Here is a 119,048-nt window from a genome sequence, read left to right on the forward strand (position 1 = left end):
CACCTTCAAAATGTCACAAATGTACACCGTAAAAGTTTTAAGAGCTTAACTGAAATCTTAGGGATAGTGATTTAAAAGTTGTACACTTTAAATAATTCCCACGGGGTGCCTTGGGCTGCTATGCCAAGGGTTTCCAGTGCCGAGTTCACGGGTTCCGCGGGGAGTGGACTGCTCAGCTGCTCTCCTCCCACTCTGGCCATGGTCCATGCCCAAGGCTGTTTTCATGAAGCCTGGTCTCATCTCCAGTCCACCAGGGCCTTCAGCCACCCCATGATGTGTGAGCAGGGCAAAGGTGAGAATCGTGGGGATAACAGGATTGGAGGAGAGTTAGAGATTAGGGCAAAGAGGAAGGTAAGGAGGCCGTGAAGGGAAGAGACAACTGAAACAAAAATAAAAGTCATGTTCATGTACACACTGCTGTATTTAAAATAGGTAGCCAACAAGGACCTACTGTACAGCACAGGGAACTCTGCTGCATGTTATGTAGCAGCCTGAATGGGAGGGGAGTATGGATACGTGTATATGTATGGCTGAGTCCCTTTGCTGCCCACCTTAAACTATCACACCATTGTTAACCGGCTACACTCTAATATGAAATAAAAAGTTAAAAAAATAACAAAAACTAAAAAACCAAATAAAAGTCATGCTGGGTTTTTTATTTTTACCTTGTGGAACCTTAAAATTCAGGATGCTCTAGTCAACTGTACAGTTTAACAGTAATAATAACAGCACCCTGCATCCCTTAAGCATTGTAACCCTCCTCCACTGCTGGTGGGAACATACAATGGTGCAGCTGCTTTAGAAAATACTTCGATGATTCCTCAAAATGTTAAACATAGTTACCATATGACTCAGCAACTACACTCCTGGGTATTTACCCAAGAGAACTGAAACATAGGTCTATGCAAAAACTTGTACAAGGATATTCTTAGCAGCATTATGCATAGTAATGGGGACCTGGAAACAACTCAGAGTCTACCAATTGGTGAATGGATAAACAAACATGGTCCATCCATATGATGGATATTATTAGGCCATCAGAAGAAGAAGTACCAATGTGTGCTGCAACATGGTGAGCCTTGAAAACATCCTGCTGAGTACAAGAATACAGGTCATGTCACAAAATACCACCTATTGTATGATTCCATTTATATGAAATGGCTAGGATAGGAAAAAATCTACAGAGGCAGAAAATAGAGCAGGGATTGCCCAGGATCAGGAGGAGGAGGAAACGGGAGTGATTGCTAATGTATAACCTCAACTCCTTTCAATCCCTGGGCCGGGAAGATCCCCTGGAGGAGAAAATGCCAACCCACTTCAGTATTCTTGCCTGGAAAATCCAGTGGACAGAGGAGCCTGGCCAGGCTACAATCTATGGGATTGCAAAGAGCTGGACATGACTGAGGAACTGAGTGTGCACACAACCTCAACTGCACCTTCTTCGTGTTCAGGGACTTTGAATAAGTCTCTTGACCTTCATGAGACTCAGAGTTCTCATCTGTAAAATGGGCACACAGATCTGTATGTTACACACAGAGCACAGTGCCTGGAGTGTGTAGGCATCATTACCATTAGAGATGCTTCCTTCACACTGTCTTCCCCTCATTTTCTCTTTCTCAAGTCTCCTGAAGTGCCATCACCCTTAGAGGAGAAGAAGAAGCAGTGATGAGTCAGTCTTCCACCTTCTTCTCTCTGTCAGCTCACTTCTGCATGATCAGTGTTGCAGGGTGGGAAAAACTACACTTGTAGCTAATCTCTCTCCAGCAGTTTGGAAGGAGATTTACGTTTATTCATTTTCATTGTCGTTTCTGGTTTGGTTTGTTTTGGTTCATTTCATCTCAGAGAAGTGATCCCAGCAGGACATATCATGAATTCATTCATTGTTGACCACTATCCGCAGGTCAAGCTCTGTAATCCAGGGACCAAGAGAGTCAAGGGTCTGGCCCTCGTGAGGCTTTTATTCTAGTGGGGAGAGGCAGATAAGAAAGAAAAAAGCCCAGAAAGAGCATATTTTCTGATGAGCTATAATGCAATGAAAGTAAGACCGAAAAAGGTAGAAAGACTTCCTTATTATCTAGGTGCTCAAGGAAGGTTTCTCTGAAAAGCTGGCTTCTGAGCTATGGTAGGAAGAGGGCATTTGAGGTAGAGGGAAAAACCTGGAGCATTTCAAGAAGAGCATGAAGGCCACAGTGGCTGGAGTTAAGACAGCGAAGGGGAGTGGGGGGGGGGCGGGTCTTGAGGTAGGCATGGCCCCTGTCACACAGTGAGTAGGTTTGCATCAAGAGCTTGATTTTGTATCTAGTGTGCTTGACTGCCAGGGAAGGTTCTCTTCGATTTCTTATAACAGGGAACCGGAAGGCAACAGTAGCAGTACATCTAGGATGGTGTCTCTTTATGCTTATGGCAATGAGGTAAAAGGGTTGAGTCATCGGCAACAAATCTTTGGGTTTTCTTTGTAATGTCCTGCTGCCACGCACCGTCTCTGGGCTAGACGGAGCAGGGCTTTTACCACTGAGATTCCTTCCGGTGCCTGCTATGGACCCACCTGGCTAAGCAGCCTCCCCGCTGAACAGGTCACGTGGAACACATGAGGTTAGATGTCATTTTTCCTTTGCTTCAGATCAAGACCTGTCTTTGGCTGTGAATTGTTTATGAAGAAATGGGGCTCAGAGATGCCTACTTGTGCAAACCTTGTCAGAAATGGATAGTGCTGTCTACACTGGGCAGGGGGCAATGCACTAGAATAGGCATGTTCCTCATATAGATGTAGAATTTGGAGTAATCCAACGGACACTTAGATAGTGTGTGTGTGTGTGTGTGTGTGTGTGTGTGTGTGTGTGTGCGTGTATGTGTTGTAAGACTGAGCTAGAGAGAACGCTGTGACAGGAAGTTTACACATGGCCAAGTTTTAACAACAAACAACGAACAGTTTGTGGCCAAGCAGTCAGTCTAGAGGAAAAAACAAACAGACCAGGGGGCGGAGAAAGGCAGAGATGGGTTTCCCAAGCTGCTGCTGGGGTAGAGGAAGAATCACAAAGTGTTAGGATTTTTTGTCTGGTTGCCCACAGGTACTATGGGTATCCAGCTCCCCCTTCTTCTTGATAAAGAGAACCTGAGTTCTGGTGAGATAGCCATCCTCCCTAAGGAAGGGGGTCTCTACCTCGGGAGGAAGTCTTGATTCACCTAAGCCAGGTGTGGTCATCTCTTTTTTGAGATTAACTTGTGCTTGGGCAGGTGATGAAATGGCAGCAATGAGAGTTGAAGGCAATTTCTGCTGGGGCTTGTGGGCAATGTCTCCTCTCTTGTAAAAAGGGACTCGAGAAACTGTTCCTCTTATGCTTCAGTATTGGCCTGCAGTACTTGGGTGTGTGGCAGCCACTTTGACACCACAAGGTGAACTGACAGGCTCTTGGAGGGTAGTCAGGTGGAAAAATTTTTTAAATCCAAGTTGTCAATGACACCATTGGGTCCCTAAATTGACCAATCCCAGAGCCTCCTCCCTCTGGCCTTCTTCCCATGTGAGATAAGTTTTCCTTGTTATTTGAGCCATTTCAGGCAGGGCTCCTAGGTACTTCTACCCTAATCAATGTTGTCTTCCTCACTGGAAAACAATTTGAAAGTAAGGATCATGGCTTCTTCACTTCTGGATCTCCAGCACCCAGTGCCAAGCCTGGCTTATTGTAGGTGCTCAGCAGATGGAAGGGTGGATGGACAGATGGATGGATAGAACTCACCATCTCTTACCACATCTTGATTCTAGCATCTGCTCTTCTAGTTCACCTTTTATCCTCAATCAAGTTCAGAGGGCATTGAAGAAGCGTGAAGTCTCAAACTCAGGAGACTGGCACAAAGCCTCCACATAAACATAGCCCTGAGCCGTGCCTGGGGCAGCCAGGAAAATGGTGATCTTCATAGCAAAGATCTCAGACAGAGCCCTTCGCCTAGAACTATGCTTCTCCCCTGGAGGTGAGGTACTCGTGTTTCCTTGGAGCCCCTCTCAACACGCAGAGCAGGAGCCACCCACCCCATTCACGAAGGAACCAGCTCTGGGATCCGGGAGCTGGTCTCCAGGTGTCCCAAAGCCTCCGTGGCTACTTGGATAAAGGGCGAAGCCACAGAGGTCCTAGTGAGATGATCCTCCTTGATAGCCTGCATCCCAGCATTTCCTGGGAAGAGGATTCTTGGAATAACCACTCCCCACAACCACCCACCCAGCCAGAGTAGAGAGTAGCAAGGAGAGAGTTTTCTCCTTCTGAGTCTTGAGAGGGTCCCTCTTGGACCTGTTGCACACGTGTGAGAGAGCAGGCTCTGGTGCAGGGTGACATCTGTGGCTAAGAGAAGGAAACCCATGGTCTTATCTAAGGATTGACCCATGACCTTGACCTCTTAGGCAGTGAGCACTGACAGCTGAGCCATCATTCCCAACAGCCCATTTTGCATCCAGGTTGTGGGGCCTTGCAGCCTGGGAACGTCAAGCAGACGGCCAAGTCAACAACTGGTTGCTTCATCCCACACCCCCAGGACTGTGTGTGTGCGTGTGTGTGTGTGTGTGCGCCTGTGTGCGCCCAGCCCTACAGACCAGGGTCCTCCAAGGGGCCTGCCCCCATGTGAAGGGAACACCCCGCCCAACAATGACCAGGTGGCTAGGACATCTTTCCACAGCAGCTGGGAGGAATGGGCAGAGCCGGATGCAGGCCGCTGACCTCCCTTCCTCCTGGAGAGGAAGGCCCTCCTGCAGCCACCTTTGTGCTGACCACTGGGCGGGTACGAACGCCTTCCCTGCCTGTCGGTCTCTTCCTGAACTGCAAGAAGCAGCTTTTCCAGCCCCGCCCAGCCCCTACTCAGGAGAACGCCAGCCCAGGGAAGGAGCTGCTGGTCCTGGCTTCTGCCCAGCGCTGATGGGTGGGGTGGGAGGCCAGGACCCGAGGCCAAACCAAGGCCTTCACCCGGCCCCTTCTGGAGCTCGACTCCTTCTCCATCCTGTAAGAAAATAGACACAGGGACAGAAGGGACTTCCCTGAACAGGACACGTTCTGCAAAAAGGCCTGCACTGGGGTCAGCAGATACCTGGTGAGCATCTCTGGGCAGGGAAGGTGGTCAATAAATTTCATTTGACAGAACACCCCTGTAGCATGTATCACATGCCTTTTATAATTATTACGTATTTAAACCCCACAACAGGGACTTCCCTGGTGGTCCAGTGGTTAAGACTTTGCCTTCTCATGCAGGAGGGGCGGTCCCTGGTTGGGGACCTTAAGATCCCACGTGCCTCACAGCCAAAAAGCAAAACATAAAACAGAAGCAATATTGTAACAAATTCAATAAAGACTTAAAAAATGGTCCACATAAGAAAAAAAAAATCTTAAAAAATAAAAACCTCCACAACAACACTATGAGGAAGGTGGTATCATTATGACCACTATACAAATGAGGAGGCTGAGGCACAGGGAAGTTAAGCAACTGGCCTGAGATTGCCCAGCTAGTAAGTGGCAGAGTCCGGATTTGAACTTGGTCTGCAGAATTATGCTCTAAGCTAACATGCAATGCTATCTCTCAAAGGTATAAAAAGAAGAGCATTGCCTGAACATTGCCTGTGTACTAGGCACTGTCACACGGTCCTGCCTGGAGCCCACCACTTGGGAGCCCAGCGTAGAACTATGCCACAGCTGCACTGTGGTTGGGGTGATAAGTGTGATCAGAGCTATATTGTGAAGGTACCAAGGGAAATTGGAGGGCAGGAGGCAGAAAGATGAATTCCGCCTGATGGCAAAACTCACTATGTATCATGCCAGGCAATTTCTTTATATATATATATAAAATATGTTATTCTTTTTTATTGGAGTATAATTCTTTTACAGTGTTGTGTCAGTTTCTGCCATACAACAAAGTGAATCAGCTATATGTATATATATATCCTTTTCATACTGAAAAACATACTGACCTAACAGAAGCAGAAGATGTTAAGAAGAGGTGGCAAGAATACACTGAAGAACTGTACAAAAAAGATCTTCATGACCCAGATAATCACGATGGTCTGATCATTCAATCAGAGCCAGAAATCCTGGAATGTGAAGTCAAGTGGGCCTTAGGAAGCATCACTAAGAACAAAGCTAGTGGAGGTGATGGAATTCCAGTTGAGCTATTTCAAATCCTGAAAGATGATTCTGTGAAAGTGCTGCACTCAATATGTCAGCAAATTTGGAAAATTCAGCAGTGGCCACAGGACTGGAAAAGGTCAGTTTTCATTCCAATCCCAAAGAAAGGCAATGCCAAAGAATGCTCAAACTACCGCACAATTGCACTCATCTCACATGCTAGTGAGGTAATGCTCAAAATTCTCCAAGCCAGGCTTCAGCAATATGTGAACCGTGAACTTCCAGACATTCAAGCTGGTTTTAGAAAAGGCAGAGGAACAAGAGATCAAATTGCCAACATTCGCTGGATCATCGAAAAAGCAAGAGAGTTCCCGAAAAACATCTATTTCTGCTTTATTGACTATGCCAAAGCCTTTGACTGTGTGGATCACAATAAACCAGAAAATTCTGAAAGAGATGGGGATACCAGGCCACCTGACCTGCCTCTTTGGAAATCTGTATGCAGGTCAGGAAGCAACAGTTAGAACTGAACATGGAACAACAGACTGGTTCCAAATAGGAAAAGCAGTACGTCAAGGCTGTATATTGTCACCCTGCTTATTTAACTTATATGCAGAATACATCATGAGAAATGCTGGTCTGGAAGAAGCACAAGCTGGAATTGAGATTGCTGGGAGAAATATCAATAACCTCAGATATGCAGATGACACCACCCTTATGGCAGAAAGTGAAGAAGTACTAAAGAGCTTCTTGATGAAAGTGAACGAGGAGAGTGAAAAAGTTGGCTTAAAGCTCAACATTCAGAAAACAAAGATCATGGCATCTGGTCCCATCACTTCATGGCAAATAGATGGAGAAACAGTGGAAACAGTGGCAGACTTTATTTTTGGGGGGCTCCAAAATCACTGCAGATGGGGACTGCAGCCATGAAATTAAAAGACGCTTACTCCTTGAAAGGAAAGTTGACCAAGCTAAACAGCATATTGAGAAGCAGAGACATTACTTTGCCAAAAAAGGTCTGTATAGTCAAGGGTGTGCCTTTTCCAGTAGTCATGTATGGATGTGAGAGTTGGACTGTAAAGAAAGCTGAGCGTTGAAGAATTCATGCTTTTTGAACTGTGGTGTTGGAGAAGACTCTTGAGACTCCCTTGGACTGTGAGGAGATCCAACCAGTTCATCCTAAAGGAAATAAGTCCTGAATGTTCATTGGAAGGACTGATGCTGAAGCTGAAACTCCAATACTTTGGCCACCTGATGTGAAGAGCTGACTCATTTGAAAAGCCCCTGATGCTGGAAAAGATTGAGGGCAGGAGGAGAAGGGGACGACAGAGGATGAGATGGGGGGATGGCATCACCGACTCAATGGACATGAGTTTGAGTAAACTCCGGGAGTTGGTGATAGACAGGGAGGCCTGGTGTGCTGCAGTCCATGGAGTCACAAAGAGTTGGACACGACTGAGCAACTGAACTGAACTGAACTGATATGTATATCCCCTCCCTCTTGAGCCTCCCTTCCACCCTCACCCTGTGCCCCAGTTACTTTCAAATGTGTGATTTCACTGAATTCTTGCAAAACTCTATTAAGGAAAATGAAGGTCAGAGTAGTCAAGTGACTTATCCAAGGATGCACAGCTAGCCACTGGCCCAATGCACATCTCTCTGGTAGCAAGGCCAGAGGACTTTCCACTATACCAGTAGGGCACTGCGGCTAAGTCACTTCAGTCGTGTCCGACTCTGTGCGACCCCATAGATGGCAGCCCAGCAGGCTCCCCTGTCCCTGGGATTCTCCAGGCAAGAATACTGGAGTGGGTTGCCATTTCCTTCTCCAGTGCATGAAAGGGAAAAGGGAAAGTGAAGTTGCTCAGTCGTGTCCGACTCTTAGCGACCCCATGGACTGTAGCCCACCAGGCTCCTCCATCTATGGGATTTTCCAGGCAAGAGTACTGGAGTGGGGTGCCATTGCCTTCTCCGAGTAGGGCACTAGGAGCGCAGTAATTAAGGAAATTGAGCTCAGAGAATTCAAGGAGCAGGAGGGGGCTGGGTCAGGATTAGAACCTAGGCCTTTCTGTTGCTTCAATGAGCAACTGCCAAGGCTAGGAGGTGGTGTTTCTTGGCCCTGCTGTAGTCAGGACTACAGTCCCCCAGTCGGGGGCCCCCTTGGGAAGAAAGGAGAGACGGGAAGTCCACGCTCTTGTCTCACCTGGCAGGCAGGCTCTGGCCGTGAGCACTCAGTTCACCTGAGGCCAGCTGACCCCTGGAGCGTCAGGAGGGCGACCCAGGTGCAGCTGTTAGGCTGGTGGTCCTTCATTCTCATCTGAGGGACTGTGCTCAACTCTCTCGGCCTAAACAAGGCTTTGGAGACCCCTCCCAGTGCCAGTGAACTCTCCTGATTTAAAAAAAGAAAAGAGAGTCAAGATCGCCTCTCAATTTGTGTGCTGTTTTCTTAAAAACAGGGGCAGACAAGGCCCCACCAATTGCGATCTTGCCCTGGGCCCCTGAACCGCAGCTCTGGCTGGGGAGGAGGGGGGGACAGGAGATGGGCCCCTGCTCTGTGGGTGAGCAGGCAGGAGCGGGGTGGGGGCAGCCCAGCCTGGGTTGCCGACCCCTTAATCCCCCACCAGTGGAATGTGCTTGATTCCAGGAGGCTAAGGTTTGGAGGGTGTGGGGGGGAGCTGCAGAAGGCCCCTTTAAAAAAGCCAAATGTTCAGGCAGGCCTGTGGCCCCGCTGTTTGACGGTTCTTGATGGATGAGCCCCCAACCCTCCTGTCGAGCCCCCTCTTCCCCCTCCTCACTCTGTGAGGTCTGGCTTGTGCGAGGAGGCCTGTCGGGACACGTTGGCCCCATGGCCTGCAGCAGGACGGAGGCCTCTGAGGGACGCCTGCCGGCTGGCCCTCTCCTCAAGCCCAGGCCTCCGGGTTTTGGGTGCTTCCCTTTCAAAGCTGCAAAATTATCGCCATTAATTCAGCTTGTCTCCTGAAGGCACTGGAGGCAGGGCAAGGAGGCCCTGGCTACTGAGGAGCCCAGGCTTGATCCAGCTTCTTTGAGGCCAGAGAGGTGGCTGTTGAGTGAGGTTTTGCCCTTGGGAGACGGGGGCTATTAGGACCACCGTGGGACTGCAGGGAGTTCAGCTGCGGACTTCTGTGGCAATCCCACTCGGGTCCTCCTGAAGGGACTATGTTGGAGCCTGACAGAGCTGGGAGCAGGGCGAGTGGCAAGCTGGGTTCCTGGGTCACTCCTGCCCCACCCTGAGAGTGAGTGCCCCCTTACATTGTGTGCCTGGGGTACCTGGCTTGCCTCATCCTGCCCTGAAGCCCCCTTCACCTCCACCAGGAAGCCTGCCTTGACTGCCCTCATACCCCATCTCTGAGATTCTCTGGATCTAAGGGAACTCAGAGGAGCCCATATGGAGGGGTGTTTGGTGTGGAGAACTGGGGACCCAATCTGTGCATCAGCATATGCCAGGCCTGGGATGCCAGGCTGGGAGGGGGTATGTTGGGTGGAGGAAGAACTACACAACCAGCTCTCTGCCTTCAGGAGCCTGCGGTCTCCTAGGGAAGTCAAAGGGCACCCTCTAGATCAGCACCGTCCAATAGAAACGCAGCACAAGCTGCAAATATGGGCTACATAGTTAGGTTTTTAAATATTATGTATTCAATTCATTTATTTGGCTGTGCCAGGTCTTAGCTGGGGCACACAGGATCTTCCATCTTTGTTGCGGCATTTGAGAACTTTAGCTGATCGTGTTGTTGTTTAGTCGCTAAGTCGTGAACGACTCTTTCGTGATTTCATGGACTGTAGCCTGCCAGTCTCCTCTGTCCATGGAATTCTCTAGGCAAGAATACCGGAGCCGGTTGCCATTTCCTTCTTCAAGGGATCATCCCAATCCAGGGATTGAACCCACATCTCCTGCATTGGCCACCACAGAGCCACCAGAGAAGCCCTTAGTTGATTACACGGGGTCATTTTTTTTTTAATTGCGGCATATGGGATGTAGTTCCCTAACCAGAGATCAAACCCAGGTCCCCTGCACTGGGAGCATGGAGTCTTAGCCACTGGACCACCAGGTCCCTACATACTTAAATAGTCTAGAAGTGATCATAAAGAAGGAAAAAGAAACAGGTCAAGTTCATTTTAATAGTGTATTTTATTGAAACCAAGACACCCAAAACTTTATCATTTCAACATGAATCAATGTAAAAAATATTGCAGTACTTGGCATTATTTTGTACTAAGTTTCTGAAAGCTAGTCAATATTTTACACTTACAGCACAAGCTGGTTTGCACTGACCACACTTCAAAAGCCCAATAGCCACGTGTGGCTAACAGCTAGTGTATTGGACAGGGCAGCCCTGGACCAAGTGGCTTGGGCTACAGTGACTGCAATTTCATTTCAAGGGGAGAAAAAAAAACAGGATGGACCAAGGTGTGGAAGGTTTGGGGGCACTGGAGAGGGGCTTAGAGATTCCTTCTTGGAAACTTTTCCATCTGGGTGAGCCGACTCCACTTCCTGGCAGGTTGAGGGCAATTTTGATGGGGGGGCTGGTTCCCAGGACTTTACTTCCGGAATCCTTGTCTGCAGGGCCTTGACCTCTGTGTATTGCCCGGCAGCTAGTGTGAGATAGGGAGCCGGAGTCAGGACGTGCAGGTTCCAACCCCAGCTGGGCTTTGACCTCTGTGTAATGTGGGCAGGTCACACCTGTCTTGGGGCCTCGGTTTCTCTCTAGGAAGATAAGGAGGCTGAGTGGTCACCAGTTCATCGGTTATCAAGGGCATGGAAGGAAAATTCCTCCATATTCCTGCTTCCCACTCCACCCCTGAAACCCTGAGGATTCACTGAATGATGGATATGAAAGGGGATGACACAGAGGCTCCTGTATGCTCAGGGCAAGCCCTGTGGGGCTGTAGAATAGAGAGCTTCCAGGCTGGTACTCTCGGCCAGGTCCCACAAAATGGCCACCTGCCAGGAACAACCCCCACCTCCACCTGGCCTGCCATGTCTCGAGTCAACTCACAGATGCACCGTGAGCCCTCCAGGAAGCCAGATTCTCAAAGCACCACTGCTCAAGGTGCTCACAGGGCAGGTAGGCCACTCACTCTTGACTTGTAGAATTCCTGAGGACAGCCTCTTTAGCCCACTATCTCTCTAGCCTAGATCAGTGGAGCACCTTAATTGAAAGACCCAGGCAGGTCTTTGTCCTCACGAAGCTTATGATCTAATGTCAAGACATGAAAAGCCAACATTCTCAGGAGGTGAATACTAAGGCACAGAGAATGATAAAGACAAGAGGGTGGAGAGGGTGAGACAGGATGGGTGGTCAGGAAGCCAGCCAGAGGAGTGGTTGGGAGGTGAGCCAACTTGGAAGAGGGGACAAATCTCTTCAAGGAGCCAGCCCAGGCCCACAGGTATGAGAACACACTGAATGTTTAGACACCCCAAGTAGGATCCATGACTTGAGCCCAAGGTGGGGCAGGGGAGCAGAAGCTCCAGGTTTGGGAGTGGAAGGTAAGCCGGTTCTGGAAAGGTGAGCACCGAATCCAGGAAGAAGTAGCAGGGAGTCACTGATGGTTCCTGAGCAGGAGACATGCATAAGGTTGTATTTTAAGCCGGTGAATCTGAAGGCAACATTCCTGGAGAGGCAGGTGGGCAAGGGGGTGAAAACTGGAAGCAAGAAATTCACTCAGGAAGTTCCACAACAATCACTGTGAAATTAACACTCAAACCGAGTGCACAGCCCTTCTCATCTCACCTTCCTTCAACCTGGTGAAATACCAAGGGTGGATATTAGTGTTCCCAGCTAAGAGATAAAGAAACTGAAGCTCAGAGGAACTGATTATTTGGCCAAAAGGTCGTCTGAGTTGGAAAATCAAACTCAGGCTTTCTGTATCAAACTCTCAACTCTTTCTATCCCCTGCTCAGGGGTCCAGGAAAATGGGGGCCTGAAAGGAAGAGGCAGAGACCAAGGAAGGCTCCCTGGAGGGGTGGAGTATGTTCAGAGGAAAGTTGAGCTCACTTCATCTAAGCATCCCTTGGAAGTCTTCACACGTCAACACTGAGGTGGTACATCAGGTCCAACTAACACTGAAGTGCCCGCTCTAAGAGTCAGCGACCCAGGGCCTGAGTTCAAGTCTCAGCTTGTCACTTACCTACTGTTTACTTTGGACACTTAACCTCTCTGAACCTCAGTTTTCTCCTCTATGAATTAAGATACCTGCACACAAAGGGGGTTGTAAGGAATGAATGAAATCCTTAGAGCCCAGAGAGACCAAGCCTTTGGTAAACCTCTCAAGTCTAAATTAAGCCAGCCCATTGCTCCTTGTGCTAATCCCCAAGTCTCCTTCTCCCCCACGGTGAAGAAGAGACCACCACTCTCCCCTGCAACTGCTCCCAGCCTCCAGCCATCTCTGCCTTCCGCTGACCTCCTCACCTTCCAAAGATGCCCCCACATGCACCCTGCCCCAGGTGGCCCCAGAGAGCACGGGGCTCAGAAGTCATTTCTCCAGCCTCGGAGGGGGCTTCCTAGAAACCATACTGAGCTCCACGAATGCCACCATGGAAATCACTTAGAAAGAGGAAAGGCAGACCTTTGCCCCTCTCCACGCTCCACTCACAGGTGATGGGGTTAATCGGGAATTCTCTTTCACTCCCTCAGGGCTGCTGGTGGGGGTCCAGCTCCCCATGACCTGGGGACACATTAGTCAGTGATAAGTGGGGCTTTCCAGCCCCTTTTATCCTGTTTACAATACAGCGGCTCTCCTAGGACCAAACCCCACTCCCCCCAACCTTGCTCCTGGCTGTTATGGCTACATGAGACAATTTGCTGATGGACTCTCCGTGGAGGGCAGCTTCCTGGAGACCTCTCCCCACTTCCCACAGGACCCGGGGCAACATCTCCTCCACCTGGGGGGTCCTGGAAGAGGCCACAGATGCTTGTTTTTCTCAACTCACTACAGCCTCTGAATTCAGAAATGTCATCCTTTCTGTCTGCTTAGCTTTAATTGAAGGGGCTGGGGAGAAAACCCAGAGGCGATGAGATTATGTTTCTCTGGCTTTGAGGGGGTGCTGACTAGGGTTTTGTTGCTGTCCAAAGCAGAATCCTTCAGAGGTGTTTTACTTACCTGTGCAAGGCCCTCTTTGAGTCAAAAAGGCAGGATGACAGGGCAGCTCCTTGGAGGGCAGTGTGAGACCATAGCCTGGACCTAGTTCCCCTCTCCCATAGTCTGTTTAGGCAAGCAAGTTTACCTCTGAAGCTCAGGATGCTTGTCTATAAAACCAGGATGTTGATGCCTGTCCTGCCTCCAACTGGGTGGTGACAAGCGCAGAATGAGAAATTGTTGTGAAAGTGCCTTAAGAGGAGGTATTTTGTTTAGTACTCTGCACCAATTTCAAGTGATGAGTCTTTCAGCAGGAATGGCTCCTCTGAGGCAGACTGTTTATAATCGCCTAAAAGTCAACTTTCAGACAATTCTGAGCTTCTGAAATGGCAGGCAGATGGAATAATTAGGAGAAGTGACGTCTCTAGTCGTGTCCGGCTCTTTGCAACCGCATGGACTGTAGCCTACCAGGCACCTCCATCCATGGGATTTTCCAGGCAAGAGTACTGGAGTGGGTTGCCATTTCCTTCTCCAGGGGATCTTCCCGACCCAGGGATCAAACCCAGGTCTTCTGCATTGCAGGAAGACACTTTACCATCTGAGCCACCAGGGAAGCCCATAATTAGAAGAGTGAGTTGATTAAATGGAGTTTATTTCAAGGCATTAAGATTAACAAGCACCTAACTTATAGCAGTCAGGGCTTCTCACGTGGCTCAGTGGTAAAGAATCTGCCTGCTAATGCAAGAGGCGTGGGTTCGATCCCTGGGTAGGGAAGATCCCCTGGAGAAGGATATAGCAACCCACTCCAGAATTCTTGCCTGAGAAATCCCATGGACAGAGGAGCCTGGTGGGCTACAATCCACGCGGTCACAAAGAGTTGGACATGACCGAGAGACTGAGCATGCATGCACCTTATACCAGTTATTGAACTGGATTCTAGGAAGATACAAGGATGTAAGACACAACTCCTGCCGTTGGGCTGGTGGGCAGAGAATTGAGATACACGTGCAAAGGGCTGAGAAAGAGCACCAGATGCCACAGGAGTACAGGGGAGGAGTCCTGATCCAGCATGGGTGTCAGGGGCACTCCCCAAGAGAGGTGAAACCAGAATGAAACTTGAATGATTTCATCAGGCTTGAGGCAGAAGGAAGGGTGTTTGATGCATAGGGAACAGTGCATGCAAAGGCCAGAGGACACAAAGGCACTTCAGAGGAGAACTACAATTACTGTAGTTAAGATGGGGAAAGTGGCCATAGATGCGACCGGTAAGGAGGGCTCTGTCTGCCAAGATAAAAATTTATTACTGTGTTCCTGGGGCACCAGAGAGCTCTCGAAAGGCTCAACATTGAAGAGAATGATTGGAAACGAGAGGGAGATGAGGGCCTCTCAACAGGCTCTTAGGTTTGGTAGGTGAGACATTCAAAGATGGTGCTAATTGTGCGAGGTGCTGCATGAACATTGGTACAGGCGAGATAGACAGTAGGGGGAAGGGGGCGTAGGAGACAACAAGATCAGAAGGTACACTAGAAGCGGGGTAGAGACCAGAGTAGGGGGAGTATAGGGAGCAGGGATGGTTTGATAAAAAGGGTAACAGGACTGTTCTAGTCCATCTAATTGACCAGAGAGACACAACAGATTCACAGTTTCCGAGAAAATAATTACGTTTCGTCAAATTGGACAGATCAAAAATACTCTTCATGGACTCCCCTCGTGGTCCAGGGGTTACGAATCAGCCTGCCAATGCACAGGACACAGATTCGATCCCTGGTCCGGAAAGATCCCACATGCCACAGAGCAACTAAGCCTGTGCACCACAACTGCTGACCCGGCATGCTGCAACTACCAAAGCCTGTGTGCCAAGAGCCTGTGCTCTGCAATGAGAGAAGCCATCACAATGAGAAGCCCACACACCACAGCTAGAAAAATGGACATATGCAGCACAGCCTAAATAAGCAAATACATACATAAACTTTTTTAAAAAGTCTCTCTAGAGTATTGAAGTTTATCACATCATGAAGGGAACAAACAGGATGACTGTAGACTAGTTTACCAAATTCTGGAACTGTAGAACTGTAGGACACCTCTTAAAGTTCAGATAAAAGGAGAGAGCATGAAGTCATCATACTGATTTTTCTGAAATATTATTTTATTCCATTACCCAAGGCTCCCCTGGTGGCTCAGATGGTAAAGAATCTGACTGTAATGCAGGAGACCTGGGTTCGACCCCTGGCTCAGGAAGATCCCCTGGAGAAGGGAATGGCAACCCACTGTAGTATTCTTGTCTGGAGAATTCCATGGACAGAGGAGCCTGATGGGCTACAGTCCATGCAGCTGCAAGGAGTCGGACACGACTGAGCAACTAACACTTTCACTTTCGTCTTCACCCAAGGCTCAAAGCCCTCCAGATGTTCCACAAGATGGAGGCAAAACGTCTTTCCTGTCTGCAGCATATTCCTCTGCTCTAGCCAAGAGGAATCACACAGACTGCCTGGGACTACCTACAGCTTTTGAACTTTACCTCTCTGCTGGCCAAGAACCCCCTGTGCCTGCTTCTCCATACATCTTAATCCTTCTTGTACTTCAAGGTTCAGCTGAAATCTCATCTTTTCTGGAAAGTCTTCCTTCATCATCAAAGTGAAAGGGATCTCTTCCTTCTCTACATTATGACATACCTGATTGCCTTTACTACTCATTACACATTCATACACTGTCTTGCATTGTTACCTTTTCATAATCCCTCTACCCTCTCTTACTAGCTGACAAACTTTTCAAGGTCGAGCCTCTGTTCCTGAAAAATGAACAACCCCATAATTCAGTGGCTTAAAATATCATCAAATTTACTTTATCTCTTGGTTTCCTGTTCAGGAATTCAGGCATAGCCTCAGTTGGGCAGTTCTTCTGTTCCATGTGAAGTCTACAGAGGTCTATAGAGGTCGTTAGGTAGGAGTCAGCTGATGGATAGACTAGTATTGAGAGGACAAGATAGTTTCACTTACAGGTCTGGTGCCTTTGCTGAAAGATTGGGCTCCACTGGGCATGTTGACTAGACTACATATAGACATGGCCTTTTCAACATGATGGCCTCAGGGGAGTCATACTTTCACCAAGGTGGCTCAGGATCACCAAAGTGAGTGCTACTTTAAAGGGCTGAGTAGAAGCTGCAAGGCTTCCTATGACTTGACCTTGGAAATCCTAGAATTTCTCTTTTACTACATTCTGTTGGTCAAGCAAGTCACCAAGGCCAGCTCAGATTAGAAGAATTAGACTCCACTTTTTAATCAATTCTTTCCTTTAACAGTAGCAAAAGAATACAAAACCATCTTTATTCCACCACACAACATTATCCTAGGGACCTAGGCAAGAAAAGTCCCTGAGCCTCAGGGGGCCCTACACTTTGGAGTGCTAGTTTTAATTTTTTCTAAGTCTTCCTTAAGTGGCTGGGATCATTCTAATCTGCTTCTCTAGGATTGTATTCCATCCCCCCCACCCCACCCCTCAATATCTGTGCCTGGTAACAGTAGGTAATCATTAAGAAATAAATATTAGAATAAACAGGCAAGTGTTAAGGAAAGAATGCACATGGGTGGAGAGCATCAACTTGTCAAAGGAAAAGGAACATCTCCTCCCTTGGGAGGAACTGTAGATAAGTCTGGGAGGATGGAAACGGATTAGGTCTATGTGGTGTCCGAATGTGGTGCAAGGAGATCCAACCAGTCCATCCTAAAGGAGATCAGTCCTGGGTGTTCATTGGAAGGACTGATGTTGAAGCTGAAACTCCAATATTTTGGCCACCTGATGTGAAGAGCTGACTCATTTGTAAAGACCCTGATGCTGGGAAAGATTGAGGGCAGGAGAAGGGGACGACAGAGGATGAGATGGTTGGATGGCATCACCGACTCAATGGACATGAGTTTGGGTAAACTCCGGGAGTTGGTGATGGACAGGGAGGCCTGGCGTGCTGCGGTTCATGGGGTCGCAAAGAGTCGGACACGACTGAGCGACTGAACTGAAACTGAAACTGGTGTTCAAATCCTTCAAGTGTCCAAATCCTTCAAGTCCTAACTCAAATGTCACCTCCTACATTGTCTTTCCTGAATCTCCCATTGGAGCCGACTCTAGCTCGCTTGATGTCTTTAGATCTTCTATCCTTAGACGTTTATTTGTGCACAAATCTTATTTCCTTTCCTATACCGAGACTCTTTGAGGACAAGAACAAGTTTGCCCCACAGCATATGTGATACATGGTAACCGCTCACTTACTCTGGGTTTTATTAGATGAATGTGGGGGGCCGGGGCAGGGGAGGCGAGACAGGCGATTGTTGGGGGGCGAGACAGAAAATGCTTGCACCAGAGACTCCAGCGAAAAAAGAAATCTCCAGACCCACAATTAAACAGTTGAACGCGAAGACAAGCAGGAACCCTCCCAGCCTTTCTCCAGCGAAGAGCTGCGGTCCACTGACCTCCAACCTTGCTCTGAGGACCCCAAGCCGATACACTGCGACTGCCCTTACCAATGCCTGACTCAATGCTGCAGACAGCCTCTTGCCAAAACCTATACCTCCTCGTCCCTCATCTGAGGCAGAACCTCTGATTACACTTAGCCTTCTTCAGGCCTCTTTACTCGTTCCCCTTCTCCTTTCTCGCAGCCGCCACCAGGATGGCGCCCGTTGGGACAGCCCTAGCGGGCCGGGAGGAGGGTCCTGCGACCGGAAGCCGGAAGGCGGGCTGTGAGGACGTGTTCCGTGGAAGCCGGAGCGGGACCCGGCGGGGCCGGCAACATGGAGCCGCTGTACCAGCAAACGCACAAGTGAGGGACGCGTCGGGCACGGGCTGGGACGAAGCCAGGCTGGGCGAGCCCTAGTCCCCTGGGCTAGGGCCTCGGGCGTCCGCCAGAATGGAGGCCTAGTCTTTCCGTCCGGGGGCTGCCGTGGGGACCAGTTCGGAAGGGCTCAGTCTTTGGCCGTGATGCCCAGGTCTGCGGCGGCCGGAGGGTCCGACCTGGTGCCCGGCGACATTGGGCCGAATGCCTTCCGGGATCTCCGAGGCCGTCACTAGCTACTGGGTAGACTAGTTGAAGGGAAAGTCTCACATTGTCCAGCTCCAGCCAATTCTGGTCCGCATTGCTAGAACCGGTGGGGACTGAGGGCCCCTGCACATAGGAGTTTACCGTTTAGTTGGAGAGCCAGGGTGTGCGAAAAAAAGTCTAACATGGGGCACCATAAGATGGAAGGTAAATGAGCATTACCAACAGGATCTCCTTAAGCAGTTTAAAAGGATCCATCACTGGGCTAAGGTCGTCAGAAAACGTTGAATTAATGACTCACAGTTCCTAAATGATATCAGTCCTTAGTCTTGATTGGCCCGAACCTTGTTGCTGCTACGCTGTGGTTTTTATTTTCTCTTTTAGTCTGATTTCGGTTTACACTAAAAGAGCATATTTTTCTGATAAAAGAAGTTGCTCAGAATGTCTGGTTCCAGGTTACCTTGAAGGAAGTTGAATTTTGGTTTAGCTTCTCATAAAATTCCTTGGTATCCTTATTCATACTGCCCTGCATTTTTGGAGCTTGCCGAACTATGTAATTGAATAGGGAAATAAGATCATACCTATCCTGTTTGGGGGGAAAATTGTTTATGAGTTACCTTTTATTATGGTCAAACATAAATAACATCAAGTTTACCTTTTTAAAGCTAACCATTTAATTTTTAATTATGTTTCCAGTATCATGTAATTTACTATTTAAAGTGATCATTTCTAAGCGTACAGCTCAGTGGCATTATAGCACAGTCACAGAGTTGTGTAACCATCATTATCTATTTCCTGAACTTTTTCATTATCCCAAACAGAATCTCATGTACCCATTAAGCGGTACTTCCCCAATTCTCCCCGGGTCCCTGGTAACCTGCTCTACTTTCTGTTTCTGAATTTTCCTGTTCTAGATATCTCATGTAAGTAGAATAATCTGTTTGTCCTTTTGTGCCTGCCTTATTTCACTCAGCGTAAGGTTTCCGAGGTTCATCTGTGTCATAGCATGTACCTGTTGTTCCTTTTATGGCTGTATAATATTCTTTTGCAGAGTTACACACACACACACACACACTATGTTTTGTTATCCATTCCTCTACTGATGGGCACTTGGGTTGTTTCTACCTTTTGACTATTGTGAATAATACTGCTGAGAACACTGGTGTACAAATGTCTGTATGAGTCTCTGTTTTCAGATTTTTTTGGAATATATACCTACTTATACCTGTCCTATTCTGATACCTTTCAACTTACAGTGTAGTTTTGTGCTGATGAAAATTCTTAAAATCACACCCCCAAGGCCTGGGAAAGAAAGAAAATGGGAACCCACCTCTCTTAATGAATTCACAATAAAAGAAATACTTTAGAGCACTAGAACAAGAGGAAGATGATCCTTTTGTTTCATTTTCTAATTTTGTGTTTCATTTTCTTTTATGTTTCATTAAGTTACTGTTTCATTTTCTACTTTTTACTTTATTGATTCAGTGTTTGGTTTGGGCAGGTGAAAATGTAGAGCCTACTTTGTAATAGTATTGAAATAACAAAATTGGTCTTACACTATTACATGAGCCCTATTCTCATATAAAAATTATAGGAAGGACAGACAAGGGACAAAAACAGACAAGGGACTTTAGAAACTGGATCTGTGAGTCAATTGGAAAAGAAATGAAGCAGGAAATTATGCCCATGTTACTAAGAAAGGACAGATCTTTTATAATAACCAGGCTCAGTGGACTAAGTAGTGCTTTGAAATTGATCTCGTGTACAGTCTCATCTGGTTAGCTAATTTGGTTAAAGGATATTTCTAAGGAGGTTGCACCCCAGTTTACTTATTTATTTATTTTTTGGGCTTAGTTTATTTATTATTATTATTTTTTTATTTGTTTTGCCATACATTGACATGAATCCACCATGGATGTACATGTTTTCCCCTTCCAGAACGCCCCTCCCACCTCCCTCCCCATCCCCTCCCTCCGGGTCATCCCAGTGCCCCAGCCCCGAGCGCCCTGTATCATGCCTTGAACCCGGACTGGCGATTCCGTTTCACATATGATAATTTACATGCTTGAATGCCATTCTCCCATATCATGCTGCCCTCGCCCTCTCCCATAGAGTCCATAATACTGTTCTATTTATCTGTGTCTCTTTTGATGTCTCACATACAGGGTTATCTTTACCAATTGACTAAATACCGTATATATGTTAGTATACTGTATTGGTGTTTTTCTTTCTGGCTTACTTCACTCTGTATAATAGGCTCCAGTTTCATCCACCTCATTAGAACTGATTTGAATGTATTCGTTTTAATGGCTGAGTAATATTGTGTATGTACCACAGCTTCCTTATCCATTCGTCTACTGCCAGTTTATTTTTAAGAATAATTTTATTTGCAGAGCCTCGTGCTACTTGTTACTGGTGCAGCAGGTAGCTGATCACAGAGTAAACTCGGAAACTCAATTATATGTAAACTTAGAGGAGGAATTCTAAACGGTGTCCCAAAGAAGATTTGTGGAGCATAGATGAACTCCTTACCTATACAGGTCTCCAACGACCTACCCTCAAGCTCTATAGACCCTTAGACTCGATAGCAGAGCTCAGCAGCTTTTCCTGTTGAGAGCCAGATAGTAAATATTTTAGATCTTACAGGCCATATGGTCTCTGTGGTAGCTCTTCAGCTCTGCTATTATTAGTGCACTAGCAGCCTTTAGGCAGTGTGTAAACAAATGGATGTGATTGTATTCCAGTAAAACTTTATTTACAGAAACAGACAAGGGACAAGATTTGACCAGCCACTGCTAGGCCTTCTACTATGTAGTCATTCATTTATTCAGTGAATATTGATTGAGCACCTGCTATGTGTTAGGCACTGTTCCCAGTGCAGACAGTACAGCCCTGCCCTCAGGAAATTGACTTTGTTTTGTGCTGCAGTATATTCATCATCATCATTATGATTATTATTATTGGTGCAGTATGTTCTGATCTGCCTCCTTTCCCCTCAGGGACTGAAACAGGACTGAGGATTCTGGTTCTAGACCTCATCACCTTGTTTTCCTCACCTTTAAAACAAAAGTTTGGGGCTGATTAAACTGTAAGTCTCCTTTCAATTCCATAACACTGGTGATTGAGTGTCTTAAAAAGGAAACAGAATCCTGTGCATATCTGCAGTTAACTTTTGGAGTTGCAGAAATTGATGATTGCAGCTGAACTGATACAACAATAACTGAACATATTAATTTTACTGAAGCTTTGAACCCAGTTTGTGGTTATCTCTTGCTGTGTCCCTGAAAGTACATTGGAATTACATCAGCATTTTAAAGTTGCATATCTTGAAAATGCCTGGACATTGGGGGAAAAAACAGATGAAAAGCAGGTTAAACATTTTACACTTAAATAATACTGTGTTAGGGTGAACTTTATAGTGGCACTAATAGCCAGCTTCTATTTTTGAGATCCCAGTGCTTGTAAAGGTGCCCATATTTGTCCAAGATCATTCAGTGCACTGGACCTTATTATCACTAGAGATTCTGATTCAGTAGGTTTGGAGCACAAGAAGCTCTATTTTTAACAAGCTCTCCAGGTGATTTTGATGAACAGCTGGGTTTAAAGACTGTTACCTTATCTCAAGACCAGTTTTTCCTTTTTTTTTTTTTTTGATTTTGCTTTCTGATGAGAGGCTAAATATAGTGAAGGCAAAGTGGGTGAGGTGAAAGTGCCCAGATGGTTCCGCTACTTCTAAATAAAGCAAGCAAAGCAAAAACAACAGACTTCCCTAACCCTGTGTGGGTTACTGCAGCAGTGTCATATTGCCTTTGGATCTATGACCCCTTAAATAATTATGTTTATCAGTGCCCCATTTTAGAGTTGAGGACACTAAGGCACCAAGGAGTTAAATGAACTTGTTCATTGCCCCTCAGCTACTGCATAGTGGAACTCAAACTTCAGCTCAGATCTTTTAACTCTAAAACCCTGTTTCCTGCTCAAGTCAGGCAGAAGCAGCATGTGTGCAAAGTGGGTGTATATGATGGGGGTTGGGTAGTTCCATGGACTTAAAAAAATTTTTTTTTTTTATTTGGTTGTGCTGGCTCTTAGTCGTGGCACGTGGGCTCTTCGATCTTCGTTGCTGCATGTAAACTCTGAGTTGCGGCCTGTGGGATCTAGTTACCTGGCCAGGAATCAAACTCCGGCCTCCTGCATTGGGGAGCACAGCATCTTAGCCACTGGACTACCAGGCAAGTCCCTGTATGGACTTTTAAAAAGCAATTCTGTTTTAAAATTCTTCCTAGGGAAAAAAAAAATAAAAATAAAAAAATAAAATAAATAAATAAAATAAAATAAAATTCTTCCTAGGGACCTCCCTGGTGGTCCGATGGTTTAGAGTCTGCCTTGCGATGCAGGGGTTGTGGGTTTGATCCCTGGTCAGGGAACTAAGATGCCACGTGCTGTGGAGCAACTAAGCCCACGCTGCATAACTGGAAGGTCCGTGAGCCCATGCAACCAAGACTCGACGCAGCCAAATAAATAAGGAAGTTTTATTTAAAAGAAAATTCTTCTAGATCTTCTACAGACATTTTCTGAAAAAACTCTGCAACATGGACACCTGTTTATTTGCTACTAGGTCTCTGCTTGGTTATGTTTTCACCCACGCCCACCATGAACCCCCCACTAGTCAGGGCTAGGACTTCTGATTTCTAGTGTGCACACTCCCATGTCAGAGTTGCATATCAACTGTTCCTTATTGGCTTCAAATGTGTTTGAATTCCCAGTTCCCTGTAAAAACAGATTTGCCACTTGGCATATAGTAGTTCTCACAATGCCATTCATCCTTGCTCTGTTGTTTTCATTTATTTCCTCGCACCTGGCATGTGGAGATTGGTATCACTTTATTGGCTCTTTTCTAGTTCATGTAAAGCAAAAAGAGATTGGTTGGAAAAAGTCATGTTTCGCTGCAATTTAATATCCATTTTCGCTTAGAAAATAGTAAAAACCAGCTGATGAATGTTACAGGGTTCTGTGGGTATTGACACCATCTCTCCTGCTGCTGTCGTGGAATTTAAGAATTGAAAGTGACTGGCAAGATCTTCCATTTCAATTCACTTTGGTCAGGAAGACCCTTTATAAAGCTCAAGACAGTTCATGTACTCTGTGTGTAAACATGCCAGAGCCCTTTTTTTTGCCTCTTTTTCGAAAGTTTGTTCTCAGTTTTTTCCCTCTGTGTTCAGCTGACATTTGTCATCTTGAAATTTGTACCCTTTGGTTCTGGGGCTCCCTTAAGGGGGCTTCCCCGGTGGCTCCATGGTAAAGAATCTGCCTGCAGTGCAGGAGATGTGGGTTCAATCCCTGGATCAGGAAGATCCCCTGGAGGAGGGCATGGTAACCCACTCCAGTATTCTTGCCTGGGAAATCTCACGGACAGGGAAGCATGGCGGGTTATAGTCCATTGGATCGCAGAGAATTAGACACGACTAAAGCAACTGAGCACGCATGCACGCACTCCCTTAAGGAGCAGCAACAGAGAACAAGCCCACTCCTCTTGCTGTCATCTCGAGATACTTGAAGAGCCCCAGCTGCCCCATTTTAGTGTAGTTGTTTTTTCCTTTCTTTTCTCAAAGGATTATTATCACTAGCTTTTTTGACTTCCTCTTTGCAACTTGACTTCTAAACTTTCCCAGTCATCTTGTTCATCTCCCATTGGGGGAAATCTTGACTTGGTAGGGTTTCTTTAGCAAATGACTCAAACCTGAATGCCATTCTGTGTTGTGCATTTGACTTTTTAAAAAAAATCTTAAAACGCTTTTTATCCCCGACAGATTTTATTGTATTCAGTTCAGTTCAGTCCCTCAGTTGTGTCCGACTCTTTGCGACCCCACGAACCGCAGCACGCCAGGCCTCCCTGTCCATCACCAACTCCCGGAGTTGACTCAGACTCATGCCCATTGGGTCGGTGATGCCATCCACCCATCTCATCCTCTGTCCACCCATCTCATCCTCTGTCGTCCCCTTCTCCTCCTGCCCTCAATCTTTCCCAGCATCAGGGTCTTTTCAAATGAGGCAGCTCTTGGCATCAGGTGGCCCAAGTATTGGAGTTTCAGCTTCAACATCAGTCCTTCCAATGAACACCCAGGACTGATCTCCTTTAGGGTGGACTGGTTGGATCTCCTTGCAGTCCAAGGGACTCTCAAAAGTCTTCTCCAACACCACAGTCTAAGTGAAAAACGTTTCCTTTGCTTTGTGATTCAATATCCTAACCAGTCACTGGAGTGCAGAGTTTTGTGCAAATTTCATAATCATAAGTTGATTTTTTAAAAAATACCAGAACAGAACACAGAGCCAAAGGCAGTCCTGTGATAGAACCTGGAAATCTTCCCCAGGACCCCTTGGGTACTCTTGTTATGCCTGCCAAGGGTCCCTCATCCCTAAAGTTTAAAATATTTGTCAGTCACACGGGAGAAATGTGATGTTATTACTTTCAATATGCATTTTCCTGATTACTAGAAGAGTGTTTCTTCATATATTTTTTGTCCATTTGGATTTCCTTTTCTGTCAGTTGCCCTTTACCCATTTTAAAAATTGTTTTGTTTTGACTTTTCCTATTGATTTGTAGTAGTTCCTTATACATTCAAACATATTCCTTTGTTATCTGCTGCGGGTGGCTTCCAGTCTCTGCCTTTTTTTTTTTTTTTCAGGTGTGCTTTGGTGTAAAAAGGTTTTGTTTTTGTTTTTTAATGTGGTCAGATCTGTCAGTCTTTTCTTTTGTGGGGCTTGAGGGGTAGCTTTGGTTTTTGTCTTGTTTAAGAAATCCTTATTTAGCCTGAAGTTATAATATGCACGCCTTGAGTTTATCTTTGTGTGTTATACAAGGTGTCTTTTTTTCACATGGTTAACGAACTGAGCCATCAGCATTTATTGTAGTCCGTTCCTTTCCCGCTTCCATTAGAGATTTGCCTCACTGCCCACATCCAGGCCTTCAGGAAAGTCCTCGTTCTCTTTTCCATCAGCACTGCCCTTCCGTGCTCTCTAGCTGTTTTCATCATTACCCTGATCCAGATATCAGTTTCTTCAAGTTGCTGTCCTACATCTGCCTCCATATCTCCATGTGTCTCCATTCTAAAGCATCTGGACTTACCTTCCTGAAGTAGCGACCTCGTCCCGCAGACTCTAGGAGTGATTTCTAGTTGCCTATCAGGACCTTGGGTCTTGCCCAGGAGCCTCTGAGGGTCTGCCCTTGCTTCTGGAGCCATGGGTCATGTTTTGAGACCGCAGGGAAGCCCTGGAAAAGACTTGAGGCAAGTTCAAACCAAATTTGGGCTTCTGGCTTGCATTGATAAATTTGGGTCACAGTTTGTGGTGCTCACGATGGAGGATGGTTGTTGACATTTCTTCAAGGCCTGGAGATGATAGAAGAGCTCATAGGCCCGCTCCTGTGACTCTGTGAAGAGACCAGAAGCCCCAGGAGGCGTTTGTTGGGGTAGGATAAAAACATCCCCAGGATTTATCACAGAAGGCTGCTCAGAAGGGCTCAGAGGGTGACTTTGGCTAAGCCCTGGGAAGCCATTGGGAAGTGCCCTGGGCCTGATGTCAGGACCGGCCAGAGGCCCCGGGTACAGTGCTGTGTTTCCAAATTGCCTCCTATTGCCAAGGAAAGAGGTTTACCAAACAGGAGATCCCTGTCTCTCTGGGCCTTCCTCTGATGGCTCCCTCCCACTAATCCACCTCCTGCCCTTCTCCCCTCTGACCCCAACTCTCAGGCAGGCCAGCCTGCTGGTCACTCATGTGACAGGCCTGCAGGCCTTTTTGCACGTCATTTTCTCCACATTTTCCTTTACCAAATCACAGTTCGAACTCCCTTTGCCCACAGAGCTGCCCCCAGCTCAGTCTCCTGTTGTCTTTGCCTTTGCATAGCACTGCTGCTCAGAGCTTTCTTTTTGTTTACGCTTGTGTGTGTTAGTGTTCTCTTAAATCTTCTTGGGACTTTTCGCATCTATCTGGCCTGTCATTCCGAATTATACTGTTTCTCAAGGACAAGAATTCTCTCTCTCTTGCCCTTTGACTCTCTCTGGTACAGAGCAGCGCTCAGCACATTGGGTCAAAGAACAGAGAGTGGGATTGGCTGGGTCCACATCGAGGTTTATCACTTGGTGTGTGACCTTGAACAAGTTACATAACCTTTCTGGGCTTTGGTTGTCTTATTTACAAAAAGAGGGTGATAATAGTCCTTTCCTCATAGGGTTTTTGACCTTGCAGAACGTCTCAGATGCAGTGAGTGCTCACTGAATGTCGCCTGTCTGCATTGTTACTAATATTTAACGTTAAAATTTTAGAAACCGTGCCAAAACATGTGACCTGAAGTGCCACATACAAATTTCACAGTTCAGCAACACTGTCCATTTAGATCAGTTCTACGTTAGCATTAGAAAAATTGTCTTTCCTGACCGAAGCACTGTTGATTACGCGTGTCTCACTCATTTCCTCCCTCTCCCTTTGATAGGCAGGTCCATGAAATCCAGTCTCACATGGGACGCCTGGAGACGGCAGACAAGCAGGCTCTGCACTGTGAGTAATTAACTACGCAGACCAGAGTCCTGTCTCTGATGACAGGCTGCTAATGGGCTGGGTTTCCTGACTGTGTTTCTGCCTCAGGGGCTGAAGGAGTCAGCGTGGAATGAGTTCTGTTGTGAGGGCGGACAGAAAAACCCGATGGCAGAGTCACTGGTTTCCCTGACCGTGCCCTCTGGAATCCCACAAGTCTTATCCCCCATTACCCCTCCACTCAACCTGACAGGGCCCGATGGGAATGGGAGTACTTGCCTCCATCTGTCTTAATCTAATTACCCCGTCCGTAGAGGAATGTGGTCCATAAAGATTCAGAGATGTTTAACTGAAACTGGGCGTTTCTTCTTGAGCTGAGAATTCTGCAGCTTTCTAGGAGGATTATTCAGAAATGAAGGGCAATATTAGTTCAGTTCCCACACCATGATTTCTTTTGAGAAGAGTGCTGCTATTTGTGTTTTAGTTTCTTTTCTATTATGAGAAAGGGTCCTGAAACTTCCCCGGTAGTCCCTTGGTTAAGATGCCATGTTTCCAACGCAGGGAGCTACTGGTTCGATCCCTGGTCAGGGAACTAAGATCCCACATGCCGACGTGGTGTGGCCAAAAGAAAGAGAAAAGGTGCTTTTTCTGAGTCTGAGTCTGTAACAGAGTCACTGCTGGTCCCCCTCCCACCACTGATGCTGTCTCCTGTCACTCCTTGGCTGGCGCCGAGCCCATTCTCCTGTTTTCTCAAGTCTGCTTTCTGCTGCTCCCAAGCACCTCTTCTCTCGGTCCTGTGCCCTGCCTGGTTCTGAGCTGTGTTTGTTAGCTCTGGGCTCCCCGAAGAAGGTGACACTTCTGTCTCTACTGTCACTTCCTTATTGGACACGAGGCAGTCTGGATGCCTTTTTCTGTGCACAGTTTAACTTCTGTCCGTCGACTTTGTTTGGCTTTCCAGCAATCTCGTTGGTACATGATTAGAAATGGAAAAGAGGTCATTTTGACTGTTTAGCAAAGGAGCTAAGGAAAATGACTGTATTTATCATATTATTACCTCTGTGGATTCTTTTCTGGGCCTTCCCTGTTGATATTTTGTCTATTCTGGTGACTCCAGCATCGGCCTACCTATTCTTAAGGGAATGCTTCTCTGTGTTTCACATACTAATCTTTCCCTGTGCGCTTTTTTTTTTAACCTCATTATTTTCTGCAGAGGGTTCATTTGGCAGTCTTTTTACTAGATATTTATAACCCATATCTGAGAATAATCTCAAAGGAAAAGAGGCCTCATTCTATATCAGAAAATACTGCATTTTGCTGAAAATATTTATTTGGACAGTCTTTGAATGTTCATTTTATTTTCAAAGGCAGGAAGTTTATTTCTATAGATTTATCTTTAGGTTTTTTTTTTTAAAAAAATAGCATTGTTATGGTATTAACAACTATATATACGCATATATATGTATATACGCATATATATGTATATATGTAAAAACATTTAGAAAGTCACTTAGTATAATTTGAATTTTTTTCTGTTCTCATCAGTGCATTTTTCTTCTTTTGCAATACATATTTTTGAGTTTATTGGATATAGAAAAAAGACATGTTTGATTTATCATTCTAATTGAAGTTCACTATCTCTTTTCCCAGTAATTATTCTTTTTTCTCTTTTGTGCAGTAGTAGAAAATGAAATCCAAGCAAGCATAGACCAGATATTCAGCCAACTAGAGCATCTGGAGATTTTGTCCAGCAAGGAGCCCCCCAACAAAAGACAGAATGCCAAACTGTGAGTGCTCTCAGCCTGCCAGGCCTTGCTCCCGGAGAGGTCATCGAGTATTCTGAAAATCCATTTACACGTTGGAAAACTGAGACTATGCAAAGATAAAGTCCCATAAAGACCTCAATTCTATTTGCGTAATTCTCTCTCAGAATGAAAAGCCTGTGTTGTACACCACAGGGAATATAGCCAATATTTTATAGTAACGGTAAATGGATTATAACCTTTAAAACTTGTGAATCACCATATTGTATACCTGTAACTTAGGTAATATTGTACATCACCGCTACTTCAGTTAAAAAAAATAATAAAAAGCCTGTGAGGTTAGCAGCTCAGAAGCCTGGTCCTTTCCTTGTTGGTATCATTTTGAAATTTTGCCCCCAGTACTGTTTTTCTGACCAGACCCATGGCCACTTGAAACCTAATGCCACCAGGGAGTTTCACTCTGTTTTTTGGTTCCCATTTCAGTCTTGGGTTGAATTACCTTGCTCTTTATCACTCCATCAGTGTATTTGTAATGAAATACTGATCTAATGTTTGATACACCCCCATGAAATTAAAGCGAAACCACCCTCACCACCTCCACCGCAGCCTCTGTTTCCAAAATGTTTGTGAAACTTCACTGATGCTCTACTCCATAGATGCCCTTGGGCTTCTTGCAGGAGAGCAATATAATCCCTAGAAGGTCAGGAAGAGGTCATCGAACCTGCTTCCTGTCACCTGTTCCCTGTCATGCATCCAGAATCAGAGACCAGCAGATAGTTAAAGGAAAGCTGCTGGAATCTCATTTGCTACCATCCTGCTGTAACTACAGGCTCCCTTGTTACTTTCAACATCATTGATCAAATCAGATTATTGGGGCGGGGTGGATAGCTTGGAGGGGTACAGGGGGAAGTAAGGAATTGTCTTTTTCCCTGAAGACGAAGTCCAGCCACCTCCAGTTGTGCTGCTCTGGGCTCCTGGAATTGAATCTCTCGGTCAATTCCAGCCGTGTCGACCAGTTGAAGTACGACGTCCAGCACTTGCAGACTGCTCTTCGAAACTTCCAGCACCGGCGGTATGCACGGGAGCAGCAGGAGAGACAGCGAGAGGAGCTTCTGTCTGGCACCTTCACCACGAACGAACGTAAGCCCAGCGCCTGGGCGGGATCGGCAGGGACTGGGCGGTTGGTCAGAGCTGGAGCTCAGGACTCTTGACGGGAGCCCCCTAGGGGGTTCTGAAGCAGACTGATGGGACGGGAGGAGAGCAACTGGAAGTGATGGCTGACTTTGCGTTGCCACAGAGACTAGACCTAAACACTGCATGCATCTCTTTTTCTGTCACAAAAACCCTCAGAGGAAGTAGTTAAATTGAAGGACCAGGCAGAGGGGAAAATTACCTGGTTTGACTGGTTGATGCAGAGAAGTGGATTTTCCCATGGTGGAAACATTTTCCTGATCAGATCAAGAAGGATAATTAGAACTTAGACTATTTGTAGTGAGGGCAGCGTTTCAAAGCTGCCTTCGGGCAGTTGCTTCTGTGTGTGTGTGTGTGTGTGTGTGTGTGTGTGTGTGTGTGTGTGTGTGCACGCGCATGCGTGCAGTTCCAGTGTTGGATGTGTTAAAATCTTTTTGCATGTGTGTGCACACGCACGCGTGCAGTTCCAGTGTTGGATGCGGTAAAATGTTTTTGCCTCTTGCCAGTGTGTGTGTGTGTATGTGTGTGTAGTTCCAGTGTTGAATGTGTTAAAATGCTTTTGCCCCTAGTCCGAGCGGCAGTTAGGAGGGATTTGTTAACAAGTATTTCGTTATAGAGGGACTGCTTGACTTGAGCCCGTTTGAAAGTTGCCTGTTGGTTTGCATGTTTGATTTCCTAGGATACCCATGTCCCTGTCCTTTGGGCTCAATGGGACCATTTCTCACACATGGCTGTAGAACATTACTGGCTTTTCCTGTGTCCTGCATAATGTATTCCACCAAATAAGGTGGGTCTCGGGGGCTTTTTGTTTGGTTGGTTTTTTGTTTTCTTATAGAGGTTCATTTTCTAAAGTGGGCTTACGCTTTCTAAGCCCATCCTCAGAACTCAAATCAGTTCCCACTTTGTAGTTGTTGAACCCTCTTTGTGGAACCCTGTGTGTGGAACCCTGTGTCCACACATGCAGTAAATTTCTCCAGGTGCTTCAGAATATGCCTACATAGTTTGGTTTCTCTGATGTAAGCAGTCAAGTAGTAATGATTAACAATTCAAAAGGTCAACGAACATGTGTTGGTCGGTAAGCAGAGCCTCTTTTCAAAAGAGTAGGGAGCTATATGACACACTTAAGGTGTTGTGTGGGCTTTGGATAGCTGTGGTTATAGGGCTTTTTTAGGCCAGGGATGATGGCTCCGAATTATTTTACATCTTACCAGCCTAGTGTAATGCTGTGCATACAGTGGGCCCTTAATAAAAATTATCTGGCTGAATGAACTTCTTCCTGGTCTTTTTATGATCATGAGCTATAGTACATTTTTCTGAGAGATAGCAGCCCATCAGCTATACCCAAACACTGGGGTCTTCGCCCACCAAGCATCAGCTTGTGCAGGATGCTATTTAAGGTGCTGAAAGTAAAGTGTATTAAAATTAAAAACCTTGCTCCTACCCCTGAGACACTCCCATGTTAGCAGCAGGGGGATTGAAAATATATACCTGAAAAAAGATTGTGAACTTGAGCAGCGAAGAAAAGGTGATTTAACTTCTTCATGATGACAGAAAGTGGTAAAAGTGCTACTGCTTGGCAGAAGGGTTTGTAATGGTCAGGGAGCTGGAAAGAGGACAGGGCAGTGATTGGTCATGCCATGCATCTGTGCCCTTCCCACTTGCAGGGTGAAAGTGGAGCGCTAGGATTGGTTTTGATGTTTCTCCCTACGGGACAGTTAAAAGGGCGGGCTCTGCACCCAGCACGGGGATTTGTGCCCCGCTGGATGTCTCACTGGCAGGGTCTTACACAAGTCATTCCACCTGTCTGGGCTTCCGTTTCTTCATCTAAAACGAGGATAATACCATAACTACAGCATAAGGTTAGAGTGGGGCCTGACTGAGCTTAGAGTGAAGAGTATGCAAAGTGGAAAGCATTGATCAGTATTAGTTCTTTCCTCCCTTCATTTCTTTATAGACTTTTCCTCCCTGCTCAGGTGGATAGTCGCATTGTGAACACTGTTGGGCCTTTAATAGAAAACAGTCTCTGCTCTCCATAGTCAGTCTGTCTAATCGGAGGGAGGAATAAGCTATAGATGAAATAGCCAAAGGACAAAAGCAAACCTTCCCCACTGCACCAAGGGGAAGCCAGGTAGAGGAACATTTGGAAGAAGTTAGGTTAGTAAGGAGTTAGAGACAACCTTTAGGAGAAGCCCAGCGAGAATAGAGTTTCCAGGACTTCCCTGGGGGTCCAGTGGTTAAGACTTCGCCTTCCAGTGCAGCAGGAGTGAGTTCGATCCCTCACTGGGGAGCTAAGATCCCGCATACCCCGCGGCCAAAAAAAACAAAGCATGAAACAGAAGCAATATTGTAACAAATTCAATAAAAGACTTTAAAAATGGTCCACATCAAAAAGTAAAATAAAAAGCTTTTTCCTGAGTTGGGGGAATGATGCGGAGGAGGCAGGGACGAACAGACTTGTGTGGTGGAACCCATTTGGAGACTGAGAAGTCTGAGAATTGCACTTCCTCTGAGTGAACAGAGGCCGCCACAGATCTCCGCTTTGCTTTTTAGTCTCCGTCAGGGTCCTTTGATTCCTGCACCATTTCCTCTGGCAGTTCTTCCAGCTTGACCTTGACCAAGAGGCAGAGTGGTCAGTTGAGGTGGGGACACCACGAGCTGAGCAGCAGCGAAGTTAATCAAGTGCCTGTGTTTCTTTCACAGGACTCTGACACCACCATACCAATGGATGAATCACTGCAGTTTAACTCCTCCCTCCAGAAAATTCACCACGGCATGGATGACCTCATTGGAGGTGGGCACAGTATTCTGGAGGGACTGAGGGCCCAGAGACTGACCTTGAAGGTGGGGGCCCTTTTGGGGGTACAGGGAGAAGGCCTTGTGTTTTAACTTTAGCCAGCAGTGTGGGACCTGCATTTACCTTTTGGTCACATAGCCCTGAACTGTGATGCTGTGATGGTGAGACAGAGCCTTTGAGTTTGGGATCCTTTTTGCTGGAAGTGGATTATTATGAGTCCAAAAGTAGCCGAATTCCCTTTGCCAGTAGGTGTTTATTATGTTTACAGTGAACCATATTGTGACATCTCTCAGTATCCGGGTGTTTTTCCATTTCCTGAACTGAACAGAAAGTGACTGCTGCTAGTGAGAGGAAGCAGTAATGGGCCAAGAAATTCTGTGATAGAATTCGCTCTCGGAAGAAGGAAGACATGGCTTTACTTGGCGTCTCTCTTACTCTTGGGTGTTTTCCGTGCGGCCCCTGTGTTGGGCAGTCTTACAGCTGAGACCTCTGTCTTGCAGCAGCTGAAGCCCCCCAGGGGAGGGTCTTAGGGCTGCCCAGGTTGATTGGCAGTGGCTTCTGGAGCACAGGCTAGTGACCCCCAATGACTCGGCTTCATTTTCTCTTTAGTAACAGGTATTCCTAGAAACTGTCCCATTGGCTGAGACTCAGACCTCTAGGGAGTGGTTTACAGAAACATGACACAGCCTCTGATGTCAGTCATGATGTTTCAGCCTCAGCCCTTTTCCTGTATCAACCCTGATGGACAGTGGGGTGTGAACTGTGCCTGTTATCAGGGTGTGGTCCCTTGTGCACAGAGCCCTCCCAGCCCCTGAGCTGTGAGAAGCAGTCACTCAGGAGTGTGCGCTTTATGTTAGTTTTTGTTGGACCTCGAGCCTGTCAGCTCTGGAGGACTTCAGTATGTTTCTGAGCATTGCCTACCACCTTTACCTGGCAGGAGGTCAGGCAGGCCTCGAGTGACACTTATCTTGGCGATGGTCACAGTGCTTCAGACAGTCTGGAAGCGTGGTCTCTGACAGCTCCACCTGCATCCCCTTTCAGGACAGCCACCTGCAGTCATCTAAACTGATGTGTGTGTGTGTTTAGTTGCTCAGTCATGTCTGACTCTTTGTGACCCCATGAACTGTAGCCCACCAGTCTCCTCTGTCCACAGTTTTTTTTCAGGCAAGAATACTGGAGTGGGTTGTCATTTCCTCATTTCCTCCTCCAGGGGATCTTCCCGACCAGGAATCGAACCCGCATCTCCTCTGTCTCCTGTATTGCAGGTAGGTTCTTTACCTGCTGCGCCATCAGGGAACCCCAGTCTAAACTAATACATGAGGGTTAATCCTCCCTTTCTTTAGAAAGCTGCTGGCTTCCTCCCCGTATCTCAGAAGAACAGTCAAACTCTTTTTTAGGATGAGGCTCAGCATCAACACTCAACGTCGACCTGGTAGGGCTCAGAGCTTATTGTTAAAGCAAATGTCAGCTTCCTACCGAAGTCTGGTGTCACTGAGGAGCCCAAGCAACTTCTGCCCTAACACTCCCCAGAGATGAAGCTCTGGGAAGCCTGGTGGGTGGGCAGTCAGGGGTTGGAGTGTGAGGTTTCTCATCCGTGTCCTCTGCACATCTACTGTACTGATTCCTTCTACCTGCCCCACTTCTGTCAGGCAAGCTTCTGCCTAAACCATTTGAAAAGAACATAGGAGGAAGCGTGAAGGAACCGGGCCTTGATTTGGGAAAATTTGTGGTAGAAAATGAGTAGCGTTTTTGAAATACATGTTAACTTTCCAGTGATTTTTGAAGTTGATATTTGAATTTCATGGAGTGATGGAATAATCTCTTCTTTCATAGCTAAGCAGAGTCTTGAGTGAGAGTCTAATGCTGATCATCATGTGGCGAAAACATGTCTCTGGTCCCTTCTGGCAGAGATGAAGTTTGACCTGAGAGACTCTTCTCTCGGTTGCCTGTTCCTGTGTTCGCTTAAGAAGTAGATGCGGGACCTTAGGTTAGATGCCCCCATACAAATACAGTGGGTGACGTCTAAGTAAGTTGAGGTCTGCCCAGCATTCATCTATTACTTCATAGAAAATTGAATATGCTTAAAAATGAACATTAGCAGGGAGGAAGGGCAGCCTGGGTGGTACGGACTGTTGGTTTAGGAATAAAATACCCTTTGGGTGGTGGGCGGTGACATTTATATATGAGGTTTTAGGTCGTCGTGTTGGTGTCTGGCAGCTGTGTTTCTGTGGTTCCGTCTTGCCTGCTTCAGGCCCTCTCATGAACATGGACATAAGCTCTGCTCAGCAGAATTCCTGAGGTGTCTTCTCTACAGCGTGCACAGACTGATAGCAAGCAATTTAGAGCCAGGGAGCAGAGAAAAAGTTTCTTTGATGTTGCCTTTTATTTTTTAATATGAAAAGTGAAAGTGTTAGTTGCTCAGTCGTGTCCGACTCTTTGCAACCCCATGGACTGTAGCTCACCAGGCTTCTCTGTCCGTGGACAAGAAGACTGGAGTGAGTCGCCATTCCTTCTCCAGAGCATCTTCCCAGCCCAGGGATCGAACCTGGGTCTCCCGTATTGCAGGCCAATTCTTTACCATCTGGGCCACCAGGGAAACCCATTTTTTCTTTTTAAATATAAAATATTCTAATTTAGAACTTCTTTATGGAGGTATGATGTGCATTCACTGAGGTGTACAGATCTTAACTTGTATAGGTCATGGAATTTTGACAAATGCCTATATACACCTTTGTAACTCTCCCTGCTGTCAAGACTAGACCGTTTTCGTCACCCCTGAAAGAGCCCTTGTTCCCTTTCCAGGTTAGTCTGCTCCTGCCCGCCCCTCCACCCCAGGCAGCCACTCTTCTTGTTTCATCATATATTAGTTTTGACTGTTACTGAACTTAATGTAGATGTTCGCATTACTCTCGGGAGTGTGCCTCCTTCCTCTCGGGAGTGTTCCAGGCTCTTTCATGTCGTTACATGGTGTCGTCGGGTCCTTTTTGCGCAGGAGTATCTCATTGTGCACAGAACATACACTGTTAATCCATCCTCTTGTTGAAATGCACCTGGATTATTTCCAGTTTGGGGATATTCTCCTATTTTCTTCTAGAAGGTTATAGTTTTAGCTTGTATGTTTAACTTTATGATGAAATTTTTGTGTATAATATGAATCAATGGTAATTTTTTAACACACGTTCTTACGCATTATACATATGGACATATACGTATGAAATGAAGTGTTGGTCGCTCAGTTGTGCCCAACTCTTTGCGACCCCATGGACTGCAGCCCATCAGGTTCCTCTGTCCATGGGATTTTCCAGGCAAGGATACTGGAGTGGGTTGCCATTTCCTTCTCCAGGGGATCTTCCCAGACCAGGGATGGAACGTGTGTCCCTCTGCATTGGCAGGCAGACTCTTAACCACTGGACCACCAGGGAAGACCCTGGCTTCCACTTTACAAATGGAAACTAAGGCACAGAGGAAACTAAGGAAAACTAAGGCACAGAGAGGTTGAGTTACTTCCCCAGAGTCACAGGGCTAGGAAGCAGGGTGACTAGGATTTCAAAGACCAGTCCGGGACTTCTTTTCTGAACCCAGGATCCCCAGAGACCTGGCCCCTCAAACTTGGGCAGCCTTTGTTGGAAGATCTTTCCCTGCCCAGCGATGGGGAGTGGGGGGAAGGCATTGGAGAACTAGACCCCTTCTCGATCCAGCACCCCACGCCCCAGCCTCAGGATTCGGATCTAGTCCTGCTTTTCCCCCAGAGCATGAGGCTTCCTCTTACGTAACTAAGTGTGCCCGCCCCCGAGGTTTATAGAAGAGAACTCTGGTAAACACACTGCAGGACATCAGGGCTTCGGGAGAACTGAGATGGACAGAAAATGAGATCCCACCCTCCACTCCTTCCCAGGACCCCACTCACACTTGCTGTTTTCCTCTTTGGGGCTTGAGCCTGGCTTTGTGTGTCCCCACTTGTGCACGGGGGCATGCCCGCCATGGAGGGCACAAATGAGCACGTTGGTAGGCATGTCTTCGTGGTCCTTTTTCTTCTTTACAGTGAGAAAATCCTGCAAAGCTTGCCCACTAAGGCTTTCCTTTTTCAGCAAATTCAGGAAACTTAACCCTTAAATCCCCTCCTCTTGCCCCAGTCGTAGATCCATTTCATTAGAGGGAAGTTCTTGTAGTCGTTCGCTCCAACTTGGTCAGCCAGAAAACTAAGTTTCAGTGTCCCTCCTGGAACTACCGTTTTCCGGTCATTTGGGTTTTCCACGAATGCCTGCAGCTCTCTGAACCACATTCTCCAGGCCATCTCGTCACCCTGGGCTCCAGGCACCTGTGCTACAAAAAGCTACATACTCAGGCTGCCCCCATCACTCAAGGCCGCTCTCCCCAGATCAGGCCTGCCTATCACCTCAAGCCATCAACAGAACGTTCTCCACATTGTGGATCAATTGGAGCCACCCAAATTTGATCCATCCAAAAGTATGGATCAAAACTATTTATAAACTATCCTTTATAAATAGTTTCTGGCCCCTAGCCTCTACTGGACTGGCCTAATTGGATGAACTTGAACTCTTCCCAGGTCTGAGATGGGGTGGTGGGGTGGGGGTGGGTGGGAAGGTGACACATCCTGATGTTGATGACTGTGGTTACACAGGAGGGCTCAGGAACCAGGAAGGTACTGGGTCCTTCATAATCAATGAGCATCTACGCTTTTGTTGAGATACCCTGCCCTCCCCCAAACTCGTATGGAACTGGTATTGAAGACATGATGTAGTGTGCCCTATACGTGTGTGTGTGCTAAGTTGCTTCAGTCATGCCCTATACATCGCTTCCCAAAGCCAAGTAAGGCTTCAGTCCCCTTCCATCTCATTCATCTTTACTTCCACACATGGTCAAAGGGAGAAGAGAGAGACAAATCAACTAGAGCCCTCCCCTCAAATCTTCCAAGCACCAGGGTGCCTGAGTCGGGCTGGCACTAGGGTCCAGGGGGATACATGGGCCACAAAGCCCAGATTTCTCTCCTTCTGTCCCCCTGGCCCCAGGCTCAGTTCTTCCCCAGACCAGACGCTTGCAGACGGTAGAGCTGCTCATGCCCCCTTGGCCGGTGAGTGCCAAGGTTCTAACTGCTTAACATGGCTTTATGGAAATTCTGCACCTATATGAGATGCCAGGGTTCTGGGCAGCAGGGGAAATCGCATGATGGCAGGTTCCAAATTCCCTGAACACAGCTGCACTGGAGGCCATTTGGTCCATTTTAAACGTCCTGGGTGTGGACTTCACTGGTGGTTCAGTGGTTAAGACTCCACCTTCCAGTGCAGGGGGTGTGGGTTCAATCCCTGGCCGGGGGAATTATGGTCCCACCCCATGCCGTGGGCTGCAGCCAAACATTTTTTTTAATAAATAAATAAACATCCTGGGTCCTTCAAACCACAACACCCTCTCCCAAGCTCACATTCCCCCTTTCCCCACACCCTCCCTCCGCACACTGCAAAGGCAAATCTTCAGAATCTGCTCACCTACCCTCTACAAGGGTGAGTCAAACAAGCCCTGAGCTGGGGCTTTTGGCCCTATAATGAAAATTTTACCTCCATCTAGACCTCTCCCCACACACCAATTATATTTCATTTGTCCACTCTCCTGATGTATTGTTTTGGCTATTTTCTCCCTTTTGAATTCAAGTTGCTGATTTATTTTTTTTCCATCTCACAGAATAGATTCAAATTTCCCCATGATTTAATTTACCTCACCAGCTGTCCAGCCGTCCTTGCAGGACCTGCCTGCCCGGGCTGGCAGCAGTAGAAAACGGGCACTTCCCCCCGCCCCCTTCCCGGCTTTGGAGTGGGGTCTCAGGAGACCCCGACCATCCCCCATAGCTGCCCAGTCCGGTGGCCAGGCGTCCTGTGACCTGCTTAACCTGCTGGCTCCTCGGTTACACACCGCCCCCGCCGCCAACAAACGCCTCAGCATACACACAAACCCCACAGAGGAAGCCCCCGACGGCTGTAGCTTTATTATAAGATCTCTTCTCAAATGTGAAATCGGGCCAACAAGCTCAACAAGCTCAGTGACTCAGATTCATCCACAACTGCACTGCCCCCTCACCACCCGCCATGCTGCTCGGAACTGGCCCCCACTCCACCCCACCTACATACACACAAAATTCCCACGCGAGTGACCTCAGCCCCAAGCTGCTTCCCACAGCCTCTCCCACCACCCTGCCCAGAACTTTCCAAAAAAAAAAAAAAAAACCAGTTTAAGAACCCTCATCCCGCCCACCAAGGCTCGACTGCACGCAGTCTGGTGTGGAAGTCCCTTCCCGCGCCGCCACCTCGAGTCCTGCAGTGTCCTGGGCGCGGGCACCCCGTGGCGCTTTGCGGATGGGGGTTGGGGGGAGCCCCTCGAGCTGCCCTTCCGGAGGCGACGGCACAGCTCGGGAAGGAGGATCAAGGGTCCTGGGCTCTCCTCGGTCTTCTTCCAGCCGGCTGACGAGGGCGGGCAGAGGCTACGCTCAGTACAGCCCCAGGATGGCAGCGCCCACGTCCTTGGAAGGCCGGCGTTCCTGCATCAGAAAGTTAATCATGCTCTCGGACTTGGTGAGCAGGTTGCAGCCCAGGAAGAAGACGCCGAAGACCACGGTGAGCTACAGCACGCAGAGCACGGCGATCTGCGCCACGCGCGACACCCACAGGCTGCGTTCGTCCGGCTCCAGGCCCGAGGGGACCCCGTCGCTGGCGGACAGCGGCGCGCCGCCAGGGCAGCAGCCCAGCCACGTGCTCAGCCCGTGGCTGCGGTTCCCCAGCGCAGCGCCCCCGCCGCTGCCGCCGCTCAAGCCACCCGTGGTCTCCAGGCAGCTGTGGTTCAGGAAGGTCGCGTTCATCGCCACTCGGCGCCCGGGGTGTGGGGGGGGGTCTCGGCGCGCGGTCCGGGGCGCACGGGAAGGCTATCCGGCGTCGGCGCTCTGGGAGAAGCCCGGGTCCACCTGTGCGCGGGGAGAGGAAGAGGGTGGGGAGCTGCCGGCGCGCCCCACCCCCTCCGGCCTCCGACCCCGGGGCACCTGGCGGGAAGCGGCGGCCCGGAGAGGCGAGCAACAGGCTTCGCGCGAGCTGGAGCCGCCGAGCCCAGCGCGCCTCTAGGCACCGACTGCGCTCGGCGCCCGCCCAGCCGCCACTCCTCTCCCCGCAGCGCGGCCTTTCCTCTACGCCATATCCCCCCTCCCCGCCCCTCACTGGGCCGTGACCGTGGGTGGCCGCCGAACCCCACTGCCCCGACTCAGGTCGTCGCCACCATGAATATGAGGAGTACTCTCGACCTCCTTCCCACCTCGTCCCCACCCCTCCCCACGTGGTTTTTCTTAACTTAAAAATAGGTTATTGCGTTTTTTCTTTATTCCTTTTTACAAAGCCACATTACTGTAAAATAGTTAGAAATTACACATTCGGAAAACGAAAAAAATCTAAAAACTCATAATCCTACTACCCAGGGAGTGTCCATGTTACCACCTTGCTTCAAAATCCTCCTGGCCTTTTTCTATGTGTTTCTATAGATCTATTCAGAATAAGGATGCACTGTTCATACATACTGTTTTGTACATGCTGTTTTGTAATCCTTTGTCATTTAACAGTTTATTCTTTCGTAGTGATAAATATTCATCTACAACAGGAGCTTGTTAAAACTCAGATTCCTGGGCCCAGCCCAGAGTTTCTGAATCTGTAAATCTGTGCATTTCAAAGAAATGCTCTTTCTGCTCTTCTTGGACTTACTTTGAGAACTACTGGTCTGCTTCATCCTTTTCAGAGAAGGAATTGGGTTTCAAAGTATAGACTGTTATACTGTTACAATTTATTGAACCAAAGTCTCTATTTTTGGATATTTGATTTGTTTCTGTTCCTTCTTTCCTTTTTTCCCTCCCTCTTTCTTTTTTCTTTCTCTTTAATCAGAAACAATATTACCATAAAGAACTTGGTAAGAAATCTTTGTACAGGACCTGTAATTTTTTATTTCTATCATATTTTGAAAAATGGACCTGCAGAATCAGTAAATTACATCTGACTAAATTGCCCTCCAGAAATGTACCAGTTTCCACTCCAGCTTTCCACTGGGAGAAAGAGTGCATTACTCCCAGTCCTGGTCATTGTCAATATTTTAAAAATCATTGTGTGAATTCAGGGGATAGGGGATAATGTCTCACCCTTGTATTCTTTGGTTGTTGAATCAAAGGAAAAACCGGAAAGCGTTTAGAACTTGTTGCAACAGTCTGGGCAAAAGATGGCTGGCTGGAGGCTTGGATTCCAGGGATGGCAGTAGAAGGAGAGAAATGTGGATGGAAAGAAAGAGCCTGGCAAATTGGAGGGAGGAGATTCAGGCTGTCTCCAGCAGGTGAGCATCTCAAAGTCACCCCCTCACTATTAGCAGAACACTAATTTGTGTGTGTGTGTCCTGCGAAGCTATTGAATTTTTCATTTTAAAGATGGAAACCGACACATGTGCATAGACACACATACACACACACAGAGGAGAAATTAGAGAAAGACCCCGATCACCTCCTCAGTCCTAGGAACACAGCCTGGCACAAGGGCACTCAAGAGTTTTCTGGGCAGGAGTCTCCCTGCCCTGACTACCCCTCAGGGCCAGGACAGAACAGAATGAGAACCGGTATCTGGCCTGGACACTTTCTCTTCTGCTTTTGACCAGTTGGATTTCTTTAGAGAAATGCTTTTATGCCCTTTGTCCATCCTTCTTCTGAGACTAACCCCTGACCTTTGATGCACCCTGGACTTAGCCCATGACTGACTCCATTCAGCTGAGGTCAGTCAAGCTGCCAGATGCTCAGAAAGGTGGGGGAGGTCAAGTAAAGGTGGGGTACAGGATCCTGCCTACTTCAGGAAGAGGCTGTGAGGAGGCTGATGGCTGGCCTTTTCTGTGTGTCCTCAGTCGTGTCCGACTCTTTGCAATCCCGTGGACTGTAGCCCATCAGGCGCCTCTGTCCATGGAATTTTCCAGGTGAGAAATACTGGAGTGGGTTGCCATTTCCTCCTCCAGGGATCTTCCCGACCCAGGGATCGAACCTGTGTCTCTTATGTCTCCTGTATTGGCAGGTGGATTCTTTACCACTTTTGCCATCTGCGAAGTCCAACCTTTCCTTTATTAAGCACCTATTGTATGCTCAGTGCATCAAATATATTACCTCAATGAATGCTTTTTTTTGGACCACACCGTTTAGCATGCATGTGGGATCTTAGTTCCCCAACCAGGGATCAAAGCCATGCCCCATACGTTGGAAGCGCAGAGACTTAACCACTGGACCTCCAGGGAGTCCCTCACTGAATTCTTACTGTGAATGTACCCTTGATGTGAGGAAATAGAGGCTCAGAGTGGTTGACTTACTTAAGCCCACACAGCTAGTTAAGCATCAGGGTCACAGTTTGAGCCTAGATCTATCCTGTTCCAAAGCTACACTCTTCTTTTTTAAATTTTATTGAAATTAGTTGATTTACAATGTTGTGTTAATTTCTTCTGTACAGCAAAGTGACTCAGTTATGCATATATATATAATATATTCTTTTTTATATTCATTTACATTATGGTTTGTCACAGAATGTTGAATATAGTTTCCTGTGCTATACAGTAGGACCTTTTTGTTTATCCATCCTCTATATAGCAGTTTGCCTCTGCTAATCCCAAACTCCCATTCCTTCCATCCTCTACCCCCCAAATCTGGTCTCTACATCTGTGAGGCTGTTTCTGTTTTGTAGATATATTGGTTTGTATCATCTATTTTAGATTCTACATATATGTTATATCATATAGTATTTTTTTAACTCTTTATTTTGTATTGGGGTATAGCTGACTAATAATGTGATAGTTTTAGGTGAACAGTGAAGGGACTCAGGCATACATTTACACATATCCATTCTCCCCTAAACTCCCCTCCCATCCAGGCTGTCACATGACATTGAGAGGAGCTCCATGTGCTATACAGTAGGTCCTTGTTGGTTATCCATTTTAAATATAGCAGCATGTACGTGTCCATCTCAAACTGCCTACTATCCTTTCCCCCCATCCTTCTCCCACTCTGCAATCATAAGCTCCTTTACAAAGTCTGTGAGTCGGTTTCTTTTTTGTCTGTAAGTTCATTTGTATCATTTCTTTTTAGATTCCACATATAAAGGATGTCATAGATAACATATCATGGTCTCTAGATCAATCCATGTTGCTGCAAATGGAATTATTTCATTCTTTTTGATGGCTGAGTAATATCCCATTGTGTATATATACCACATCCAAAGCTACACTCAGTTGTAACTGTTTCCCATCATCCCTGAGCAGCTTTCTCTGGACACCTGGTGGGAGAGAAAGATGTCGTCTATGACCTGGCAGAAGGAAGGGAGAGAGAGAACTTGGTCTTGTGGAAATAAGCAAAGATCACCCAAAGGAGAATGAGCAAAGTCCATTTTTCCAGAGTTTGCTATAGCAAGGGAGTCAGCCATATTTACTTGAGTTTGACAGACACACAAAGGCAGGCAGAGGAGTGGGAAAGCTTTATCGTTGGGGTGGGGAGGAAATGGTAGGCTTCACATATGCCCTGATTGGAGACTGCTGCCTTGGAAAAGGTGTAGGTGGGCAGACTAGATGGGGGGCATCCCATGTGATTGGTTAGGGGAGCATATTTAACTTTCTCCACTATGTTGAAAGTGGGGGCAAAATTAGAGAAGCTTGTCATTGATCAATGTCTGGCCGTTTGCTGGTTGCTACAAGGGTTGTGGTTTGGCTTCCTGGGCTGTTGCTATAGGTAGTGAGTCAGAGTGCTGTTTTTATATATGGTCTGGCCATTGTCTGTATATTCAGTGTGTCAGACTCCTCCCCAGAGTTCAGGAGTGGAGACCTACCTAGCCTGGACCCAGACAGATACTCCCTCCTTCTGCTTCTGCTTTCTTCCCTTTCTGGAAGCACTGGTCCCAGAAAGTCTGGTTGCCATTTGACTGGCTTTTTTTTTTTTTTTTTTAAGTCACACCATGCAGTTTGTGGGATGTTAGTTCCCTGACCAGGGACTGAACCTGTGCCCTTGCAGTGAAAGCTCAGAGTTCTAACCACTGGACTGCCAGGGAACTCCTTGCATTAACTGTTTTTTTTTTTTTTTTATTTTAAAGCTCTTTGGGGCCCTCAATTCTTTTTATTATTAATTAATTAATTTTTGGCTGTGCTGGGTCTTCATTGCTGCTCAGGCTTTTTTTCGTCTTGTTGCAGTGAGCGGGGCCTACTCTCCAGCTGTGGGACATGGGCTTCTCATTGCGGTGGCTTCTCTTGTTGCAGAGCACAGGCTCTAGGCGCATGGGCTTCAGTACTTGTGGGGCTCGGGCCTTGCTGCTCCGTGGCATGTGAGATCTCCCCAGATCAGAAATCCTGCATTGACAGGCAGATTCTTTACCACTGAGCCACTCACTAGGGCAGTCCTGCATTAACTCTTAATTCATACAATAACCCTGAAAGGTAAATACGTTACTTATTTATCTCTGCATCACAAATAACCCTCAAATTTAGCAAATATTTATTATCTCGCAATAGTTTCTGAGGGCCAGGAAACCAGAAGCCGCTTAGCTGAGTGGTTCTGGGTTGGGGTTTCTCATGAGGTTGTAGTCAAGGGGTTGGCTGGGGTCACAGTCACATAAAAGCTCCATGGTAGGGGGTAGAGGATTGACTTCTAACGTGATTCCTCAACACAGCTGTTGTCTCAAAGGCTCAGTTCCCAGCTGTGTAGACCTTCCTGAGGGGCTGCTTGAGTGTCCTCATGACATGCAGTTGGCTTGCCTCAGAGCCACTCTTGAAGAAGGTGCTGGAGGGACTTCCCTTGCGTTCTAGTGATCAGGGCTCCACGCTTCCAATGCACGGGGGTGTGGATTTCATCCCTGGTTGGGGAACTAGGATCCTATATGCCACAAGGTGGGGTCAAAAAGAAAAAAAAAAAAGGCATGTGCAGGAAGGTGAGCAGCTGGTGGAAGGGAGAGAGGCAGAAGAATGAGGCTGCAGGGTAGAAATTGTTATTTAATCTTCACAGCAAGCCTTACTGAGAGAAACCGTGAGCCTCTTTGGAGAGATGAGAAAATGGAAGCTCAGAAAGGAGAAAATTCTTGCCTGAGGTCACAGAGCTAGTAATTGGCACAGCCAGAATTTCAGCCCTTAGCTACCTTATAACCCAGCCCAAGCTCATTCCAGTTCCAGCAAGTTGTTTGCTCATGGGGGCCGGGAGAGCGGGGGGACAAATGATGAATATAGGAGTGTGCTTTGATATTAGAGAAAAGCCCCGCCCCAGGCCCCAGGACTCGGGAGGGGCCTCAGGAGCCCAAGAAGGTGCCTGTCTGCAGGCTATCTCCCTCCCTAGAACCAGGAAGCCAGTGCCTCTGGGCCCAGCTGCCTCCCACACAGCACTATCTTTACCCTCCACCTCAGTGACAAGCCTGCCTCTACCAGATCTGGAAAGGCCATCTGGGCAGTCTGGCTGCCCCAGGAAGAACCTCCACCCAGAGGCCACTGTTGTCCCCGCAGCTGTTTCTAGATGAGCCTTTAGCTCTCAGGCCTGCCTTGGCCTTCCTGCAGGATCAGTGAGACACCTCCTCCCCTAGATTCAGAGATTAATCAAACCTCCCCAATTCGTATCACTTGCCAGGTGGACCTATCCGAACTAAAATGTTTAAATTCAAAGGTATTTTACATTGTCACCCTTTCCAAAAATGTTAATAAAGTGCTCCCTGCATTTTAATGAAGAGGTCAGAATGATTTTATTTGCATATTCAACTGTACACACGAACATGTTGTTCAGTTGCTCAGTTGTGTCTGACTCTGCAATCCCGTGGACTGCAGCATACCAGGCTTCCCAGTCCTTCAGTACCTCCTGGAGTTTGCTCAAACTATGCCCATTGAGTCGGTGATGCCATCCACCTATCTCATCCTCTGTCATCTCCTTCTCCTGCTGCCTTTCACCTTTCCTAGCACCAGGGTCTTTTGCAGTGAGTTGGCTCTTTGCATCTGGTAACCAAAGTATTGGAGCTTCATCCTCAGCATCAGTCCTTCCAATGAATATTCGGGGTTGATTTCCTTTATACTGACTGGTTTGATCTCCTTGCTGTCCAAGGGACTCTCAAGAGTCTTCTCCAGCACCACAGTTTGAAATCAATTCTTTGGCGCTCAGCCTTCTTTATGGTCCACCTCTCACACCCATACATGACTACACACGCACAAAATATCAATAGGTGACCCTTGTACCATAGCTTGTTTCAGGCAGGCCCAAGAACCCTTGAAAAGAATTGATTTTCTAAAGTGGTTTCAAACAGCTGCCCTGGGGCTCCTGTTTATGCTAGGCATTCATTTGGCAAACTCTTCCTGGAGTGGGCAAAGGTTGCTTTATGCCCAGGTCCTGTCCAAATGATCTCACGTTTCACATTGGCAGAGGGGAAGTTGATAATGATTTCCTGCATCTGGTACAGAATTTAAGTAAACACGGACTGCCCTGTTCAGCCTTTGCCCCTCCAGAGGTTTCGAGGTTGGCCCCTGCTCTATTCATGCAGACAGAGTGGAAGACAGAGGAGCCTGGCTGTTCATGCAGAGGTGGTTTTGCCCAAAGCAGCAAGAGAAATGCCTTGGGGGGTGTTCATGCCGTAGCAGAAAGTGCGATGTATTTGTTTGAGTACTGTGCAGTGGAGAACTTGTGAGGAGATGTCACAGGTATCAGGAACTTCACACGTCACCTCCTGCCACCTGTCTGATTTGTGTTTCAGAGAATACCTGGTTTTTGGAGATCTAGAATCTATTTCTGCCCCTAATTGTCTGCCTGACCTTTGACAAGTCAGTTATCCTCTCTGGGCTTTGATTGGCTCATCTGTAAATCAAGGGAGCGGAATCTAATCATTTTCAATAAAACTTTATTTATAAAAACAGGAAGTGGGGCCAGATGGGTCATGATTTGCCTTTTTCCACTCTCTCTTTCCTGGAAGGGGTGGGGTGGATGTGCAGAGAGCATGGGGCCCAAGATCTGTGCCTGGTCTGTACTTCAAGCATTACCCGAGCCTTTCTTATTGATGTCGTTCAGTCACTCAGTCATGTCCGACTATTTGTGACCCCATGGACTTCAGTACGCCAGGCTTCCCTGTTCTTCACCAACTCCTGGAACTTGCTTAAACTCATGTCCATTGAGTCGGTGATGCCATCCAACCATCTCATCCTCTGTTGTCCCCTTCTCCTCCTGCTTTCAATCTTTCCCAGCATCAGGGCCTTTTCTAATGGGTTGGCTCTTCACATTAGGTGGCCAAAGTATTGGAGTTTCAGCTTCAGCATCAGTCTTTCCAATGAATATTCAGGATTGATTTCCTTTAGGACTGATAGTTTTGATAGTTTGATTGATAGTTTTGATAGAATTGATAGAATGCAGGAAGCACTTTATTAACCTTTTTTGGAAAGGTTGATAATGTAAAATACCTTTGGATTTAAACATTTTAGTTCAGATAGGTCCACCTGGCAATCGATACTAACAAAAAACTGAACAAACTTTTTTTTTTTTTACTACTGTGTACCACTCAGCACAGTTTTGGACTGGTTTGATCTTGCCGTCCAAGGGATTCTCAAGTCTTCTCCAACACCACAGTTCAAAAGTATCACTTCTTTGGTACTCAGCCTTGTTTATGGTCCAACTCTCACATCCACCCATGACTACTGGAAAAACCATAGGTTTGACTAGACGGACCTTTGTCTGCAAAGTAATGTCTCTGCTTTTTAATATGCTGTCTAGGCTGGTCATAGCTTTTCTTCCAAGGAACAAGTGTCTTTTAATTTCATGGCTGCAGTCACCATCTGCAGGGATTTTGGAGCCCAAGAAAATCAAGTCTGTCACTGTTTCCATTGTTTCCCCACCTATTTGCCATGAAGTGATGGGACCAGATGCCATCATCTTAGGCCTTTCTTACCCCATTTGTAAGATGAGAAGCCTGGGTAAGATCTGCATTGCCCAAACTGTGTATTCTGGATCAGCAGTCCCAGTGAGGTGCCCACAGAAGTGACACTGACCCCAACAGGTTTCTTCACTACAGGACTTCTCAGAGCCTTTCGAATACTGATGTGCACTGTGACTTTCCCAGGGTGATGCTGGATGTCCTGTGTAACAATGGGATGCTTTTTTCCTCACCAGCAACTAATATGGGTTGGCCAAATAGTTCATTTGGACTTTTCCATACCATCTTGTGGAAAAACCTGCATAAACGTTTTTTGCCACTGTGTACCACTCAGCACAGTTTGGGAAATGCCCTGTAATCTCCTGAAAACCTTTTGTTTCCTTCCTTGCAGAATAGGGATGACGATGGTTTCTGCCTCCTGGAATTGTTGGGAAGGTTAAGCGAGGTAATGCCTGGAAACAGGCCTGGCACAGGGCCTGGCACAGAGTAGTGTTCAATAAATGCTGGCAGCGATTATTTATAATAAGGTTCTTCCTTTCCAGCTCTGACATTCTGTGCTTCTAACTGCAGCGTGTAATTAAACCCCAAAGCATCTGGCTTCTCAAGCCTAAAGAACAAGCCTGAAGGAAGGAAAAAAGGAAAAGAAAGATCCTTCTGGGTTGCCCATTTGGCACCAGCTTCAATGCCAGTCGTCACAACAGGGGGAATGCAGCAAAATGCCAGCTCCTAATGACAAGGCTCTAGGGAGTCGGTGGTTCCCTGTTTAGTTCAGATGCTGTGGGGAATATCGCAGACTGTGGAGAGGAGAGGGGGAGGACCAAGGCTGCTTTAGGGTCAAGCGAAGAACCTCACAGCATCCCACATGAGTCAGTCACCCCTTCCCACTGTCCGGGCACAGTGACCTTGGCCACTTACAGTTCTGTATGATGTGCTAGGGGAACAGTGACAGGAGAACTGAGTCAGAAAAGGTACACAGGAAAATTCAGACAAAAGGGGCAGGAAGAGCAATCTGTAGGCGAAGCAGCATCTGCTGTGGCTCTGAAACCTGAGGGAGCCCTGGGCTGTGGTCGCAGGGACCCAGGGGTGAGGCTGCAGCGCTTCGGAGTGTCGAGAGAGCAGGCTGAAGAGTGGGCAGGGAGGGGACTGGCCTGGTGGTCCAGAGGTTAAGAATCCACATTTCTAGTGTTGGGGGCCTGAGTTCGATCTCTGGTCAGAAAACAGATCTTCCATGCCACAACTAAGACCTGGCAAATATTAAAATATATATATATATTAAAAAACAAATATTTAAAAAAGATAATGAAGTACTAAAGATGTAGTGTACAACATTATAAATATAATTAACACTGCTGTATGTTATATATGAAAGTTGTTAAGAGGATAAATTCTAAGAGTTCTCATCACAAGGAAAGGTTCCTTTTTTTCTTTTTTTCTATTGTATCTCTATGAGATGATGGATGTTCACTAAACTTACTGTGATAATCATTTCATGATATATGTAAGTCAAATCATTATGCTGTACACCTTAAACTTATGCAGTGCTTGCTGTATGTCAATTTTATCTCAGTAAGACTAGAAGAAAAAAGAGAATAAGATGATCATTTTATTGATGTTTCTGACTGAAAGCCATAATGAGCATGTGCAATGGGAGAACCTTGGAGAACCTTCTACAAATCATTGAAAGGGATGAGACAAGGGAAGGAAGTGATTCACACCACGCTAGGAACCAGTGTCTAAAACATTCACCCCACAAAGCCAATTGGACAACAGGAAGCTGTTCACACCTATTTGAATATTAGAAACATGTCTTTTTTTCCCTCTTTCTTCAAGGTCATTTGACAGCTGAAATGACATACACAAGCTGCTTTTATTTTTTTTTTTTTAAGATTTTTTTATGTGGACCATTGTTAAAGTCTTTATTGAATTTGTTCCAATATTTATTCTATTTTATGTTTTGGTTTTTTGACTGCAAGGTATGTGGGATCTCAGCTCCCTGACCAGGGATGGAACCGGCACCCCCAGCACTGGAAGACAAAGTCTTAGCCACTGAACCGCCAGGGAGGTCTCCATAAGCTGCTTTGAAATGGTTCAGGCCTTCCACCAGCTATATTTCCAAGAATTTATCACATTGCAATGGTTTTCAAACTGTATTCCTTGTATTTATGAAACTAGGGTTTCATAAAGACATTTGGTTGGTTCTACAAAACTTTGACTTGAATGCCACAGGTGCTGAGGCTGATCAGAAACAAAACCAAAAATAAGTATGATCCATAACCTCTGACTTTTTAAAAAGAAAATGTACATTTGAATTTATAAAATGTATGTAACTAACAAGATGCCCCTCTTACTTGTTGTTTATATGAATTCTAGTTTTATTTGGAAGGGGTCTTACTTCTAAAAGTAAACAGTATCACCGTGTGTGAAGATCACTTATGATTCCTGTACTTTTCTTTCTACATGTTATTCCATAGTAAATTTTTAAAAATTATTTTTTAAGTAAAGAAAAAAAAAAGGCAGTTGTCCTCAACCACATCGCTGCCTCCTGGGAGAAGGCAATCTGTGACCCTTGGACTCATCTTGAGAGTTCCTTTCACAGCATTAAGCAGTTGTTGGCCTTTGAGTCTGTGCCTGTCCTTGACAATGAGCAGACACTTCTTCCAGGGCTGATGCTGCACTTAGCTGTAAAAGGCCCACTGTTGCTGCAGTGGCAGGTACTCAGGGACAGTCAGGCCCTGTGGCTGGGTTCAACACCTTCTCCTTCCCCACAGCTGAATTCATGTGACCCTATCCCACCCAAACCCTGGGACCTAGGGCAGCAGAGATGGAAACAGCTACACCCCAGCACCTGGGTCTAAGTGTGAGCCCCCTGCTCACTCTGCCTTATATCATACTTTGAGTCCCTGGACACATGTTCTCTGATTTTCACTTATAGACTCTCTGATTTTTAGTTGGGCCCATTCATGAATGTGTGAAACTAAGACTGTATTTCCCATTGTCATTTGCAGCTAGGTCAGGTTCTGGCCAATAGAATGTAATTGAAGTAGTCTGCACCATTCAAGGAAATGCCCGAAAAAAGGAGCCTGTACTTCTCCTTCCTCTCCTCTTTCTTGTTACCTGGAATATGGCAAGGAAAGGCAAAAAATGTGTTTCATGTCATTGAGAACTTAATTTGGGGCTAGATTTCTGATTATTTAACCGATCCCAATGTTGCAAAGTTTGTTTTGAAGAGAAGAAAGTAGAGAAAGAAAAGGTGGTTATGTTCTGAAAAACATAAAAAGTTTGAAAGTTTTTCCTTCACAAAATAATTATTTTAATTCAATTTAAATCAAATAAGTCACGGAAACGTCAAACATATCAAACATTGGGCTTTCAGAAGGCTAGCTTCCTGTGAAATGAGAGAGGAAAGGATTCGGTATTGATGCTAAAGATTTTGGAAACCTGGTTATAAAAACAAATCCATTGCTAAGTGAGGCCAATCTTGGAATCAGTTCCATTTAAAAACCATTATGTTGGACAGCGGGAATAAGAAGCAGCTCCTTTTCTCTTGGAGTTTAGATGTTAGAGGTCATGCCAAACAAAAAGGATAGATTATTTAAAAGGACTGTGAAGAAAGTAAACTGCGTGCTTAGTTACAGTATTTCAAGAAAATTACTTAACATGCTGACTTCTAACATCTTACGTGTTTTCTCCGTGTGTCTGCACAGAGTAGGGCTCTGTAAAGTGACACTGCAATGTTTTCTAGATTAATGGCTGTGCTCAAACAAGGTGGGATGGGGCACGTTTTCGCATGGTAATGTAAAGGGCCTTTCACTTGGTTGGACATTCTTTCCCAGAATGGCTTGCTCACTTGCCCAAAGCCTCTCCTACAGAAATTTTGAAATCATCACTGATTTGATGGTAACCCCTAATAGCAGAGTGGTGAATTAATGACCAGACCTGAGTACTGAGAGTTTAGAGGATAGGGCAACATTTTAGAATAACTTTAAAATTGTCAGGTGTGTTCCCCTCCCACCACCCTAACTGGTGCTGCTCATTTGGCAGGTCAGCTGCTTTTCCTGGAAGCCGTGTGGCCAAGGGGAGGAAGAAAGCCTCTCAGACTTCAGCTTTGAGGAGGAAGAGTTCACAGTGCCAGAACTGGACTAGCAATTCTGAATTTCCCGGATGCTTGGCCTCTGGGGCTTCCTTGGGAAAGTCTGCCTCCCCTTGCACTCCTCCCCCAACCCCTGGGCTGCCAGCGTCCAGGGCCATTTAGGTCTGCAGCCCAAATCCTGCCTGGTTGCGTGGAGCCAGGGAGGGGCTGGGGGAGGCTGGGGAGAGGGTCCGGCCGGAGGTCACTGTCACCTGTGCGAGAGGAAGGATGGCTTGGTTTGCGCCCTGGTGACTGGGAAAAAGGCTCACTCAGATGGCGCAGATTGGTTCTAACGTCATAAAGGCGGCGTAAACAAAGGGCTGGACGTGGCGCGGGGGAGGGGTGCGCGCGCATCGCGAGCTCACATTAACTGTTCGGCGCCCCCGCCCCACAGACCTGGGTCGCTGCGCCCGGGAGCCTTTGCATATAATGTGTCGCCTGCGCCTCTGGTCGCCACGGTTCCTCCTTACCTGGCAACCGTTGTGGCTTTTGGTTCAGGCAGCTCAGCCTCTGGAGTGGGCCCAGGGCCCTCTCCAGTTGACCCCCAACCCCCCAGGGCTGACTGAGCCCTGGTCTTCACCCTCCTCTGACCTCCCGCCCGAATTGCCCCATGCACTCACACCCCCGGCAGAGCCGGGGGACTTTAATTACTTGACTTCCTCCTCTCCAGGCCACATGTTGGCCCTGCCTCGTGAGGATTTGCCTGAGACTCTGGTTCCATACCTGGACTCGGATTCAGCTGGAGAGCTGTTGGCAGAGCCAGATGAGTATGCTATTCTACACGAGGATCTGGATGACAAGTTAAGCCAGCATTTAAAGCTCCCAGCAGCGGTTCCAGTGCTAGACTGGGATCAGAATCAAGGCTTGGTTCTGCCTCCTCAACACAAAAGTAAGGCTAAAACTATAGGTCTAGATCAGACTGAAAATCATCCATCATTTGAAATAGTTGTTCCACCTCTAGGTAGTAAGAGCTCAAAACCAACGAAGTTTATTGTTTCACCCTCAAACCTGAAGAAAGATCTCGTTAAGCATCGACAGCTTGCCAAAGTTGTTGTTGGAACTACAAGACAACTTGGGGGAAAAAATAAGGGTCCAGAAGAACTGCAGGATGATTATTCAGATTCCGGTATGGATGCCTTTTATCCTGAGGAGAGCCTACCTACGGGTTTTCTGGGGAGCCCAGATCAACCTCCAGAGCCCCCTGAGGCTGAAATTTCTTCATCTCAGAAGGAGGACCACACTCGCTATCCATTGCTAACCGAGCAGTTTGAATCTTCCTCCCAACGAGAGACGCCTGAGGAGGCTGAATCTTTTTTATTCCAGGAAGAGGCCCAGGCTCAGCATCCAGAGCCCACCGAAGAGGTAGAACCACCTCTACTTCACCAGGAGGCTCTGTCTCAGACTTCAGAGGCCCCTGAGGAAGTGGAAACCTCAAGCCCTCAGGAGGCCCTAGCCCAGCCTTTGGAGACACCTAAGGAGACTGTAGCTCAACCAGTAGCGCATCGTAAAGTTCAGCAGTCACACTTGCACAATGTCACCGTTAAACCTCTGGATCTGGTGCTTACCTTGACTCCGGAAGTCACTAAAGAGGTGGAACCTTCTCCAGTCCAGCAGGAGGTTCTATCTCAGCCTCCAGAGCACTTTGAGGAGATTGAACCTCTTCCAGCCCAACAGGAGGCCCCATCTGAGTTTCCAGAGCAACAAAACGGGGTTGAAACTCCTCCAGTCCAGCCAGAGGCCCTATCTCAGCCTGTAAAGCACCCTAAGAAGGTTGAATCTCCTCTGCTCCATCAAGAGACCCCAACTCAAGCTCCAGGATTCCCTACTGAGTATGAACTCCAAGTTCCAATTAGCGATGAGGTAGTAGTTCTACCTGGCATTCAGCATCGGGTTCATTCAAATCTGCATAGTGTTACATTTAAATCTCATGATTTGGAAGTTACTGTCACTCCTATGCTCACTAAGGAAACTGAATTTCCTGAAACGCAGCAGAAGCCTCCAGTGACCCTGGAGGAGGTTGAGCTTTCAACTGAGCAGGAGCAACTGGATCAGCCTTCTGAGCTTACCGAGGAAGTTGAAGCTTTTCCAACCCAGCAGGAGACCACAGGCCAGCCCCCTGAGGAAGCTGAGCCTTCTTCAAGTGAACAGGAGCAACTAACTCAGCCTTCTGAGCCTACTGGGGAAGTTGAACCCTCTCTCACCCAGCAGGACACCCTGACTCAGCTGTCAGGCTCTTTTGGAGTAGCTGGACCTTCTCCAGTCCAGGAGGAAGATGCTCCTCCACCTCCACAGTCCCCTAATGAGGCTGAATCTTTTCCCACGCAGCAGGAGTCCCTAGCTGTGTCTCCAATGGAGACAGAATCTGCTACAACCCTGCTGGAGCAACCTACTCAACATTCAAGCATATCCAATGTCACCGTCAAACCCGCAGACCTAGAGCTTGCTGTAACCACAGAACCCATGCCGGTGGCAGGACTTTCTCCAAGTCAGCAGATGCCTTTGGCTCAGCCCTCAGTGCCCCTTACTAATGCAGAATTTTCCACATCCCCTCTGGAGGCCCCCACGCTGCTTTCACAGTCACCTGAGGAAGTTGAACCTTTGCCAGTTCAAGTGCCAGTTCCTGTCCTATCTCCAGAAGCTGTTACCCAGATTACACCTTCAGAACAACAGGAGACCTCAGCTCAGGATTCACAGGCTCCTGAGATTATACCTTCTCCACCCCAGCAGGAGGCCACAGCTCCACGTCCAGAGCTCTCTAATGAAATTACAGTTATCGTTCCAGAACATCATGTGACAACAGTTTCTTCTCGAGGTCAGCGTCTGCAGCGGCCCAGTGCCACTGTCAAACCTGTGGATCTTGCACTCACCATCACTCCAACATTCACTAATAATGTTGAAACGTCTCCACCCCAAAAGGAAACCTCAGCTCAGTCTACAGTGTCCCCTGGGCAGTTAAAACCTTTGTCAGTCCAGCAAGAGGTTTCAAGTCAGCCACTGACTGCCTCTGAAAATGACCCTTTTCTGGTCCAGCATGAGCACCCAGCTCAGCCTCTAGAGGACACCAACAATGCTGCTACTCAACCTGCAGTAGAGAATGAGGTACCAGTCTCACCTCTGGGTCCAGTGTTTGCTCCTATCACCGCTAAATCCATGGATCTGGCGGTTGCCCTAACTCCAGGCCCCACTAAAGAGCTTGAACATTTTCCAGTGCAGCGGGAGACCACTGCTCATACTCCAGATCGCCCTGGGGGGGTCAAGCTTCCTTTAGCCCAGGGGGGACGCCCAGCTCAGTCTCCAGTTCCCCAGGGGAGCTCAACTGTATCTCTCAAGCCCCCCAAGGAGGTGGTGTCTTCTCCCACACAGCAGGTGCTTCAGACTCAGCCCACCAAGGAGGAAGAACCTTCTCCAACCATGCAGGAGCTACCACTTCAGCCTGTGAAGCCACCTAACGAGGTTGTGGCTGATTCAATTCCAGGCCAGTATCAAGCTCAGAATCTAACACTGCCCAGCATCACAGTTCAGCCTTTCAACCCAGGGCCTACTGTAACTCCAGAGCCTACTGTAGAGGCTGAATCTTCTACAGCTCTTCGCCCCAACCCCTCTGAGGTGACACTTGTGGAGCAAGTTCAGCCTCAGTTGACGGAGTTCACAGTTCAACCTTTGGACCTGGAAGTTACCATAACTCCAGAATCTACGAATGAGGCTGAATCTTCTCCAGTCATGCAGGAGACCCCAGCTCAGCCTCCATTGCAGCAAGAGGTGACTGTTCCAATGCCAGCTCAGAGCCAACTGCTGCCCAGTGTCACAGTTCAACCATCAGGCCAGAGGCCTAACACAACTCTGAAACCTATGACAGAGGCTGAATATTCCACAGGCCTGCAGCAGACTGCAGCTATTCCACCATACCCCGAGTTAACACTGCCACATCCATCGCCAGTTCAGTCTCAGCGCCCAACCTTGAGTGAGGTCACCTTTCAACATTTGGACCTGGAACTCACACTAACTCCGGAATCCACTGTGGAGGTCGAACCTTCTCCAACCATGCAACAGACCCAAGCTCAGCCTCCAAAACCCATTAAGGAAGTTTTAGCTCAGCCTCCATTGTATTCCGAGGGGACAGGTCCAGCACTCGAGGCAGCATTGCCCGGCGTTACCGCTTATCACGTGGACATGGAGCTTACCATAACTCCAGAACCCGCTACGGCGTCTGAACAGTCTACTGTCCTGCCACAGACCACAGCTCCTCCTCCAGAACAGCCTGAGGGGACACTTGCCCATCCAAACCTGACTCAGGTCACAGTTCAACCTGTGGACGTGGAAGTGAATGTTACCGCAGTGAATAATACAGAGACTGAACCTCCTCCAACCCTACAGGAGACCCCAAGTAAGGATCAAAGTCAGGCTCCAACATCACCCACCCTCACAACTCATCATGCGAACCTGGAGCTTACCATAACCCCGGAACCTGCTATGGTGTCTGAATATTCTACCGCCCTGCGGCAGACCACGGTTTCCCCGGAGGTGACACTTCCACCACCAAACCTGACTCAAGCCACAGTCCCAACTGTGGACCTGGGAGTTAGCATATCTCAGCAGCCAAGGTCATCTAGGAAGGTTCTTTTTTCTTTGACTGCATTTTCGGAACCAAAAAGTCCCCCTGGTGTAAAACATATACTAGGAAAGAAGCAACCAGTACAGAATGCCACCACAACCATCAATGTATGTAAGCTCTGTACCTGCAAAAATGAGACGCTGTCGTGTGTTGGTCTGAGTGCAAAGCAGAAGCTCCACAGAGTGCCTGAGCCAGGGCCCAACTCTTACAATGACACCTTCACCGTCTTGTAAGTATGGCCTTTCTTTATTTGTTCTCTGTATCCTGCCTAACACGGCAGCCCCTCTTCCAGGTTTTCCTGGGTCTTTCTCATCTCCCCAACCCACATTGACTGACTTGCTATTTTTAACCTTTTGTTTGTCAACGATTCCTTATCTTCATTCTCCTCCTTACTATATTGTTCCCTCTTCTCCAGTCTTTTACTTATAATCACCCCTATTCTTTTTCCTTCTCTATTTTTTACCCCATCATTTAATTCCTTAACATCTACTCTTCTCCCGTCTTTGCTCCATCCTCTTTACAGCAACATGTCCCTCTCCCCACCTCATTGGTGGTGAAACAGCAAATAGTGAGGAGTAGAGATTCCAGAGCTGAACTGCCTGGGTTTGAACCCAGGTCTGTTATTTGTTAGCTTTGTGACTCAGTTTCCTCATGTGTAAAGTGGGAATGATGATAGTCATCATCTCATAGGATTGTTGTGAGATTTAGATGAGTTAATACATGTAAAGCTCTTACATCAGTGCCTAACATGTACGGGCTTTCCTGGTGCCCCAAATGGTTAAGAATCTGCCTACAATGCGGGAGACCCAGGTTTGATCCCTGGGTCAGGAAGATCCCCTGGAGAAGGAAATTGCCATTTCCAGTATTCTTGCCCAGAGAATTCCATGGACAGAGGAGCCTGGCAGGTTCCATGAGGTCTCAAAGAGTCGGACCCAACTGAACGACTAACGCACACAATACTTGTAAAACTCTTACGTCAATGCCTAGCATATATGTTAGTGTTAGCTATTATTATATTCAGTTCCTCAGTTACATCTAGAACTCATCTTTGTCCCCTGACTTTCTATGTATAGCACCCATTTTGTGCCCAACACAGGGCTAAGTACTGTGGGTGCCACAGAAGTATAACATTGTCTGCAGAACATGACAATGATAGGTGAGAAGAAAGGGGATGTGCTTTAAAAGGGAGATAATATGCAGTTAAGCATTAAAAGAGATACAGATATGTGCTGTAGTTCACCAGAACCTGTAATTATTATGGTGTGGAGGTCAGGGAAAGCTTCATGGATAAGTTAAAACTTCAGCTGGGACTTAAAACATTGGCTGTGATTTGTTAAAGAAAAAACAGCACGGTCTCGGCAAATGTGTGCCTGCGAGGATGATCAGGATTTCATAGGTTAGTCTGGCTGTAAAAAGAATTGGGTTGGTGGTGGTGGTTTAGTAACTAAGTCATATCTGACTCTTTCTGACCCTGTGGACTGTAGCCCACCAGGCACCTCCACCCATGGGATTTCCCAGGCAATGGAATGGATTGCCGTTTCCTTCTCCGAGGGATCTTCCTGACCCAGGGATCAAACTCATATCTGCATTGGCAAGTGAATTCCTTATTGCTGAGCCACCAGGGAAGCCCAAAAGAATTGGGTTAGAGAACAATGAAAGCTACGATTATGAAAAACCTTGGCTGTCCTAATGGAGGCTTGAAAGTTATGATGTAAGATATGCGGAGCCACTGAACGTTTTCAAGCAAAAAAGACAAATGATTAAAACAAGAGAATTATTTAAGATTCCATATGTAGACTGATCTTGAGAGGAAAGCTTGATTCAGGGAGACCAAATAGAATGGTCTAGCAAAATCTAGCGGTAGAGTGAGAAAGGGCTGAATTAGAGTGGTGGTGAGAGGAGTAGAAATAAAATCATGAGAGCATGACAAAGGCAAAACCGACTAGATGTAGTCATTGACTAGTGTTGGGGGACTTGGATATGCGGGAAAGAGAAAAATTGTGTATGTTGATGGGGCTTCCGAAGTGGCAGTAGCGGTAAAGAACCCTCCTGCCAAAGCAGGAGACATAAGAGACACGGGTTCATTCCCTGGGTTGGGAAGATCCCCTGGAGAAGGAGATGGCAACCCACTCCAGTATTCTTGCCCGGAGAATTCCATGGACAGAGGAGCCTGGCGGGTTACAGTCCATGGAGTCGCAAAGAGTTGGACATGACTGAAGCGACTTAGCATGCATGCATGATGGGGAGAATGATAGTGGTATAACAGGTGGAAATACAGCATTTGGGAAGGAGAGCTGGTTTCAGGAAGATGAGTTCCATCTTAAGCATTTAAGGTTTGATCCCTGGGTTGGGAAGATCCCCTAGAAAAGGGAATGGCTACTCACTCCGGTATTCTTGCCTGGAGAATCTCATGAACAGAGGAGCCTGGCGGGCTGTAGTCCAGAGGGTCACAAAGAATTGGACTAAGCACACACACTGGGAAGCTGTGGGAATTAGAGATATGTTTTTTCTGTGTTTGAATATTCCCCACAAGGTGGCCATGGTTCTTTTACCTATTCTCTTCATTCCTTTCCTACCTATTCAAAGATATGACCTGTGTTTCTTCACAGAAATTTCCAAGGAAACTATATTTCTTACATTGATGAAAATACATGGAAGGCATACCGTTGGGCTGAGAAACTGTGAGTATATTCTCTCAAAATGTGAATACAAACTGCTAACTGTCTTTTAAGATCCTTCTTAGTCCAGAATTTTGAGGTCAATAGCTGTGAGAAAAGGTATTTCCCCTTTCATCTCCCAAAGCAACCTATTAATTGAAATTCTGTGTTTATTTTAAAAATTAAATTTGGCAGGTCCTCTTTAAAATCAGTCATTTATTTTCCATTATATGAGTATTGCATGATTATATTCTCACTATGTAAAAATAACAGGTATAGTGAAAACCCTCCTTGCTCCCTAAACCCCATTCAAGCTGCTTTAAGTTTAGTATATATCCTTCCAGACTCTTTCCTATACATTTGAATACATATATATTTCCAGATAACGAACAGATAGGTTTGTTGTATGATTTTCTTATCTTCTTACATAAATGAAACATCGTGCAAGTTGACTCTTTCATTTCATGATATCTTAGGTTTCTTTCATTCCTAGTACATAGAGGGTTACCCCATTCATTTCAACTCCTGCGTAATATTCCATAGTATAAATGTATCACAGTTTAATAATGCCCCTATTGAAGGATGTTTGTATGTCCAGTTTTCTTGTTGCATGCATTAATGCAATGAATATCTTCATACAGTCACCTTTGTGAATCTGGTCAGGTATTTCTGTAGAATAGCTATCTAGAAATGGGATTGTTGGGGTGAAGACTATGTAGATATAATTTTTTAATTGCCCTCAAAAATGTTGTGCCAGCTTCTACTCCAATCAACATGCCATGATGACATTCATTTCCCCCACATTCCTTCTACTACTGGATAGTCTCCACCCTCTCCCCTGCTCTTTTTTTGGCCGATCTGATGGGTGAATCAAAGAGGTCTGATCTGAATTTGAATTTTTCTAATCACTTATGAATTTAAATATCTGTATATGTTTACTGAACATTTGTCTTTCTAAATTGTCTGTCCTTGGTCCATTTTTCTGTTACTGTTATTTTTTATTGATTTGTAGAAAAAGTCTGCTTAGATACATAAGTGATTTTGGAAAAAAACATTCAAAGTAATTAACTAGTATTTTTCATGACCGTTTGTGGTCATATCATTCATTCAACTTGAATAGACCAGTCATAAATGAATTCTGAATTAATAATAAAAGACATAACAGTCAATCTGAAAATAGGGATTATGACTACCCTTAGAGACATGTTTACTTAGTCTGACTATCTTATTGGTAAGGAAAAAATGCTAGAACCAGGCAATTTAAAAAAATTTACAGATTTCGTACCTACAAAATGTAGTTTATATTTCCCATGACAGTATCTAACTTGGAGGTTTTATTTCCCAAACTTGTGAGAAGAATGAAAGTCATTTGGCACAAGAACTAGATTAACATTAGTTTCCTCTAAGGAGCAGAGGGGAATGGTAGACGTTTGGATTGTGTACTATATATCTTTGGGATTTGGAGCCATGTGAATATATACTACATATTTTGTAAAAAAATAAATTGAAATTCAAAAGTTAATTGTTAAAAAGCCTGTGTTTGGGAAGTGATACAGTGTAACATGAATCTGGTGAGATCTGAAGAGTTCTTTTTTTTTTTCTTTGTTTTGCCATACATTGACATGAATCCACCATGGGTGTACATGTGTTCCCCTTCCAGAACCCCCCTTCCACCTCCCTCCCCATCCCATTTCTAAGTCAGCTTGAGGTTTATACCTTATAAGCAGAGGTTCCTAACTTGGTGGCAGTGGTTCCCCAGGGCAGAAGTTTTTAATCTCCCTCCTAATCCCCCGTGTATGTCTCTTTGGCGTATAATCTACAGAAGCTTATGTTCTTGGGATAATGTTTTAAAGTGTATAATAGGTTAAAAATATATAGGAAAACAAAGGAAACTGACTATATTGAAACACGGACTATTTTTCAGAGTAGTTTAAAAATTAGTGATATAGTAATAAATATGCTTCTTTTAGCACATTAAATAACAAGATAGTAGTAGGTCAATAAATATTATACCTCGGGATAGTGATGTGAATAAGTGATATTTTGAGATATCTGCAACATACATGTGATATGAAATGGTGTGTGATTTCTGCTGGGGACCAAGTTAGCTACTGCTGATCTACTGCAATTTGTTGCCTATATTCATAATGGAAGGAAATGCTGATTTTATTGAGAGATTGTGAAAATTGAGATGTAATTTTGTTTCCCGTCCAAGTTTAGCCCTCTGAATTCAGTCTCCTCTGTTCATAGACCTCTGCCCTAAAAGGATGGCCCATGAATGGAGATTGCACGTATACTCTTACATGTGTTCAAGACAGTGCAGTTTTCTAGGGGAAAGGACATTGTTTTTATGAACTTCTCAATGGATTCTTCTCTCAAAAGATTTAGTCACAAATGTAGGGGAGAAGACATTTCTTTTCTTGTACTTATCCTCGTGAATGATGGCAAATGGATGATTTGTTTTAAATAAAAGTATCAGATAGTTGATAACCCATCACTTTCTGAATTCATTCATAAATATTTTTTGAGTGTCTCCTGTGTGCCACGAACTGTTTTACATGCTAGGGAGACAGGCCCCAAACAAAACAGACCAAGTATTCCAGTTCTCAGGGGATATGTATAAAAATAAGTAAGTAAGTATAATAGATAAATAGATATAATTTTAAGCATTGATGAGTCCTTTGGAGAGAAAGAAAGTAGAGAAAGTCGAGTAAATCACTTCTAGAATGGCCTACTGTTTGCATTATATGTATAGTTGAGTCAAACACACACTGAGGCCTCTCAGTTTCCTAGAAGTTTCAGAATGGAGAGAAGGATAATTGTCTATGAATATAGAACCAAGAATGAATGTGAAACTTAGAAGATTGCCTTAGACAAGAACCCTGGTCAGAAGTAAAACATGGATGTTTCTTAAACGTTACTTCATGCCTGGTTTTGATATTTTCATGGTGTGAGAAAGTTTTCGATCTGGCTTTAACTCTTGATTCCCCGTAGTTTTAAATTTCTTGCCTCAGTCAGAATGAATATTTGAAGTTTTACAGATCAGTATATTTTATTTCAGTTAGTTGCTTATTTGAAGCTCCTTTTGGGGGTACTTTTTGGTGACTGACATTCTCATTCTAAACTTTACTTCTAGGTTGAATTTATTACTGTTATTTTTAAAAATTTTACTATCCTGCCAGCCAAAGAAGTTCACAAAAAGGAACTCCATTACTTTAAAATACATATTCTTGGTTACTCTCTGTCCTCCCACAATATTCAAATTCCAACTAGTCTGATATGGGCATCAGCCAATCAAAGAAGACAGTGCCATGAAGAGTTAATGATCAGCCCCATCTCTTCACTGTCTGATTGAGTCCTTGTCAGTGTTCAGACTTATAACTAGTACATACGAGTTTCACTTCTGTCTTGACCTTTTTCATATATCATTATTTCCTGTGACTTGTGTAAATCACCTATGGTGTACACAGTTTTGTTACACAATGCAGGGAGGTAGAGTTCTTTCCAACTTTCGAAGTTATGAAAAGGATTACTATAAATGTCGTTGGGCATATTGATTTGAGCTTCCCAGGTAGAGCTAGTAGTAAAGAACCCCCCTACCAATGCAGGAGACATAAGATATGCAGGTTCGATCCCTGGGTTGGGAAGATCCCCTGAAGGAGGAAATGGCAACTCACTCCAGTATTCTTGCCTGGGAAATCCCATGGATAGAGGAACCTGGCGGGCTACAGTCCGTGGAGTCGCTTCTGTCTTGACCTTTTTCATGTATCATTATTTCATGTGACTTTTGTATATTACCTATGGTGTACACAGTTTTGTTATGTGATGTGGGGAGGTAGAGTTCTTTCCAACTTTAAAAGTTATGGAAAGGGTTACTATAAACGTCGTTGGACATATTGATTTGTTTTTTCATTTTGGATCATTTCCATGGAAATATGAAACCACTACTTAACAGAGGTGAGGAAAGAATCAGTCTTAGCACCATCTGTTGACCATTCCCTCTTCACCTGTCCGTCATTGCCGTTCTTTCTAACAAGGTGAATTTCAAATTGAGGTCAGGATCTTTGAAGCATTTTCAGGACTCCAAGAGTTCTTTGTGGGAATTCTGTGGGAAGAAAGTCTTCTGTGTTTTTGTTTTAGTGATCCTTTAAAAATGTGCATGCCTGTATTCTATATAATATGAACCACCTTATAATTGAGTTGCAGAGTTTCCAGGTAGTGATACTTTAATTCTCATAAGGTATGAGTAAAGAATTAATTTATGAGATAGAATCAAGCTATGAGGTGGAATTAATATAAATATGTGACCAAGATACACTATGAGTGAAAAACAATGTTTTAAATGCAGAACTCAGTGAAAATATTCACAAGGCAACATAGCATATGCTCAGATCCCCAAGACTCCTGAAGGATGTACCACTGTTAATATCACAAGGAAGGGGATTCTTGCAGGCAAGAGAAACTGACCTCTGACATCTTTATAGAGTTTCTTGTGTACTAAAGTCAGAGAGAGAGCTGTGATTGGAAAGGTCTGCCCGGGGACTCCTCAGATGCTGACAGGATTCTTTTCTGACATGAGTGGTATCACACAGGGATTTGTTTCATAATTATTAAACTGAACAATTGTATATATTTTATGCATATTTTTAAAATATTCAAATAATTTTCAAAAAAGTTTTACTAGAGGAAAAAAATCAAATGGCTTCATTTGCAGCCCTGATACAGTTCTGTGTGGAACTTCCCAATAAGGTTTGGGAAAAGAGAAGAGGGAAGGACTCCTCTGCAATGTTGGTGCTGCCCACAGTTGGATTCTAACAGAAATCCTGTGATCTAGAGAGTAGGCATTAACTATATGATCTGTATGATTTGGTGGGAAGAGTGGATGGAGTGTGTGTGTGTGATGGAGAGAGATGGACACAGCAAAAGATGTGAGGAGAAAGGTTTAAATGAAAACAGAGCAGAAATCGCCATCCCTAAATTAAATAAGAATTAGGGTGTTTAGATGGCACCATTACTTAGCTTCCTCTACTTACAGAAGTACTGTGTAGTAAATGGTTGTAGTTATTTTGCGTTTTGATTGAGAAATAACCTTTTCATTTTTCAGAATTCTCAGTGAAAATTCTTTGACTGAATTACGCAAAGACTCATTTGAAGGCTTGCTATCCCTCCAATATTTGTAAGTTAATTAGTGAATCATATTTATTTATGAGATCTTCTCTATAAAGTAACTACGGGGTTCAAAATAGATAGTCTCTCCAATTTCTTCCAGCCATACAATTCTATAATTTTGTAAGTCTGTGTAGGGCCCTAGCCCATCTCTACCGTTAAATACCCCCTATTCATTTTTTAGTTTAATTATTTAGACAAGATATAGATAGGAAAATACCCTTTAGTTGTAGAGGAAAAGTAGTAATGGGATCTGAGCAATTATAGCCTCCCATGTGAACCTTATATATAAATGTTCATATACTATCTGCTTATATTTTGTTCATGACTCAAATCTGGCCCATGGTCCATTTTTATACAGCCCATAAGTTAAAAATGATTTTTAAAGGGCTGTAAATGAAAAAACAAGAGGGAGAAACAAAGAAAATATGCGACAGAGACTGTGTGGCGTGCAAAGCCTAAAATATTTACTCCCTGGCCTTTTTGGAAAAGGTTTGAAAAACTTGTTTTAGTAAAATGAGAAGAATTAAACTTAACTTCAAATTGTCACCCACAGGAAAGAAAATATAGAGCACTTACATTAGTGTGAATGCCATTAACTCATAATTTTGATAACTTAATCTAAGCTAAAACTGGATCAGATGCTATTAAAGCAATGCTGTTTAAATGGAACCTTAAAGGGCCATTGGTATGATCACATAGACATCTTGGGAAGAATAAGCTTGCAAGAGGAAAGTGAGAGAAAGATAAAACACAGGAAAATGTTAAGTATTTAACATTTAACACTAAAATGTTAAATATTAGATGAACTATCTAAACAGTCCTTTGTCAAGAACACACGATGTTGTCAAAAGAACAGACTGTTGTTAAGGATTTCATGCAGAAATTGCATGAAATTAAAAATGTTAAAGATGATGGATAAGTGGTATATTTAGAAATGTCTACACTAAATAAACATATCAGAAATGCCCCTAACTTCACTAGGTACAAAACAAAAATCTCTCCAGCCTCTATTTATTGGCCACACTGTGTGGCTTGCAGGATCTTAGTTCCTCCACCAGGGATTGAATCCAGGCCCCTGGCAGAAGTGCTGAGTCCTAACCACTGGACCTCCAGGGAATGCCCTCTCTAGCTTCTTTATCCAAGAAGAAATGCTTGCATAATGTTTCTGTTTATTTAGGAACAAGGAGATACCGTGTTCTTTGCTTTAAAAGCTCAGTTTTTGTCCTTTGTCCATGGCATCCAAGATGTGTATGTTATTAACCCTTATTAAGCCAATTTATGATGCTGTTTAACAAGTAGAGTATTTTTGCAAATACAAAAGAGTTAAGGGAGATGGGTATATAAAGAATCTCACCTCACCCTAACAATAGTTCTTTAATTATCAAACCTTCAAAGCCTTAGGGGCAACTGTTTTCTTTTCTTCTGTCTGGGGTCCAAACCTTACAAACATAGTTTGGAGAAAAACAAAGGTAACTACTCAGTGGATTAGGCCCTTCATTACTTCTATGAAATACTTTATAAGTTGATTATTTCATGTTAGCATCCGTATACACATTCTTTTTTAAAAATGCCAGTCAGTAAAAAAAGCTAAAAAAGAATATGCTAACCACTAAGCCTAGTGTTGGAAACACAAAAGTGGCTAAGATAGGATTCCTTCTGGCAATTCACGATCCCACAGAGAAAACAAACAACTCAAACTCTAATGACAAAGAGGGAGCCGTGAAGTAATAAAGCTACACTTCTCTTAACACAGTCATTTTCCTCTTACTCACTCCTTATTTGTTGACTTTATAAATATTTGAGTTTGCTTTATGTCCATACATTGGCTGCAAACATCACAGACAATGTGCATAAATAGGATTTAACCCATACACTCAAGGAGTTTTATGCTGAGAGAAAATGGCATGCAAAAATATCTTTCTTTTTTTAAAAAAAGAAATGGATATGGGTAATGAGAGCTGTAAGTTGGTGTTGGAGCATAGAAGAGGGGAAAAAAAAGACTTCTAACTGGATCAGGGAAGATGTTGCTAAAGCAATGCTGTTTAAACGGAAATTTGAAGGGCCATTGGTATCATCAGATAGACATCTTGGGAAGAAGAAGCTTGCAAAAGAAAGTTGGGAGAAAGACAAAACACAGGAAAAACACTTTGAGTACCCATAGAGTTCTAGTGGGGAGAGTAGGAGATGAGAGCCAGGTTATCAAGGGCATTGGGGCCAAGCGACCATGTTACCACAGCAGTGCTCTCGGGCAGATTTGAGCCTGCAGCAGAGTCAATCACTTGGAAGGCTTGTTGAAACCCAAACTCCACCTCTGTAGTTAATGATTCAATCGGTCCAGAGTAGGGCTGAGTATTTGTCGCTTCAGTAAGTTCACAAATGGTGCTAGTATTTAAGGACCACTTCTGGAGATTGGCTCAGATGGTAAAGAATCCGCCTGCAATGCGGCAGACCTTGGTTCAATCCCTGGGTTGGGAAGAGCCCCTGGAGAAGGGAACGGCTACCCACTCCGGTATCCTGGCCTAGAGAATTCCACGGCCCGAGGATCCTGGCAGGCTACAGTCCATGGGTTCGAAAAGAGTCGGACACAACTGAGCAACTTTCACTTTCACTTTCTGGAGAGCTCAACTAATGATCATGTAGAGGATGGCTTAGGAATAGAGAGAGCAGAGATAGAAACACCAGTCAGAAGACAGTTATACCCATCCAGGTGAAATGAGACGCAAGCCGATATCAATGGAAACAGGATAGTCAGCTATAGTCAAGAGTGGGTATTTTCCAATAAAAATCAATATGATAGAAAGTATAATACTGAATTAGGTCAAGTTACATATCATTGAGGGGAGTGACTTCCTTTCAGGTTGTATGAAAGGATATCTTTTATTTCTGCTAGTACTGAATTGGTCTAGAAAAACGGAACTAAATTGGGAGGTGTGTAAATATAAGAAAATTCTTTTTAATGTTAGAAATTGTAATTGGAGAATAAAAACTTTGAGCTCATAATCTAAAATTTGGAGAGGCTACAAAAGGTGGGAATCTAATCAGTTCTGCTCTCAGGAGAGATTACCTCCAAAATCTATCAAGGCCTATAGTTGTAGCTCAAACGGTAAAGAATCTGCCTTCAAGGCAGGAGACCAGGCTTCGATCCCTGGGTTGGGAAGTTCCTCTGGAGAAGGGAATGGCAATCCACTCCAGTATTCTTGCCTGGAGAATTCCATGGACAGAGAAGCCTGGCGGGCTATAGTCCATGGGGTCGCAAAGAGTTGGACATGACTGAGCGACTAACACAGCCCATAGTGATAGCTGCCTTCCAGGTGATTATGACATAAACTTTAAAAAAGTTCTATAGTTATATATTTTATTTATAGAGATTTCTTGAGAGAGGTGAAGGCAGGGTTAGGGACTCTGGAAGGTTCAAATAACAATTCCTAAGGTTTGGAGTTTAGACCAAAGCTACTTACTTGTGATTGTCATTCTAACCTCTACTATTATTCCTATTAAATAGATATCTAATAGCTAATTGAGGCAATATTTTCCTTTTACTTTTCCTAGAGATTTATCCTGCAATAAAATACAGTTTATTGAAAGACGTACATTTGAACCACTTCCTTTTTTGCAGTTTATGTAAGTTACAAATACAACTTCATTATATTTGGAATTTTTAGAAAACTTAATTTTTATCAAATTAATTTGTTACTCATTTTGAAATATTATTAAAATTATATAACAAGTGCTTTTTGTCTCTGGCAAAGGTTAGTGTGAGAATTATTACACAGATCAGAGTGAATCGTTACAGAGCAGTGAGTGATTCCCAACCAGGGTAATTTTGCATGCAGTGACATTTGGCAATGTCTGGAGACATTTTTGGTTGTTAGAACTGTATGTGCTACTGGCATCTAGTGGACAGAGGCCAGAGATGCAGCTAAACATTCAACAGTGTACAGGAGAGCCCCACCACAAGATAGAATTATCCAGTCTCAAATGTCAACAGTGCCGCTTTTCTAGAGAAATAAAGATCACTTAACATAAGCACTTATTGAGCATTTACTAAATGCACCAAGTATATAATCATTCAAGTGTCAATCCTATTATCTTCCACAGTGAGATTTCTTTAGTGTATGGAGGGAGTACTGGTGTTATTTTCATCATATATAAATTAGATTTACTGCCAAAGGATAAGTGTTTTGAAAGAATATATATTTTTCTTCTTCTTTTGCTTGTGTCTTTTTTTGTAGAAATCTTGGTTGCAATTTACTCACAGAACTGAGCTTTGGAACATTTCAGGCCTGGCATGGAATGCAGTTTTTACACACATTGTAAGTGAAATAGAAGATGAATACATGTATAAAACTGTGTGTAAAAACATCATACAGTTATTGGTTACCTGGGTGTAAGCCTAGTATGAATCCTGAAAAGTATATCTTGTGATCCTTTTTTTTTTTTTTTTCTCAAATGAGGAAACTAAGGTACAAAGAGGCCAAGAGACTTGTCTAACTCCTATGTATGAAACAGTCTGGTTTCCATAGTACTGATCTTTGGGACAGGCAATAAAAGGCACCAAACAAAAACATTCAAATTAACACTGTCATGGAATCCCACTGATGCTGCTCCAATATAGGAAGGGTCCATGAAGTTCCATTTTTGAATTTGACTTTGATTCCTGCTCATGTGCAAAGTTCCTAACTGCTTAACGTCTATACAATGCACAGCTGCAAAGATCTAAGTTTAGCACAAAATTCTTCATGGAACAAAAGGTATGGATGCTTCCTCAACCATTAGCTTCTTTTAAATGGTAAAGGAAAAGGAATTCCTGAACATCCGCTACAGGGCTCTCCCCAATCACCCAGATCCTTGTTTTTCAAAAAGTATGCCTCTGAAGTGAATTATCTGTGGCCAGTAAGAACCTTTCAGTTATGGAAAAAGATGATGTTTTTGTTCAGCTGTAGTGTGAAAAATATAAAGAAAATACATTGCTGTAGCCTAATGCTATAGACTTTACCTGACTACTCGTCAATAACAAGTGTGGGTTTTACACCCCTTCTGCTCAAAAATTCTGTGATTTCTCTGTGACACAAGCAAATCATAGTACATTCCATGGCCGGAAGGGGATTTTCGAGTCAAGGTCAAGAGCCTTCTCTATGCCTGGCTTTGGTAAAGGCTCTCTTACTGTCTTGTGGCTCAGAAATCCAGTTTCACACAGTTCCTTTCCAGTTAATGAAGGTGTTAAGGGTGTATCCAGAGCTACAGATCCCTATCTGGGGTGGCCTCCCCCCACCCCTCTGCCCCTCATGAGTTTCCTGATGCCTACTTTGGGGAAAGAGCACACAGGGTCAGTTTTCCTTTGGCCAGAGAGCCGGTGCCTAAGGTCCCTCCACCAGGAGGTTTCAGTAGCGTCAATACAATGTCTTAAACTCACCACCTTTTCTAAACATTTTATAATGCCAAGAGTCCCTAATAAGAATCAGAGTTTCACTGTGGTTATGCAGACAACAGGAAAGTAAATTGTGGAATCACAGTAGACAAAAATTGATGAATTCGTTCAAAAACATTCACAGAGTGCCATGCCTACTGTGTGTCAGCACTGTTCTAAGGGCAGTGTTGGGGACACAAAGAAGAATAGGACAAGGACTTTGTCCCCAAGAAGCTTTGACACTGGAAAGAGGAAGATGGATGTTGATGGGAAAATATAGGAGAGCCATGCTAGCATCTATGCAGCAGGGTAACAAGGTGGGCAGGGGCAGCAAAGTAGAAAATGGGTGGTGGGTCAGAAAAGATTCTTAAGGGAAGAGACACCAACTTGTTCCTTTTGAATTTCTGTGTTTATCATAAATGACAGGAAAAGGTAATGAAAGAATCTGAGCTATCTGGTGTTGGAAATAAATCAATACTGTACTCCTAAAACTCATTCAAAGTTTTACCATCAAAAGATTGTCACAATACAGTAAGTGTGTGTTGGGGGTAGGGCTCTTTGATGGGGCCAAGTCTTTCTACTAGACAAAGCTAATTTGCTTCAGGCAACATTTGCCATGGTGAGATACAAACTTTATTGCATCTTCTTCCAAAGGGAAGATGCCAAGGGAAGATGCTACCCCTCGAGTTAAGTCATTTTATTACCTGTAATGACTAGGGTGTTTCCAAGTTGAAATGATATTTTCCCTTGCATTAACTAAGTTTGGTAAAGGGCCCCAGTTGAGATAGATTTGTCATGAATTAAATGAAGCTTAAGCTTTAGGGCTCCTCACTTGCATAAGTCCCTTCCAAGGTCTTGGGAGTGGTCCTAGCAATTTTTGTATTCTTATCTTTGTGTGCTTTTATTAGAATTTCCCAAAGTAGATAAGGTTCAGGCCCTACAAAAACTTGATTCATCACTGGCTTTCAGGTAATTATAAGAGTAGGTTTCTTAAATGAAGCCTGTATGTTATTGACAAACACCAGGTAAATAGGTTAGCAGGGTGGTAGTCTATTTTGAATCTGACATCCACCTCAAAGTTGAACCAAGGGCTTTTTAATTGAGTACAACTTTGTGAATGGCAGTAATGATCATGTCTCTTTCAGATGAAATCAGGAATGAAATATATTATGGAAAAGCAGCAGTGGTTGATAATCCTAAATGTTAAGTATACTTTTTCTTCTGACTTTAAACTGCTTCTCCTTCCTTTACCTACACAGATCCAGACTGATGGCTTAGTTTTTAAAAATTCTTTTAGTCACTTCATTGTTTTTAACAATACAAGCTCCATGATTTTAGAAACTAAAGGACTGTACAATGTAGAAAGGCTATATAGTTATCCAGACAGAGCATGTTCACATGCTGGCTTGTCTGTGGTACATCAATATTGTACCAAGAACATAAGCATTATGAGAGAATTAGAGGAAAACCAAAGCCTTATCCCTATTGAATTATTTACCCCACTGTTGAGAATATTGATGAGATGGGTGTGGTCACACCATGAAGACAAATTGAGCTGTGGTCACCAAGCTTCCCAGTCAGCCGGCCTTGGTTTTCTTTAGACAGGTGTGTACACACAAAAGTTAGCACGCTTGAGGATGTTGTCATCACTTTTTGGTATGTACTGAAATCCCAGCAGCTTCTCAGATTCAGAAAAGCATCAGCATTAAAAATGAAAACGAACTCACTTGGGCCTGTCCTCTGGGATGATTTAGGGTGGCTGTTCTTTTGGGTTTTTTTTTGGTAATAGTTCAAAAATTTGAGATTGTCACACCTAGCAACTGCTCTACTTTTCTTGTCTCAACTGCATCTTATTCTTACCACCTATATTACAACGTTTCTACTCCTTGTCAAAAGCATAGTAATTCTTCCTCTGCCCTATAACATTTCTTTAATACCTACATCTCTTAGATACTTATTATGTTCCAGGCACTATACTTACTATACAAGTAAGATAGTGTGCCTAAAGCTTTTACCATAGTGCTTGATACATGGTAAATACTGAATACATATTACTTCACACGTTTTTTTCCCCCAACAACTTTTATTATCCCCATTTTAGGGATGAGGAAATTGAAACTCAGAGACACTGGATAACTTGCCTAGATTCACACTGTTAATAAGAAGCAAAACCACTTATGAGCTTTGCAAGTAATTTTCTACGCAGTTCTTCATTTCCTTGTAGTAAGAGCTAAATGATGACAGTTTGGCTTTTTGTACCTTGCATCTTGAAGTTGGCTTCTAACTTGAATAGCGCCTTTAGAGCTGTTTTCCCTGTGATAACTCCACACTTCTGGAGCTCTTGGCCAAGCCACCTCTGGGCATCCTCAGGGTTTCTGGCCAGTGCAAATATGACATCATCACTTCTGAGCACCTACTCCGTGCCCAGTCTATGCTGGGTGCTTTGCATATGCTCTTTCACTTAATCCTCAAACTGCCTTACGAGGTAAATGATACTAAGTAAGACAGAGATGTTCATTATTCAAGTCACTGTACCAGAAAGTGACAATCAGAATTCAAACTCAGGTCTGCCTGATTTCCTTGTGTCTTCCTCCGTTCCTCACTGCCAGGGACTCTTCTTCAAGGCTACTCTCAGAACTTGCATGGAAAGACAGATTCACCACTTCAAATTCTTTAGGCTGCCCCCACCCCACCCCAAGAAAGGGTGTACGTGGTGCAGCTGGAGGTCTTGTATTGAGGAGCCTCACATGGGGAGTCATGTTCTCATGGCTCATGGACCTATGCAGATGAATAAAGGAAAGGGGGTCAGCCCCTCCCCAAGTACTTCAAATATATTGGAACAGGGTCTAGGTCACTCTGCTCATTTCTTTGACTGCCTTCCTCCAAGGAACCAGTTTGCCCTGCCTGCCTTGGGATTCTAGCATAGATAGTTGTGGAGTTTGTCCTATTTGAAATCTGTTTTCACCGCCTGATTTGGACATTTTTTCAGCTAAAGCTGTTAGGATTTCAGTACACTCACGACAGTGATGACAGGCTTCAGTCCTCAATTCTTCTGTCTCCTCAGTTAATAGAAAGGAAACATAGCCCATCTGTCTGGACCTGTATAGAAGAATTTGGAGAAAAAAAATAACAGGTAAGAAATGTTCCCTTATTTTGTGTTCTATAGCAGAAGGCTGATGCGAAAACATTTGAGCTTTATTCTTCAAATAAGATATATTTTTCAAAACCATTTAGGACAGCATTTGTTAAACTTTGACTCTGAGATGGTCTTTGAGGCTAATAAAAACTGTTGCCTAGGGGAATCTGGGTAAAAATATACACATATTTCTTGATCTGTTTCTTTTTGTAACATTTTATGAGTTTGAAATTATTCAAATAAAACTTATTTTTTAAAGTTGCCAAAAAAAAAACCAAAAACAACTGTTCCCATGTTTTGTTCCATGAAGAGAAGCTCATGAATTAAAAAGGTAATGGACTAGAAGTCGGCATACCTTTTATGTGTAAAATGAAGGAATTGGGCCAAAATGGAAATGATCTGTAGTACAGTGTCCACTGTGAATCTGAAACCATTTGTCCTTTGGTTTGTAGGAAAGTAGTTGCTGTAGCAACCCCCACATTGAGCTGTTGACTCATTCTCACTCATTCTCCCCTTTGCCCAGACACAAGCTTGTGAATAAAAGGCTGCACTAAAGACAGGAGGAAGAAACAGGGTAACTTAGAGTGGCCGCATACTTTTATTTCACTAGGGATGAACACAAGGATATTAATCTCAGAGAAGGGCTGCTTGGTTAAGAAAAAACAGTAAGCTCATGGGACCAAGACCATGGGCAAGCTATTAAAAAGTGAAGGGTTGGAGAATTGAGATAATTCTGGAGAAAGATAACAAACTTTGCCAAATTGTTTTGGCTACCTATTGCTTTATAATCATTCTATTTTTATATACAGTCAGTCGTGATGACTGGGGAAAAGTGGACAGGAGAAGATGCAAAAGTGAAGGAATTCACTGTCACAGGAGCCCATCAGTGATCTGATAAGTTAGTGCCAAAAGTTTGTTTTTCAGCGCCTCAAAGTTTGAAGAACTGTGCTTAACCAAACAGGTGACACTCACGTTTTTTTCTTTTTTTGATGAGTACACACTGCTCTATTTATTTATTATTTATTTATTTTTGGCTATGCTGGGTCTTCGTTGTTGCACACAGACTGTCTCTATTTGCAGTGACTGGCTACTCTCTAGTTGCAGTGCACAGGCTTCTCACTGCAGAGGCTTCTCGCATGGAGCACAGGCTCTAGGGCACGAAGGTTTCAGTAGCTGTGGCACAGGGGCTTAGTTGTCCACAGGGACATGTGGAATCTTCCTGGACCATGGATTGAACCTGTGTCTCCTGCATTGGAAGTGTGGAGTCTTAACCACTGAACTTCCAGGAAAGTCCTATTTTTTTCACTTTCTTGATAGTGTCTTTTGAAGCGGAAACATTTTTAATTTTTGTAAAGTCCAGCTCATCTATTTTTCCTCTGATTGTTTATGCTTTGGGTATCAGGTAGTGTAGCGGTAAAGAATCTGCCTACCAATGCAGGAGATGCAAGAGATGTGGGTTCGGTCCCTGGATCAGGAAGATCCCCTGGAGTAGGAAGTGGCAACCCACTCTATTATTCTTGCCTGGAAAATTCCGTGGACAGAGGAGCCTGGTGGGCTACAGTCCATGGGGTCAAAAAAGAATCAGACCTGACTGAGTAACTGAACACAGGGCATACACAATGCAAAGTCATAAAAATTTACTCCTTTGTTTTCTTCTAAGAGTTTTATAGCTTTAGCTCTTCCTTTTGGATATTTGATCTATTTGGAGTTAGTTTTCTTATATGGTGTGACGTGTACGAGTCGAGCTTCATTATTTTGTGTTTGGATGTACAGTTGTCCCAGCACCATTTGAAAAGACTGTTCTTTCCACATTGAGTTGCTTTGGCACCCATGTTGAAAATCAATAGACCGTAAATATAAGGCTTTATTTCTGTACTGTCGATTCTGTTCCATTGATTTAACATGTCTATTCTTATGCCAGCACCACACTGTGGTTGCAGTAGCCTTAAGCTGGGTTTTGAAAGCACCAACGTTGTTTCGGTTTTTCTTTTCCCTTGAATTGCCATATGAATTTTAGAATTAGGTTGGCAATTTCTGGAAAGAAGTCAGCTGGGATTTTGATAGACATTACCCTGAAACCATAGGTCAATTTGGGAAGTGGTGAAATTTTAATAATGGTACTTTCCTATCCATGAACACAGCATGTCTTTACATTTAGACCTTCTTTAATTTCTTTCAACAATGTTTCATACTTTGCAGTGTGAATCTTGCACTTCTTTGGTTAAAATTTTTCCCAAGTATTTTATTTGTTTTGATGCTGTTATTCATGGAATTGTTTTCTTAATTTCATGTTTGGAGTACTCATTGCTGTTGTGTAGAAATATAACTAATTTTTGTATATTTACTTACATCCTGTAACTTTGCTGAACTCTTTAATTAAGGCTAATAGTTATTTTTAGATTCCCAGGAATATGTCTTGCGGTCTTCTAGTTTCCCAGGAGTGTGTTGGAACATTACGAAGTCTCTGTGGGCATCTCACTCCTCAGCTTTTCTTTCTTTCTTTCTTTTTGGCTGTGGGTCTTCTTTGCTGTGAAGGCTTTTCTCTAGTTGCAGAGAAAAGGAGCCACTCTCTAATTGTGGTGTGCAGGCTTCTCATTGCAGTGGCTTCTCTTGTTGCAAAGCACTGGCTCTAGGGTGCATGGGCTTCGGCAGTTGCAGCACATGGGCTCATAGTTGCAGCTCCCAGGTTCTAGAGCACAGGCTAAATAGTTGTGGCACAGGGGCATTGTTGCCACGTGGCATGTGGGATCTTCCTGGACCAGGGGTCGAACCCGTGTCTCCTGCTTTGGTAGGTGGATTCTTTACCAGTGAGCCACCAGGGAAGCCCCTCAGCTTTGCTTTTTAAGATGTTTGGTTAGGCTGTTTTTTGCCTCAAACTGTTATCCACAGCCTCATACAACTGTCTTGTTAAAATATTTACCTGGGACTATTTTCCAAAAATACCATCTGAGAAGAGACCTTTTACATTAGGCCCCTTCCAGTCAGGTCAAAGGCAAACCTTTCAAGTAAGGTCTTCCAGGGAACCACCAAATGTGTAAAATAATGCTGGTGCTTTGGAAGTGAGGCGTTGAAGGCCCTCCCGGTCTGTTCTGCTTCCTCTGGTACCAGAGATGTGGGCTATTTTTCAAGGCATGGAGAGCAAAGGTCTGGAACAAGTGTACAAAGTTTCCTCATTTGTAAAATGGGGCAACACAGATCTCATTGTTCTTACAGAAATTAATTTGTTTTCCTTGAATAAATGATTCCCTGGTTTGCTGCAAGCCTGTTGGTTAAATTTCCAGAGTTCAGGAAAGGTTGATTCTGACCATTTTTGAGGTCAGTTTTGTTGTTGCTTTTATGGAGGGATGAATTTTCAGATGTCCTTACTCCATCAGTTTTACTAATTTGCCTGCAACATTGTTTAAAATCTCAGTGACCATAGGCTAATTAAATATTTAATCATGGGAGATGATTAAGGAAAAGAAAGAAAAAGAGAAAGTACAATTCTCATAGAGGCTTTCCCAGATGGATAGATGAAGTTTGAAAAGGTATTTCTATATTTAGTGCTCTCACAGTTAAGGTTAACATAACAGATATTCTTAACCCATAACAGATATTTTTTTTCCCATACAGGTTAAACAAAAGCTTTAGAGTCAGAACTGAGTACAAATTCCAGTTCTGCTGCTTACTGGTTTGATGACTTAGAACAAGTTATATAACTTCTCTGTGCCTCAGTTTCCTCATTTGTAAAATAGGGTAGTAAGTCGATCACATAAGGTTACTATGAGGATTAAATGTTAAATGCCAATCACAGATGCCTAGCAACCCAACAGATGTTAGTTGTGATAATTAGCTTTATAATAATCTGCAAAAATATGCTATGATTCTTGGGTGGAGTTAGCCTAAAGACAGATTTTCTTTCCTTGCTTCCTGTGTCGTCTTGGTTTTCCTTTTCCTTATTTGTTTTAAAGAACTAAGAAGAAAATCTATTGTAGTATCTTGGAATAAAACTTTGTTCCAAAAAAATTAATTTGTTCATCTTTTGATATATAAATAAAATGTTATTTATTTATTCAACAAACATTTATTAAATACCTAGTAAATATTAGGCACTCTGTCAGGCACAGGGATAACAATGACAATATAGTGTGGTCACTGCTTTGGAGTTGTTGACAGCCTACGAGACTGACAAGCAAACAGGTGATTACATACAATGTAGCAAAGGCTATGATACTAGGATACACATGGGACCACATGATGGGAATATGACTTTCACCAGTTCCTCTTGTATTTATCTCTTCTTCTTTCCTATTTTTGTCTTTAATTGGGTAGTTTAAACTATGAAATTTAAGAAAAATTTCTAGAGATGAAAGAAAAACACCTTGAGTTACGGAGGACTCTAGAGATAGTATTGGGAGAAGGCAATGGCACCCCACTCCAGTACTCTTGCCTGGAAAATCCCATGGACAGAAGAGCCTGGTAGGCTGCAGTCCATGGGGTCGCGAAGAGTCAGACACGACTGAACGACTTCACTTTCACTTTTCACTTTCATGCATTGGAGAAGGAAATGGCAACCCACTCCAGTGTTCTTGCCTGGAGAATCCCAGGGACAGCGGAGCCTGGTGGGCTTCCGTCTATGGGGTCGCACAGAGTTGGACACGACTGAAGTGACGCAGCAGCAGCAGCAGAGATAGTATTTCTTATGGAGCAAGGGCTTCCTACCAGCATAGTCACTTCTAGGGTTTTTGACCTGAAAAGTTCTTTGGCATTTTTTTTTCTTTGCTACCCACTATTTGTCTATTTTTTTTTTCCTCTCTTTCTCTTCTCCTTCTTATCATCTAGAGACTTGGGTAATTCCCAAAGGAAGAGTGCTTTACGGACTCTAAGGGTGATTTATAGGTAAAGACAGAAAAAGATTAATTTTTTACCAAGTTCCATATGCCCCAGAAATGAATGTAAACTTTCTTGGACGTCATTGAAAATGCAGACAGTTTTAATTCCATTCCATTTTTCAGAATTCTCAATCGTAATCCTTTGACAGCAGTGGAAGATTCGTATCTTTTTAAATTGCCAGCATTAAAATATTTGTAAGTATTGCAGCATTTTCATGGCCCTTGGGATGATTTCTGTTCTTTCTTACTTTTGTCACAGGTTGAGTATTTTGTCTAAAAAGTCATAATTTAAATTTTAACTAGGTTCTTGATACAAGAGTTATTGGCAAAGAAAAAAGTTAAAGAATATATATGAGTAAGACAGCCAGCAGAGGAAGAGAGCAGTGTTGAAGAATGCACGTAGATACGGAAGGTGTAGATGCATTAGGAATATTATTTATCCAGGAAGCAAAAAGGAATAAGGGGTACATTATTTGAAAAAAAAAAAAAGTTATCGAGAGAGGTAGATGCAATTGAAAATGAGAACTCGGGATAATAAAAAAAGATTTTACTGTTCAGCACCAGGGTCATTAATTAGATGATGCAAATTTAAATTTCTCCAATAAGAGTCCTCTGGAATTATCTAGGGCATATAAGAAGTCAGAATTGAAGTAATCACATGTTAAAAATTTTAAGTTTAGAATTTGTGTTTATATTATATGTTTATATCTTACGTGTTTGGGCCTCTCCTTCAGAGACATGGGAACAACACAAGTGTCACTTACAACGATTGAAAGCGTTCTCATGATGACCCTTGAATTGGAAAAACTGTAAGTTGATTTTTATTGTATTTATTTTCACTCGATTGTGTTTTTTTAGGTTTATTTTATTATTTTTTAAGTTTATTGATGTATAATTTTCATTTAAAAAAAGATCACTGTTTAAAAATACACAGTTTGATGTGTTTTGACAGACTTATAGTTCTGTAGCCACCATTACATTTGAGAGATAGAAAACTTCTGCACCCCCCCAAAGACCCCTCGTGTCCCTTTATAGTCAGTCTCTTCCTCCCACTACCAGCCCCTGGCAACCACCAATCTGATTTTTGTCTTTATAATTTTGCCTTTTCCATAGCATCTTATACATGAAATCATGTGGTATGTAGCCTTTTTTGTTTTTGACTCCTTTCACTTAGCCAGTCTCCTTGGAGATTTATTGATGCAGTTGTACCTATTGGTAGTTCATCCCTCAGCAGTAATGCTGAGTAGTATTCTAGTTGTGTGGGTATATAGTTTGTTTTTGCATTTATCAGTTGATGAACATCAGCTGAGTTGTTTCGTTTTTCGGCTATTATGAACAAAACCTCTAAAAATATTCACATGCATATGTGAGCATGTTTTGTGCAAATGTATGTTTTCATTTCTTTGGGGTAAAATACCTAAGGGTGGGATTGTTGCATCATATGCTAAGTGCATATTTAACTTTTTAAGAAACTGCTGAACTGTTTTCTAAGGTGGCTGTTCCATTTTGCATTCCCACTGGCAACGTCTGAGAGTTGGCATTGCTCCACATCTTCACCTGATCCTTATATCTGTTTTAAAAAATTCAAGCCTTCCTAGTAGGTGTGTGGTTAAATTTAATTGTGCTTTAATTTGCATTTCTCTAATAGCTGATGCTGTTGAGTGTCTATTCATGTGCAGATGTCTTTCAAAATGAGGTGTCTGTTCAAATCCATTTTAATTGGATATTTATATTGAGTTTTAAGAATACTTTATAGAGCACTGAAAAAAAAGTCCTTTCTCTTAGATATGTGTTTAGTAAATATCTTCTCTCAGATTGTGACTTACCTTCATTCCATTAAAGTGTCTCTGAAGACCAGAAGTTTTAAAATTTTGAAGAACTCTAGCAATTTTTCTTGTATGGTTTGTGCTTTTTTGTGTCTTACCTAAGAAATCTCCCCCTGCGATCCCATTGCCTAATCCAAAATCACAAAGATTTTCTCCTGTGTTTTCTTCCAGAAGTTGTATAGTTACATTTAGGTCTATGACCCATTTAATTTTCATGTATGGTGTGAAGGAAGGGGTCAGGTTTTAAATTTTTGCAGTTTGAAAAACTATTTCTGTAGATCCTTATTGTGACAGTTTATTACACACCTCCAGTTCAGTTCAGTCACTCAGTCATGTCCGACTCTTTGCAACTCCATGGACTGCAGTATGCCGGGCTTCCCTGTCCATCACCAACTCCCAGAGCTTACTCAAACTCATGTCTAGAATCATTGACTAGAGTCAATGATGCCATCCAATCATCTCATCCTCTGTGGTCCCCTTCTCCTCCTGCCTTCAATCTTTCCCAGCATCAGAGTCTTTTCCAATGTGCCAGTTCTTCGCATCAGGTAGCCAAAGTACTGGAGTTTCAACTTCAGCATCAGTCCTTCCAATGAATATTCAGGACCGATTTCCTTTATTTGGGTGGAGTGTTCTATAAATGTCAATTAGGTCAAGTAGGTAGATAGTGTTGTTCAAGTCTTCTAGTCCTTTCTGATTTTTTATCTACTTGTTCTGTTAATTATTGAGAGAGGAATGTTAAAATCCCTAACTGTAATTATAGATTTTTTTTGGTTTCTCCTTGCCACTCTCATTTTTCATTTGTATATTTTGAAGCTGTTACCGAATGGATAATTTTTTAGGTAATGTCTTCTTCATCAGTTGACTTCATCAATTGTATCATGATGAGGTAACATTCTCTATCCCTAATAATATTCTCTGCTTTGACACTGACTTTGTCTTAAAGTGATATGTCCACTCCAGTTTTCTTTTCATTAGTGTTAGCATAGAATAATTTTTTCGACCCTTTTAACCTTTTATTTTCTATTGAAGATGGTTCTTGTATATAGTTAGCTTTTGCTTTTTGTCTAGTGTGATGATTCTTTTAATTAGGATGATGAGAGCATTTGCATTTAATGTAATTATTGATATTACTACATTCAAATCTACTGTCTTGCCATTTGCTTTCTATTTGTCCCATCTGTACTTTCTTTTTCCTTTTTCTTCCTACTTTCAGATTGAGTACATTTTGTTATTTTATTTCCTTTGTTTGCTAATTCATTATAACTCAGGTTTTGTTATTTTAATGATTGCTTTATAGTTTACAGTATGCACCTTTAACTTATCACAGTCTATCTTCAAATGATATTACACAATTTCATTAATAGTATAGGAATCTTACAATAGGGTACTTCCATTTCTCCCCTCCTGGCCTTTGTGGTATTGTTTTCATATATTTTACTCATGTCATAAACAGCACACTATATTATTTTTTGTGTAAACAATAGATTATCTTTTAAAGATATTTAAATAATAAGAAAAATCTTATATATTTACCTATGTTGTTACCAATTACAGTGTTTTTATTCTTTTGCGTAGATCCATGATTCCATCTGGTATGATTTTCCTTCTGTTTAAAAATACTTTTTAACATTTCTTACAGTGAAAATCAACTAGTGATGAATTCTTCAGCTTTTGTATACCTGAGATAGTCTTTATTTTGCTTTTATTTTTGAAAGATCTGGGTATAGAATTCTAGCTTGATAGAATTCAATTCACTACTTGAATTGTTATTACATTATTCCCACTTAGTATTTGTTTACGTTGTTTCCAACAAGGAATCTCCTGTCATTGTTATCCTTGTTCCTCCATACGTAGTGTATCGTTTTTTCCTCTGATAGCTTTAAATTTTTTCTCTTTATTGCTGGTTTTGAGCAATATGATTTTTTGTGCCTTGGTGTAGTTTTGTCCATGTTTCTTATCCTTAAAGTTCACTGATCTTCTTAACTTTGTGGGTTTATAGTGTTTAGCAATGTGGGAAAAATTTGGCTATTATTTCTTCAAATTTTTGTACTTCTCCTCTCCTTCAGGGACTCCAAGTATACATATATTAGGTCACTTGAAGTTGTTGCACAATTCATTGATGTGCTGTTCAGTTTTGTTGTTGTTTTGTTTTTTTACTCTTTGTGTTTCATTTTGGGTTGTTTCTATTACTATGTCTTAATGTTTTCTGATCCTTTCTTCTGCAGTGTCTAATATGCCATCAACCTTGCCCAGTATCTTTTTCATTTCGACATTGTTTTTATAATCTCTAGAAGTTCAGTTTGGATCAGTTTTCCATCTTCCATGCCTCTACTTAACATTTTCAGTCTTTAGTCTGGGTTTTGTAACAAATGAAATACAGTTGTTATAACTTTTTTAATGTATGTTGTTGTTGTTGTTGTTGTTCAGTTGCTAAGTTGTATCTGACTCTTTGTGACCCCATGGACTGCAGAATACCAGGCTTCCCTGTCCTTCACTATCTCCCAGAGTTTGCCCAAATGCATGCCCATTGAGTCAGTGGTGCAATCTAACTATCTCATCCTCTGTCATCCTCTTCTTTTGCCTTCAATCCTTCTTTTCCAGTGAGTTGGCTGTTTCCATTAGGTGGTCAAAATATTAGAGCTTCAACTTCAGCATCAGTCCTTCCAATGAATATTCAGGGTTGATATCCTTTAGGACTGACTGGTTTCATCTCCTTGCTGTCCAAGGGACTCTCAAGTCTTCTCCAGCACCACAATTCAAAAGCATCAATTCTTCAATGCTCAGCCTTCTTTATGGTCCAACTCTCACATCCATACATGACTACTGGAAAAATCATAGCTTGGACTATATAGACCTTTGTTGGCAAAGTGATATGTCTGCTTTTTAATATGCTGTCTATGTTTGTCATAGTTTTTCGTCCGAAGAGCAAGTGTCTTTTAATTGCATGGCTGCAGTCATGGTCCGCAGTGATTTTGGAGCCCAAGAAAAGAACACCTGTCACTGCTACCACTTTTTCCCCTTCTATTTGCCATGAAGTAATGGGACCACATGCCATGATCTTAGTTTTTTGAATGTTAAGTTTTAAGCCAGCCAGCAGTCAGCCAGTCAGCCAGCTTATTCATATATTATAATTTTTAAAATGTCCTTTTCTACTAATTCTAATATCTGTATAGATAATTAGTTAGTTTTAATTGATTGCTTTTTTCCCCAATACAGGTCACATATTCCTGCTTATTTGCATGCCCGGCAATTTTTCATATGATTCTAGACATTGTGAATTTTTAGCTTATTGTGTGCTATATATTTTTATAAAACGCTTGGGTTTTGTTTGGGGTAAAGTTAAGTTACTCAAAACAATTTTATTCTTTTAGGTCTAACTTGTAAGATTCATTAGGTAGCACTTCAAGTAGCTTTTAAGTCTAGAATTCATTATTTGCAACTACTGAGACAAGTCCTTTCTGTGCATCATGAGGTTTTCCCTTCTGACTTGTAGGAACAGATGCTATTCCCAACCCTGTGTGATATCCAGTTATCTTTTTTTTTTTTTTGCCTTTTAAAAAATTTATTCATTTTATAAAATTTATTTTTTGTTGAAGGATGATTGCTTTCCAGAATTTTGCAGTTATTCTTATTATTAATCCTTTCATGTGGTTCTTTTCCTGGCATCAGTTAATTCCTCACACAAATGCACTGACCAATACTTTGTTGAATACTCAAGAGCTCCCTTTGCATATCTCCAGAGTTCTTTGTCTGAGTACTTCTTTTCCCTCTAGTACTCTGCTTTGTGAACTCTCATCACCTTGGTTTTCCCAGATTCTCAGCTCCATTTCTTCAGCTGGGGAGTCTACCAGTCTGTGCCAGGGTTTCTCTTCCCTGTACCATGACCTGGAAATTCTCTTAAAGAAGTAAGCTAGGGCAGTCATAGGGGTCATTTCATTTATCTCTCATCTCTTGGGGATCACTGAACTTGATTGCCTGAGGTCCGGTTTCTTGAAAACTGTTTTTCGTATGTTTTGTTTGATTTTTTCATTGTTTCAGGTAAAAGGTTAAATTGGTCCTTGCTACTTCATCTTGACCTGAAGCCAATAATATTCTTTAAGTCTGTTTTGTTTTGATATGGATGGAGTCCAATCAAAGACTAGGCATTGCATGTCATGTCTTTGTTTCCCTTAATGTAGAATGTTTCCCTGCTTTTTTTTTTTTTGGTCTTTTATGGCATTGGCATTTCTGAAGAGTCTAAGCCAGTTGTTTTATAATTTGCCCCACAATCTGGATTTGTCTGTTTCCTCATTAGATTCAAAGTAAACATTTTGGAGAAGAATACTATATAAGTGACATATCCTTCCTTCCTACTTCATCACTTCAAGTGGCCCGATGCTAAGTCTGATCACTTGATTAAGGTGATATCTTACATATGTCTCCATTGTAAAGTTATTTTCCCCCTTGGTAATTGATAAATAATATGTGGGCTGAACTTTGGGATCATAGAAGATCCTACTTCCAGACAACTCTTCACCCAGCTGTGCATCAGAGATAATCCTTGTCTGAATCAACTATTACATTGATAGTTGTAAAATGACACTTTCCTAATTTTATCATTCCTTTCGCATTTATTACCTGTTATTATTCTATAAAGCAGAGCTCCCTCACTTTTCTTTTTGAATATCATTATGAACTCATGTACTCTTCTTTAATTATAACTTGTTATAATGATAATGTTATTCTTTTGAATGTTCAGATTGTCCAGATTTGGTCAATGAGATCTCTGTTATAATTTAACCACACAATATTTTTTTATTCCTAGAGTAATTTCTAATGTATTTATTACTCACAAATAGGAATTGAGAAAGAGACTCCAGAAGGGGGACTTATTCAGATTCTTCTTAGAAGTCTTCCTACTTCTGTGTACTCTCAACCCAAAATGAAGCTTTTAGGTTGGAAGGAGATATTTCTGAATTAAACTACAGATCAATGTCACCCAATTCTAGTCCCTATTCCCTTTTTTCTAGGCATACCATCCCCACTGCCACCCTAATCCTTCTGTTGGGCACCTCTGGCCTCTATATTTATTTTCAACAGTCAAGAGCAGCAACTGGCCAACTGATCTGTATCCAGTTCTCCAATCCATATGCCCCAAGAGCTAACTCCTTTATGCACTGGCCTGTGGTGGCCTTGGCCTGCCTCTTCCACCTATTCGAGTAACTCCTTTACCACAAATTTGATTCTCTGCATTTCCATTTATAGGATCTTACCTATCCGTACGACCTGCTGCCTCTGCCAATTTAAAAATACTATTGAGGTTGTCTGCAAGACAGTCAAACTGCATTGTGACAGTGATTGCCCGACAAACATCACATTTTGTGGTGAGTCTGAATTGCCTGATGGTAATTTTAAAATTGTCTTTTAATTCTTTAATTTTTATTTTTAACCAGTGATGATAAATTTTAAAATTAATAATGTAATTGCATTATTTTTATTCATTCAGAATTCCACATCCCTAAATTTCTAAGAACTACTCTCTTACTAAAAATCAGATTCTCAGTTACATTATTAAGCTAATAATAGCTTAGTTACATTGTTAACTTAGTAACTGATATACGTACATAAAAGAACAAGAAAAAGGAATGGAAGGGGGAAGGGCATTAGCATGAATGGCCACACAGTGTGTTCTGTGCTGTCTGCAAATGAGAATTTATTCATACAGTGCATCAGTTTGTAGACTGATTCTATATACATTAGGTCTCAAGTATCCTTTGTCTTACAGGGTAGATGTAAATATATTTTTGATATTTTGTCTATTTTTGTAATATTATGAAAGAGTACAAGTGATGCTGTCTTATGGCCTACATGGAGCCTGAGAGTTTCTGGTTCCACCACCAGAAGCTGCTAGCTAGCACTTCTAAAGGATGGGTGCACTGTGTGTGTGCTAAGCTGCTTCAGTCACGTCTGACTCTTTGAGATTCTATGGACTGTTGCCCACCAGACTCCTCTGTCCATGAGATTCTCCAGGCAAGAATACTGAAGTGTGTTGCCATACCCTCCTCCACGGGTTCTTCCCAACCCAGGGATCGAACCTGCGTTTCTTACATCTCTTGCATTGGCAGGTAGGTTCTTTACCACTAGCGCCACCAGGGAAGAGCAATTTTATTCTTAGACTGTCCAGCTCTGAACTTGTTCTGAATCTCAAACTTTTCTATCCACAAAACACTCAGGTGCTTCTGACTATTTTTCTATTTATTAGATTTGTTGGCACTAACTCGATAACCTCCAAAATGTGCTTTGATGCCCAGATATCTTAAATACAGGTGTCTCAATGGTCTAGAACACATCATAAATAATAACACTTTGTTACTTATATAAAGATAATTTTTGCTTCTTTTTCAAAAAAATTTGTTATTTTGGCCACTCAGTTCCTTGACCAGGGATAGAACCTGGGCCATGGCAGTGAAAATACTGAATCCTAACCACTATACCACCAGGGAACTCCTCAAAACTATTGTTTTTACCAATTATATTACTCTCTCTCCCCCAGAAGTGGGCCAGAAAAGCCATTTTTAATCTCCTTTTGCAGATGAGGAAAAACAAGATCCGAGATATTAAGTGCAGTGGCCTAGTACCCAGATCTCCTGTCTCCGATTTTAGGCTCTCTGCACACCCACGCTCCTCCTCTCTCATGACCCTTACATCCTCCTTTGACCCTTGCCACCACCGCCAACGTTTTTAATCCTTTTGTAAGAGAAGCCCAGCTACACAACGGTACATATTACCTTCACACAGTCAGAAGCTTTGGATGGTTTCCCAGCACACTGGAAATATTAGAAGCGAAATGAAACGAAAGCAAAGTAGGCAACTGACAGAAGTTGCTTTTCCCTTTTGCATTATAGTACTTCAAGTATTATTCTATTGGTCTGTCGAACATTCCACACTGGCATATAGGCTGGCAAATCTGTTAGCTTATGGATCCCTGCCTAAATTTCAGCAAAGAGCCAGGGTGACATAAGTGTTTTGGACATAGAGCCCTCTTTTCTAGGGGCTGGAATATATGGAGGCAGGGACTGAGCAAAGGACTCAATGGGTGGGTGGAGGACACGTTCGGATGATGACCTGTCGGCAGCAGTTGTGGTCACGGTCATCTGGGATAGTAGTAAGAGTGCAGGTGCCCTGAAGAGGTGGAGGGAGGAGACCTTATGCTCCTCTGCGTCTGAGGCAGGGTGGGGTGGGGTATGTGACTGTGAGGGGTCACAGTAGATGGGAGTAGAGGAATCTGTGTCTTCCTGCCAGTCCCTTGGGAGCCAGTTGAGTGATCCTAAATATAATTACTATATTTCATGCCACAGAATTTTCTGAGTAGATGGTCACTTTTTCAAAAGATATCTTTTTCACCTTTTAGTGTAATCAATCACTGGCCTATGTTTGGGTTTCTTTCTCTCCCCTCCAAGTGGCACTCACACATTTGCTGATGCCTAATTTATTTGTCTGGGATACATGACTGTGGACTGACCAAAAGCTCTCCCATCAGTCTTCACTTATCAAAAACAGTCTCTTCTCTTTTGACAGATGAAGATACATCTATAGGGAATGCAGAAGGATCGTTCATGAAGGTGTTACAAGCCCGGAAGAAGAACACCAGCACAGAGCTGATTATTGAACCCGAGAGGGCATCCTCAGACAAAAGTGCTGTCAGTCTGTCAGCCTTCATGAATGAGCAGCTGGACTTTAATGATGAGAGTAACGTGATCAGTGCACTGAATTACATACTGCCTTATTTCTCAGAGGGAAATCTAGAAGATGTTGAATCCACATTATTGCCCTTCATTCAACTTCTTTTTACAAATGCCCACGAGGGAGATATGCCACTGGGCCATCTCAAAAACAATGCAAAGAACCCTTCTGTTAACCCTATACACAACAATTCAATTTATAAAAATAAATTGAGGAAACTCTATTTTCTGGAAAACTTGTTAAAGACAGAAGTTCAAGAAAAACTTGATGAGGTTAAAAAGAAAGAAAAAACGGCCATGCTTACCCGTGCCAACCTTTTGGGTCCCAAATTTAAACGCCAGATCTTTCCAAAGAAACTGGAAACAGCCCAACCACAGGAAAACAGCCTAGCTGAGATTGAGAGCCCAGGGCAAAGGCTGCTGAGAGTGAACAGGGTCCTCAAGCGCCCAAGGGGCCTACAGAAAAGGCACTTCAAAGATGCGGGAGATGAGAGCAGCAAGAAGAAACAGAATGCCCAGCCATTGGTGGAGAACACTGCCAAAGAAAGAAGGCTCCAGAGGCCGTCCCCAAGGGAGCTGGATGAGCTGGACATGGTGAGGAGGCCCAGGAAGTTAGTGGGGAACTCCTTCAACACAGAGCCTTCGTTCATAGAGGAACACAAGTCAGCAGCCTATTCTTTGCTGAAACAATACTCTTGGGATAGGCCTTCAGACCCCCTCCCTCCAAAACCCCAACCTGAGGTTAAAAAGAAATCAAAAGGTTTATCCCTCACCATTTCCATTTTAGAAGACGCTGATGCTAGAGTGAGAAACATGAAGTCTTCCAAACCAGTCTTGCATTCCAGAAAAAAACACCTCTTCCATAAAACTCGCTCTCGGGTGGCCCACAGAACACCTACGGCCAAAATAGGTCAAGAGCAGAGAAAGAAAGATTCACTCAACAGAATGATGCTGGCCAGAAGGCCTCCATTCTCTGCAGTGAGGAGTCTCATCAATTCCCCTCCACGAGAGGCATTTTCATCTTCAGGATTACTGGATCCTCAGGAAAAGCCTTTTTCAGAATTATATTCTCTTTCAGATCCTCCTAATGGAAAGTCTAGTTCAGTGAACAATACTCCACATGTTTTAGAAGCAGTTATCTCTTCAGGAAACATGACTCTGCCGAAAGAAACCAGGCCTGGAGTCACTGCCCATAAGAATGTCTCCAGTGCACATTCTACTGTTGCTGCGGACTTCACGCCACCTGTTCAACACACCAACGAAACACAGTGGGAGTACCACAACGTGGGCACTGAGTTCGCCTCTAAGCCCCCAAGCCTCGGTTTCCCAGCGCTCGCATCCCCAGGCGATCAGTTTGAAAGTCAGCTTAACCAGCAGCTACGGCCCCTCATCCCCAGCAACGACGTAAGAAAGCTCATCGCTCACGTCATCCGGACTTTGAAAATGGACTGCTCTGAGACCCACGTGCAGCTGGGCTGCGCCAAACTCATATCCAGAACAGGCCTCTTGATGAAGCTTCTCAGTGAGCAGCAAGAAATAAAGGTGTCCAAGGCAGAATGGGATACGGACCAGTGGAAAACTGAGAACTACATCAATGAGAGCACAGAAGCCCAGAGTGAACAGAAAGAGCGGGAGTCCAGTGAGGTGAGGATTGTGCCTGAAACATGGGACCTGGACTTTCACTCAGTTCAGGACATGCCATTAACGTGCCCAAGCAGGAAGTCCTGGGGCTCCTCGTCTGTATCTTGTCTCGGCCAAGCTGGCTAAGACAGTGACCTACCACTCTGCTCATTCAGAGAACGTGCCACTACTGCTAGGGTAGATGAGAAGAGGACATAACCCACAAGATAGATACATTGTAGAAGAAAATGCTAACGATGAGATCAATAACTTTAAATTTGGTTTCTTCTTGTAAAAGCTATCCACCTGAAAAGGATGGAGTCTTCTAGTAGTTTAAGAATAGTTAGGTATTGTTTAGAATAGCTTTAATACTCCTCAGCTTTCCTCCTTTCCAGCTCCCTGTTTTTAAAAACTTGTTGTTTATTTATTTATTTTTTAGCTCACAAAAGAAGTTCCAGGTTACGGCTATAACAACAAACTTATCTTGGCAATATCTGTGAGTGCAGGAGTGACGGTTTTGATTACAATGTTGTGTCTCATTGAGGTAAGGATGTTTCTTAATTCAGATTCAGAACCCCCAACCCGAAAAATCAAAGCTACCTTTCCACCTGCTAGTACTTGATACTCCTCTTCAGTCACGAGGACTAAGATATGCTTTGTTCTTTTACTGAAAAGTGTGTTCCCAGGGTTTTCACAGGAGCTCCACTCCCAGGAGATATCTGTGGAACTGAATCCAAGATAACAAGCCATTAGACTATTCTGAGCAGTTAAGTTTATAAGAAACCAGAGTTGACATGATAGTAACATTTCTTCGACTCAGAACACCATGTGGATTTGATGTACTCACAGTCACTCTCGTGCTACCTTGATTTCTCTCCTTGTTGGCTGCAGTGGTGAGAGATATATCATTTCCACCCTCACGTAGCTATCGGTCACCCTGCATGCTATGCATGCTAAGTCGCCTCAGTCGTGTCCGACTCTGTGCGACCCCAAAGACGGCAGCCCACCAGGCTCCGCTGTCCACAGGATTCTCTAGGCAAGAATACCGGAGTGGGTTGCCATTTCTTTCTCCAATCGGTCACCCTAGGAGGCCTAAGTTCAGTTCAGTTCAGTTCAGTCGCTCAGTCGTGTCCGACTCTCTGCGACCCCATGAATTGCAGCACGCCAGGCCTCTCTGTCCATCACCAACTCCCGGAGTCTACCCAAACCCATGTTCATCCAGTCGGTGATGCCATCCAACCATCTCATCCTCTGTCGTCCCCTTCTCCTCCCGCCCCCAATCCTACCCAGCATTAGGGTCTTTTCCAATGAGTCAACCCTTCGCATGAGGTGGCCAAAGTATTGGAGTATCAGCTTCAACATCAGACCTTCCAATGAACACCCAGGATTGATCTCTTTTAGGATGGATTGATTGGATCTCCTTGTAGTCCAAGGGACTCTCAAGAGTCTTCTCCAACACCACAGTTCAAAAGCATCAATTCTGTGGCGCTCAGCTTTCTTCACCGTCCAACTCTCACATCCATACCTGACCACTGGAAAAACCATAGCCTTGACTAGACGGACTTGTGTTGGCAAAGTAATGTCTCTGCTTTTAAATATGCTATCTAGGTTGGCCATAACCTTCCTGCCAAGGAGTAAGCGTCTTTTAATTTCATGGCTGCAATCACCATCAGCAGTGATTCTGGAGCCCAAAAAAATCAAGTCTGACACTGTTTCCACTGTTTCCCCATCTATTTCCCATGGAGTGATGGGACCAGATGCCATGATCTTAGTTTTCTGAACGTTGAGCTTTAAGCCAACTTTTTCACTCTCCTCCTTCACCTTCATCAAGAGGCTCTTTAGTTCTTCTTCACTCTCTGCCATAAGGGTGGTGTCATCCGCATATCTGAGGTTATTGATATTTCTCCCAGCAATCTTGATTCCAGCTTGTGTTTCTTCCAGCCCAGCGTTTCTCATGATGTACTCTGCATAGACGTTAAACAAGCAGGGTGACAATATACAGCCTTGACGTACTCCTTTTCCTATTTGGAACCAGTCTGTTGTTCCATGTCCAGTTCTAACTGTTGCTTCCTGACCTGCATACGGTTTCTCAAGAGACAGGTCAGATGGCCTGGTACTCCCATCTCTTTCAGAATTTTCCACAGTTTATTGTGATCCACACAGTGAAAGGCTTTGGCATAGTCGATAAAGCAGAAATAGATGTTTTTCTGGAACTCTCTTGCTTTTTCGATGATCCAGCGGATATTGGCAATTTGATCTCTGGTTCCTCTGCCTTTTCTAAAACCAGCTTGAACATCTGGAAGTTAACGGTTCACGGGTTGCTGAAGCCTGGCTTGGAGAATTTTGAGCATTACTTTACTAGCATGTGAGATGAGTGCAATTGTGCGGTAGTTTGAGCATTCTTTGGCATTGCCTTTCTTTGGGATTAGAACGAAAACTGACCTTTTCCAGTCCTGTGGCCACTGCTGAGTTTTCCAAATTTGCTGGCATATCGAGTGCAGCACTTTCACAGCATCACCTTTGAGGATTTGAAATAGCTCAACTGGAATTCCATCACCTCCACTAGCTTTGTTCGTAGTGATACTTTCTAAGGCCCACTTGACTTCACATTCCAGGATGTCTGGCTCTAGGTGAGTGATCACACCATCGTGATTATCTGGGTCGTGAAGATCTTTTTTGTACAGTTCTTCTGTGTATTCTTGCCACCTCTTCTTAATATCCTCTGGGGCTAGGCCGGGCCGGGGGCCGGGGGCCGGGCCCGGGGGCAACGGCCGATAGGGGCTAGGCCGGGCCGGGGGCCGGGAGCCGGGGGCAACGGCCGAGAGGGGCTAGGCTGGGCTGGGGGCCGGGAGCCGGGGGCAGCGGCCGACAGGGGCTAGGCCGGGCCGGGGGCCGGGGGACGGGGGCAACAGCCGAGAGGGGCTAGGCCGGGCCGGGAGCCGGGGGCGGCGGCCGACAGGGGCTAGGCCGGGCTGGGGCCCCGGGGCCGGGGGCAACGGCCGAGACGGGCTAGGCCAGGCCGGCGGCGGGGGACGGCGGCCGACAGGGCCTAGGCCGGGCCGGGGGCTGGGGCCGGCGGCGGCAGCGGCGGCAGCGAGAGGAATTACCCAAGGCCCAAGGTAAGAGAAACCCAAGTAAGACGGTAAGTGTTGCGAGAGGGCATCAGAGGGCAGACACACTAAAACTAAAATTACAGAAAACTAGCTAATCTGATCACATGGACCACAGCCTTGTCTATCTCAATGAAACTAAGCCATGCTGTGTGGGGCCACCCAAGACGGATGGGTCATGGTGGAGAGGTCTGACAGGTTGTGGTCCACTGGAGAAGGGCATGGCAAACCACTTCAGTATTCTTGCCTTGAGAACCCCATGAACAGTATGAAAAGGCAAAAGGATAGGACACTGAAAGATGAACTCCCCAGGTCAGTAGGAGCCCAGTATGCTAATGGAGATCAGTGGAGAAATAACTCCAGAAAGAATGATGGGATGGAGCCAAAGCAAAAACGATACCCAACTGTGGATGTGACTGGTGACAGACACAAAGTCCGATGCTGTAAAGAGCAATATTGCATAGGAACCTGGAATGTTAGGTCCATGAATCAAGGCAAACTGGAAGTGGTCAAACAGGAGATGGCAAGAGTGAACATCGACATTCTAGGAATCAGCGAACTAAGATGGACTGGAATGGGTGAATTTAACTCAGATGCCCATTATATCTACTACTGTGGGCAAGAATCCCTTAGAAGACATGGAGTAGCCATCATGGTCAACAAAAGAATCCAAAATGCAGTACTTGGATGCAATCTCAAAAACGACAGAATGCTCTCTGTTCGTTTCCAAGGCAAACCATTCAATATCACGGTAATCCAAGTCTATGCCCCGACCAGTAACGCCGAAGAAGCTGAAGTTGAACAGTTCTATGAAGACCTACAAGACCTTCTAGAACTAACACCCAAAAAAGATGTCCTTTTCATTATAGGGGACTGGAATGCAAAAGTAGGAAGTCAAGAAACACCTGGCGTAACAGGCAAGTTTGGCCTTGGAGTACAGAATGAAGCAGGGCAAAGGCTAATAGAGTTTTGCCACGAGAACGCACTGGTAATAGCAAACACCCTATTCCAGCAACACAAGAGAAGACTCTACACGTGGACATCACCAGATGGTCAACACTGAAATCAGATTGATTATATTCTTTGCAGCCAAAGATGGAGAAGCTCTATACAGTCAGCAAAAACAAGACCGGGAGCAGGCTGTGGCTCAGATCATGAACTGCTTATTGCCAAATTCAGACTTAAATTGAAGAAAGTAGGGAAAACCACTGGACCATTCAGGTATGACCTAGATCAAATCCCTTATGAGTATACAGTGGAAGTGACAAATAGATTTAAGGGACTAGACCTGATAGACAGAGTGCCTGATGAACTATGGACAGAGGTTCGTGACATTGTACAGGAGATAGGGATCAAGAAAATCCCCATGGAAAAGAAATGCAAAAAAGCAAAATGGCTGTCTGAGGAGGCCTTACAGATAGCTGGGAACAGAAGAGAAGCGAAAAGCAAAGGAGAAAAGAAAAGATATTTCCATCTCAATGCAGAGCTCCAAAGAATAGCAAGGAGAGATAAAGCTCAGCGATCAGTGCAAAGAAATAGAGGAGGGCTAAAAGGACCCAGCTAATAGATAGAAGTGTGATCTTATCAGTCCCGTAGATCTCCGTAGCAGCTGTCTTCTCTGGTGTGTTAGGCGTTGTGTAAATAGGTTCCATTAGAGCACTACAAGAAAGAGTCCTGCATCAGGCCACCCTGAAGCATGTCATGTTTAGAACAGCATCTTCCTGGAGCTAGCCTCTTGAGCTTTCGTCCAGTTACATAATGGTTTATTACTTTTCCCAACAGGCAGTTGCTAACATTAAGAGGAAGATTTTGGTTTTTTTAACATGTTTATTTTTTTTTTTTATAATCTTATTTATTGATTTATTTTTGCTGCCCTGGGCCTTTGTGGCTTTGTGTGGGCTTTCTCTGGTCGAGACAAGTGGTGGGGCTACTCTTCCTTGCTGTGCACAGGCTTCTCATTGTGGTGGTTTCTCTTGTTGCAGAGCACGGGCTCTGTGTGTGGGAGCTGAGTAGTTGCAGCATACAGGCTTAGTTGCTCCACGGCACGTGGGGGTCTTCCTGGACCAGAGATTAAACCCATGTCTCCTGCATTGGCAGGCGGACTCCTATCCACGGCACTACCAGAGAAGTCCAAAAGAGCAATTTTAATGAGCTGACCATCTTGATTCTACTCTACCAAGTCAATCTACTTTATCTTTTCTTCTGTCCTGGCAGCCCTCTATTCCAGCCAAAGCAGCCCCTTACCATGTGCTCATTACACCGTACCCATTCCTGCTTTTATCTGTGCGTTTGCACAGACAAAATAAATTCCTTAATTTCACTTTGCCTGTGGGAGTCCTATGACTCTCAAAAGCCAACTCAAGTTCATCTTTCTTCAAATAGACTTCCCTGAATACTCCAGCCCTGCTGACCCTAGTCCCATGAGGCCTGTCACCAGTTCTCAGGGGCCCCAGCAAAGCAGTCCCCTCACCTCAGAACTTACAAAAGTGGTAAACAGTTCTTTAGAAGGTGGCTCCCTAAGAGCCTCGTGGAGGGGAGCAGAACAGTGTAAGGACCAATGGCTTCCTGGTCTGTCAGGCTTGAGTAAAGCCTGACATGATGTGTTACCTGCTAAAGAGAAATGTGTCCGTCTGTAGGAGGGCTGGTCAGTAGTGAAAGTGCAGGAAAGGTGAAGAGGGACCAGCATGGGCAGTGCCCAGCCTCACCTTGTCCAAGAGGAGAGATGCACCCGAGGCAGCATAACTGAAGAGTCAGGCCCATCGCCAGGCTGCAGCTGTTGAGAGCATCTGGCTACCGCAGGCCTTTCCGTTTAATGTGGGATTCAGCTGATTCCTTTGGTTCTAATTCTGTTCTCACCAAGTAGCCTTTTGAGTGTGTGGTTGTGCTTTGGTGTGCCTTGGAGGCCTGTCTCTACAGAAGTTTAATTCTCTGGTTGTGTAGACACCGGTGCCCTGTCTGTAGAACAGATGTATTTCTCGTTGTCAAGTAAGAATTTGGCATTCTGATTTTTGATCAGTCCTGTGATATTATTGATAAAGTGAAACTGCCGCAAGAGGAAGATGTGAGTTCTCTCTTGGTGGGGAAGAGTAATTTCTGAGCCTAGGAGGCCAGGGACTTAACATGGGGTCTGGGGACTTAGCATGGGGTCAGCTTGCTAGTAGTTGGCCATTGCCCAGACTGTACCCCTGCATCTCCAGGTGGCATATGGCCTTTGCTTGTTTAGTATATCTACATGTGCGAGCTAAGTTGCCAGTCATGTCTGACTCTTTGTGACCCCATGGACTGTAGCTCTTCCAGGCTCCTCTGTCCATGGGATTCTCCAGGCAAGAATACTGGAGCGGGTGGTCACGCCCTCCTCCAGGAGATCTTCCCAACCCAGGAATCAAACCCGCATCTCTTATATCTTGTGCATTGGCGGGCAGGTTCTTTACTACTAGTGCCACCTGGGAAGTCCTATAACATCCTGTTTCTACTGTTTTTAATTTCCATGTAGTTTAACCTTGCATTTGTATTTATTTATACCATTTCATTGTTTCCGCTCCCTACTTACAAGGTTTTTGAGGACAGGGACTGTGCAGTGTCTTCCCCATGATAGACACTAATGGTGTTTGACAGAAGAGAGATGAGGCATTATATCAGTTCCACAGTGAGGAATAATGCAACGGAATATTTATTTGAAGTAGCATAGAGAGCCCAGAAATAGACCCACGTGTTCTTAAGATATTTGTCATGTTTTAATATTCTAATCAGTGGAAGAAAATGAATAAATGGTAATCAAATAAGCTGCCTGACTATTTGTGGGGAGGGGGGGAGGAATAATAGCAGATCCCCATTTCTCACCTTAAATAAACATGTTTCCATAAATGTGAAAAGATACTGCATAAAAGTATTAGAAGAAAAGCAGTGTTTTAATAATCTTGTGGCAGGAAAGCGGCTTCAGGGTCCGGTACCATGAGCAGAGTCTTTGATGGATCTGACCACCTGGTCTGTGACAACAACTTAGCACTGATTCACGCCAAGTGGAAGATGAGGAATTTTCTGTGTATTGTCTGACTCAATCGCCACAATCCTGTGAGGATGGTATTACTGTCCCTCTCTCATAGAGGAAGGAAATCAGCATGAGGCCCCAGTGGTCAAACCAAAAGCAGGAGCCGGGATCACCAGACTGCAAAGCCTGTGCTTCCTACTCTGCTCTTTTGTGTTTTCTCCTTAGAGACAAACACTGGGAGGTTTTGAAACACTGAAATTCAACGGAAGCCAATATTTATTTATTATAACGAGGTTTGTGGTGGGGGTTTGTTTTTGTTTGCTTGGCCGTGCTGTGCTCGCAGGATCTTCGTTCCCTACCAGGGATCAAATCCAGGCCACCGCAGTGAAATCGCCGAGTCCTAACCACTGGACCACTAGGGAACTCCCAGGGGTTTTACAGATCAACAGGGAGAAGGCAGACAATCCAGGGGAGAAGGGGGTGAGGGCTGAGAGGAGTAGGAGAGGCATCGACAGTCTGCCACCATACTGGCCCGTCTCTCCTCACGGGTCGTGTGCAGCGGGTTTTGTTAGCCAAGCCTTTGTCACCTCATGACATAAAAATCATCTCTAATCGTCATCTTCAAGTACTTTTATAATCTGTCTAGAACTTGCTGTATTTGATTTTTAGTGTGATTGAGGTAGGGGATCTAACCTTTTCCCCACTACCTGAAGATCCACTTGTTTTCAAATCTTTCACTGAATGGTTCATTCTTTCTCCCCTGTCTAAAATACTATCTTTATTTGAACTCTATTCTGTTGATCCAGTTATCTTTTCCTGTTATCTTTTCAATATCACACTGCTTAACTCCAGTTACTCTATAACATGTAATTTTATATCTGTTAGGGTAAGGCCCTGCTCTTTGATCTTCTTTTTCATACATTTCATAAGCGTTCTTGCGTATATTCTCTACAAAATGTCAGCTCACCAGATTTTGTTTAAAAATTTCCTTGGATATAAATAGGGTTGCATTGAATTTGTAGGTTAATTTGAGGAGAATTGACCTCCTTACAGTATTCTTGGAAGATGGTATCCATCCCATGCCATGTATGTATTTCTTCTCAATGTCCTTCAGGAAGGTTTTAATGTTCTCTTCACATAAGTCTTACACATTTTTGGTTGAGTTTATTCCTAGTTACTATTGATATTATAAATGGGATCTTTCTTCCATTTTTTAGTTGGTTTGGTGATTTGTGCTATATAGGAAAGCTATTAAAGCTTATACGTTGATCTCTTGATTTTGTACATAAGCCACCTTAACTGAATTCTCGTATTACTTACAGTACTTAAAATTTTGGTTGAATCCTTTGGTCTTCTAAAGTCCATTACTCATATGCAGATATGTTTGTCTCTTCCTTTCCAATTCTCCCTTTTTCTTACTGTACTGATTAGGAAACCCCCCTCCTCCACAGTGATCAATAGTAATAGTAATGATAGGCATCTTCCCCCTGTCCTTGATTTTAAACAGTGCTTAGGTTTCTGGTCAATACTTTTATTTTCTTTCCCTACTTCTGAAAGTTTTTTGTTAGGAATTATCTGTTGAACATGATCCAAAATGGTCCATAAAATGTATCGCCAGCTGCACGCAACACCCAAGGTTGGGTACTGTGAGAGAGTCAAAGGATTCTTAAACAGGATAGAATCCCTGTCCTTGAAAATGTTATCAACTCACTGGGTAGATAAGACTGAAAATAAAAAGTAATTAATAAAGATTTGAAAGTGGCTGTCATGATCGTGATCATGTTTTCTTTTAAAACAGATTTATTCTCATAGAAGAGCATCAGAGGAAGAAGGAAGCAGAAGGTAAATATTGGTCTTTTAAAGTAGAATTTTAGAACTAGAGGAGAGCTGAGAACTCATCTATTTTAGTCTCCTCACCAAAGTCAAGAAGAAGCTCTATTTACCCTAATGCTTTACGCTAATTTATCAGCAGAATTAACTCCTCAACCAAATCTGGCCCAGCACAGGACTGGCACGGATTCATCTGGTTTCACGCATTCTTTAAGGAAAGAGGGTGGATGGGGAGAGGTTTCGGTTGTACCTGTTCCTGCCGGTGGTAGGCATCAGGCCAGGTCAGAGGTGTTCTTGGAGGCTCTGGGGTAGGGAAGTTAGAGATTTGGGGGCTAGCCTTACTCAAAGCTGATGAAAAGTAGAACAAACTATGTGTTCTTTCTGTAAAGGGGCAGGAAAGCTTCCCTTCTCATCATCCTCCTGGTTTTCAGCCCCCACTCCCTATTCCCTTTATCCAAACCAGTTAAAGTTTTAACTGGAAGAAACTTCAGACAGTAGTTTGTCTTTTCCTTTTATAATAAAAAAAAAAATGGAGAAAGAGAAAACATCTGGCCCCGTGGTCACGCTGCTAGTGATTATCAAAGAGAAGGTGGTGCCTTTCCAACTAGGGCCCCTCGTGATCACACTGTGCTTGGGCTGCGAGCTGCATTTTATGTCAACAGTTCAGTACACACATACTTTATGGACAGAAGTGGTTTCTGATACAAACTCATTGTGCACTCTGTTGTTGTTGTTAGTTTTATTTGTTTTCGAAAAGAATACTTGTGAGTTTTCCTTCTGGTCATAACCTTTAAACTGATTTCACAATTCACTCACACCTCAGTGACAACCTGCCATATGCAAGTCAGAGTGCTAGATAACTTTGCTAGTTGGACTTAGGGGTTTACCTGCTGTGATGCAGTTTATCAGATCGAGCAGCTAAGAAGATAGAAGCACCTCCTCCCCTCCCCCACCCCCACCCCCACCCCCACTCCCACCCCAGCAAATGCCGCACATGAGACTAAGTCCAAAGGGGGCTAGTGTGGAATGCTTCTGAAAGGAATGTGCACCTGCCCAGCATGGTTGTGCAGTGTTTTCACTGCACGAGGGCAGTTGGCCGAGGGCCGAGAAATGGGAGTGGGGCTGCAGTCGTGGCTGTAGGCCATGCTAAGCCACATGCACAGGTCTCCCCAGAGACGCAGGCAGGGGGCCATTTTGAACAGACCCGGAGAGCTTCTGGAAGGCCAGCATGCGTGGAGTGATTCTCAAGACCCCAGGTCTGTGGTGACTTTGCTCATTGTGATTGCTGACTGAAGTCCCATTTAGTCCTGGTAAGACCAGAGCAAACACACTGTGGGAGATGGAAAGTGGCACGTGACACTAACTGTGTATGCTTTCCTCCAAGGGGCTGTTTTGGATTTCTGCTGCGTAAGAGAAGCTCGGGGACAAGTGAGAGTCAGGTAGGTTTGGGAAGGATAAAGTGCTGTGGCCAGAGGAAGCAGGGGAGAAGCAGAACTAACATGTCGCTCTCTGTGTCCCAGGAGGGCTTTTTCTGGGGGCGGCGGCCACTTTGGCTTCGGGACATGTACAGGCCTCTCAGTGCCACACGCAAGAAAAATATGGCGCAGAAGCTGCACGACGAGTCTTCAGATGAGGATGAGATTTTCAGAAAGGATGCCTGGTAAACGATAGGGGACAATTTACACTTCTTGCCTCAGATGAGGAAATAATGCAAAGTGTAATTGCCCCTTTCGAGACTAAACGCCTTGGCACTCTTCTTCTTATCCCAGGGGGGACCCTGAAATGCTGATAGGGACTCCTCCTCCGGCTACAGATTCGGCTGCTGAAGAGGAGAGTGAGGCAGCCGCTGACACCACCACAGAGTGAGCCCCGTCCTGCCACCGGCCACCTGCAAATTTTATTTTCTAATACTGGCTTCTCAGCATCACTTGTAAAATACTTACTTTTCTCATATTAAAATGTATGAATGCATAACCAATTATAACCATGTGGTAAGGAATTAAAATGCCAATAGTTGAGTATTTATGTACCAATATAATATCAAGAAAAAAGCAGAGCTGAAACTAGAATCCCTCAGGGCGGCCAGAACTTCCACCAGAGGAAACACAGGCAGAAGAGGAGAAATACAAGAATGGAGGGGGGGCTTCCATCCCGTGTTTCCGCAGTATAACCAGCCCCTGGGAACTGGAAAACAGGTCATCCTCCGGGGGCATAGATTATTAAATCAAATAATTTTCTCTGGTGCTCTCTCTTCTGATTCATCAAGTACAAGTTATTTACAACACACTTGCCCTCCTGCTCATGGAGGATCATCCACTTCTGGCCCCTCTTGTAAGTCACTGGGGCTGACAGAATATTTGGATCCCTGGGCCTTCCTCCACCACAGGACCAAGGCCTGACTTTCTCCCAAGCCCTCAAACTCGTGTACAAATGCGTTCCCTGTCTTGGTAGGGGGTTCTCCACCCCTTAAGCTGGTGGAAAATGCACATTGGGTTGCATTTTTTCTTGAAAAAGCAAAAAATCTGAGCCTTTGAATAGCTAGCAGGGAGGGGCCAGAGGGGCAGGATAAAGAAAAACATGTGCAAGCACCCAAGATGGTCCTCCTCAGGCCCCAGCCTCTCCTGACCCCTTTGAGGGTCAGTCATATGCTGCTCGGCTCCCTCCAGCACCAGACCCACCGCACTCCTGCCTCACCCAACACGGGCCCAGGGCTGCCTTGACTCCAAGTGACGATGTAATGGCAGTGCCATGTGGGGAAGGTGCAAAGGCTCTTCCAGTCCTTCTGCAAAGAAAATTGTTAATCGATCGCATTTAGTAAGTCAGGGAGAAAGAAATATATTAATGAGTAAAAGAAATACTGAATGAACAAGATTTGATAATCTACCAAAATGACCACAGACAGCGCCGGAGCTTTAATAATACGAGGTGAAGAATGGCGCAAACCATGGGACGAGAGCACGCAGTCCCCCAGAGGAGCAGTGGGCCTGAGAGATAGCCCAGCAGGTTCTGCTAGTTGGGTGGGGTTTCAAGCAAAGTGATCAGTCCACCCGTTCTTCTGGTTTATGAGTTCCCTGATGGGGCATGAAGACATCTGTTCTCTCAGTGCCTGCCCAGGTCACCTCCCAAAGTTTCTCACCAAGAATGAAAAACAAATGTTTTCTCTGGGCGGTAACTTCAACGAACAAGTATTTACTTTGTTTAAAGTGCATGACCAATAATACTAATAATAGGAAGCAGCAGCAGCGAGCATGTTCTATTTGCTTGTGTGCTGCCCAGCCCTGGGTTAGGCATTTTACGGTCTTACCTAGCCCAACAATCCATGTAAACATATCTTGTTATCCTCGTTTGACAGATAGGAAACAAGGTTTAAAGAATATAGGTAACCTGGACTTCCATGAGGGTCCGGTGGTTAAGAATCCACCCCTCAGTGCAGGGGACCCGGGTTTAATCCCTGATTTGGAAAGTTCCCACATGCTGTGGGGCAGCTAAGCCTGTGCGCCACTCAATTACTGCAGCCTACGCTCTAGAGCCCATGCTCTGCAACAAGAGAAGCCATGCACCTCAACTAGAGAAAGCTCACGTGCAGCAACAAAAACCCAGTGCAGCCAAAAACAAGTAAATAAATAAAATTCAAAAAAGAAGAAGAAAGTAGGTTACCGGCTCAAGTGCCCCAGGCCACACGTCCAAAAGTGTGTTAGGGTTGTAGCGCAGAACTGCTAGATTCCAATAGGGGTGAGAGAAGTATAGAACCTTTGGTTGCCACCAAAGAGCCAGTAACAGTGATGATAATTAGGGGGAAGAGGCGGCTGCTGTTTCTTGAGCACCTGCTGTGTGCCAGGGACTATCCTAGGAGCTTTGGTTACACCATTAGTTCACAGGAGCAGAAAGTCCTCGTGTCTGCTCAAAACTGTGTAATGAAAGGGAGGTTGATTTCAGTAAGAGAGGTAGCCACAAAGACAGGGAGCTGACAAGACCAGCGGTAGAGATCCTTGCGCTGCTGGGCTTCCCAAAGCATGGACCAGGATTCCCAGTAGCTTCAGCTTCCTATTTGAGGACAGTTTCATTATTTCAAAGTTGGTACGTAAAGTGAGGCTTAGATATCATTTTTTTGTATCACACTACCTCAAGTTTGCACAATTTTATATTGGTCTCACATGCTACCCTACCAGTTTTCTAAAGTAAAATTCCCAAGAGTAAAAGTCTGCTTTGCCCAACTTGACCTAAAGGTTGCTGTTGTTGTTCAGTCGCTCAGTCGTGTCTGACTCTTTGTGACCCCATGGGCTGCAGCATGCCAGGCTTCCCTGTCCTTCACCATCTCCCAGAGCTTGCTCAAACTCATGTCCATTGAGTCAATGATGCCATCCAACCATCTCGTCCTCTGACCTAGACTGGGCAGTGTTTTCGCCAGAGCCCAGAGACATCACCTGACCAGCCAGTGAGTGAGATGTCTCTCCTTGGATCCAGGGACACATCCCTAGAGAGAGCTTGAAAGTGGGAAGAGTGCCCAAGGTCAGGTGGTACAAAGCTTGTCTGCCTAGGGCTGCCTCTGTCACCATCACATGATGGACAAGCCAGCGCAGAGCCCAGCTCCTTATTGAGAGCTGAGTGACAGAAGGAGAGAGGGAGACACAAGGCCAATAGCTACCAAATGAATGAAAAGTCTCACTGATTCTGATGAAATCTGTCAGAGAAATTAGCCATTTTTTAAAAGATAATGAAATGAGACAATATGATTGGGCAAACATGATAGAGAAAAGTTGTAAGACTCGAAGGAGGGAAAGTTAGGAAGCTAGGGAGAGTCCATGAAAAAGGGAGAACTTGAGCTGGCCTGGACTATATGCCAGACACTGCGCCTGGTGCTGGGGAAAGAGTTGATTAGGACAAAGTCACTGCTATGAGGGACCCTAAGCCTAACAGGAGGCCCAGACACCTGAAGATACACACAGAAGACAGTGTGTTGGCAAGACAACGGACCAAGAAGGTTTTGATACAACTAAAGGGCTTGTGCAGTGGGTGTAGATGAATAAGAACTGAAAGGACAAGAGCTTATGTTTTAAGGATGAAAGATTGGCCTTGTGTGTGAAACCCACATGTGCTGACTAACTGACGCTTATCAGAGGTGGGCTCCAATCCTGTCCCAGCAGCTGGGAGACAAGGTCCTTAGCTTCAGGTGTTGGCTGGAACAAACAGCAAATTCTTTAGGCAGCCTGGAGTTTTTCCAGGCAGGCACTTTAAGGGGGGCTACAGTCATCCTAGATCTGTGGCCTTGAGCTGGTAGAGACTATGTTGGTGTTTGTTGAAGTCTCTATGGGCCAAGGTTGAATCTAGAGGGAGGCTCAGAGGAGCCTGGCTAGAATTTAGTCCAGGAGAGAGTCTGTCACCCTCCAAACCCACATGCCCACCCCTCCTGCCTCCGTCAGCCTCTGAAGCAGGGGGACTCCTGCTTGTTGTGTTCACTGAACTGCTGAGGTGTGGAAGCAAGGGGGGCAGGGAGGTGTGGGACGCAGAGGTTCTTTGGCACCTTCAGGGCCGGAAGTCAGCAGGGATTTGAGAGTGGGAGAGGTTGGCTGCAAAGATGACTGGGAGGCAGAATGGACATCTCTGCCCACCCCTCCCACTCCCCAAGGAGGTCAGGACCTCTCACTCCTGGGGAGCACCAGGCCTGCCTTCCGGTGAGAGTGAGATGCTGTTGAGACCCCCTGGGGGAGGGCAGTGGAGCAGCTTGCGGACATAGGGGGAGCATACCCATCCAAGAAAAGGACAGGCCCTGAAGCCTGGAGCAGAAGTGGAAACGTGGTTCAGGGTGAGGCTTCAGGTGTTGGAGGGTGATGTAGGAAAGAGGGTTTGGCGCCACGCTGTGGCATGTTTGGACTTGCAGGAAAATTATGACCGATCTGTGAACAATACGAAGGCTGCAGGTGGAAGAGGGCTACAGCGAGAATGGTGGAGCCTGGCTCCCCAACACATGAACCGCCAAACTAACCCTGGCTGCTTAACCAGATTCTTACACAAAAGATCAATAAATGTCTTTCTTATTTAACTCACTATTGTGTAGGGTCTATTGCAGTGGCTTAACTTATAACCAATAAAAGAGTATGCACATGTATTGGTTAGTTATTGCCACAATAATGCTATGTAATAAACCCATCCCAACCTCAGTGGGTTAAGATAGCAATTCTCATGAGTCTGCAGTTTGGCTGGGGCAGCTGTGGTTTAATGCTCTGCTGGCTGGGTCCACTCTGCTCCTCACTGCTGGTCTGCAGACCAGACGAGGTAGCTCTTTTCCAAGCGTGTTTATCCTGGGGCCCAGGCTGAAGAGGCAGCAGCTGCCCAAGTGAAGTATATGAGAGGAAGCATCACCAGGCCTCCTCCAACCTGGCACAGAACTGCCACACTCTCATTTTTGCCCATTCCACGGGCCAAAGCAAGTCACTTGACCAAGCCTAAGCCCAGGGACTGAACAGTCCACTCCACCCACAGTGAGATGAGTATAGATGTAGTGAGGGATAAGGGATCACAGCTAATAATTCTATCCATCCCAGGATGTGGTGAGTCTTGGTTTGGGATGTGTGCAGATGATTGCGATTTTGTTCTGCATCAATAAACAGCTGCCATAGGACCTGTTGGTAAGGGTAGTCCTGGTTCTGTAGCAGAAGGAAGGGTTTTGCAGAGTGCACACCCTCCACTCTTGAAGGTGTCACCTATAAATGGAGCTTTGTGAAAGTCACTGTCCGTCAGTGTGCAGACCCAAACACTTTCTCTATTATGTCAGGAACCCTGACAAGGCAAGAAGCACATCCTCTTGCCATCCCCAATGTATAAGAGCAGGTCCTGCCCCCAGTGATGACTCAGTCACTCAGTCTTGAGTGACTTTTAGATCATTTCTTCATTCTCCCCATATGATTCCTTGTGAAATACAGACTGAGCTCCTAAAGGTCAGCACAAGCTGCAAAGGGACTATGCCATTTGGAGGTGGGTTTTGTACCCAGATCTGGCTGATACTGAATTCTGTATCCACTGCTACCCGAAGGGACCTCACAGAAGAAAGCATTTGTACAGAGTAAACATCAAAACAGACCAGTGAAATGTTTTTCTCTAGATGCCATTTGAAACTGGGTAGATTCTCATTGCCTGAAATATCCGAAGAGGAAGACTGTCTAAAAGCACAATCCTGGGGGCTTCCCTGGTGATCCAATGCAGGAGGTGATGTAGGAAATCACCTTCCAATGCAGGAACTGCAGGTTCAGTCCCTGGTTGGGGAGCTAAGATCTCACATGCCTCGGGGCCAAAACACCAAAACATAAAACAGAAGCAATACTGTAACAAATTCAACAAAGACTTGAAAAAAATGGTCCATATCAAAAAATCTTTAAAAAGAAATAAAACAGTACATTTCTAGTTATGCCTGAGCCTCGGTTAAATTATGCTGCAGATTGGAAAAAAAAAAAATAGCACAACCCTAGGGAATTCCCTGGCTGTCTAGTGGTTAGGACTCAGTGCTTTCACTGCCATGGGCCCGGAGTTCAATCCCTGAGCAGGGAACTAAGATCTTGCAAGCCACGAGACATGGCCAAATAAATAAATAATACAAAAGCGCAATAATGCAAAATAATACAAAAGGGATCCACATGGACTTAAGGACAATTTTAAGAACAATGAGATCATTCATCAGAGCCCCCATGGCTCTGATGTCACATGTGCATGACGGCTACCATATTGGACATTGCAGGTAGGCTGTTTTCATCATTATGGTTCTATTCGAAGATGATGGTGCAGAATATGTCCAGGACACAGAAGAAACTGGTAATGGTAGTTGCTTTCAGAGAAGGAAACTGGGAGGCTGAAGCACCATATTCCCTCTTGTACCTTTTGAATTTTTTGTCATGTATTTGTATGGCATACTTAAAACCAGCAACAACTGGGAATTAGAAATCTCCACATAGGGTCACCATACCAGGACAGTGATTCTCAGGATATTACTTTGCAATCAGCGTAAAACAAAGTAAGCTAACAGATGTTATGATTTCACACTTAGTTTTTTTTCACAGTGTAAATATTTAGCTCCTGCCACCATCTCTCTGCTCTTGTGAACTCATAGACAACAACGTGAAGTAGCCAGGGGATGTTAAAGGAAAAACAACCTACTGTCAAGCACTGGTTGACAGCATTATTTTTTCTAAGAAATAAATTCGCATGATCATGATTTTATTCCACATCAATAAACAGCAGCCATAGGACCTGTTGATAAGGTGATTCCTAGTTCCAGAACAGAAAGAATTGTTCTGCACAATGCACACCTTCCAAGTGAGACAGGAAGGAAGAGGGCAGGGCACAATCTCTAAAAGAACGGCATAGTCCTTGAAGATACGACATAAACTGGTTAGAACCAGTGAGGTCTAAGATGGCAGAAGAATTGACTGCTGGTAGACCTTGAGCCTCTTGCCTACTAAGATGGCCCCCACTCTGTGTGGGGTTTTTCTCCCACGGCCGCTCTCAGTTTCCGAGATGGCCCCATGTCCTGGGGCCGCTCTTGCCAGCTGAAACTACACAACTCAGATGGGACTTGAACCCAGCCAGAAGCTACAATGGGACTTGAACCCACTGTCTTTGAGTTGAGTTCACATACCTGGCCTTAGGACTTCATGAAGCTCAGGTTCTTGATGTTTATCACAGAATTCCGCGAGAGGCAAAGTGATAGCTAAAAAGTCGATTTATTTAGAGAGATATACATTCCATAGACAGACTATCTCAAAAGGCATGAGCTCCCCTCCAGGACATGTGATCATTTCAGAAAATAAGCCCTCAAGGGCTATGTCATTCTTTTAAAGGTTGTGCCCTGCCCCCATCCCTCCTGTTTCACGAACACCCTGCCTCCTAAATGAGTTTGAGAACTGGTGTAACAGGGAACGGGGATCCTGCTTGTAACCTGTATCCAGGTCAGTTAAGGAGGGAATGGGGGTAAGACAGGAAGAGGGCAGGGAACAATCTTTAAAAGAAGGACATAGTGGGAGGAGAGGACATAAACTGTTTAGAACCAACTAGGCCCAAGGTGGCAGGCAAATTGACTTCCACTACAACTTGAGCCTCAGCGTATGCTCATTGCAACTCATCAGCATGCTAAATGACACACCCACAGGCACCATGACAGTTCCAAGGCTGACCATAAAAGTCAAAAAGTGGACAGTGGCCTCGATCCTGGAAATCTCCACCCCCTCCTCAAAATAGCTGGAATACTCCTCCCGCTCATTAGCCTATGAAAGTACCCAGCCCTACAAAACTGACAACCCCATACTCTGCTGCCACTCTCGCCTTCTGAGATGGCCCTGTCTGTGGAGTGGGTTTCTCTCTAAATAAATTCACTTCTTACCTATCACTTTGTCTCTCACTGAATTCTTTCTGTGATGAAATCAAGAAACTGAGCTTCATTAAGTCCTGAGATGAGGTGTGTGACATCAGTTAAAAGACTGTGAGTTCAAATCCCAATCTGAGTCACATGGTTTCATGATCAGGGATTGAACTGAATCTGGGCAGTGAAAGACCTGAGGCTTAACCACAGAACCACCATGGAATTCCCTGTAAACACTATTAATTATCTGGAGACAGTGACATAACTAAGTCTCAAGAATAGTTTGGGGGTGGCAACTCCTTGCCAGTGCCAACTAGGAATTCAATAGACAGGGTCTAAAATGGATAAATCAAGAACTAGATGTGCAAAGAGACATGGAGAAAAGCAGCAGAAGATTCAGCTGAAACCTGCTCTGTAGAGGTACCTAGGCCCAGTGAGCTTGCTCGGGAAGGTGGGCAAAGACCTGGTCTGGGGCAAGGAACTGCTATGTGTCCTTGTGTTTCATCACCATTTCATTTCACTTAGCATCTGAATGTAAACTGCTATAATACAATTTTTTGTTGGTTTTATTTTTAAGTTCATTACTTGGTGACTTTTTTTTCCCAACAAGAACTATAATTGACAAATAATTTCAAATTTTAAATCCATTTTTTAAAAAAGAATGGGAAGTGGAATTCCCTAGTGGTCTACCGGTTACAGTTCCACTAGAAGGGGTGCAGGTTTGATCCCTGGTCCTGGAACTAGGGTCCAGCAAGCCACGCCATGTGGCCAAAATGAAGAGAAAAAGAGAGAGTGGGAAGAACCAGTTTCCTACTGAAGAATCTGGGAAAACACTAGCTATTCCAGTGTTGAAAGAGATGGTTGCAGTAATACCTGTTTCATGATTTCAACCTGATGCCAAGTAAGTACATCTGGGATCCAAAGAAGAAAAGATTCACTCCAGTGCTCAGAAGGGCAGTGAAAGGCAAGGGCCTGACTGGATTGGAAAGGTAAGAATTGCCTTGGGCTTCCCTGGTAGCTCATCTGGTAAAGAATTCACCTGCAATGCAGGAGATCCTGGTTCCATTCCTGGGTCAGGAAGTTCCCCTGGAGAAGGAATAGTCTACCTGCTCCAATATTCTGGCGCTTCCCTGGTGGCTCAGAAGAATTACCAGAATTGTAATAATAATAGCTAGTCATCTTCCAGTGTTTCCTACAGACTAGAAACTGTCTTAATGATATTATCTTATTTAATCTGATGTTTTCCCCAATTTACAGATGAGGAACTGAGGCTCAGCGAGTTTTAGGAACTTCCCTGAAGTCACACATTCCGGACCACTCTGCCTGAGGCTAAGGGGCCAGAGGATGTTGTGACTTACTTCTCTTTTCTAAACATCAATAAAACTCAATTTAGAAGTTTCATTTTCAGTGATATCTCAAGGGACCTATGAAAACTAACAACAGGGCGCGCAGGGGTCGTGTGAGCGGCGAGCACAGGCCGGCGCCTGGGGGGCGGGGGTCATGTGAGCGGCGAGCACGGGTCGGAGCCTGGGGGGCGGGGGTCATGTGAGCGGCGAGCACGGGTCGGCGCCTGGGGGGCGGGGGTCAGGTGAGCGGCGAGCGCGGGTCGGCGCCTGGGGGGCGGGGGTCAGGTGAGCGGCGAACGCGGGTCGGCGCCTGGGGGGGCCGGGGTCAGGTGAGCGGCGAACGCGGGTCGGCGCCTGGGGAGCGGGGGTCATGTGAGCGGCGAGCGCGGGTCGGCGCCTGGGGGGCGGGGGTCAGGTGAGAGGCGAGCACGGGTCGGCGCCTGGGGGGCGGGGGTCAGGTGAGAGGCGAGCACGGGTCGGCGCCTGGGGGGCGGGGGTCGTGTGGGCGGCGCGCACGGGTCGGCGCCTGGGGGGGCGGGGGTCAGGTGAGCGGCGAGCACGGGTCGGCGCCTGGGGGGGCCGGGGTCAGGTGAGCGGCGAACGCGGGTCGGCGCCTGGGGGGCGGGGGTCAGGTGAGCGGCGAGCGCGGGTCGGCGCCTGGGGGGCGGGGGTCGTGTGGGCGGCGAGCACGGGTCGGCTCCTGGGGGGCGGGGGTCAGGTGAGAGGCGAGCACGGGTCGGCGCCTGGGGGGCGGGGATCGTGTGAGCGGCGAGCACGGGTCGGCGCCTGGGGGGCGGGGGTCGTGTGGGCGGCGAGCACGGGTCGGCGCCTGGGGGGGCGGGGGTCAGGTGAGCGGCGAGCACGGTTCGGCGCCTCGGGGGGCGGGAGTCAGGTGAGCGGCGAGCGCGGGTCGGCGCCTGGGGGCGCGGGGGTCAGGTGAGCGGCGAGCACGGGTCGGCGCCTGGGGGCGCGGGGGTCAGGTGAGCGGCGAACGCCGGTTTGCGCCTGGGGGGCGGGGGTCAGGTGAGCGGCGAGCGCGGGTCGGCGCCTGGGGGGCGGGGGTCGGGTGAGCGGCGAGCACAGGCCACCGCCTGGGGGTCGGGGGTTGCAGGCGCCGGCCTGTGCAAAGAAAAAAAAAGAAAACTAACAACACTGTGGCAGTTGTCCTAGCTTCAAGCTCGTTGGGTGGCCCCGAACCCTGGACTGTTTTAGGGAAAGCTTAGCGAACACCGAATCCGCCACCAGTGCAGGAGACGTGGGAGAGGCGGGTTTGGTCCCTGGGTCAGGAAGGTCTCCTGGAGAAGGAAATGGCAATTCGCTCCAGTATTCTTGCCTAGACAATTCCATGGACAGAGGAGCCTGGCAGGCTACAGTCCACGGGGTTGCAAAAAGTCAGACATGACTGAGCACACACGTCCATCCATTTACCATCAGCAAACAGTATGGGATTCAAAACTAAGCATTCCTGGCTCCAAAGCTCACTTGCTCTGCCACTGAACTATGCTTCCTCACCAACCGGAATCAGAAAGAGCTGGGTGAGAATTCTGCTTCTGCTGTTTATTCATTGTGTGGCCTTGGGCCCCAAGTCACTTAACCTCTCTTAAGCCTCTTTTCTTATTGGTACAGTTGTTAGGGGAAGCACTGACCGAAACCATCCTCCCTGGCCAGACCCAATAATAACCACTTGCATGAGTTATCTTGTAACAGGAGGTCCTGGGAAGGAACATGAGACTAACAAGCTACCACCAAGCAGGAAGAAGTTGGGAAAGGTCAAAAGGAGAGAGAAGACGCCAGTCCATATGTCCTACCAACCTCCCAGAATCCTTCTCGCTGGAATCCATCTTGGCTGAGCAATGTGCATGCCATCAGGAAGGACTCTGAGTCAGAATGATCAGCCAGAGGGACTTCCCTGGTAGTCCAGTGACTAAGATTCCATACTCCCAATGCAGGGGGCCCTGGTTCAGTCCCTGGTCAGGGAAATAGATCTCACATGCTGCAACGGAGTGTTTGCACGTCACAACTAAAGATACCACATGTCGCAACTAAGACCCCGAGCAGCCAAATAAATAAATAAATAAAAATAATAATTAAAAAAATGACTGGGTGGAGACAACCCAGAAACTTAACACCATCAACATAAAACCTAAGACTGTGAGCTGCATGGCAGAGACGTTCTCCTGGGTTCTCCTACCCTACTGCTCTCTGTCGGGGCGCCCCTTCCCAATAAAGTCTCTTGCTTTGTTAGCATGTCTTTTCCTTTGGACAATTCATCTCCAAATGTTAGACAAGACCTCACTCTCAGGCCTTGAAAGGAGTCCCCCTTCCTGCAATACTATGGGTATAACAAGGATGTCTACCTTCCAAGTGCTTGGTAAGGACAGATCACAATTCCATCCTGGAAAACAGTAGGAGCTTCTATTTTCCACAAATGTCAAACCCTTACCCTTCATCTCCCAGGTTGGGGCAGAGATTCTCACATTTTATTATACTTCACATCCATCAGAGGTGAGGGCAGAGGACAAGAGGGATGATCCAAGCCCCAATTTTTGGACCCCGTCTTGTAGTGACTCTTTAGAGTAGGGGTGGGGTTCAGGATTCTATATGTTGGACCTGTCCCCAGGGAATTTGGATGGCTGCAGTTCTTCTATCTGGCTTCAGATAACTCTGGATAGTGCTAGAAATCTAAGCTTTCAGACCAGTAAGATATGAGCTGCCTTTGCAAATGTTTTGAGCCCTCCTTGCCCTGGTCTCCAACTGTGTCTGTACCTCCTCCCTTTCTCTCTGGTGTAATCTATCTTTATCTTCCCTTTTATCCCGACCCCCTGCTCTGACTTTTCCCTTTCCTTACTTCCTTGCTTCTCCCCCCCATCTTGGTCCACCCTCCCCTGACCTCAGCTTGCATTTCTACCCACCAGCCATTTCTTCTTCTTCTTTTAATATTTATTCATTTGGTTGCAACAGGTCTTTGCTGCAGCATGTGATATATTTAGTTGTGGTATGTGGGATCCTCTATTGACAAGACGACTCAGATCAAAAGTCACCTCCTCCAGGATGCCTTTTGAGCTCTCTTGTCTAACACTTTGTGAGTGCCTTTGTTATTGTTCAAATTATGTGGTAATGTGAGATTCCTCTTCTGGCTGGAGTCTACCTGGTGCATTCATGGTCCACATAAAATTTTTCGTGGGAGTGCACATTCACCTTCACTCAAACCCTCAAACCCTCCAACCCCTCAACCCCTGCCAGGATTCAAGGCTTTATTCAGTCTCACAAAGGCTTGTGGAGCAAGAGGAGGAGAGGAAGGCAAGCTTGCAGACTTTGCACAGAGGCTGAGAAGCCTGGGAAGAAGGAGAGGACTGAGAGATGGGAGTGCTCCTGAAAAATCAGACGAGATTATTCCAGGGGATTCCCACAGCTTTTACAGATGGCAGTCGTGCAAAAATTCACTGAAATTGAAATTGCTGGGTGGCATTTCAGGGGGCTTGTAGAGCTCTGGTTCTTTATGTCTCAGAACAGGAAGAATTCAGCAAGAGGCAAAGTGATAGATAAGAAGTGATTTATTAGAATAGGGTGCTTTTGAGGTTTACAAGCGGGAGGTGAGAGGTTGCCTTGTCCCAAAAACTTAGTGGGCTACAGTTTTATAATCGAAGGAAAAGTGCGGAGGGGGAAAAGACCATCTTCTTCCTCATTCATGAATAGACTTCCACCATTAGTTCCTCTATCTCGTGGTGAAGGAGGGTGGGACGGGGACATAGTTTTCTTGTCCCGATGTGGTCAAGCTGGGACTGTCATGACACTATGGAAAAATTATTTCAGGTCTCATTACAGTGAGTGTCTTTCAGTTTGAAATGTCACATTTCCATAAATTATTGTTTTTTATGTCTGCAGAGAGTATGTCCTAGGGGCCATTAAATTACTGAGCCCACGAGGCAGGATGTGGGTCTCATGTCACCATTGTTTTGTTGTTTGGGGCATGTCTTGTGCTTCTCTTGCGTGGTTTTCTTGCTCAGCGAGCCTGCTTGGTTTTGTGGTTAAGCAAACCCCTGCTTTCTTGAGTAATCACTAACTTACAGGGGTCTCCCACACTATTCTTTCTACTTACAATGCCCTAGTGGAAATAACTGTTTAATCACCTATCTTGTCCCTTTACTTGTCCCTATCAGAATAACCAAGGGACACTGCATGCTCCATTTGAGGTGAGGGTATGATTGTGCCAAGCCGGTGAGGCTCTTGCTGTGCCAATTATGACCAAAACATACTGCCCTTTTGCCAAGGTGACCATATTTCCCTAGTAACTCTCTTACTTTCCACTTGTTTAAGATGAATTTAACACTGGGACTTCCCTGGTGGTTCACTGGTTAAGAATCCACCTGCCAGTGCTGGGACACAGGTTTGATCTCTGGTCTGGGAAAATCCCACATGATGCAGGGTGGCTAGGCCCCGTGTGCTGCAACAGGAGAAGCCACCACAAGAAGCCCTCTCACAGCAGCTAGGGAGAAGGCCCTGCTCACTGCAACCAGAGGAAGCCCGTGGGCCGCAACAAAGACTCAGCGCAGCTAAAAATAAAAACATTAATTAATTTTAAAAAGGAGTTTAACAATGAGAATACTTTGCCTCTATGTCCTTCTTTCTAATCTTCCTGATTAACAATTAACCCTGGTGAACACATTCAGCAGTCAGACTCATCAAGCCCAAAGCCAAAGATGGGGTGGTTCTCACTCCTGGACAGTTTCAAAAGGGGCAGACCAAAATGCCAACAGCCAGGCAGGTGGGGTTTGTTTTTTTTTTTTAAGAGAATAGAGTTTATCAGAGTGGGAGACATGATTAGCACAACAGGCCAGCTCAAGGGAGAGCTGACCCCTTTCAAGAGTTAGCTGCAAATCTTTATAGCCTCAAGAAGTGAGTGAAGTGAAGTCGCTCAGTCGTGGCCGACTCTACGACCCAATGGACTGTAACCTACCAGGCTCCTCCATCCATGGGATTTTCCAGGCAAGAATACTGGAGTGGGTTGCCATTTCCTTCTCCAGGAGATCTTCCTGACCCAGGGATTGAACCCGGGTCTCCCTCATTGTAGGCAGACACTGTACCATCTGAGCCACCAGGAAAGTTCTTAAAATAGAGACAAATTCTACTGGAAGAGGGGTATTAGGATGGCTAGGATGTTATAGTGTGGGTCATCAGTACAAAGCAATAGAGGAAAACAATAGAATGGGAAAGACGAAAGATCTCTTCAAGAAAATCATAGATACCAAGGGAACATTTCATGCAAAGATGGGACAATAAAAGACAGAAATGGTATGGACCTAACAGAAGCAGAAGATATTAAGAACAGGTGGCAAGAATACCCAGAAGAACTATACAAAAGAGATCTTCAAGACCCAGATAATCGCAATGGTATGATTACGCACCTAGAGCCAGACATCCTGGAATGCAAAGTCAAGTGGGCCTTAGGAAGCATCGCTACAAAGCTAGTGGAGGTGAGGGAATTCCAGTTGAGCTGTTTCAAATCCTAAAAGATGATGCTGTGAAAGTGCTGCACTCAATATGCCAGCAAATTTGGAAAACTCAGCAGTGGCCACAGGACTGGAAAAGGTCAGTTTTCATTCCAATCCCAAAGAAAGGCAATGCCAAAGAATGCTCAAACTACAGCACAATTGCACTCATCTCACACGCTAGTAAAGCAATGCTCAAAATTCTCCAAGCCAGGCTTCAACAGTACGTGAACCATGGGCTTCCAGATGCTCAAGCTGGATTTAGACAAGGCAGAGGAACCAGAGATCAAATTGCCAACATCCGTTGGATTGTTGAAAAAGCAAGAGAGTTCCAGAAAAACATCTATTTCTGCTTTATTGACTATGCCAAAGCCTATGACAGTGTGGATCACAACAAACTGGAAAATTCTTAAAGAGATGGGAGTACAAGACCACCTGACCTGCCTCTTGAGAAATCTGTGTGCAGGTCAGGAAGCAACAGTTAGAACTGGACATCGAACAGCAGACTAGTTCCAAATAGGGAAAGGAGTACATCAAGGCTGTATATTGTTACCCTGTTTATTTAACTTATATGCAGAGTACATCATGAGAAACGCTGGGCTGGAAGAAGCACAAGCTGGAATCAAGATTGCCAGGAAAAATATCAATAACCTCAGATATACAGATGACACCACCCTTATGGCAAAAAGTGAAGAAGAACTAAAGAGTCTCTTGATGAAAGTGAAAGAGGAGAGTGAAAAAGTTGGCTTAAAACTCAACACTCAGAAAACGAAGATCATGGCATCTGGTCCCATCACTTCATGGCAAATAGATGGGGAAACAGTGAAAACAGTGATTAACTTTATTTGGGGGGGGCTCCAAAATCACTGCAGATGGTGACTGCAGCCATGAAAGTAAAAGATGCTTGCTCCTTGGAAGAAAATTTATGACCAACCTAGACAGCATATTAGAAAGCAGAGACATTACTTTGCCAACAAAGATCCATCTAGTCAAAGCTATGGTTTTTCCAGTAGTCATGTAAGGATGTGAGAGTTGGACTATAAAGAAAGCTGAGCGCCGAAGAATTGATGCTTTTGAACTGTGGTATTAGAGAAGACTTTTGAGAATCCCTTGGACTGCAAGGGGATCAAACCAGTCAATCCTAAAGAAAATCAGTCCTGAAGATTCATTGGAAGAACTGATACTGAAGCTGAAGCTCCAATACTTTGGCCAACTGATGCGAAGAAACTGGAACCATTGGAAAAGACTCTGATGCTGGGAAAGATTGAAGGCGGGAGAAGGGGATGACCGAGGATGAGATGGTTGGGTGGCATCACTGACTCAATGGACATGAGTTTGAGTAAGCTCAGAGAGTTGGTGATGGACAGGGAAACCTGGCGTGTTGCAGTCCATGAGGTCACAAAGAGTCGGACACGACTGAGTGAACTGAACTGAAAAAATGATACTATACACGTTGCTTTTTCCTGCTTTTGGACATTATTATATCTGAATGTGATGCCTGGAGCAGCAGCAGCCACTCTGTGCCATGAGGGAAGCTGCCCGAGGATGAGGCTAATAGAGGAAGAACAGAACAAAAATAGAGGAAGATACTGGGTCTCTGATACCACTGCTAAGATATTAGCTGACCACAGGGGAGTTCTACCTCAGAAATTCTTGTTATATGAAATAATACAGTTTCCTTGTTGTTTAGGCTACTTTAGTCTGTTCCTTTCAGCCAAAGCCCTCCTAACTGAATTCTGTATCCTTCTGCCTGGTATAGGGCAGTTAGATAAAGTGTTACTGATGGATTTACAAATCGAGTTGCTTTAAAGGTTGGTCACTTTTCTTTTTCTTGGTTTTGGGGGGTTTAGTTTGACTGGGAATGAGGTTGCAAATTGAAGCCTGGAGCTGGGAGACTCACTCTGAGACAGTTTGGGGGAAGAAGGAACTAACAAAAGAGAGGTGTAGGGTTGAGGTGGAGCTTAAAATTAATCCAGAATAGAGTTCTGTTTGGTGTTGCCTTTTTCTTAAACAACTACAGCTTGACTACTAATGAGTATAGAGTATGTTCTGGAGATGATGAAATGTTTTGGAGTTAAATAATGGTGTTGCCTACACAACTTACTGAATGCAGCAAAAGTCAGTGGTACACTGTAAAATGGTGACTTTCATGGTATGTGAATTGTATTTTCATGGTTTTAAAAACAGAAAAGCAAGCTGTGGCAATTCACGTGCCTTTCTTCTGCACTCTCTCCTCCACCTGTGATCTTAGCCCTGCAGTCACTGGCCTCCTCAGGCCCCCCACTCCCACACATCCACGCGCCACTTTCTGAGGTTGCTGCTCAGAGGGGCTGGAGGAAGGCTCGTCTAGGGACAGAGGGTGAGTTCCGCTTTCCACCCACCATTTTCAGGCCTCTGTGTGTATCCACCTGAGGAGCCAGGATCTCCTGTCCCTACTGGCTGGATTGCCTCAGGTTGGGGGAAGGGTGTCAGAATGATATTGTGGGGCCACCCGGGCTCTGTGATCAGACAGGGCGATTTCCAACCTGGGCTCCACTGCTTAGCTACTACTTCGGGCAATTTATTTAGACTTCCATGTGATTGTTTCTTTACCTGGCAAATGGGTACAGGTACTAATGTCACAGCTCACAGGGCAAATGGCATAATTTATCCCCAAGACCTGGGGCATATAGTGAAAATGTTAGTCCCTCAGTCATGTCCGACTCTTTGCAAGCCCATGGACTATAGCCTGCCAGGCTCCTCTGTGCGTGGAATTCTCCAGGCAAGAATACTGGAGTGGGTTGCCATTCACTTCTTCAGGGGATCTTCCCCACCCAGGGATCAAACCTGGGTCTCCTGCATTGCAGGTGGCTTCTTTACCTTCTGAGCCACCAGGGAAGCCCAGTAGTTGACAACAAGTGCTGGTTCCCCAAGACATATTATTGACTTGTGACCAAACAAATGCCAAAACCTTGACCAGACTGTCTCATGATTGAAGATCAATGGTGACCAAGATGATGTCCCCAGCTTTTCTGCTTTGTCTGCCCCAAAAGTTTACCTTCCCCTCCTTCCCCTCACCTACCCTGACCTTGACCCTCCCGGGTCCCCTCTGCCTTTTGTTCTACACATTTAAGAGGGTAGTGCTAAGAGGAGAAATCATTTTCTGAAACCCACATCAGAGAATGTGGCATAACCAAAATATTTTTCTTTAACTTTCTTTTATCTTTTTTTTTTTTCCTGCTCCAGAATTTAAGAAAGTCTGATGTATAATTTGGCTAAAAGTTAGAATTTCAAGAGCCTTTCTGTGGCTAATGGTAGTATTTCTCAGAGGCTGGAGAGGACCATGGATGCCCCACAATATGAAATATGGTGTTAAATCACATGGAATCATATGTGCGAAAGCTCATTTTTTCATATGTTCTATCCAGTTTTCCTTCACCCTTCCTGAGTATTGTTGAGGGAGGAGAAAGTCTGTCTGATGCTAATACAACACTTCCTAAGATTCCTTTGTGATAAACAGAGAAGATCATGCATCTAGCCTTTGGAGGGGCATAGTATCTGGTTAGAAAGATGTTGTTGAAAATGATAGTTATCTGCAGTTTCCTTTGTAATCGGACTTCCCTGGTGGCGCAGTGGGTGGGACTCCACTTGTCAATGCAGGGACACGGGTTCAATCCCTGCTTGGGGAAAATTCCACATGCCATGCAGCAGAACAACTACCTGTGTGCCACAACTACCAGAGCACCTAGAGCCCATGCTCTGCAACAAGAGGAGCCACTGCAATGAGAAGCCAATTCGCTGCAACTATGACTGCAGCTCGCCGCAACCAGAGAAGCCAGTGCACAGCAATGAAGACCCAGCGTGGCCAAAAATAAAATAAATAAATAAAGTTTCCTTTGTAATTGAAGTTATCAAAAGGAAAGCAAATCAATTTAAAGGAAAGTGTTAAGAAAATAGCAGAACACCTATGGAGTGAAGGTGACGTGGAGATGCCTGGAGTCTGGAAAACACTGGATGATGCAGATAACACAGCTGAGTACTTGCAGTCAGGGTGCCCTCAAGTTCCACTGTGTGGCCAGGGCACCTTAGTAATGGGCACCTGCTGGTTGGTCAGGGCCCTGGGGTGACCTAGCTCTAGAAGCTGGCAGAATGGAAGGGCACTGGGGTTGTAACAGGCAGTCACCCTGGCCATGAGCTGAGAATCACCCCAGCATCGTTTCTGCCTTAAGGTACCAGACAGAAGCCTTGAGGTCAGTCATCCAGCCTTAGGATTGTGTTGGATGGCAAGGTGGCCTAGCACCAGGCCTCGGTGACCCAGATACTCCTACTGGGGGTGGGGTGGTGGTTGCTGCTGTTGTTTAGTCACTAAGTCATGTCCAACTCTTTGTGACCCCATGGACTGTAGCTCACCAGGCTCCTCTGTCCTTGGGATTTCCCAGGCAAGAATGCTGGAGTGAGTTGCCATTTCCTTCTCCAAGGGATGGAACCCATGTCTCCTGCATTGGCAGGAGGATTCTTTACCACTGAGCCATCAGGGAAGCCCCCAGGGAAGGGATGGAGGAGGAAGCTTAATGGTGTCCCAGTTGCCCAGAGGGGCTAAGTTTCCGGTCTAGGCCTGACACAGGAGAGGCGGAGGGACTGGAGGAGGTAGGACAAGGCCCAGAAGGTGCATTGGCCTTGGAGAGCCACCTGTTTCCCCCCTATAAGGAGTGTGAAGAGCCACAGAAGAGGGAGACCAGAATCCGGGGCTTCAGCCTCCGCTTTCTCCCAACTGGCTGTGTGTCCTTGGCAAGGCACTTACCCTCTCTGGGTCTCAGTGTCCCTTTAGGTTACAGGGGTCAAGTGAGGAGTCCTTCTGCTCCCGACATCATAGATTGGCTGGTCCACCTCCCCAGGAACCCTGTGACCACCACTCTGTGTTCTTGTCCCTTTCAGGGCAGACCAGGACAATAGCCAGTGCTGGCTACAGGCTCATGGCTGGGGCTGTTCTTCTAGGTGAGGGGTCACTGGTGTCCAGCCCGGTGAGGCCCTGATAGTGTTGGGCAGTGCTCAGTGGCCCTGTTGGCAGGCTTAAGGCGCTAATAGAAGAGATGGGGACCTGGGAGGGAGGGAGGAAGGGAAGGAGGTTAGGAAGGGAGGGAGGGGATGAGAGAAGGAAGAGGTGCCTGGGTGGGGGCGGTCCCAGTGGCTGCCCTCATGAACATGCGGAAGGTTGCCAAATTGAGTTTAAGCCTTGGTTCCAGAACACAAAGCCTCATCTCTGGGGGCTTGACCCCTCGGAGCCCCCATCCCCAGGGCCGGCTGGCTGAGCCGCCCCAAGGGAACTGGCCCCAGAAGGGCCCGGTTGTTGGCTGCGAAGTGGCTGGGAGGGAAGTTTTAATGATACACAACACAAGACACAGGGGGG

At 45.0% G+C, this 119,048-nt stretch overlaps 2 protein-coding genes, 1 long non-coding RNA gene and 1 pseudogene across 10 annotated transcripts; 2 read left to right on the forward strand and 2 right to left on the reverse strand.

Annotated features, from left to right (window-relative positions):
* The first annotated feature begins 17,929 nt into the window (after positions 1–17,929).
* Positions 17,930–35,699, forward strand: LOC145543083 (Golgi SNAP receptor complex member 2-like). 2 transcript variants are annotated; one of them, XR_014080428.1, is made up of 7 exons: positions 17,930–17,994; positions 26,696–26,760; positions 28,412–28,520; positions 29,500–29,636; positions 32,388–32,528; positions 33,635–33,746; positions 34,315–35,699. XR_014080428.1 is itself a non-coding variant. In XM_081583472.1 (5 exons), the coding sequence occupies exons 1-5, from the start codon at positions 17,966–17,968 to the stop codon at positions 32,571–32,573; spliced, it is 546 nt and encodes a 181-aa protein (XP_081439598.1). In that variant the 5' UTR covers positions 17,930–17,965; the 3' UTR covers positions 32,574–32,768. The 2 variants fall into 2 exon arrangements, 1 of the variants encoding a protein (XP_081439598.1); XM_081583472.1 differs by lacking the exons at positions 33,635–33,746; positions 34,315–35,699 and having other exon boundaries at positions 32,368–32,768.
* A 3,278-nt stretch (positions 35,700–38,977) lies between these two features.
* Positions 38,978–39,346, reverse strand: LOC145543084 (reprimo-like protein; annotated as a pseudogene).
* A 4,762-nt stretch (positions 39,347–44,108) lies between these two features.
* LOC145543085 (uncharacterized) lies at positions 44,109–51,825 on the reverse strand. The gene is made up of 2 exons (XR_014080429.1): positions 51,747–51,825; positions 44,109–48,649 (listed from the first exon to the last, which is right to left on the reverse strand). It is a non-coding gene; the product is annotated as an uncharacterized LOC145543085 (long non-coding RNA).
* On the forward strand, positions 51,447–99,486 carry LOC145543082 (uncharacterized). Of its 7 annotated transcripts, XM_081583464.1 has the most exons (14): positions 51,447–56,375; positions 58,756–58,827; positions 63,908–63,979; positions 67,522–67,593; positions 68,205–68,285; positions 77,510–77,581; positions 78,121–78,195; positions 84,457–84,575; positions 86,770–88,577; positions 88,993–89,097; positions 97,450–97,493; positions 98,866–98,920; positions 99,002–99,141; positions 99,251–99,486. In XM_081583464.1, the coding sequence occupies exons 1-14, from the start codon at positions 51,964–51,966 to the stop codon at positions 99,345–99,347; spliced, it is 7,224 nt and encodes a 2,407-aa protein (XP_081439590.1). In that variant the 5' UTR covers positions 51,447–51,963; the 3' UTR covers positions 99,348–99,486. The 7 variants fall into 7 exon arrangements, with proteins under 7 accessions (XP_081439590.1, XP_081439592.1, XP_081439591.1 ...); XM_081583466.1 differs by lacking the exon at positions 77,510–77,581; XM_081583465.1 differs by lacking the exon at positions 67,522–67,593.
* The last annotated feature ends 19,562 nt before the right edge of the window (positions 99,487–119,048 follow it).

This window comes from Giraffa tippelskirchi, chromosome 3, assembly GCF_054371585.1.
Source record: "Giraffa tippelskirchi isolate mGirTip1 chromosome 3, T2T-mGirTip1v1.2.pri, whole genome shotgun sequence".
NCBI lineage: Eukaryota > Metazoa > Chordata > Mammalia > Artiodactyla > Giraffidae > Giraffa > Giraffa tippelskirchi.

What these genes read in the sequence shown, in the direction of transcription:
- LOC145543083 (XM_081583472.1), top strand. Translation starts at nt 17,966, where the DNA reads ATGGAGCCGCTGTACCAGCAAACGCACAA. An exon ending in CTGTACCAGCAAACGCACAA is followed by an intron (nt 17,995 to 26,695) that starts GTGAGGGACGCG and finishes TCCCTTTGATAG; the next exon opens with GCAGGTCCATGAAATCCAGT. An exon ending in CACCTTCACCACGAACGAAC is followed by an intron (nt 29,637 to 32,367) that starts GTAAGCCCAGCG and finishes AAGTTAATCAAG; the next exon opens with TGCCTGTGTTTCTTTCACAG.
- LOC145543082 (XM_081583464.1), top strand. Translation starts at nt 51,964, where the DNA reads ATGTGTCGCCTGCGCCTCTGGTCGCCACGGTTCCTCCTTACCTGGCAA. An exon ending in GAGGAAGAAGGAAGCAGAAG is followed by an intron (nt 97,494 to 98,865) that starts GTAAATATTGGT and finishes CTTTCCTCCAAG; the next exon opens with GGGCTGTTTTGGATTTCTGC. An exon ending in CGGGGACAAGTGAGAGTCAG is followed by an intron (nt 98,921 to 99,001) that starts GTAGGTTTGGGA and finishes TCTGTGTCCCAG; the next exon opens with GAGGGCTTTTTCTGGGGGCG.